This window comes from Diadema antillarum, unplaced genomic scaffold, assembly GCF_040938485.1.
Source record: "Diadema antillarum isolate AM-2024a unplaced genomic scaffold, OU_Dant_1.0 seq00000538_RagTag, whole genome shotgun sequence".
Lineage (NCBI taxonomy): Eukaryota > Metazoa > Echinodermata > Echinoidea > Diadematoida > Diadematidae > Diadema > Diadema antillarum.
In genome coordinates, this window is record NW_027271486.1 from 1,217,516 (window position 1) to 1,361,694 (window position 144,179).

The following is a 144,179-nucleotide window of genomic DNA, read 5'->3' on the forward strand; positions in this document are numbered from 1 at the left end:
CTTAACAGCCCATCTTTATGATGGTATCAAGTGCCCATGATATAGTTATCAATCTTCTTTAAAAAAGAAGAAGAAAAGTAATATGCATCGAGAGAAGGTGACACAAGTGGCATACGATGATCATTGGCTGATCGATGGGGGGGGGGGGATTCAGGACTATTTAAGAAATTGCAAACTGGATTGAATAAAATGTTAAAAATTAAGATGAAGCGAAGCGTCGGGTAATTTCAAAGTTTTCTTTTGCACTTCAGCCAGTATTCTTGAGAAAGAAATGTCAAGATACAGAACCACTTCTACGTCTAAACTAGGCATTCGTAACGATCATAATGGTATTTTGACTGTAATGTTTCAACTGATAGCGTGTCACGTGCCATGAAGGCACACATAGCGAATCCTGTGAAGAATATGATTACAGATCATATCAGGTTGTCAGGATGATAACAAGAACTCTCTGTACTGGGAAGAAGTCACTCCCTATTCCCTATCCCCCTTCCCCCCCCCCCCCACCCCACAGTCTGCGCCCATGTATCATACATACCACCACTTCATGTACATAAGTGAGCTGTACCCAGGGGATTCTCACATGTATTCGTGTCGGTCGAGGTTGACGGGAAGACTATAGACTCACGCAAACATCACACCATCACAATACAACAGGAATGGCTGAAGAAAGAGAAGTGAGAGTGAGCACCCATAGCTATGTCAGCATGATCTGCCTCAGCCTATTTCTCAGTTTTCTCGTGTTTTTGTCTGTCGTCCCTTCGACGCCGGGGCAAAAACATTGGACTGAACTGTACAAAGTTTCTTACATCATAGCGCAAATCATAGTGGCTTTGATCATTGGGCTTGTCCTCTTCTGGTTTTCTTTCACAAGGCCGAGATACCACAGGAAACAGACCATTTTCTGGCCAAAGCAATGTCGACATTGTGCTCAGGTCCTTGGTATGCTGACACAATGGGATAAATGCAGCGAACCTTCAAGGGTGCAGACCCCATCCCTTAACATGCTTAATCACCCATCTTCCGTCAAGCTGTCTTCTAACTCCACGTCACAGCAAGGGTTTTCAAGGGAAGGACTTGAGAGAACTGAATCCCAGTACAACAATAATACCAGCTGTGCAGGAGAGCTGTGGTACTTACGCCGGAAATCGCTAGCACAGGCTATGATCATCCTTGGTGTAATCGGCATCATTGGAGCACCTCTGAAAATTGTCAATTTTATTCTTGATCAGCACGCAACTCTCGTGAACGTCTGTCGGGACACTTTTGCGATGGTTTTAATCCTGGTTGTCCTCCCGGCCACAATGTTGAGCATCGCCAGGTATCATGATGCCGTTTTTGTGGACACACCTCTCTTCTCGGCTGGTTTTGCCTTTCTTTGTGGTGGCTTCATGTGGTTGGCCACTTTTAAGCTCTTTTTCCCCATTAGTGGACTCTTTGGCAACGCATCCTTTCCATATTGGCAAAATGGCACGGGAGACAGTGTCATTCTTCCAAGTTTAGGTAGGAGGCATTTTAAGCAATAATAGCATAAGCTAATAATGCCAGTCCTTGCATCTCTCCCACTGGTTCGCTTACTACCATCATAAAATACATGTATGTCATATCTGAAGTAATATCGTACAAAATAAACCATGTCATTCTCATCAAATGATTCTACCGTGGCTGAAATTTGAATAGTAACATTACTTTTTATTAAAGGGGATATTCTGTGGTCTACATTTGCTAGATATTCCTAAAGTAAAATGCTTAGCTATCCAGTCAGAGATATTTCACAGGAAGAAAATTACTGTTTCATTTAAAATCTCTTTTTTTATATATAATGGCGAACATCCCTGTTTTTGCTAAAGTGTGTAAAATGTTGATGCTGGAAAGTTTCGTTGTCTTTGTCGAATCTTTATAAAAAAGTAGAAAAAAAGAACTATAAGTCTTGCTGAGTATTGAAGTATGTTGAATCAGATTCAGATTCAGATTCAGATTCATTTTATTGTCTATATAGGAAATTCTTCTTATTGGCATATGCGTGTACACATTTTGATATCTGCATACATACATACATATACATACATACATACGTACATTCATGTACATGTACACATATAAATAAATACAATTTTCAATATATGTACACAATCGTACAAGCATAATTTATACTCACAATATTTTGAATGTTTCCCGTTTTATTCTTTCCTTCTCTATAGCAAATTGTGTTGCATCAAAAGAAACATCTATCGACATTTTGACACTAGATGCGATCTTACATAATGTTTCATTTATCACAGGTGCGTCTTTGATGTCCATGTATGCACAGTGCGCTTTAATCGGTACTGTATTCCTATGGACCATCTGGTCATCTATGATTAGACGACACACCCTTGATACATACCTTGGCGAATCCAATTCAGAAATCCAGTCATTCGATCGTCCCCGATCACGAAGAGGCATTACCAGTTCAGGGACGAACACCAGCCAGGGTGCCATACGACATGTTGAGGATGAACCGTCTGGTTCACGTGATAGACATGCCCCGCTGCATCACGTGAATTGTGATACGGGCAGACAGCTTAAATCATTTACGCGCCGAGTCCTTGCGGTGTCCCTTGTTGTGGCGTTACTCTACTCTAGCGCTCGCTTCACCGTGGCTGCCTACCCTGGCACCATACTTTCTTCAAACGCCAAGTTCTACACGGGTACTCTTCTGCACACCCTATTCTATTTACCAGTGATAATCATGTGTCTACATCAACAGCGTCTGACGAGAGCATCAAGACGTTTTCAACAGTGTTGCCAATCTTCTTGCGCTGGCCATGTTGGCAGAGGTCTTGGAGTCGATGATGTCGTCTATCTCGTCTCTCTCTTTGGAACTTTCTTACATCGGATGTTCGACATCCTACCGTATATTGCACTGACAATCATGAATAAGAGTGTTCGAGGTATAATAGGCCTTATGTATGAGTGTTTTTTAATATATGTAGCGTGGTTGATTTCTTCGTTTCTACACCGTGTCCGGCGCCAATACTTTTCTAATATTAATGAAGTCAAATGGACTTTGGCGACATTAGTGTACCTCGGATTTGTTAGTGCTGCGCAGTGGCTTAAAGACAGCTGGGACGAAAGATATGAGGTTGGTTTCTTCGAGCCTAGGGTGTCAAAACTTACTGATTTTTTGTTGCAACCACTTGTATTAATGTTTAGGCTCATGACTTCACTTATCGCTTACGAAACCTATCATATCGTTTTATCAAAATACAAAGAAATAAGTTCAAACCACACACCAAATTATGGGACAATTCAACGTTCTCGGTAAAAGTCTGTATCATATCATCCGCTGTTTACATGTGTTGTTTTTATCTTTTTAATGATGTATCCTATTAAGGCTTATTAAAGTTGCAGCGTCTGAAAAACCGTTGAGAAGACTGCACACTCGTACAGTATTTGAAACAATGCAGCGTGAAGTCCATCTAAATTACGTGTTTATTTCCAATATGTTCAACTAGATTATACATGTACCACATTTAACTGTTTAAGGTTGTAGAAAAAATATGACAAAAACGTGTTTTTGAACATTTTAAAAGACATTCTACTGAGGGCAAGGTGGTAATTTGGAGGTCTCGTTTTTCAAATGAATTATAAACGTTTAGGGATCTTTAAGTCATGATGAAACCCGAGAATAACTAACTATAACTACGGAGCTGGCAACCGTTGGCAATGGTAAATCAGTGTGATTAGTCAAGATTCAAAGAAGTCTTCGTTATAATAATTTATGGGGTTGTTAGGGGTGGGATGTCACATGCTTCAGATTGATAGCAACGATAAACTCTGAGGGGCCCAGGATTTAGGCTTTGGTCAATTCGCAATATTGAGATTCGAGATTTCTCTTTCGATAATTTACTATTTAGATTTAATAACTTCAATAACATTTTACATGAAACCCTCGAATGCCATATCGGTTTAGTCTCATTGACGGGATGGAAAGGAGTTTGCATTCCTCCCCATCACCAGCATGTTCAAAATTTCAGAGTGTTCTTGCGGAGTTTTATTTTTACATTATGAATGGTATATCCATAAAGTTCACCTATTATATTTTGATAATACCGATTTTGATATCATATGTATTTATATACATATGTTTTGTTGAGGATGGAAATATAAATGAATGAATTAAGCAATTTCTTATTCATGTTCACATATCAAATGTCATGGTGCAATTCATCATGATACGTGTTTTTAGTACGTCTTGTTAAAACCAATACTAGCGACAATTGGGTTGATCTCCGCCTTGCGTTTTTTATGTTTTTTTTTTCTCTTACTATCGAAGGTGATTTGTGTCTTCTTCCTTTTTTCAATATAGACAAAAGACACTCATACGCTTTTTCAATGAAATGAGGACTGCTTTCTTTCTTTGTAAAAATTTCTAGTTTTCGCAACCTGTTCACACATCATGAGAGAAAGCGTCCAGTGCTTTGTAACTGACTCCATTTTGTAAACACAGAATTACATTCATCATACATACTTAACGCCTTTAAGTGAATTTCACACTGTGGGTTAGACAAAGAACGCAAAGGTTTGAAACATAATTGCAACGAGACAGCACTGTAATTGTTTAATAATGAAAACGTGTTAAATCCCGCCCGGGCCAATCGGTCGTCAGCAACATACTAACACTATATATTTTGTCACGTTTTCTTTTTGTTCCTTTCGTTTTTATGTTTCGTCTTGTTTGTTTCTTTTTGGGTGGGGTAATAAGTTTGGTGAGTGGGTGGAGGTGAAAAGGTATAGGTTTATTAGGAATATTTTGTTGTTTTTTTAAATGCAGCAAACATACAGACAAGTGATTATTTTGTTTTGTTTAACAAAATCAGGTATTATGGGTAGGGTAATAGATTTAAAATAAATATTATGATGAGTTTCGTTCGCTTAATTGAATTATGGTTTATGAGGTTTTATTTTACTGCAGGCTTTGATGAAATGTATTTTCACGTCTGCATTTGGTGCAATTATAAACAGATGTTGATGACTTTGGTCAAGGTGATTAAGATGGAATTTTGTATTACTTTTGAATATCACTTTTGAAGAAATTCCTCTAATGGAATGGCAGAAATCCCACAGAATGTCATTATATTGGCCGCATACTTGGACCCTCCTGTAGAACAGCGGGACCATAATGGTCCTCTTCGCTGAGTGAGGCTATCCAGCCGTATTATTTATGAGTTTTTGTATCACATGATTTGTAATGTTGATTTTTATATTTACGGAAATAAATTACCATACCATACCAAGTACCTGCGTGGGAACTGCCTGCGAGGTGCTGCTACTAAGGGCCTCCTATTGGCGTTCTGCGTGGACCTCTGTCACAATCCCCGCGACTCAGCCGGAAAAAGTTTTGGTCATGCTCAAAACTTGGCTGCGGGTAAATCGAACTTGCGTGCGCACCTCTGGGCAACTGTTAGTCCATGGGCCGAGACCCGAAAAATGGGTTATTGGTACCACCTGAGGTGGCAAAACCTTTTTGGTGTCATTTTGTTTGTCGGGCATAGATATGCTTATCAAGCTATGATAGCACTTCCAAATGAGTAGCTTAGTCATAATAAATGAATTTTTAACCAATTTGGTCTCGTTTCTATATCCCTATACTTCTGAATCGAAACTAACCGCTATACAAAGAAGAGTACTGTTTTCTTTATGTTCACAGGTGTTCTGTTGTAAAAGCGGTGCGATTAGTCTTTATGCAAGGCAGCGAAGGGAATATCCAAAGGGTTATGATGTCCACAGCTGTCACGCGCTTAGTCTTTATCTAGAACAATGTACCGTTGTCATATCTGAAGTTCCCAATAAAAGAGATTATCTATGCTGTTTTTATGCTACCCTCTCAACAAATACATCAGTTTTAAACAAAAATCATTCTTTTCATTTACAATATTATTTATCATAATGTATTGTAGTGTACCGGTACATTGTTTTTGCATTATCTGTCATTGTTGGATGGAAATAAAGCGACATTGGAGTGGTATTAGCGTTTTCACCGGAAAATAATGAATAATATAAAAATACGGTAAAATTTACGAGGAATTCCTTTGTTGTTGTTGTTGTTGTTTTTAGATAAAGGGATATACACTGTTTCATAAGCTTTGGATATTCCCTTCGCCGTCTTGAATAAAGACTAAGCGCTGTGGACGTCATAACCTTTGGATATTCCCTTCGCTGTCTTGAATAAAGACGGTATAAGCGCACCGCGTCTACCAGTGTGGACACACAGAAGACAGTGCCCTCTTTGTATAGCGGTTAGTCTCTATTCAGAAGTACAGGGATATAACAACGAGACCAAATTGGTTAAAAATTCATTTATTATGACTAAGCTACTCATTTGGAAATGCTATCACAGCTTGATAAGCATATCTATGCCCGACAAACAAAATGACACCAAAAAGGTTTTGCCATCTCAGGTGGTACCAATATCTGGCCTGGCCCATGGACTATGTGGGCGAGATACGCGCTAGGTACTACTGCGTATCAGGTTCGGACCAACTGCGGAGAGCTCTAGGTAGCAAATTTGTTTCCCCTCGAGTCAACCCGCAAAACTTCCCCAGATGCGGTATGACAAGGCCTTGGGCATGCTCAAAACTTATTCCGAGTGACTCTATGTGGTTTGCCTGCAGAGGTACACGCAGAACACAAGTAGGAGACCCTTACCGGCAGCACCTCGCAGACAACTCCAACGCAGGTGCTTCGGAGTACCCGTAAGTCGCTCGTAACAGAAAACGGATCGGTTTCAAAGCTCTCACGCAGGTCACGCCGAACACACGCAAGTAGAAGGTCAGTAGCACACTTCTAGTAGTCCATGGGCCAGGCCAGATATTGGTACCACCTGAGGTGGCAAATCCTTTGTGGTGTCATTTTGTTTGTTGGGCATATATGCTTATCAAGCTATGATAGCATATCCAAATGAGTAGCTTAATCATGATATCAGTACTTTTAACCAATTTGGTCTAGTTTTTATATCCCTATACTTCTGAATCGAGACTAATCGCCATACAACGAAGATCCCGCCCGCGTGTTTTTTTTTTTTTTAGACGGCACAGATTGGGGAAACTAAAAATCTATCGGGGGCCCTATCCCTAAACCTAACCCTAATCCTAATCCTAACCCTAACCATCAAACCCTAACCCTAACCCTAACCCTAACCCTAACCCCAACCCTTACCCTAACCCTAACCCTAACCATAACCAAAAACCCTAACCCAACGTTTTTCCCATAGGTTTAACACGCGCCATGCCCCAATCTGTGCCGTCTTAAAAAAAAAACGCATCCCGCCCCAGGTTTTCTGTTGTAAACGCCGTGCGTTTAGTCTTCATTCAAGACAGTGAAGGGAATATCCAAAGGTTAGGAAACAGTGTAGATTCCTGTCTCTTAAAAACAAGATAAAACAAAGGAAAATAAAACAGTTCCTTCTGATAAAAATATTGCCGCATTTTGATATTTGTCAACTAGTTGTCATTTTCCAGTGAAAAGGCCAATTCCACGTTATTCAATTTCGCTTTATTTCCAGCCAACAACGAAAGACAATGCAAATACAATGTACACTACAATAGGCCTTACATCATGATAAGTAAATACATAATAGTGACGTAAAAAGATTGATCTACTGAAAAACAAGGCTTGTGAAGGGTGGATCACTCAAAAAAAAATATCGCACCAATATCATATCTAGATCTAGCTATTTAGAATAAGATTGTTTTTTGTTCTTGTTGTTGTTTTTGCTTTTTTTTTATAACTGACGTTCACCATCAGATGCATTGTTACTCCAAAAACCCAAAGTAAATCAGGGATGGGCCTATCGTGCTTTCTCCGTTATGGGACCAAAATAGCGGAATCAGTTACCTATTCACTGTCATCTACAGAAACATTAAAATCCAAACTTAAAAAATGTTTCTCTCACACTCCACGAGGACTATACTTGCTGTCTGGAATGTTCGGAACAATTGTATTCTTTATCTGGTACAAGTTGCATATGTTTGTTTGTTGTTTGCCATTTTGTTCTCTGTTGTCTTGTTGGAACATGTATATGCATGTATATATCTGTCTTTTTATTTTTGAAGCGCCATGAGCACTGAAAGGTGGACCTGTGCGCTATATAAGCATCTATTATTATAATCATTATTATACATGTTAAGGGTAATATGAAAAAACAGCATAGACTGTTTTTTTTTTTTAATTCAGAGGACACCCAAACTGAAGATATTGTAAATGTGACGGCCCTATATTCTAGGGATATGAGCAGTGTTTACCAGAATATCGCTGTTGATCAGGCAAAAAGAAAAAACAGAAACAGAAACAATTGACACATAATCAAAAGACGCAGTATTGTATAGCAGAAATTAGGAACACAAGGACAGTACAAAAATATGAAGGTCAGAGAGAAAAAAGGACCATAAAAGCAAATAAGAGAGATCTGACGACACGCAACTCCATTGCCAGCTATAGGACAAGTAGAAGTACGAATGGCATGTATAGGGGTCGTCCCCGAGATAAGACGAGGTTGTTACATTTCATTGTGTGTTTGGTTCATATCATATGCCAAATATTACAAATCACTATTTTTTTAACAAAATAGGTTAAATGTTTTACAGCTAATTCGAGGACCACATTTGCTGTAAGTGAATATCGAAGTTTATGTTAAACCTAGTTCAGACTTTCTCGAGATTGAATAAATGAAGTGATAGTAAATTTCCTTTATGATATAGGTTTTTCAGCAAATTTAATTGTTTTGTCATTCAATTTCATATTAGACTGAGCATTCAATGTTGCTACATTTGCTCGGGCATCAAAATATCGTCATTCAAAACCGTTTGTCATCGTTCTAATCAACTAAGTAATCGATTTGCGCACTCTAAATCATTGATGACAGAATGCTCGTACATTTTAGGCAAAGGTTATTCAACTCCTTCTGCACCTGTCCCCAATTCTTTCCGAGTATCCAATTTCGCTTGTAAATAAACGAAAAGTTCATAAAAAGAATATTCAAATTAAACCCGTCCATCAAAACAAAAAAGTACATTACTTGAACTTAAATTGAATGTTGAAAAATCTACACGTGGATTACACATAAGTTTGTTAAATGAATATCACAAATAGGGAATTTGATGATCCGGATCAAACTGAAGATGTCAATTCAGATTATGAACACAATATGAAGTTCATAATGCAATAGTAACAGATGAATATTAGAAATAAAGAAATGTATGAATAACATAAAATGGGGATTATTTCATACTGTAGTCGACATGACGTCTTTGGCAAAAGCAAAAATGGATATTCAAAATTACTATTACTGATCATGATGATGAAAGCTAAGATGAAAAGTTGTCAATAATATCACTTGGACATAACCACTCTTGCTTATTGATATATAATTAGATATCTTGTACAACGACAGTCGCTTGCTCAAAAACGAAATCAAAAGAACTTTTAAACGCTTATCGAGCCAATGGCACTGAAGTGAGGGGCTCCCTTTCTACCATACGTCCTTTGCTAAGTTTCTTGTCCGATGACCTTCAAATGTGGTGAGTTTCCTATGAAAATTATTTCAAACAAAATATGTTTTATTCATCTTTAATAACCCCTTTCTGGTTATCACTGCAATCAGCATACAAAAGCAAGCTGTCAGTGACTTTAAAGTGCTTTCCCAATGATGCATGGTTGGGAAAAGTCACTAGCTTGGCTCGATATAATTTCTTTACGTGAGATAAGAAACATGATTTGAAGTGAATTTTTTGCCTAATTAATACTATTTTTAGTAGCTTCTTCACAAAAGTTGCGATAACACCTGCTAATCTGCTTCAGAACAATACATACATGTACAGTCATATACCATAACAAAGGTTGTTTTAAGGAAATATTCACTTGTTAAAACGGTTGTAGCGCCCTTTTGATTTTGTCTTTATTTCTAATGTGGTAACCACTGTTTTCTTGTAAGCTCTTGGACTTTTAAATGCACTAAATTTGTCAAAACAAGGCTAAAAATATGTTCCATTGTCTTTGTAGATTTGAAATAACAACACAATTTGATTCTTTTTTACTCCACATGTCCAATTCATAATTTAGAACAAATCAATTGAATATCATTTTGAAAATTTTTCTTTATTTTCTCGGAACTTTTAATGAGTGCACCCCCATCCGGTATTTTTAGTGAAATTTTGATGGTGTCAGTTTGTAGAGCATCATATACTGTACATATGTGACAAATTTCAGAGGGATTGGTTGAACAATCTGGAAATTATCAAAGGGCAAACTGTGCCTGTCTTTGGTCACGAAGCGTCAAAAAAAAATATTTGGTATTCGGGTTAATGGCTGAAATCTATGACTAAGCTCCTACTCTGGAATTGCTATCATAGCAAAAAATTATCCTTAGATATATGCCATTTCAAAATGCACAACTAGAACTTTCCACCTCAGGTGGTACCAATAACCCATTTTTCGGGTCTTGGCCCATGGACCATAGCAGGTAAGACACAAGTGCGAAATTCGCAAACATTCTTGTCCGCCTGCGGAAAATTCTCCTGCGTGCTGGAAAATCCCTGCTCTCAACAAGCCAGCGTAGCTTGCCAGGAAAGGTGTGACACGGCCTTCATATTTGTTTCACTATGAACATGATGCTGATATTAAATGAAATTGAAAAAAAGACATAATTATACACATATGTGTATATATATATATACAAATATATATATATATATATATATATATATATATATATATTCATATATAAAGTGTACGTAACAGTTGTGTTTGTATAGTGTCTCAGGTACATAACATATTTGATTTGCCCCATATTGCACAACTATAAAAGTCCATGATATATCTTGCACTATACTGGATTATAGAGCGACAGATACTAAATTGTATTGAGTGCTGTTTGTGTCACCGTGGCCGCAGGTGGAGATGGAATAGAACTGCACGAGAGATTTAGTATTTTGAATTTTTAGTACAGTTTGGTATGTCAATAGAACATGCACTAATTGTTATAGTTTATGATAGACCATTCTATCTGTATGTGTTTTCAGTAGGTCTAGATCCTACAAGATCTTATTTACTGATTCATTTTAGCGTTTAGATACAAAGATACAAAGGCTTCTATATTCTTTAAAGGCATTATTTACCATTTGCAGATGAAACAAAACCCCAGGTTTAGTGCTTCAAAATAGTTTTAGATAGAACCAAAAATGAAAGAAAAAATGTTAATCAGTATAATCAATGTTAAATATTGTTAAATATTGTTAAATGTGAACAATAGTTATAATAAAATTATTTCTAAAATAAACCGTACACAGTTATGATGTTATGGTGTATTGAGAAGAATAGTGATATCTCCTTATATTTTCGGCTTTATATTGCCAAAATTGTACATGGTAGCATGTTTTGTGATACAACTGACCTACACAGATATCCATCAAATCTGATAACTCAAAAACAGTACCTTTAATGAACTCCAAAATCAAGATGTCAGCTTACTCTTCAACGCTGGAACGCGAAAACTCTGAACACCAAAAGCCTGAAATTGAATACTCGGAACACGGAAATGCCTTGGAGGGATTGAAATTTGCTCACGTCACGTTGACGCAATCTAACCGATCACAACTCATAATGAGACTTACTCACCATTTATATGGATAGATTATACATGAACGAACAAATACATATTATTAACAAGTTACTCATGTAATTATACTACAGATGTATTGCATAATTGATGAAAATGATGAAAATTGTATAAAGTATACTACCGGTATTTTGTACTTTGTTAATGAAATTGCAGAAAGTTGATGTATTTGAAAAAAAATGGCATATAGAGAATAAATAAATCAAATCAAATCAAATCAATTTTACATAGTAAACTTGCACATCATTCACACATTTTACACGTAACTAGGCGTATACATCCATATATGCATGCACGTACATGGATTTATTATCATTAAGTGGGTGTGCGTGTGCGTGTATGTACGTGTATGCAAGTAAGGGAGTAATGAAGAGACGTAAATTGCGTAAAATGATCGGAATAATGCAGAGGAGCAAAGAGATATGAAAGAGCTGTAGTCATGTCGCATCTTCACATTATAACAACAGGCTTCTGAGGCGTTCTTTTTTTCATGCCATTTGAGACGAAGCGCCAAGTGCGTGATGATAATGATCGTCCATACAGAGAGAATGGAATGATTGCATAAGTTTTCCTTTCTGTGCTTTAACAATAGAGGTGACACTTAATTTGATAATTTAATAGTCCCTCGACTTACTTTTGATCTAAAGTAATCGATTCTCCTACAGACTGTCATGACATTCTACCAAACTTATCGCGTGATAAAGATAATGATCTCCAAACGTGTAGAAGGGGACAGGGTTGAGAATATGTGACACCAGCCGTCGCGTCGGTGGCATACGATGGTCATTGGTTGATAAGTGAGTGATATGCACTATTGAATCCAGTGTTAACGAAAGAGATAAACGTAAAGCTCTGGGAAATGTATCATCAAATCCCTTTACAAATATCTTGTTGGACTCTCTGACACTTCAGTTATGCTGCGTTTAAACCATGTTCCCGGCGGCTGCGGGCGGCAAGCAGTCCGGTTTCCGGCCACCGTGGACAAAACGGGATGGAAGTGAGACAATGCAGTGGGACAGTGTGGGCAAACGTGACAGGCCGTGATTGTGAATGCCATGTCAGATTTTTAAACCGTCAAATAGTTTCCACGGAAATCCCGGTGCTAATGTGAAACCATATAGGCAGTAATAAAATGGTGTGATTAACACAACTTGACAGCACCTAGTAGGCCGTAACAAAACTTGGAAGTGGTACGTAGTGAGACGCGACGGAAAACATTGTGTAGTCTATAGCCTGACCAGACGCTGTGAGAACGGCGTCTGATAGCTACATGTTCACCGGAGCGAGGACTGGAACAAACAAGACTAGAATAGAAAGGGGAAATCCAATCCAAATGTAAGTTAGATAAGAAAGAGTAAAATATTTCAAGTTCACCGGTATAATTTTGATCGAAATCGGATGAAAAATAAGGAAGTTATGACACTTTGAAATTTTGCTATTTTTTCGGAAAACAGTTCTTGAATGGTCAAAATGACTATGCAAAATGGATATTAAAGTGAGCATGTCATTCCCTCACAACTTATAGATTGTACATAAAATCTTGAAATTTCCAATTATGCCCGATGCTCAAATCCTTGTATACGAAAATGATCACTATTCTGAAGTTATTCACCCAGGGACAACATCATGTTTCAGACTTCAATGACAGAAACACTGAATTTTCATTTTTTTAAATCTTTTTTGTCAGTGATCAATTGAAAATTGTGAGGTTATGACATGGTTAGCTCACTCATTTGCATATTCATATCCTCTGTACAAGAACTGTTAAGCAGAAATTAGCAATGCTTCAAAATGTCATAACTTCCTTTTTTTTTCATCCAATTTCAGTCAAATTGTTACCGTTGAACTCATAAGATTTACCCTCTTTTTTACCAGACTAACTTATATTTTGACTGGATGTCCTCTTTAAGAAAAAGAAACCGCAGGAGAATATCCTGTCTACCGGCGGCTTATCACGTTTCCAGCAAACGGGGCTGCCGTGACCGCCGGGAACATGGTGTAAACGCAGCATAAGATTTAATGAGGAGGAGGCAAATGAGACCCCCTGATCTTACACAAATCTGACCATTTTCCATTCGGCAATCTTTGATCATAATAATTAAACGTCATGTAATAGGGCGTAAATATTAGGAGTGACAGCAATGTCTCGTATCAAGATTTCCAGGCCATGTGGCTGTAGTAGAAATATAGAGAAATTCATAACAAGTAATTTTGGGTACACAGATCAAATTGAATCGTCACACGCATGTATACATTATTCCGCACCCCCAATCTTCTGCTATTTACGTCAATTAATGCATAACTAGTACGTACATACGATAACCGTGGTCTATAATGTTCACACACGGGCTTCTTTGTCTAGGTTCAGGGAAAGATTGTCTTACGCCAACATCACATCATTTCACAACACAACAGCACACGAATGGCTGAAGAAAGAGAAGTGACAGTGAGCACCCATAGCGACATTTATGTCAGCATGATCTGCCTAAACTTTATATTAGTTTTCTCGTGTACTTATCTGTTGACCCTTCAACGCCAAGGCAAAAACATTGAAATGAACTATAGGCCTTCAAAAGTTGTTACGTCGTAGCACAGATCATAGTGACTCTGATGATAGCGTTTGTCCTCTTCTGGTTTACTTTCACAAGACCGAAATACCACATTCAGAAAATAGACTATCACCTGGCTAAAACAGTGTCGACACTGATCTTATTGTGTTTTTGGTGCACCACCACGATGGGATGTAAATGTAGCGAATTCATGTTCACTGGTGCTGACCCGACCGATTGCATCTTTTGTTCAGCTGTCTTTTAATTCAATCTTGCGGCAGAGGTCCTCAAAGGCAAATCTTTATCCAGCACTGGAGACTGAAGCAGGAGATGGAGAGGATCACCAAAATGATAAAAGACTCAAGCAGGCTGAATGCTAGTACCGACTACAGACGAAAGTTGTGGTATACCTACACACTGTTCGCCGAAAATTGCTAGAACAGGCTATGATCATCCTTGATGTATAATCGGCGGCCTCTTCGGAGCACCTCTGCAGATCTAACGCCCTTGAAAGTATGTACATGTAAGATCACTTTTTTGATCGTGTTAATCTTGGTTGTCCTGCCGGTCTCAATTTTGTGTATTGCCAGGTATATTGCTACAGTATTTTCGTCATCAGGCATTGTACCTTCCTGTGTGGTGGTTTCATAGTGGTTGGCTGCTCGACATCCCAATTGGTGACCTCTTTAATAGGCAACACCTCCTTTCCATGTTGCCAATTATCTTACAATAGACAATGATTTATACATACGAGCCTAACGGAGGAAGGGGGAATATAAGCGTAAACAATCATATAAGCTAATGAAGTCTTGCCTTTCAAAGTCTCCAAAAATAATTATTCATTAAATTTTCTGTCCGAGATGAAATAATGAAGAAGAGATGTACTCCTTGCACCAAATTATTATACTGCAGTCATGATTCAGTAGCTATATATTTACGGGAATGTCTTGAAGCCCCAAGTTGGTAGATTTCAAACTGAAGTATTTAATCTATTATAACTACACTGTAGGTCGTAAAAAAAAAAACGCATTAGCGCACTATTGGGAAGTATTCATGGTTTCATTGAACTTGAAATATTTGACTCTGACTTACATCATATCATTATTTGTGGCTTTGTAAGACTGAGTGTAAGCCGACAAAATCATTGGTACACACTTGTTTGTTTGTTTTGGGTTTTTTAATTTTTTTTTTATAGTTTCCAGTCAGCAAAGATAACGCAAGGCATTCTTCACCTGTGAAAATTCAATCCAGAGATTTTATTAGTCCACAATCACAACGAGGAGGCATGAAAAGGATAGGACCAACAACAGTCAGAATGCCCTCGATATACAGATATGATGAAGACGAACCGTCTGGTTCTCGTGTAAGACACGCCCTGCTGCATCACGTGATTTGTGATTAGGACACACATGCCGTATAACAGGTTTACTACATGATTTAGTGTATTTCACATTTACATTCAGCTTTTCAGAAGGTCCATTATTTTCATTGTAAAAATTAAGACAATCTGCCCATTTCCTAGATTACCATATCTTGAGGGTTATTATTTTGCGTACTTATTTTATCAGCATTCAACAAACGTTCACACCCGACTCGGTTGATAATCCTTATCATCCACAATCTAACTAAATGAAGCTGTGTGTTACGCGCGCGCACACACACACACACACACACACACACACAAAACGTTGTTAAGGAGCGTGGGACTACGAATATATATATATATATATATATATATATATATATATATATGTGACCCTGCACCTCAAAAGAAACAAAAAGTCGCCAGACATGAATTTTTAGTTAATACCATATTCTGAAAGAGCAGACTTTAAGCTTTAAAATGATGTATAACTCAAATCAAATGGACTCTCTTAACCTATCTAAATATTCGAAAGAAAGCACAAACTCATGAAAAGTGTGAACTGAGAAAAGAGGCTCTGAAGTACAGTGTCTATTTAAGCGCTTAATCTTTACCAAACCGTGCTGGCTGTGCGATGAATGGGACAAAAACAGGAAGTAAACCACCAGAGTAACAACAATGAAGGGATTATCAAATTAACCTGAAATTAAATATGCCTCATTAACACATTCTGTCCATAATTAATGCCAACTTTCAAAGCAGTAGCACTATCCTTTCAAAAGTTATTAGAGTTGAAAGTGAAGAGTGTGGACAAGGTTTTTCAGAAATGCAAAAGGGATTCTAAAGACACACCAAATCACACTATTCTACCAAAAATGTTCGAGATAAACTGCTAAAAAAAAACACACTTTCCTGTCCGTTTTATGATACCAAATTTTAGCATAATGTAAAAGAAGACCCGCTCTTTCAGAAAATATGAAAAAGTCAAGTTCGGCTAGGTTGACCCATTTCACATATTTTCAGTCCTCACGCAAAATCAGGGTGTGCGACTTTATGTTCGTTTTGAGGTGCACGGTCACAATGTATATGTATTTTCTTTCTTTTTTTCTTTTTTTTAAATAAAACAAACCTCTTGGGCTGGGCAACTGGTGGGTACGACAAGTCATTAAAGGGGAAATCCTGTCCAAAAATACGTAAGTCTGATAAAAAAGACTAAAATCTTACGAATTCAGCGGTAAAAATTTGACTGAAATCAGTTGAAAAATTAGGAAGTTATGAAATTTTGAAGTTTTGCTTATTTCTGTAAAACATTTTTTGTACGCTGACCATGTCATAACCTCACAATTTTCCATTAATGGTGTACAAAAAATGACGAAATTCAATGTTTCTGTCATTGAAGTCTAAAACATGATGTTATTCTTGATTGAATAAGTTCAGAATACTGATCAATTCGATATAATCAGGATTTGAGCCTTGGGCATAATTGCGCCTGGATAAAAAACTGGATATTCACAAATTTTATGTACGAACTATAGGGCAAGTTGTGAGGTATGACATATTCACTTTTCCTTTTGCATATTCGTATTGATCGTTCAAGAACTGTCTCCTGAAAAATTAGCGAAATTTCAAAATGTCATAACTTCCTTATTTTTCACCCGATTTCGATCAAAATTCTGCCGTTGAACTTGTAATATTTTACTCTTTCTTATCAGACTAACTCATATTGGACGGGATTTCCCCTTTAAGTATAGACAGGATGGATTCTAAGGATCCAGGGGTAAACATTTTGATTTACTGTCTTTTCTGGATTTGAATCTGTTTAATTACCTCAACGACAATGATCTTCTCCGGTTGACTTTGAGAAGTAACCCTCGATTACCATAATTTGTGCAAAAGAAAATAAAAGTACAAGAAATGGATGAAGTGCATCGGGAGCCTGGGAGAAATTATTCAGTGAATGTATTTGTTTGGTGTTTTTTTTTCTCAATGTCTCTATGAATCAGAAATACCGGTATGATTCTTTTACGTTAAGGATGGAGGGGTTGTAAATCCAAAACAGAGTGCTGTAAAATGTATCATAATATTTAGTTGGATAAGAAATATATATACTTTTTTTGGATGTCATTGCCTAACATGATAAAAGATAGTCAACAAAAATAATATTATGACTTGTATGTATTCTTTAACTATGGAAAGACGCCCTAACGCCGGATGTTTATATATATATATATATATATATATATATATATATATATATATATACATATACATATATATATATATATAGAGAGAGAGAGAGAGAGAGAGAGAGAGTGTGTGTGTGTGTGTATATATATATATATATATATATATATATATATATATATATATGTGTGTGTGTGTGTGTGTGTTGCTATAAACATACATATACATATATTTACCTGTAATGGTAGGTAGCGCCCTCGATTGTTCCGTCTTCATCTGTGGGCTGTACTTCTCACATTTTCTGAATCGATTCTTTCTTTCTTTTTTCAAAAGTCATAATATGGAAGTGCCTCTTGGTTTTCGGTGATGCCGCCCCCAGTGGTCCACCTTTTATTGAAAGTTTGGACAGTGCCCTATGCGTTGTCAAAGGAGCTGCATTTCTTGATTTCTATATTGAAGTAACTAAGCCGCCGGTACCTTTGGTAGTAGCGCCCTCGCTTGTTCAGTGTTCACACACAAAATACCTAACATTGCCTAACGTTTTAGGGTCTCTTGTCTGCACTCAATGACCACATTTCTCTTAACAGATTTCGTTCACGTTTCGTGCAGAGGACGGTGTATCATTCACAAAGGTTAACCTGTCTTAGTTTTGGAGATGCCCCCTCGACGTTCCAACTCGTATTGGGCTGACACCGATTAGACAGCCCTTTTTCGTGTTGTACCACGCATGAATAGGCCTACTATTCTTCATAATCCTGTTTTTTTCCCTCAAAATTCATAAAACCCTTATCATACCTAAATATGGACCTTTAAAGCTTCTGGCAATGCTGTTCCCAGTGTTCCGCTTTAATATATTTTGATGGACATCCTTTAAGCGCCATGTAGGTGGCGCTTCATGGTAGATTTTATTGATATTTTGTATACTTGGGTGTACGATGAATACGATATTATCTAGACTCATGCTACTATTACTAGTATTGGTAATGCTACCCTCAAATTCCAGTATTTTGTAGCGTCAAAGAAAATATTTAGGTTGCTAATTAGTATACACTTTACGGCTCTTTCTGTGTGTTGTTTTTGTTTGTTTGTTAGTTTCTATGAGTTTTTTTTTTCTTGTCGTTTGGTGGGAGAGTTGGTATGCAGATTAATCATGTTGTGTAATTGACGACTGGGGGAGCCACATTGATGAGTGTCAGGGATATTTTACGCTTCGTATTAAAAAAAATAATAAATTCACGCGGAACTGATTGACAAATTGCGCTACATCGACGTAAATAAGGACTGAATAAGCACATGAATTTAAAGTTTATGCGGTTAGGTTTCCCAATGAGAGACTTGCGAGGTGGCGATTATAATAATTAATGACAATGTTGAGATATACCAGGGACGCGATGCAATGAAAACTTGCTATATAGGATGAATATTATTTGCCTAGAAGCAAATGTCCTTCCTACACTGTATATCAACAAAGAGGAAGAGAATGGCATGACATACATTTCCAAAAATAATGAGTGGACAACTAATGGAGGGGACGTTAGTGGGATATATAGGGAGATTAGCATTAAGTCCCGTGACAAACTTTCGATTTTCGATAGCCATAATTCTGCCAGACCGATACTGTGTCCGGGATATAAACCGCATGATTAAGACAACGTTTTTCTACCTCCGAAAGAAAAACAAATGAATAAAGATTAAGAGGAAAAGACAATTGCCACTATATTCCGCATAACGATCGGTAATGCTAGTGAATTCGGTAATGATTGTTTCGATCATGATGCTATCTGTGTCTTTATAATAGATATGGCTCGACAGCAATATCTTGTGTCATTACTTCAGTTGAATATTATGCACAAGATCTGAGTGAACTTTATGGCAAATCCTATAAGTGAACACTTTGAACTGAACACCATTCTACCCGTGTGGATGCATATTTGGCATTCCCTACTGTCAATAGCTATCTACGCCCGTGCATCATTGGGGCACATAGCACGATATCTGAACGTTACCGGACGTACACATACACACATCGGTCGCACATCGGTCTAAACGTTGAAGAGAAGGCAGTCTTACGCCAGCGCCTTGTCATCACAACACAACAGCACAGGAATGGCGGAAGAAAGGGAAGTGAGAGTGAGCACCCATAGCTATGTCAGCATGATCTCCCTCAGCCTATTTCTCAGCTTTCTCGTGTATTTGTCTGTTGGCCCTTCGACTCCAGTTGCAGCGAAGGATTGGTCGGAAATGTGCAAAGTTATCCATGTCTTGGCGCAGATCATAGTGGCTCTGATCATGGCGATTGTCCTCTTCTGGTTTTCTTTCACAAGGCCGAAATACCACAGGAAACAAACCATCTTCTGGCCGAAGCAATGTCGACATTGTGCCCAGGTACTTGGTATTCTGACACAATGTAGAGGCAGCGAACCCTCACAGGTGCAGACCCGATCCCTTCACTCACATTCTGTCCAGTCGTCTTCTGATACCGCGTCACGGCAAGAGTCCTCGAGGGAAAATCTTCTTTCACCGCTGGATACTGACGCAATTGAAGGGGATGGAAGTCAAGAGAATCAACAAGAACATGATGAAAGACTCGAGCCCTCTGAATCCCAGTGCAATGCCAGCTGTTCTGGAAAGTGGTACCTTCGCCGAAAGTCCCTGGCACAGGCTATGATAATCATGGGCTTGATCAGCTTCGTTTTAGGACCCCTCAAAGTTTTCAAGTACATTCTTCATCGGGATGTAACGCTATTGCATATATTCGGGGACACTTTTATGATTATACTAATGTTTGGTGTGCTACCGGCCTCAATTTTGGGCATTGCTAGGTATCATGATGCCGTTTTTGTCGACACACCTCTCTTCTCGGCTGGATGTGCCTTCCTTTGTGGTGGCTTCATGTGGTTGGCCACTTTTAAGATAGGTGTCCCCATTGGTAACCTTTTTGGTAATGGCTCCTGTCCATATTCCGAAATCTACACTCCAGACCGTTGGGATTTCATTCTATCGAGTTTAGGTAAGAAGAGTACACAAGCAATTGCAAATCAAAAGACGCAACAATGTTATTTCCTGTCAGACAAGTGGGCTCAAGAATATTCATAAGATATCCTACTTGAGTGTTAAAGACAGGAGAGACTGTATCCGTAACACATATCTTAAATTTTCATGATAATAGGAAGAATATGTTCAAGGGGGTGCAGGGTCTGCTCTGGACACTGGTTGGTAAATTTTAGAAGATGCAGATTAGTGGAGGAATGTTGCCAAAGACAAATGAAGTCGTCGTTAATCAAATCTGCAAACTACTAATTGTTTCGTGCAGCACTCAGTCTTCGGAATACGTAAAATGTTATGTAATATAGAACTTACATAGGAAGATTATTCTTCCGGGTGAGTAGGCCTACTTGTGTAACACACATATCCAATATCTATCGTTCACAGAGTGGTCGCTGCCGAAAGTCCATAAAAACCTGTGTCTATCCCTCACGAAAGAAAAAGAAGATGATTCTTCCTTAATGAATAAATACGTGGTTCTCTGAAAAGATTATTTCGTCCTGGTGATAGTCTTGGTGAAAAAATACCTGACTATCCTTTCAAGGAATAATCCATCATCAGGGTATTTATGTGTCAAATTCAGTGTCAAAAGCAAGTTAGTGATACCCTGGATCATAAAACATTGGCACATAATTTGTTGTATCTGAAACTACACAATTCTGGCTTGAGATGAACAGCAACGTCCTGGTTTGGTGATCTTTAAAGACATCCATAACAATACGTAATGTAATTATACAAACCTGATTCAAAAAAAAAAATCAAACAGAACTTCTTACGTCCCTCAGGGATGAATGCTTGGACCCATCATTTTTCCCCTTTATATAAACGTCATGCTTTTTTCTTTATCTTCAGAATTTTAATCATTTAGATTTTGCTGATGATACGAAATACTTTATTCTAATAAAAGTCCCTTTGATTAGTGACAACAGTCTAAACACAGAAATAATTCCAGATTTTTTTCACTCTACTAGTTATTCTCATTAAGTTGTATGATAGCCATTACCTAAGTATTTACACTAATTCTGAATAGATTTCCTACTAAATCTTTTAAGTGTGGATTCTAGTCTTAGATGGAATGGCGACATATTAAGGCATAATTTCCACTGTGTCTACCAATATTTCAGTAATACCTCATCATCGTATGAGATCGTACAGTCCTGAAAATAAGTCGTGTAATGTAATGCCATAAAGAAAATTTAAAAATCAAAACCAAATAAACCAAGTAAAATAAAATAATGTAGGGCTACTGTCACTGATATGTGCATAATAGTCAATTTGTTATTAATCTGACATAAGATACTTGTTACACTCAAACTGAAATTTCTGAAACATTTATGAAGTAGGTACAATGTCGAGTTTATTACGCAACTTAAACTATTGTATTAATGATCGTTCTCATCATATCCCAATTACAGGGGCATCAGCGATGTCGATGTATGCACAATGCGCTATAATCGGCACTGTATTCCTTTGGACTATTTGGTCATCTATGATAAGGCAACACACCCTTCACCTACGCGAATCCAACCCACAGATCCAGCCATTTGATGGTCCCCCGTCACGACAAGGCAGCAGGGACTCAGGGACCAGCTATAGGATGAATGTCATACGACGTGGCGAAGACGCAACGTCTCATGCAGGGGACAGCGAGGAAGGGGGAGAGTTGCTACAGCATGAAGGCAGCAGACAAGACAGACTGCTCAAGCCATTTTTGAACCGTGTCCTGAGAGTATCCGTAGGTGCTGCTACAATCTACTCTGGTGCTCGCTTCGCTATTGCCATCTTTCCCAACGAAATGATTTCTGAAGACGCCAAATTCTTCTTCGCAGCTGTGATGAATGTCGTGTTACATTCACCGGTCGTCATCTTGATTACATATCAGCATCATTTGACAAGAGCTTCAAGAAGTTTGCGGCAGTTTTGTGAACCTTGCGCTGGCAGAGCCTTTGGGGGTGATAATCTCATCTACCTTATCTCTCTCTTCGGTACTTTCATGTCTAAAATTTTCAGCATCATGGCAGCCATAGCGCTGCTATTCTTGGATGGGAGCGTTCGAGGTGTATTCTATCTTGTGTACAAAGTCCTTACAGTGTGGACTGCATGGTTGGTATCTTCATTCGTATATCGGGTACAGCGCCAGGACTCCTCCAAGATGGCTGAGGTCAAGTGGACTCTGGCGACATTGCTCTACCTTGGGTTCAGTAGTGCTGCCCAGTGGCTCAAGGATAGCTGGATCGATAGCTATGAACCACTTGAGGTTAACTTCTTCAAACGGGAGGTGGTAGCGTTTGTTCATATTCTACTGATTCCACTCGAATTAATGTTTGATCTCATGACCGCTCTGCTTGCTTATGAAAGATATCATATCTTGTTATCCAGGTATAAAGAAAGCGCTTTAATTCCCGCTAAGACGTACGGGACCATTCAACGTTCCCATTAAAAATGTGTAATGTTTACTCTTTGTTTTCCCTGAGAAAAAGGACATTATCTTAGAGGGGGATGTCATTTTGCACGATTATAGATGATGGAAATAAACGCTTTAATCAAATCTGAGTAAATTTAAGAAACATGGTGGGGACAGTGGCGGTTATGGTGATGTCAATATCAACAGTGATTAAAAATTTAAGGAATCCCCAGAGTGATATAAGTATCACCCGCGAATCGCCCTGTTTACTTCATTGCCAGATGAATTTTTTTTTAACTAGGATCAAGAGGGACACATTAAGGTAAAACAGTGTTTCCAAAGTTGAAACCTCTTAACCGAAATCAAAATCATTTACGGAGCTATGACGAATAAGAATTGCTACATTTATTTTGATTTGCTCTTTCAGAGTCAAACTGAGAAAATATAAGAGGTCAACCCCCAACCCCGCCCCCACGCCCCCCCCCCCCTCAAAAAAAAAAAAAAAATCAGTGGCCGACCAAAAGTCGTAAGTAAGTGCATGTGTGTGAAATTTATTGATATAAGCGGTTAGAAAAAAAAAATGTCAGGGTGGAATACGGCAGATACCTTTATGAAATATGAACCACCGACGCGCTCAATATGTATTTTGTGCAATCAATACCACTCTCCTACTATTTCTTCAAAACTTGTTATACGGCTGTACTATTATAATTATATTCTATTCCTGGTGTACCAAGTCCTTCCCTTCTCTGGAATTCACATGTTTTATCTTTATCATTTCACCTTATTTCTCCAGACCTCACCCCCCTTCCCTTCTCTTGGTGTTTTCATCATTAATGATGCAGCACTCTGTCACATTCACCTTTCTACTCACCTTCCCCTTGTATAGATCTTTTGTTTCTATTCTGATACGAGATTCAAATCGATTTTACAGATATATTTTGTAAACCGTTTGAATATCAAACAAATGATTTGTGAGACGTACGTTTCTCTAAATTAAGCATTTCATGTTCTCTCATGATAGGTATGTTACGATTTGCAACTGATAGTCAAACAAGGTATTGTACACGTTATGAAATATGATTTTGATGAAAATAGGTTTCGTTTTTTTTTCTTAAAACTATCATTACAGTATATGACCAATTTTACTAACTTTCCAGGTTTTTTTGTAGTTTGTAAACAAATCCTAAAATATTGTTTGTTTGGTTTCTTTGTTTGTTTGTTTGTTTTTTCAGAAGGGTATTGTTTAAACGCAATTACTCCCCAATCTCAATCCTGATAGCTGCCTGATATACAACGTATCTGACTGATTATTACTTTAAAGTTATTAAGCCAAGAGTAACATTTTATCAAACTTTTAGAGCATTTTTTTTTCACACCAGCTCTCTTATTTGCACATGGATATGAATTGTGTATAAACTGTTTTGCAAGAATTACTGAAAGGTAATTTTCACTCTTTAACTTTTCTTTTCAAACTTTATTTTCAACTGGTATGGAATTGCCCTTTATGGGTTTATTGACAGCAGATTAAGTTAGGGCACGGTAATTCCTTCAAGAAATAGATCAAACTATATAGGCTTTTCTTAACTATGTCTGTGAATGATAATCATTACAGTTTATCTATTTCAAATCGGTCATTATTTTTGTCTGTAATTATCTGGATTATTGCTTCAACGATATACCCGATGTCCCTTTTGCTGTGTCAATGTTATAGATAACTCGGATCCTGCAGGAAAAAAAACACACACACACACAAACACACACACACACACACTTACCTACTTCCGTCATGTTGGAACTTGCTGTATAGGGCCTACATTGACTTTAGCGAAGCGTTTATCTCACTAGTCCATTACCTCTTACAAGGTAGAACACTGTGTCGCTCGTGATGTACTAGTTCCGCATTCTTGGTTGTTGAAGTAGACGACAGAATGAAGAAAATTTGTAATAGTACTGTTTGTTTGCTTTTTGTTTTTGTCTTTTTATTGCTTTAGTTCAGTTTTTGTTTTGTCCAGTCTGATAGATTAATGTTTTGTTACTTAGTCACTTGATGTCTTCATTTATACTCACACATTACTGTAAACATGTTGAATGGGATGTTATGAAATTGATGAATTGATAATTAGATTGAGCTAGAACTTACAACAGAGTATTTCTTTTTTTCTCTACGTAGAAACAAAAAAAAACACATTGGAATACAAGATGTACATTTTGTGTAGTTTCTTAGCTACAGCTTTTCAGCTTCCTCCTCCATCTTGTTCTTCGTTGTGTTGCCATGTCATTGTATTCCTGGTTCTTGTCAATGACATTCCATCCTTTGTTTACAGTTATGTGCACTTTGGTTCTTTTCTTTGTTCTTCTTTGCGTGGCCCACTATGTGTGCATGTGTATAGTTTCTTGTCATCATATTTTGCTGGTGCACACAGCTCAATGTATATTGTCTGTGCCGAAATGCTGACATTTTATCTTGCATTTGTACTTCTTCTATATCATTTGAGTACTGTTGACAATATTCTTCTATCACAACTCCTGAATTATATTTTTATTCCACACTATAAGTGTCGACCAATTTTGCATATAATGTTACTTGCATATTGTTAACCGAGTGATCTACGTCTGCAAGCTTTTCTTTTTAATAGTGCATCACAGTTTTCCATCGCTTTATTTACTTCTCCATGTCATTCCTGTATTAAAACAAAGCAATGTTTTTCTTGTATATTGTACATATTTTCGCACATATATTTTGTACTTCATAGCTTATAGTTGTACACTTCTTGCTTAGTGCATTAGATAGCTCTTTTTTTCGATTGAAATTAAAGTGATAGAATAATAATCTCTACAAACGTCTTGTAAACTATTTTGTGTTTGCCTTTCAAACTGGTGTCCATCTTCTTGACTGGATGTCTATAATACTTGACATGTGAACATTTCCAGAAACATCCAGCTATTAAAGATAGCAATGAGGCGTCAAGAAGGCATGTATCCTCCCTCTCTTTTTTTTAAGTAAAGCTTTAGAGCGCAGATTGTCATGTGGCGGTGGTAGAGTAGGTTAGCCACTCAGATTTTATTTCCTGCGATGATTGGATACAAATTATATTCAGTTTAACAAATGTCTTCTTCAGTTTATGCAGCTAGATAATGCGATTCAAAAATCGTCCCCTAGATGTTCTCCGCTTATTGGAGCAGTGATTAAACTGTATCACAACTTTTTTCTCCCTCAGCATCTATCAATCAGGGGAAGTATAAGGTGAAGGATGATTAGGATAATGGAACGTACGCAGAAAGTTAGTCACCAACGTTTTAGAATAAAAAGACACACACAGAGGAACAATATTCAAAAACCATATTTTTCAATGTAAAAATGTTCGTTTATACAAACAAAGTCATTTTAAAAACGCTCATAGTGAGATTACAACTGGAAAAAAATATTGGCGAATACCCCTCCTTTACCAAAAGTAAACACAATAGTTGATTGTTAAAAAATAGAACCTCTAAATGATGGTGCATTGCTCAAAATCAAATATCTCTTTCTAAGAAAAAATAATGAAGGAAATGCTACTACGTAGTAGGAATCCTAGAATGTACACGACATGATTACAATGTGTTAAATGGAGATATTGGATGATTCATAGGTAATGAGATACACTTTGGGTTCTGAAAACCGATGGTGTCCATAGGCCTTTGTTTCTCGAAGTGAATTTACTAACTTCATCAAAAGTTGCAGTTCTGCTCAGACATTGGACTTTCGATAGAGCATCACTTTAATTAACAACTAGAATGTACAACAGACATTCACATCAGCATATAAAAATAATCATATTTAATATCTAATACAGTGCATCCGACTACAGAAAAAAAGAAGACTCTTAAACAAATTGTTAAAATACTGAACCAAAGGAAAAAAAAACACAGTGACAACATTAACCACTACCGTGCACTGATACAACTGAGACTGACTACTCTTGGCAAAGATTCATCTGTTCAATAACAGTTATGATACTTTTTGAAGTAAAAGTTTTCATACGCACCGACTGCCATTGTGCCAAATAATTTTCACCTTGAGCGCTGTGAAAAAAAAAACCCAAATAATAACTGGTGCTTCCCTCACTCAGTACAACCCAAATATAATTTCAACTTCGTAAATGAGACGACATATCACTTTAGTGGCTTGTGCTACAGGCGTAGTAATTACTGACAGGACTGACAGTAAAAGTAGATGCGGTAAATTCAAATCCACACAAGGAGAGATTTATCAAGAAACGTTTGTAACTATTATGTTTGGTAATACATTATTTTCTTACTGTGAATAACCAGTCGATGTTCAAGTTCACTGTAGAAACTTATTTAAAATCGAAAGTGGAGAATGCTATGCGCTCTAAACACATTTCTCAAACATCACGAGTTAAGTTCAGGAATTTCACGTTTACCCTTTGTTTCTAAAATACATCTGTCAATAACAGAGATAAAGAATGGTTTAGGCATCAAACGGGTTAAACCGAAAAGAAGAAAGTATAATTTCTTTTCCGAAACACAATATTCGGTTTGGATGACATAATGATGAGATCACCTTACAATTAATCTGACATTGGTTTAACATATGTTGTGCTATGCAAATACCTGTGCATCATATATCTAAAACCTCCTCCTCCTGAGATTCGCTTGCTACTCTTAGACTTTTTTTTTTGTCACGTGAAGGATACAGGTTTTTATTTCCATTCATCATAAAAGAAAGAGTTTTCTTAACAAGAGTGCCATTACTCATAATCTGATTGAACCACTGTCTTGTGATCAAACTACACCTACTTGTGGTTAAGTTCGGTAACAAGCTCACGTGTGATAAATTTCAATTTATATTTTGCTAAGATCAAACAAGATAAGTCACATCTCCGCCTGTAGTTAACGGAAAATAGAAATATCGTGTTGATATGCTATGTTCTGATAATATAATGAATAAGCCTCGGTTATATTATATGAACCTATATAGGTATATATATATATATATATATATATATATATATATGTATATATACAAATCATCGTTCAGCTTACTGGTATCTGCAACTGCAGAACCAGTAATGTCAATAGGATCCAGTTGTCTATTATGAAACTTTGGATTACCCACTCCGTTGCATTCATGACAATCAATAGGGAGCTTTAGATTTTAGACGCGCGGACGTTCAAAGGAAAAAAACATGGTCTGAGCGTGCGCAGAAGCGCGCGTCAAGTTGACGTGCGCTTTTGCGCACGCTCAGACCATGATTTTTTCCCTTTGAACGTCCGCGCGTCTAAAATCCAAAGCTCCCTAATGATGTAAATGAGGCAGGAGAGATTCCACTTGGTTCTCCGAAGATTCGCCCGGGAGTATCGTTGGATGTTCAATAGGAAAGCCGTTGTAATCCAGATGATAATCGTGACGACAAGAGAGTAAACGATTGCGGCGACAGACAGCAGTATACATTCGCTCGATAGCGAATCCTTTCTTGTAAGGACACCAACAGCTGCAGAAAGACAAAAAAAAGTTCTAACTAAATATTCCGCAGGTGCAGAGCAGAAGAAGGATCTCGTGACCTCTGAATTTTCTTTTGGAAAATCTTCCTCGAAACACTGTCATAGGAAAGTTGTACGACTTATTTACCAGCAGAATGAAGAGAGGGACAAGATAGGCAATTCCTATGATATGAAGAATTGTAGTCTTAAATTCCTTTGAAGAATGCTTGATGGGCATTTCTTCAAAAATGACTTTTGTTATGAAGTAGACGAGTCCGGTGCAAAAGAGAATTGTCCAGCTCTTGTATACATGCTTCAGAATTTCTGAAGACGACCCCACCAGTATCTGAAGCGATTCATCCCTAGTGAACATTTGGCTGGGCAAGCACAATGCCACGTGATGAAAATAGGATCTACAGGTTTGTCCTACAGCTCGCAGCTTCAACGAAAGACTCTGGCCCTGCATTTCCTCGTGTTGAAAATCGGTGTCACTCAATTTCAACGCAGTCTGTGGAATCAGAGCGTTCCATAGCTGCAAGTAAATTGCAGCACTAGTGATCAGGCGCGCCGGAAGCAGTTTTGGATTGGGGGGGGGGGGGGGCAAACATTGGAGGGGGCTCAAGATTAGACCATGCATATGTTACACAATATACACATACACACACACACACACACACGCACACACATCTATTATATATATATACTGTATATATGTGTATATATATATATATATATATATATATATATAATTATATATAATATATATGTAAATTGGCGTACGGTGGGTCGAAACATGGGGGGAACCATAAAGTAATTTTGACGGTCTGTATGCTTGTGCGTGTGTGCGAGAGCAATAATGGGACTACAATACATTACGGAATGTGATACATTCAACAACGCAGTCATTGAGGAACATTGTAAGTTTTCCTTACATGGATTATGGAATGACGGTGTGAAACGATCGACAAATTATATACTGTCAGCAACATGGTGAATGGCATAAAAATAAAATGCGAGCGAGCGAAGCGAGCGAGCTTGAAAATTTTGATATTCTACAGTCCCAAAACTGGAGTTTTAATTGTAGCTATAATAATATTTCGCTTTGGAAATTAATGGGGCGGCGCATCGGGCGCAACTGCTGGCAATTACTGGCAGCAACATTAGGAGAATGGCATAACGAATCAATGCGAGCGAGCAAAGCGAGCGAGCTTGAGAATTTTTACATTTTACAGTCCCAAAACTCCCGTTTGTAGCTATATCTTTCGCTTTGGAAATTAAGGGGGGGGGGGGGGCATCGGGCGCAACTGCTGGCAATTACTGGCATCAACGTTAATAGGAGAGTGGCATAACGATTCAATGCGAGCGAGCTTGAAAATTTTGACATGTTACAGTCCCAAAACTCCCGTTTGTAGCTATATCTTTCGCTTTGGAAATTAAGGGGGGGGGGCATCGGGCGCAACTGCTGGCAATTGCTGGCAGCAACGTTAGGAGAGTGGCATAACGATTCAATGCGAGCGAGCGAAGCGAGCGAGCTTGAAAATTTTGACATGTTACAGTCCAAAAACTCCCGTTGGTAGCTATATTTATCTTTCGCTTTGGAAATTAAGGGGTGGGGGCATCGGGTGCAACTACTTTTTCAATACTGTCAGCAACATTAGGAGAATGGCATAACGATTCAATGCGAGCGAGCGAGCTTGAAAATTTTGACATGTTACAGTCCAAAAACTCCCGTTGGTAGCTATATTATTTATCTTTCGCTTTGGAAATTAAGGGGTGGGGGCATCGGGCGCAACTACTGGCAATACTGTCAGCAACATTAGGAGAATGGCATAACGATTCAATGCGAGCGAGCGAAGCGAGCGAGCTTGAAAATTTTGACATTCTAGAGTCCAACAACTGCCGTCGTAGCTATGTTTTTCGCTTTAGAAATTAAGGGGGAGGCGCACCGGGCTCAACTGCTGGATGCGAGCGAGCGAAGCGAGCGAGCTTGAAAATGTTGACATTAGCAGTCCAAAAGCTGCCGTTTGTAGCCATATTTTTTCCCTTTTATTCATATATATACATATTTATCTTATTTTCTTTGTTTATTCATTTATTCTTTTTTATTTCATTTTTTTTTTGGGGGGGGGGGGCTTTTTGAGGGGGCAAAAATGCGTTTTGCCCCCCCCCCCCCCCCACTTTTTGGATTGGGGGGGCGGCCGCCCCCCCCCCCCCCCCCCCCCCCCCTGCCCCCCACTTCCGGCGCCTATGCTAGTGATGCTGCATTCTTTGTACTTTGACTGCATCGATTTTGCGAACTCTTGGAATCCGTCAACAGTGTAATTCAAATGACACAAGTTAGATGGTGCGAAGAATTCATGACTTTAAGCAATGGCGAGACCTCCGCTACGCCCGACATCCACAGTCCCCAGGACGGAAGTACTGCGACCACGAAACGATGTTGTTGTTGCAAGAAATACGGAATTATGATAGCGAGCACAGAAACAATATTGCCAGGAAAATCGTCAGTCCATTAGCGACAGTTAGGCTCCTATCAGATTATCGCTTATGATGATCACACTTGAATCCCCGCATGCAAATCTCGCTATGACAAAGCATACACTACTTACAATGTCTAAAACGCCAAACACGTTGAATAAATTGACCAAAGAACGATGAGCGTTGAAGACGGTTAGTGCGGTAGGAGAATATTCGGTGTTGATTGTAGCATGTCGCCAACAAGAATGCCGCGGAGTAAAATACCTCTCCCTCACCTGCGAGCTGTCATCTGTAAAATACAGTATTCTTCACCTGTTGACCCGTATGAAGTGTCAGGCACCAGGATATTGCCGAATTGACTACAAACATCTCATTTCCTAATTTCTAAGCTACATCACAAAGAGGGGATGGGCTATGACCGGGAATTTCACAATGTCGTATAGTCAAGAGTGAAGTTTCTTTCCTTTTCACTAATATGACACACCATTGCTCGTACGTATAATACGATGCATTGTGTTAAAGTTGCTTAATGGAAGTATATTGTTCTCTCTTTTCAGAGTTCAAATAATATCTCTTACACAATGAACTATGAAGTGATAACGACAGTTCTGATATACATTTACAGCTTTGTATTGGAGCCCCTCGAGGGAGCTTCAAGTGGCTTCCGCCTCCAAATATTTGGAGTGATCTCTATAGATACTTGAAAGTGAAAATAAATGAAAACAGTTCAAATGATATCTCTTACACAATGAACTATGAAGTGATAACGACGGTTCTGACATACATTTACAGCTTTGTATTGGAGCCCCTGGGGGAGCTTCAAGTGGCTTCCGCCTCCAAATATTTGGAGTGATCTCTACAGATGTCTGAAAGTGAAAATAAATGAAGAGTTTGTTCGCAAAAACCGATAAGTCCATATTTGCCAAATGGAGATATTTGCGATTAAAGGTCAAGAAAAATAAAGAGAATAATAAGAAAATTTTTGTTTCTTTTGACAATAACTTCAAAAAATGTACCTTTATATGTAATGACCAATATATAATTTAAATGGTATCATTTTGTACTTTATGACAGAGACCATACTTCAAAATCTTCAAAAATGGACTTATTGGTTTTTGCGAACAAACTCTTCAAGAGAAAACAGTTCGATTAGCCAATATGTGACAATCACTGAGAGTAGATAAAGTCAATTTCAGCAAACGTCTGAACAAGCAAACTGCAAAACCAAATGTATCCATTTCAAACAATATGAGTTATTTTGCATTGCATTGCTGAAAAACAAACAAAATAATCAAATGATATGTGATATTTTGAATGTCGTCTTAAAAATTATTTCAATCATGTGTAAGATTGAGGAATGATTGAAAAGATTCTATTGCCTCTATTTGGTGATGACTTTATATTCGAAACACTTTTAAGATAACATCTATCTGTCCATGCATTCCCCTTTTCTGTCCTTAAACATGTTAGATCTCTGTCTAGCAAGGAAGGCAGAAAGCCAAACAAAATAAAACAAAACGAATCTACTTTTGTTTAGTTGCAGCGACACTGATTGAAAGGGCACACTGTCTCTGAGTCAAGTGTCAAGTAGTATTTTCAGCTTTTCCGTTCCTACGAATTACAATTTGTACAATCATAAAAAAGAGCTCCATGCGACCGTAATAATAATATGATATATTAATGTCTTATTTACCCAGGGTAGCTTATTCAGTGTTGCCACTGGTCTACCAGAGGGCCCTGCTATTATTATTACCCTACTCGGGCCTAGCATTACCAGGTACCCATTTACACACCTGGGTCGAGAGGGACATAGTCTGTGGGTAAAAACATCTTGTCCAAGGACGTAAGCACTGGGCGGGATTCGAACTCTGGTCCTCCGAACGGGAGTCGGGAGTCGGGAGTCTTGTCCACTATGCCACAGCGCCCCCACAGTAAAACAACAACAACAACAACAAAAATACGAGTCCTGTTCATGAAAAGGAGCTATGACGATTTCGAGCTGGTGCAGTAATTTCCATGTAGAGAAGTAGTCAGTACATATATGGACAGATATAAAAATCATCTCTCATTTTTATACAGACAACAATTACATGCATTTACACTTAAACACACATTTAGATTTTAGCGCGCATTTTGTAAAACATATTAACCGTAATGTATTATGTAGACTTGAATCTGCTGGAAAAACTACTGCTTCTTTAACTTTCAGTTTTCAATTCTTCAAAACACACTCACGACCTTTCCCTAAAAGTGCTATGCAGAAGGCACCCATAATCTACATAAACTGTGCGCGTACTAATGTGTATGCCTCGTACGCGACCATTGCTGCATGGAGGCCGTATAGGGAGACCACAGGTTCCAGAAGCGCTCCTATTAGTTCTCCCGTTGGGTATCCGTAGTACGCCTGCAACTCCTCGCCTGACTCAATAAGGATTGTATCTATTAACCACTGAGAGGCGTTAATCACGGACATGTACATTAGACACGATAGGGTCCACTTAGCCCGCTCCATACTCGAATTCTGTTGCCGCTGAACGACCATAAGGAACGAAGTCATCGTCCACAACGAGTACACTTCGAAGCTTGCGAAGACCAGCATGAAAAATGCGAGATAGACCTCATCTCTTTCTAATGATTGAATGTTTATGATAAGACCAAACCCCGCTGTCATGCGAATGATGTTTTGCACAAAGATACCTCCACAGCTGAGAAGCAGGACGCGATCATGACTTTCAATGAGCCCGTGGAGTATGGATACAGTGCTCTTCACCGTAAAACTGTCACCACCACTGTTTGTAATGTGAGCGTGGTAGTGGCACAAAGCTATCAGGGGAACATAGCATGCCATCCTGCAGCACCACTGAATGCAGACCGCAACAGTTTTAGACAATTGCGGAAAATAGTCAGTGAGAATCATTACGCTTAATGTTATATACATGACAGAGAATGCAATTAATATCGCGAGATTGCGTTTGAGGAAAGGTGAAACACTGGAAAGTGGATTATCCTTTGGAAGTAAGGGGAGATTTTCCGTACAAGTAGCACATGCCTGGTTAGTCCTGTTGCATAGGCACTTTTTCAAAGAACTAAGGAGTGGTGTAGGTTGAACTCCATAAACACATCCAATGTGAGCCCGATCATCAGCTATTTGAAGAGCCGATTTTGGTAGAATGGATGACCACATCTGCCATACGATTCCAGCTGCAATGATTCCGCATTCTGCGTAAAAAGGATTTAATACCTCATCATCAACAATCAGAAACTGCCCAAACGTTCCGTTTAGACGGCAAGGGTAGCCTACTGCGATATAAGGGGACTGAATGAACGCAGACAGTGGTAATAAGGTCTTTTGAACCACTATCCAGCACGTACCAGAAAAGAAAATGGCAAGAAAGTTAGGAAACAGGCAATCATCTACAAACGCAGCTTCGTAATAGACGTTAAACAGCCACATTGCCACAACTACTATGGTGGTATAACCTACATCTTCCAAAAGTTGAGCTACAAGGGAAGCGGTGAGCGAAGAGTTGGTATTTTCTGACATACACAAAATCACGCCGATAAGCTGCAAGGGAATATTCATCAGGCACAGAATAACGAAAACATACAGGACGTACAAAAGTGACTTGTGTGGTTTTGAGTAGAGAGGAATTTCCTGATGAACCACAACGTTCATTGGCCGTGGATGCGCTTGGATGGACTGAGACTCTTGTTCATGTGAGTATGATAAAGACGCATTTCGATCATCAAGCGGCAACTTTACCCCGTCAACTGTCGTGATTTGTCGAGATTCGGAGATTAGTTCTTGTGATGAAGTAGGCCTACTACTCAGTGCTTCTTCATCCTCTAGCTGGTCATTTCCGTTCTGTGAGTCAATCTTTGGAAGATTATTCATTTGCTGATTTGCATCCCTTCTGTTTGAAGATGCCGGAAACCGTCCTGAATTTCCCATCAGAGTTGACTGTGACCGTAATGCTACCACACTCGCACAATGTTCACATTTGGTTGGCCAAAAGACTTTCTGCTCAACATGGAGACGCTCTCGTATGCGGACCAAATACACAATTGTCACCTCCATGGTGAAGATTAAAAAGGCTAGGAAGAATCGGCTGAAGGAGTACGTTATATCACCACTGGTGGCACTATGATGCAGATCGGATCTTGTCGGGAGACCAGGTAGAATCGCACAGCTAAATCCGATGCTCACCCCAAGACAGAGTAACAACGAACTGCTGAACGGGGATTTCTTGATTCGCACAGACTCCTGAAGAGGCGTCATTTTGACTTCGTGCAGACCCTTTAAATAATTCCTGCTTTAACACTTTCCAGTACACATTAACTGGTAGCCACACTTCGAGAAAGGTAAAAACGCGTATTTAAACGTGAACAAGCTGTGGCACTACAGTGTCTGACTTTGGCATGCAGCTACACGCATCTGAACTTTGAGGAGCTATGTTCTTCAAGTTTCACTGCAATTACTGCAGAACATCTCAGTTCTTCTCAACGTAGGAAAAATATTCGTGATCATATGACAAATCGTCATTTTGAACTGATAACCACAAGAATATGGAAAGATAAGGTTTCACTTCTCTGTCATCATTTTGTGGTCGATACAAAGTGCCATGCAAGTTAAAATCGTTTGGCGATATTCATAATTGACTACAACCTCTCCCACCCCCGACAAAAAAAAATAAAATAAAGAAGAGATTACAAAAAGCGCAGAACAATAGCACACCGTATTGATCTTATTTTGCATTATTCACTGTGCACCGTGATTTTCATCGGTCTGGCAGAATGGTGGCTGTCGAAAATCAAAAGTTGGTTACGGGACTCAAAGGGATGGTGTAATTTGGTTGAGGTGGGGTTTCAGGTTTTCATATCTTTTTGAGAGATAATGAGACGCCTCCCACATTATGAAATATGAAAGAGTAAGTAATTCTAAGATGGATTCAAAGTTCATTTAATGAAAATCGGTTTTGAAATGGTTGAGATATCCAAGAACCAAGTAAAACAAATCAATCCTAATATAGAAGGTTGGACCCCCTCCTTTTTTTTATAATTTGGATCGCCTTGTTTTACTTTGTTTTATTTTATTTTGGATATCCAAGCAATCTGTGTAATATGTTTAATTTTTTTTGAAGGGTATCAAAACGGCACATTTCTGGAAACGTTGTTTTCTATAAGCAATTATATAAACATTGTTTCACTTTTCCCTTATACCAATAATATAATGGCCGGCCTCTTGGATTTTTACAAAATTTATGCCGTAAAACTAGTTTTCTTTTAATAATTATTATAATATCTCGGCTTCTAAATAACCTATAGAAACTTGATTTCAACAGCTAAATTACCAGTTTTGAGGGCGAAAGAATCCGATGGTAGAGAAAAAACATAAGATTCCTCCATAGCTCCACTTGACTGACAATTTTCACTTTATTGATTGTTTTATGAGAGATCAGACATTAAAGGACAAGTTCACCTTCATATACATAAGGATTGAGAGAATGCAGCAATATTAGTAGAACACATCAGTGAAAGTTTGAGGAGAATTGGACATTCATTTCAAAAGTTATGAATATTTTAAGTATCTGCGCAGTCACTACTGGAAGAGAAGGCTACTACAGTGTATGATGTCACATGCGTACAACTATATAAGGAAAATAAAAAGAGAATTTCACAAAACTTTACTTTTTAAATAAAGTGCACATTTCTTCGACTTGCTATTGACGTATGTTAAGGGTAATATTATTCCCCCCTGCCTTCTGAAAGAGAGAAGTCAAGTGTTCTTTTGTTTATGGGAGAAAAATGGAAATATGTTGAATTTTCTTTATTCTTTCGTTATATCGTTGTACTCATGTGCCATCACAAGCTATAGTAGTCTTTTCATCCAGCCGTGACTGAGCAGAAACTTCAAAAATTCATAACTTTTGAACGGATTGTCCGATTTTGCTCAAACTCTCACTGATGTGTTCTACTAATATTGCTGCATTCACTCAACCCACATGTCTATGAAGGTGAACTTGTCCTTTAACATTCCAATAAGTCAGTGTCCATGTACAATGAACCAACATGCTCCTCATGACAGACATGGAGTTAATCTTTTAACCAGCCAACATTCCTTGCAGAAGAAAAATTCCAAAGACAAAGAAATCTATTCTTTGATAGATTGACAAATAGAAGACATGTCAGATTCAACCATAAACTCGCTTGACTTATATTTTCTGTTATCGATTGTTTTAAAGTGATCCGACATGAACGTTCCACTAAGATAGTGTACTAAAGAACCAACATGCTCATCATGGCAGAAATGGGTGTAATCGCTCACTGAGGCAGCAAACTTCCTTTACATCATTCTCATCTCAACCATCGTCACCATCAGTTTCATACTTGTTCTGAGTGTGTTCATTATTTTGACACTCACTGCTGCACCGACAGAGAATGGTGAAGAAAAAAAGTCCTTAAGGTAGCTTCAACCATAATCTCGCTTGAGTGACATTTTCTATTTGATGGACTGGTTTTCAGGTAAACGGACTTAAGTGTTTCACTTAGTGTATTTAAGAATCATCATGCCGCTCATGACAAAAATGGGTTTATTTTGTGTGTGTGTGTGTGTGTGTGGCAACTTTCTTTACACATAACATAATCGTCATCATTAGTTCAATACTTGCTCTGAGTGTCCTCATCATTCTGACACTCGCTGCCACACCAGCAAAGAAATACAATGGTTAATTAAAAGAAAATCAGCTAAATTCAACCTATCAACTCACTTGAATGACATTTTCTGTTTAACTGATTGTTTTATGAGTTATATCATTTGGTATAAATGGGTTTATTCTTTCAGGAACCACCCTTCCTGTCATTGTACATCTCCTTCATCGTCATCATTAGTTTTAGCCTTGCTCCGAGTGTCCTCATTATACTGACACTGCTGCACCGGCAAAGATCAGTGCAGAATAAGTTCTTTATTCTGCAAGAACATCTGGCAGAAGAAAAAGTCTTTTTTTCGTAGAAAACTAACCATCTTAATGTAGTATTTAGAGCTGTAAGGGCGTCTGTTATGGTTCGTTTCAGCAGGCCATCGGACTCCTTGCTGTAGCCGTACCGCAGGGGATCCAACTAAGGATTCTGCAGAGCAATCCTGGCCTATCCCTATATTCTGGCTTGAATATGGACTCTCAGGACATGCTGTCTCACAGCTCCAAGGGTAGGATGTACATTGTAGCTTGTCCTTTCTGTCATATGCTTGCAAAAGAGATGCTTTCGCAGTTCGGAGAATGGCCTTGCTGTAAATGCCTGTATTTCAATTTCAATTTCAATTTCAATTTATTTTCATATTTCTCGATGAAAAAAGACATCAAATATAACAAAATTGAATGAAATACATGATATCCAGCTGGAAACATACATAAAATATTGCAAATATATAAAACAGTGGTCGATCTATGAAGTTTGGAATCCGTGAATGAATGCTAAAGAAATATGAAGGAACCTACATGTACTTAAAAGCGAGCTTGTTGAGCGTAGGTCCCAGTTAAAGTCGAGTCAAAGATTAAGATGGGGAGCACGGGTACAACAATGACCGAAACATAGAGAAAAACAAAAAATAAAAAAGTACAATTATACAGTTATATAGCAAATTCTTCTCTAATGCAGGATTGGGGTAGGATAAGTATTGTATTGCATTGTATCGTATTTGGTGGGGGGGGGGGGTCGCATAAAATCAACTTAGCAAGAATACACAAACCATAGGCCAAATGAATCAGTATTAACTGAAATGCGGCTACATTACCTTGCTCAGCTCTGCCTTCAAGAAAATGTTCTACCGAGGGGTCCAGGAAAACCATATACACAGCAGCATTGCACACAAAAAAAAGATGATTTCAGAAAACAGTAGGCCTACACAGCTATGATCATTAAAAACAGAAAGTGCCTTAAAAAAAAACAAATAATAGTGACGTTCTGCAGCAAGGACCGAGCACACGCAGACACGTAATAACACACACACACACACACACACACACACACACATGTAAACGTATTTTGCCCATACCAACCACTATCTCGTATCTGTTGCTGTTACGCTCTTGTATACTTTTGAGCAAGGGAAAGATGAGGCAACAGAGACAAAAGCAGAGCAACTAATATCGTGCTTATGGTTGCTTGAGGCCAAGATTTGATTATGATAATTGATTACTATGCAGAGGAAATCAAAAGTACGATAATGGCTTTACGAACTCTCGAAACGAATAAAGAGATGAAAGCAGGAAATGAAGGATGTGAAAATAACACATAATACACGTATACACGCTATCGAATGATGCAGATCATAAAGTAGGGCATACACAACAATGTCCACCGCAGTTGTGGAAAAAATTATTTGTCTTCGCTTTCGATATAGCTTACGCTGATAGACCTGTTTTCCTTTGGCTTGCCTCGCCCTTAAAACTCCTTACAAAGTTAAGTTGAAACGGAATGTGGACTAAATATTGCAGTCGTGGCAATGCTCTGCTATCTAAAAGTAAAAATTCATAAATCAAATGCTTGAAGGTTTATAACAACTTTGACGTACAATTGTATATTCAACCAACAAAAGCACTCATCATGACTTTACATGACTAAGTATCAACAAACCTGCTGATAGAGTTTTATTGATTGCACTGAAAAGTGATTAAAACAGCACAAGTCTCTCATAGAGGAAACAATAACCTCAACCATTTACGTTGTTTGTACGTAAAAGAGTAATGTTTATGCTTATTTTCACCCACGGCTTCCTTCATTGATGTTGTAATGCTGGGGAGAGAATTGTCGTAACATAGTCTTCTGACAATGTAACATATAATTCCCTGTATTCCTTTCGGTTTCCATTGATGTATTCTCTAGCGTACTTCACAGCGCATCTTTATGATGGTATCAAGTGCACATGATATAGTTATCAATCTTCTTTAAAAAAGGAAAGTAATATGCATCGAGAGAAGGTGACACAAGTGGCATACGATGATTATTGGCTGATCGACGGTGGGGGCAGGGTTCAGGACTATTTAAGAAATTGCAAACTGGATTGTATAAAATGTTTAACAAAATCGAGATGAAGCGAAGCGTCGGGTAATTTCAAAGTTTTCTGAAGTAAATCAGCCGGTATTCTGGAGAAAGAAATGTCAAGATACAGACTACCTTCTAGGCGTAAACTGAGCATCGGTAACGATCGTTATGGTATTATGGCGATAATGTTTCAACTGATAGCGTGTCACGTGCCATGAAGGCACACATGATAGCGAATCCCGTGAAGAATTTGATTACAAGTCATTATCAGGTTGTTAGGATAATAATAAGAACTCTCCGTACTGGGGAGAACGCACTCCCCATCCCCCCCCCCCCCCTTCCCCAACCCGGCCCACAGTCTGCGCCCATGTATCTTACACACCGCCACGTCATGTACATAGGTGAGCTGTACCCAGGGGAAGCTTACATGTACTCGTATCGGTCGAGGTTGAAGGGAAGACTATAGACTCACGCAAACATCAAACCATCACAATACAACAGGAATGGCTGAAGAAAGAGAAGTGAGAGTGAGCACCCATAGCTATGTCAGCATGATCTGCCTCAGCCTATTTCTCAGTTTTCTCGTGTTTTTGTCTGTCGTCCCTTCGACGCCGGGGCAAAAACATTGGACTGAACTGTACAAAGTTTCTTACATCATAGCGCAGATCATAGTGGCGCTGATCATTGGGCTTGTCCTCTTCTGGTTTTCTTTCACAAGGCCGAGATACCACAGGAAACAGACCATCTTCTGGCCCAAGCAATGTCGATATTGTGCCCAGGTACTTGGTATGCTGACACAAAGGAATACATTCAGCGAACCTTCAAAGGTGCATGAGACCCCATCCCTTAATCACCCATCTTCCGTCAAGCTGTCTTCTGAATCCACGTCACAGCAAGGGTCTTCAAGGGAAGGATTCGAGAGAACTGAATCCCAGTACAACAATAATACCAGCTGTGCAGGAGAACTGTGGTACTTACGCCGGAAATCGCTCGCACAGGCTATGATCATCCTTGGTGTAATCGGCATCGTCGGGGCACCTCTGAAACTTGTCAATTTTATTCTAGATCAGCACGCAACTCTCGTGAACGTCTGTCGGGACACTTTTGCGATGGTTTTAATCCTGGTTGTCCTCCCGGCCACAATGTTGAGCATCGCCAGGTATCACGATGCCGTTTTTGTCGACACACCTCTCTTCTCGGCTGGTTTTGCCTTCCTTTGTGGTGGCTTCATGTGGTTGGCCACTTTTAAGCTCTTTTTACCCATGAGTGGACTCTTCGGCAACGCATCCTTTCCATATTGGCAAAATGGCACTGCAGACATTGCCATTCTTCCAAGTTTAGGTAGGCAGTTTAAGTTGTAAAAGCAATAATAGCATGAGTTAATAATGTCAGTTCTTGCGTCTCTCCCACTGATTTACTTAAGAACCTTCAGAAAGTATGTCATAACCTGAAGTAACATCGTACAAAATAAATCATGTTCGTCTCATCAGATGATTGAATTTTGAATAGTAACATTAATTTAATTAAAGGGAATATTCTGTGGTGTACATTTGCTTAATATTGCTAAAGGAAAATACTTAGCTATCCAGTCAGAGATATTTCACAGGAAGGAAATTACCGTCTCATTTAAAAATGTCTTGTTTTATCCTAATGGGGAACGATCCTGTTTTTGGTAAGGTGTGTAAATTGTTGTTGCTGGAAAGTTTCGTTGCTTTTGTAAAATCTTTATAAAAAATAGAAAAATGAACTATAGTCGTGCTTAGTATTGAAGTATGTTGAATGTGTCCCGTTTTATTCTTTCCTTCTCTGTAGCAAATTTGCATTGGATAAAACAGAACATTTTATGACACTAGATGCGATCTTACATAATGTTTCATTAACTTATCACAGGTGCATCTTTGATGTCCATGTATGCACAGTGCGCTTTAATCGGTACTGTATTCCTATGGACCATCTGGTCATCTATGATTAGACGACACACCCTTGATGCATACCTAGGCGAATCCAATTCAGAAATCCAGTCATTTGATCGTTCCCGATCACGACGACGCATTACCAGCTCAGGGGCGAACACCAGCCAGAGTGCCATGCGACATGTTGAGGATGAACCGTCTAGTTCACGTGATAGACATGCCCTGCTGCATCACGTGAATTGTGATACGGGCAGACAGCTAAAATCATTTACGCGCCGAGTCCTTGCGGTGTCCCTTGTTGTGGCGTTACTCTACTCCAGCGCTCGCTTCACCGTGGCTGCCTACTCTGGCACCATACTTTCTTCAAATGCCAAGTTCTACTCGAGTACTCTTTTGCATACCCTATTTTATTTACCAGTGATAATCATGTGTCTACATGTCCAGCGTCTAACGAGAGCATCGAGACGTTTTCAACAGTGTTGCCAATCTTCTTGTGCTGGCCATGTTGGCAGAGGTCTTGGAGTCGATGATGTCGTCTATCTCGTCTCTCTCTTTGGGACTTTCTTACATCGGATTTTCGACATCATACCGTATATCGCACTGACAATCCTGAATAAGAGTTTTCGAAGTATAGTAGGCCTTATGTATAAGTGTTTTCTAGTATATGCAGCATGGTTGATTTCTTCGTTTCTACACCGTGTCCGGCGCCAATACCTTTCAAATATTAATGAGGTCAAATGGACTCTGGCGACATTGGTGTACCTCGGATTTGTTAGTGCTGCGCAGTGGCTTAAAGACAGTTGGGACGAAAGATATGAGGATGGTTTCTTCGAGCCTAGGGTGTCAAAACTTATTGATTTTTTGCTGCAACCACTTGTATTAATGTTTAGGCTCATGACTTCACTTATCGCTTACGAAACCTACCATATCGTTGTATCAAAATACAAAGAAATCAGTTCAAACCACACAACAAATTATGGGACAATTCAACGTTCTCGGTAAAAGCTTGTATTACATCATCAGCGATTTACATGTGTTGTTGTTATTATTTTAATGATTTATCCTATGAAACTTATCAAAGTTGCAGCGTCTGAAAACCGTGGAGAAATTGCACACTCGTACAGTATATGAAACAATGCGTGTGAAGTCCATTTAAATTACGTGTTTATTTCCAATATGCTTATCTTGTTTATACCACATTTGAAGTTGTAGAAAAATTGTGACAAAAGTGCGTTTTTGAACATTTAAGATGGCATTCGACTGAGGGCAAAGTAATTGTTAAGAAGTCTCGCTTTTCAATTGTACTATAAAAGTTTAGGAATCTTTACTTCATGATAAAACCTTCGAATAATTCACTATAACAACGGAGCTGGCAACCGTTAGCATTGATAAATCATTGTGATTAGTAAAGATTCAAAGAAGTATTCATTATCATAATTATGGGGTTGTTAGGGATGGGATGTCACGTGCTTTAGATTGCTAGCAACGATAAACTATGAGGGGCCCAGGATTTAGCTTTGATCAATTCAAAATATTGAGATTCGAGATTTTTCTTTCGATAATTTACTATTCAGGTTCAATAACTTCAATAACATTTTACATGAAACCCTCGAATGCCATATCGGTTTCAAATCTCATTGACGGGATGGAAAGGAGTAACTTGGCAACCCTGGAATAAATGAACAAACTTAACCAGTGTGTGTGTGTTTCAAAGATAGGCCTGCACTGTAGGTCAAAGTATTCGGAATATTTGTGGATTTAAACTGCATCTTTCTGACTCCTAGGTGATTGATGTAAATCACATTATGTAATTACTCCTTTGTAACTTCATTTTCCATATTCCATTACAAATGGAATGAAAGTAAAGGTTGATGAGACATTCAAATTCAAATCATTCTCGGAAAGCACAGATAGTTATTTACATGAATCAACTATTGTACTTTCAGTAAGTCAGAAGAATGTTGCATCATGCTTGTAGGGGAATGCATCGAACAAGCACTGTTTTTGTTTGTTTCTTTGTATGTTCGTTTGTGTGTTGTTTTTTTTGGCATTCCTCCCTATCTCCAGGATTTTCAAAATTTCCGCGTTTCTTGTTTTTCTTTTTACCTAATGAATGGTATATCCATAAATTTCACCTATCATATTTTGTAATATCAATTTCGATATTGTATATATATACAATATATATATATATATATATATATATATATAGACATTTGTTGGTGAGTTTGATCAAGTTGATCAAGATATAGACAATATATATAGACATTTGTTGGTGAGTTTGATCAAGTTGATCAAGATGGATTTCTTATTATGATATATGTGATAAATTTTTGCACACGGACAAACTAACTAACGAACGAACGAACACAAAAACCAACGGTAACGAAAACATAACCTCCTCCCTTGACGGAGGTAATACAAAGTTCACGTACCAGTTGTGCTTGGTTAGTGCCTCAAGTACACATCGATACCCGTATTGCACAACTACAGTGCATGTTATCATACACTGCACTGGATAGAACGCCAAATACTAACTTATATTGCGGCCTCGATGGAATAGAACTGCACAAGAGATAATTCAGTATTTTGAGTTCTGTAGTACAGTACTGGTATATTAATAGAACATATCCTAATATTATGATAGACTCCTCGATCTGTATGTATTTTTAGTAGGTCTGGGCCCTTTACTATATCTAATTTATCAAATCCTTTTGGCTTTCAGATGCAAAGAATTCTTACCTTTAAAGGCACTATTTGCCATTTGCAGATAAAACAAAACCCAGGGTTAGTACTTCAAAATAGTTTCGAATAGAAACAACCAATGAAAAATGTTAATCAGTATAATCAATGTTAAGAATTATGTTAAATGTGCAAAATGTGAACAATAGTTATAATAAAATCATTTCGATAATAAACAATTATAGTGTTATGCTTTTTGGAAAAAGATGGTGATATCTCCTTATATTTGAGGCTTTATTGCAAAGCCTTAATACCGTAGCATGTTCTGTGATACAACTGACCTCCACAAATGCATCTTTTTTTTCTAATCAGTGCTCCCAATTGAAATAGTAACTTTTTTCATGAATTCCAAAATCCAGATGTCAGCCCTTCCTAGCTCTTCAACGCTGGAACACTCTGGACACAAACATTCTGAAATTGAATGCTGGCAACATGGGAATCCCAGCGCCAAAATCAACGTTCTATGGCACGACCGTAGTTTGGAGGGATTGTTGTTGATATATATAATATATATATATATATATATATATATATATAGTGAGAACTTTGAGGAAAGAAAATGGGTTTTCATCGGGATTCGAACCCGAAACCTCCGGATTGCTAGACCGGTGCTCTACCGACTGAGCTATTGAAAGCCCTAGATCGGTGTTCGTCCCAAACCCTTAACTCTCTATGCTCGTGTGGTCAGAAGCTATAGTGTGTGTATGTGTGCCACACACACACACACACACATTAACCTGACATAAACCCAAAGGATGTAAATCAACTTTGGAATAAATGCGAGGGATCGCCGAAGCGATGCAGCTTTTTGTAATATATTTTGAAACAAGAAAGGGAAAACTGACCAGAAACAAATAATAAATAGTGAGAACTTATATATATATATATATATATATATATACATATATTATATATACAAACATGTTGAGAATTCACGTATTGGCTCCAATATAACGAAGAATCAAGAAATAATGCATTACTGGTTTATTTCTTGATTCTTCGTTATATATATATATACATATATATACAATTATACTAATGAAGAAAGAGTCTCAAATACGCCATGGATCAAACGAGAAGTTTTTTTATTACAAAATTTTCGGTCTGCCTCAGACCTTCGTCAGTGTAAAGACAATGATAAGTTTTTATGATAACAATAATAACATATATAGTACACTGCAATCCTATATACATTTGTATATATAGGTTTATTATATATATATATATATATATATATATATATATATATTGTATATATATTTATATACAATCCTATATATATTTATTACCCAAAGCAGTGTAAAGACAATGACAAACTTTTGTCCTGTACTGTTATATACAGTACAGGACAAAAGTTTGGAGCCATCTTCAGATTTAAAAGAAAATCATACAAAACACTGCATTCTGCATTCATTCATTGACACTGAATGGGGTATGGCAGTTCCATTACATCACACAAGCATGTTTCCAACCGGTTTTGAGTGCACTTCTGTGAACCCCAGTCGGTTTTAGATATATATTCAATTTTATGCATATCACCAAAGCAAAAGTTTCCACTGGGCAATTTGTTACCGATTACCGATATTACCGGATATTACCGGTAATATCACACCAAAATTTGACTAAGACCAAATATTACCAATGTTACCATGTTATTACCCAAATACTCGGTAAAATGAGGGTTTCAACAGGGTGTTAACAGTCATTTGGGGGACCTGAAAATTGTGCTTCCATTGCTATAGGTTACTGCAATTACTCAAGTTCCCAATGTTATAACCAATTAAAGCCATTCAACATTACCCGTATTACCTCATCACTCTGTTGTAACTCGGTAAGAAAATGGTTTCAACAGGTTGGTAACAGTAATATTTTGGCCTTGAACATTGCCTTAAGAGGTGCACTATTTTTCAATTGTTTTCCTCATCAGAAACAGATCCAGCGCCATCGAGGGTCATTTATATCTTATCCTTGCATCATCAAAATAAAAAAGTAAGGAATTTATAATACTTTCATTATTACACAGTTAATATCATTTGCGTAACAGCATGGTAACATTGGTAATATTGGGTCTTAGTCAAATTTTGGTGTGATATTACCGGTAATATCCGGTAATGTCGGTAATGTCGGTAATCGCTAACAAATTGCCCAGTGGGAACCTTTGCTTTAAAGATATGCATACATATATTACGAAAATCGACTGGGGTTCACAGAAGTGCACTCAAAACCAGATAGAAACATGCTTGTGTGACGTAATGGAACTGCCATAGCCCATTCAGTGTCAATACATTTGAATGAATGCAGTGTGCAGTGTTTTGTACGATTTCCTTTTAAATCTGAGGGTGGCCCCAAAACTTTTGGCCTGTACTGTATATATATATATATATATATATATATATATATATATAATATTATACAAATGATGCATAGGATAGAGTGCGTTAGTGGAGATGTAGCGCACTCGAGGGTATTTACAATTGTGAAACATGCACTACATTGTAAATACCCGAGAGTGATCTGCATCTCCACTAACGCCACGAAATAATTCTGTGCATCGTTTGTTTTATAAAATGGGTCGAAAACTAACAGCATTTTTCACGTACCTTTGTGGGTCAATACCAGTCAGCTACATGTAGCACTCGCTCAAGAATCGATGTCCGAAGATGTTCGTCCCAAACATTTACGCACGTCGCACTCGGAAATCCCGCACATGTACTGTACGTATAAGAGTATACTGTACGTACGCCACACATGTTATGCACACAAGAAAGGCCGGCCGGCAGCCCGAGCTAGAAGTTGTTTACAGGATTGACAGCGCCTATAGTAGCGCGCGACGCACTTGTAACAACTGATTGAGTGCGCACTGCTAGTGTAAACATTGTGACGTCAGGCCGTGCATGTTAGTGAGAAATTAATGTACGCACACGTGACTCATTTCAGCGCTTCCAATTGGCTACATTCTTGAACCCATTTTATAAATATATATATATATATATATATATATATATATATATATATAGTGCATGAGGCTGAATGCACTATAACAATATAAGCACCGACAAATTCTGACTTTGCCCCGAAGGACAGTTATATTCAATGAGGCCGCAGGCTGAATTGAATATAATTGCCTGAGGGCAAATTCAGAATTTGGAGGTGCTTGGTACTTGTTATAGTGCAATAAGATGTCATACACTATGTGTTAAATAGCATACATAACCAGGCAAGATAAATTGAAAACAATACGAAAGCCTAGATCTTTTAAGACTCTACACGTGTCTAGACAATACCAGTTCCTTTGAACCTGTGTAGACAAAATCCTGAAGATCCAAATTCACCTATAGAGTCTAGACATACTAGGGTCTATATCTAACGTTTTCTAGGCCCTACGATAGGTTAGGACTAGGGGCCCTGGCCTAACGTTAGATCTACGTCACTTACGAGCAACAGAGCTAGTTAACACTTGACCATACAATAGGTCTATGGATCTAACGCCGTAACGGTAACACGTTAGACGCCATACTTACTGCACTGTGTGTCCAGGACCAGGACTAGATGATGTTTTGTAGGATTAGGGATCTACTGGATTTAAACACAAGGTTCGTGCCAGGCATCATTGAAGTCACCATTGCTGCACATGTAGATTCCGAGAGTGTGTTGTACATGTCGTAGTAAAAGTTCATAGCGTAGCGTGATCAAAGAGCGCTTAGCGTATACCGTACACACGCTGCCCATTTCCACGGCGCACTTCCGCGTAGAATGTACGGAGAAAGCGGCACAAATCTTGGGTTGACTTGCTCAATATCCGTCGGATTGATTCCTTTTTCAGAACAGTAGGAGTCCAAAATTCGTAAGGCGTATTTGATGGCATCCTTTGTTTTCTTTGTGTCCTTATTGCCTAAGATACTGTTTATATAGATCAGTCTCTGTAAAAATAGCGAACCTGTTCATTTCAGCTTCCATGTTTAAATCTACCGCTGAAAGTCTAGTCCCACACAGATAAGTTGCTGGCATAGCCAGCGAGAATTGAGAATAACGATAATATCGAGCAAAGCATATCGCGGTTGTGGCGCAATCGCGTCGATAAGGTGCGGGATTCAAGTACTCGATGATTAAAATGTGGGAGCAAAAACCGATAGACAAATCGATAGTGGGTTATCTTTTGCAATCGTTATATTTAGCGCGTACTATAACTTTTGCCATGCACTGCCGGCCTGTATCATATGCTACTTTATGTATATATAATATTGCTTCCAAAAGGCACTAAGTCCATTATTTTTCAATGTGTTTAGCGCCTTTTGGAAGCAAGTTCTTCTTTTATTTATCATATATGTAATGTTTATATACATGCATATATAAAATTATATATGAGTATCTGAATATAAGAACGACCCAAGTCCATGGAAGACCATTTCGAGTAAACTTAAATAAACTTCATCTTTTTTATTTGTCCAATAATATTCTATTTAACTGTGATGGGAAGGCAAATATACAAATTAGAACATATATTATAATGACAATTAACATTTACATTAATTGTGGAGAGGCCATTTTGTGTGAACTTGGGTCGTTGTTTGAATCATATGGACTTGGGTCATTCTTTGAATCATAATACACGATATTCTGCTATAGAGATGAGAGAAGGATGAGAGAGGGCGCTATAATATGAATGCAAAAATGACCCAAGTCATTCATTCTTACAGTCACATAAGATAACTCATTCATTTCAGGCACTTCCGGGGGTAATTAGGATTTATCAGTTATACACAGGATGAGTCCATGCATAAGCTACAATTTCCCATGTCAAATTGAATTTGGCCAAAAATTGGACTTGGGTCGTTCCTATATTCAGGTCTTCATATATATATATATATATATATATATATATATATATATATTATATATATATATATATATATATATATATAATATATATATACATATGTATATATGCGTACATAAATGAAGAGTTTGTTCGCAAAACCGATAAGTCCATATTTGCCAAATGGAGATATTTTCGATTAAAGGTCAAGAAAAATATAGAGAATAATAAGAAAATTTTTGCTTCTTTTGACCATAACTTCAAAAATGTACCTTTATATGCAGTAACCAATATATCATTTAAAAGTTATTATATTGTACTTTATGACAGAGACCAAACTTCAACATTTTCAAAAATGGACTTATCGGTTTTTGCGAACAAACTCTTCATATATAATATATGTATGTTAACCTGTATTGGTAGATTGCGCACTCGCTTGTTCAGTCTCTATACATCAAACTTAATCTGTGAGGGTATGCGTCCTCTATTGGCCCCTACTTCCCACATTTTTATTTTTCTAAATCGATTTTGGTCACATTGGTCCACTTCTTATAGGGTTAAAAGTCAGAGTTTGGACAGTGCATTATATGCGTTGCCTATAAGGAGCTGCATTAAATTCTTGACGGATTTTACTTCAAATCCGATATAGATCGGTATAATTCGCCAGTATCTTTGACAGTAGCTTGGAAGTCGCTTGTTCAGCGTTCACACACACAAAATACATAACATTGCCTGATGTTTTAAGGTCTGTTGCGACACGGATTGTCGCCCCTACACGGATTGTCGCCTCCTGCTCGGGGCGACAATCCGTGACGGGCGCTGGCGGCACGGATTGTCGCCCCCGTCACGGATTGTCGCCTGGCGACAATCCGTGACGCTTGTGCAGTTCCCAGTTTTTGACCTCGAAGGCGACAATCTGTGTTGGCAAAAAATTTGTTGCGACACGGATTGTCGCCCCGTCACGGATTGTCGCCCCGGGCTCGGGGTGGTTCCTCCGTGGTGGGATGGGTATGACTGGTAAGTTATGCGTGTGTGTGTGTGTGTGTGTGTATTGTGAGCTGCATAATATGTGATGTGTATGATTTGTTGTGTGTGTGTGTGTGTGTGTGTGTGTGTTTGTTTGTGTGTGTGTTTGGAGTATAATGATACAATATGTAGAAACTGTGCATGTGTGGTGGTTGCATAGTGGTAGAGTTTGTTTGTCTGTGTGTATACGTGTGCCTGTATGCTTACGTGTGTATTGTGGAATATAGTGGCGCTACTGTGGCAATACAAACGCCTTCAGAGTGTATGAGCACGTGTTTAAAGAATTCACACCAGCGTTGATCTAAAAATAGTATGGGTGTGTCAACCAAATATCAGCGGTGAGGCGGGCTAGGCGAGAGAGAGACCGAAAGAAAATACATACGTGGGAGGTACCCTCCCCAAATGTTATTTGTCTTTGTTCATTTTTCCCTGCAGTCATTTTCTTCCATCAGTCTTACAAACTAGAACGTCCATACCACTATTCTTTGTCCCAGAATAGGTTTGGCATGCTTTATGCATGAGCGAATAATTTCCACACGCCGTAAAAAAAATTGTCAATCGTTACTTGATTTTAGCACAAACGAACTGCCATTGCACACCGCTAATACATACGTAATACAAACAAACACCAACAAACACTCAAACAAACCTCATAATGCAAATAAACCAACTCAACACTTTTTTTCCTTGATATTTATTGATTTCATTCAAATCATTCATAAATCGACCCATTCTGGGTGCAACATGAACAAAAAAAGTTACAAATGGCAATTAGAAAAAAAACAAATCCATTTGTCAATTTATACCACAAATAATCTCACTTCAACATAGATAACTCGATTATTGTGCTGTTCGCGCTGAATTTGTTTTTGCAATTTCGGCTTCTCATACGTAGGCTAGTGTTAGCGCTTCAATAATGTAGCAGTGATTGTGTGTTAAGTGTATGCGCGCGCGCAATATATAGTAGTGTGATTTTCGGCCTTCCATAATGGGCTAGAAAGATGGCGCACGAACCGACGGTTTGCTCGTTCGTGAGTCTAGCCAAAATGCAGAAAATGTGTAAGATTATCTCACGATAGTCACAGAATTCCGGGTGGAAGTTCTTCCTCTGATGGTTCTGCGTAAGTTTACAATTATTACGTTGTTCACAGTTCTTGATAAAAGAGAATCTCAATGCCTTTTGTGTGTCCGGATATCATGAACGATCTAGCGTAAGTGACGCTAGTGTAGGTTATGTACGGTGCATATTGATATAGCGTAGGATTGACAGCTACGCACTGTGCATTGTACGTTGCGTGTAGAGTTACTGTAGTTGTAGCGCCGTAGACTCGCATTGACTTCGTGTTATCACTTGGCCGTGAGCTGATATGATGTGTAGAGCAGTAGTCAGAATTTGACTTATATGGTGGTAATACATTCAGAATTAATTCACAACTTCTGTAAAGATAGAGTTTGATTCATACAGTTAAGCAACTCAGTTTGTTGAATAAGACTTCCAGGTGAAGATTCAAAAGTAGATAGTAGGTTGGATTTGACACCAGAAACGATGAAGATTAGTGGTAATTTTGCTGTGTGGACAGTTTCAGCCTAAATAATGCACTTGGACGTCAGGATGAATAACAGACTGTCTTTTGTGTTTTTGTGCTTTGACATACGTGCTTTACGTACTATATTAATAAGTATGTGGTTTGATGTATGGTAGGCCTAGCGTACAGGCTGAAATATTTTTATATTTTTAGGTGATATGAAGTGTACGTTATTAAGGCATCTTAAGCAGCTCTGGCTTTAGGGAAAGTATAATTTACCTTGCTTAGATGTACGAAGGCAAGCGTAGTGCCACACATGTAGGCATATAATGTGTGATGTAAGTTATTTTGCGTTTTCCATACAATCCTTTGCAACTTACTGTATTATTTCACAGCTTGGGACAGGATCGCAATCGGAATGCATCCAGAAGGGTTAAGCTTCTAGGCTTGGAAGATCACAAGTCTGTAAGTCTGGTATAGGGTCTTTACATGCATATCACGGCCTCTAAATATTATTTTTCTTGTAGACATTGCAATAGAACATGAATATTGCTACAGTGTCACCTATAAAGTGTAATAATATTGATACAGTGTGACAGTGGATGGATAATGACATTATAAAGCTGCCATTTCATGATGTGTAGTGAATGCATGCATTCCGATACAAAATGTGTATGTATAATGATGCAGTACAAGATAGTGTACTATTGTTTGTTCAGAAGAAGCAAACCTTTTTGTGTTAATGGAGAATTATATCCATATACATTCAATTTATTGTGATCCAAGAAATGTATATTTGATATATTCATACAGTGTATCATTCATTGTTTCACTCACAGTTTTACCGTTTCACATTCATGCGCACACGCACTTGGGCTTGCGCATAGACAGCAAGGAGGAGAATTGATTAAAGACAAGAGTGCAACGTTCGACTCGACTGTCTTCGATTTTATTCTTGTTGTGCATGTGCATACGGTTAGCTGACTGGATAGGATCTAGTGGTACCTAGAAATCCGAGGCCAGCATAATTATAGACCAACCCTACTAATAATTTCTTCACGAGAAAGTTTTGACATGTATAGGGCCCTACCAAACCTATATTCCTTGAATGTATTGGTTTGGATCATGCAACACCTTCTTACTTACAAGGGCATATACATTAAAAAACACACAAATATATTACACAAATCTAAAATGAAATCAGTCATAAAAAACCCGACCACCCCCTCCCCTCCCAAACCGAAACAAATCTAGGGCCTACATCTATCCTAGAATCCTACCAACATCCGTCATACCATTTATAACTATCCTTCTTCAAATCCAATCCCAAACCCACCAACCCCTGATTAAACAAAACCTAAATCATCCCACACCCACATTCACAGACCCAAATACATACACACACACACACACACACACCACACACACACACACACACACGCACACGAAGGTTCGTTATTCCGAAGTTTCGTTTTTTCCGAGGCTTCATTTATCCGAAACACACAATTCCCTATACCTAGTGGTTCGTTGATCCAAAAATGAAATTCGGAATAACGAACCTTCGGAATAATGACCATTCGGACGAATGAGCCTTCGAACGAATAACGAAATGTAACCCCCTTCCCACATACCGACGCACACCCGAACCGATACCACATCCTTCCTGATGAAACGATTTCCCAATAAATAAGATAAATAAGACATAATGGACCGTATGCAGAAAAGCAGCATCCGCCCGCACGCAAGCTCCACTCCGAATTCTATACAAATCTGCCAAACAAACTCATCAAATTCAAAGCTGCTGATAAAATCAATATCAATGTTTATACCAGCAACAGCTTAATAGGTATCCCTCCCCACGCGCAGCTAAAAAACACATACGCAAAAAACTGACATAATAAACACATTCTTCCATCACACACACACACACACACACACACGCACACGCACAAACGGACACTAAATTATCATGTGCACGCGCACATACACACTTCCTTGAAGCCTCACCATGACTTTTAACATGGCATGTTTGCATGGATGTAGCCATGTAAGTTATGTGTTAGTATTTCAATGATTATATCCAGAACGATATTACCCAGCAAAAATTTAATGTGCTTCGAGGGCGGGCGACAATCCGTGCCGCCAACGCCCGTCACGGATTGTCGCCCCGAGCAGGAGGCGACAATCCGTGTAGGGGCGACAATCCGTGTCGCAACAAGGTCTCTTTTCTGCATTTAATGACCACATTTCTCTACAGGTTTTGTTCACGTTTTGTACAGAAGAGTGTATCATCAGCAAAGGCTGATCTGTCTCAGTTTTGTAGATTCCCCCTACCAGATGTTCCAACTCGTATTGGGCTGATTCCTTCTTTGTGTTGTACCATGTATTGATAGGCCTACTGTTCCCCATAATCTTTTTTTTTTCTTCAAAACTCATAATTATACCTTGATCATACTTGAATGCTGTTCCTTAAGTGTTCCGCTTTGATAGCCTCAGAACATATCTTGATAGGCATCCTTTGTGCACCATGTAGGTGGCGCTTCGAGGTGGATTTTGTTAATATTTTGTACATGTTGTATACTTGGGTGTACGATGAATAAAAATTATGATAATATCTATAGAATTATGCTGTTATTATTGGTAATGCCACCCTCAGCTTGCAGTATTTTGTAGCGTCAAAGAAATACATAGGCTGCCGATTTTCATACACTTTATGACTCTTTTTGTGAGTTGTTTTTGTTTGTCTTTCTGCTTGTTTGTTTGTTGGTTTGTTGGTTGGTTGGTTGGTTGGTTTGTTGTTTGATAGGGGAGTTTGTATGCAGATTAGTCATGTTGGGTAATTGACGACTGTGGGAGCCACATTTGATGAGAGGAAGGGATACTTCACGCTTCGTATTGAAAAAAAATGATAAATTTATGCGGAACTGATTGACAAATTGTCCTACATTGACGTAAAAAAAAAGACTGAATAAGCACATGAATTTGAAATTTATGCGGTTAGTTTGCCCAATGAGAGACTTGCGAGGTGACGATGATGATAATTAATGATAATGTTGAGATATCCCATGCATGGACACGATGAAATGAAAACTTGATGTATAGAATGATTATTATCTGCCTAGAAGCAAATGTCCTTCCTACACTGTTTATCAACACAGAGAAAAAGAATGACATAACATAAATTTCTAAAAATAATGAGTAGACAACTACTGGAAGGAATGTTAGTGGGATATATAGGGAGATTAGCATTAAGTCCCGTGACAAACTTTCGATTTTCGATAGCCATAATTCTGCCAGACCGATACTGTGTCCGGGATATAAACCGCGCGGCATGATGAAGACAGCGTTTTTCTACTTCAAAAAGAAAAACAAATAAATAAAGATTAAAAGGAAAAGCAATTGCCACTATATTCCGCATAATGATCGGTATTGCTAGTGAATTCGGTAATGCTTATTTCGATCATGATGCTATATGTGTCTTTATAATAAATATGGCTCGACAGCAATATCTTGTGTCATTAGTTCAGTTGAATATTATACACAAGATCTGAATGCAACTTTATGGCAAATCCTATAAGGTGAACACTTTGAACTGAACACTATTCTTCGCGTGTGTATGCATATTTGGCATTAACTACTGTCACCGGCTATGTAAGCCCGTGCATAATTGGTGCACATAGCACGATATCTGAACGTTACCGGGCATACACATACGACACATTGCTCTAGATTGAAGAGCGCTATGCTATCACAACACAACAGCACAGGAATCGCTGAAGAAAGAGAAGTGAGAGTGAGCACCCATAGCTATGTCAGCATGATCTGCCTCAGCCTATTTCTCAGTTTTCTCGCGTATGTGTCTGTTGGCCCTTCGACTCCAGTTGCAGCGAAGGATTGCTCGGAAATGTGCAAAGTTATCCATGTCTTGGTGCAGATCATAGTGGCTCTGATTATGGCGACTGTCCTCTTCTGGTTTTCTTTCACAAGGCCGAAATACCACAGGAAACAGACCATCTTCTGGCCGAAGCAATGTCGACATTGTGCCCAGGTACTTGGTATTCTGACACAATGTAGAGGCAGCGAACCCTCACAGGTGCAGACCCGATCCCTTCACTCACATTATGTCCAGTCGTCTTCTGATACCGCGTCACGACAAGAGTCCTCGAGGGAAAATCCTCTTTCACCACTGGATACTGACGCAATTGAAGGGGATGGAAGTCAAGAGAATCAACAAGAAAATGATGAAAGACTCGAGCCCTCTGAATCCCAGTGCATGGACGATGCCAGCTGTTCTGGAAAACTGTGGTACCTCCGCCGAAAGTCCCTGGCACAGGCTATGATAATAATGGGCTTGATCAGCTTCGTTTTAGGACCCCTCAAAGTTTTCAAGTACATTCTTCATCGGGATGTAACGCTTTTGAATATATTCGGGGACGCATTTATGATTATACTAATGCTTGGTGTGCTACCGGCCTCAATTTTGGGCATCGCCAGGCATCACGATGCTGTTTTTGTCGACATACCTCTCTTCTCGGCTGGATGTGCCTTCCTTTGTGGTGGCTTCATGTGGTTGGCCACTTTTAATATAGGTGTCCCTATTGGTGACCTTTTTATTAATGGAACCTGCCCATATTCCCAAACTCACACTCCTGACCGGTGGGATTTCATTCAGACGAGTTTAGGTAAGAAGCGTAAATATAAGCAATCGCAATTTAGGTGACGTAATAATGTTTTCTCTTTGTCAGACAGGTAGGTCATGAATATTTATGAGATATCCTCCTTGAGTGAGACGGTAGGGAATGTATACGTAAAACATTTTTTACATCTATGATATATAGAAGGAATATGTTCAAGGGGTGTAGGGTCTACTCTGGACACTGATTTGTAAATTAGAGATGATGCGGATCAGTGGAAGAATGATGCCAAAGACAAATGAAGTCTTCGTTAATCAAATCTGCACACTACTAATTGTTCCTTACCGCACTCAGTCTTCGGAACAATGTTTCTTCCTTTATGGGTTAGTACTTGTGTAACACACGTATCCAATATTTATCGTTCACAACGTGATCGCTGCCGAAATCCCATAAAACTTGTGGCGATAATTCCTTCACACACAAAAAAAGAAGAAGAAAAGAATGAGATGATTCCTTCTTAATGAATGAACACCATGATTCTCTAAAAAGATTATTTCGTCCTGGTGATAGTCTAGGTGAAAGAATAGCTGACTATACTTTCAAGGAATAATCCATCATCAACGTATTTATGGACCTCTCAAAAAGTGTCAAAAGCAAGTTAGTGATACCCTTGATCATAAAACGGCAGATATTGTCGTTATTGTTGTATCTAAAACTACGTGGTTCTGGTTTGAGAGGAACAGCATCGTCCTGGTTTGGTGATCTTTAAAGAAATCCATAACAATATGTAGTGTAATTATACAAACCTAATAAAAAAAAAAAAAAACACTCGAACAGAACTTCTGACGTTCCTCAGGGATCAACTCTTGGACCCTTCAATAAATGTTCCCCCTTTACATAAACGAAATATTTTTTCTTCATCTTCAGAACTTAATCATTTAGATTTTGGTGATATGCAAACATACTTTATTCTAATAAAAGTTTATCACTTTGATTAGGGACAACAGTCTAAACACCGAGCAAATTTCAGTTTCATCCTGTTTCGAATGTTCTAAATTGTCCCTTAATACTATCTAAACTTATTCCATTCACTCTACAAGTTATTCTCGTTAAGTTGTAAGACAGCCATTGGCAAGTTACTCATTTAGACTCATTCTGAACAGATTTCCTACTAAGCTTTTGAGTGGAAAAGATGGATTCTAATCTCAGGTGGAATGGCGACATATTAAAGGCATAATTTCCACTGTGTCCACCAATATTCCAGTACCCATCATGGTATGAGATCGTAAAGTCCTTCCATTCTTACCCATATTAAGTACTCTAAACGTTGTATGAAAAACTGCAGCTTGATCAAACTATGCAGTGTTCCTCCTTTTAGAAAGAGGGGCCACAGGCGCATTCTGACCCGTGCTGAAGCAAAAGACAAGACTGGTATCGGGAGGTTTCTCTACCCCCCCCCCCCCCCCCCCCTCGATTCTATTTCCTTATCCTTCCTTCTATCCCGCAAGCAACGTGTTGCATTCCTTTGTTTAATTGCACAGCTAAATACTTTGTATCATCGGTTACCAAAGAGCAGTGGCGTAATATGGGGGGGGGGGGCGGGCAAGGGGGGCACGTGCCCCGGGCGCCACTCCTTGGGGGCGCCAAAAACGAAAAAACGGAAAAAAAACGGGAAAAAAAAAGAAGAAGGAGAAGAAAAAAAAAAACGTCGCCCGGACCGGGGGGGGGGGGGGGAGAGAAAACCAAATCAAACAAGATTAAAACAAAACATGATGACGCGGACAAAATTACAATGTTTATTGTGTTCACACAAGAATTCCATGTTTTGTAAGCTGAAATACAAAAAAGAAATCGGCTCGCTCGCCAAAATATCCAATTATGTAAAAAAAGATGATAAGAACAAAACGTGATGATGACGCGGACAAAATGACAATGTATATTGTGTTCACACATGCCATCGTTAGAATGCAAAATGTTACACGGAGCAGCCGCTGCAATTTCTTTCGTTCTGAAGCGATCGCCGATTGGATCAAAGAGGGTGCCAACGGTTTCGAACATGGGGGGGGGGGGGGGGGGGAGAGGCGCAAAAAACACCAAATCAAACAAGATAAGAACAAAACGTAATGATGACGCGGAAATATACAAATTTTGGCTCACTCGCGCGTGCTAATTTAGAGTATTTTTTCAAGTCCTCAGTTTGTTGGTTTAAATCGTTATCTATAAGGCCGTCACTATATCTTGATTAGAATTGTAAGATTTAATAAGCAAAAAATGACAAGAATTCCATGTTTTGTAAGCTGAAATACCAAAATTTTCGGCTCGCTCCGTGCGCTCGTTTGCCAAAATTTATCCCAAAAAAAGATAAGAACAAAACGTGATGATGACGCAGAATAATATACAAATTTTGGCTCACTCGCGCGTACTAATTTAGAGTATTTTTTCAAGTCCTCAGTTTGTTGGTAAAAATCTTATCTATGAGGCCGTCACTATATCTTGACTAGAATTGTAAGACTTAATAAGCAAAAAATGACAAGAATTCCACGTTTTGCGCGCGCACATGATAATTAATATTTTAGTGTCCGTTTGTGCGTGCGTGCGTGTGTGTGTGTGAGTGTGTTTGTGTATGATGGAAGAATGTGTTTATTATGTCAGCTTTTTGCATATGTGTTTTTTAGCTGTGCGTGGGTAGGGATACCTTGTAAGCTGTTGCTGGCATAAACGTTGATATTGATTTTATCAGCAGCTTTGACTTTGATGAGTTTGTTTGGCTGATTTGTTTGTGAATTCGGAGTGGTGCTTGCGTGCGGGCGGATGCTGCTTTTCTGCATACGGTCCATTGGGTCTTATTTATCAACATTGGGAAGTCGTTTCATCAGGAAGGCATGTGGTATACTGGTATCGGTTCGGGTGTGTGTGTGTGTATGTGGGGAGGGGGTTACATTTCGTTATTGCAAAAGTTCGTTATTCTGAAGGCTCTTTAGTCCGAGGTTCTTTATTCGAAGGTTCGTTATTCTGAATTTCATTTTTGGATCAACGAACCTCTAGGTACAGGGAATTGTACAGGGGATGCTGTAGACGATTACATCCTTCGACGTTTTCTGTTTTCCACTCGCATGGGAACACAGAGACGCGTGGGAAGCCACACAACTCGTGTTGCCAAGGTGTAGCGCATTTACCTGAAGGAATGCTACAACACACTCGGAGCGGTGGAGAGGCAGAACCGCAAAGTCAAGTTACGAAATTTCTCCCACAAATGGTCATTTTAGGTGGCACCCATATACGCATGACATCGCTTGACCATTGGTGCTGAACATTTTTTCGTTGTACTATTTGAATGTATATTTTTCGAAACTCGGAAGGCAATTTTGGGGTTGGGGATGAGGTGACAGCATTTTTTTTCACTTTTCTGGCCGAGAAGGTGTGGGGCAGTGATAAACTATATATAAAATGAGAACGAATTTAGTACACGTGTATTTCCCTATAGTCTTACCCACTTTACGCTCCATGGATATTACATTTTTTTTAATATTGTATTTGGGTGTGGGAGGGGTGTCCGAATGTCCTAATGTTTGTTTTTTTTCTGGAAATGTAATAGGCATTGCTTTATTATAACAATCTCCTTAACATAACCCAGAAAGTCATGAATATCGCTGCACAATGACAGCGTAACCACAGTTTGTCTATTCCATGACTGTAAGTAATGTTTTCTTACTCTGTTTAACTTATCGATCTAGATTGTATTCTATTTGTGGTATGATTATGTTATGTAGTCTTTACATTTATGATGTTTATCCATATTTGAGCTGCACAAATAAAATTCAAACTTCAAGTTCGAAATTTCATATATCTTTTATTACTGTAAAGGAAATTAAAGAAATGCGAAAACTTTTCACAACTTGCACGTAAATTCAATTTCAGTTTTCCCCAGTGTACAATGTAAGACAGTCCATTATGTGATAAATTTGCTGTCATAATACATTGATTTGGCAGGGATCGTCATATTGTACATTTATAACAATCTGTAACTATCCGAAAATATCCGCAACTCTCTGTAAATAGTCGCAACTTTCCGCAAGTGTTCCGAACTATTCGGAAGTTTATGCAAGTTCAAAGAACAAAATTACGTGCCAATTCGTAAGAATACCCGCAAGTGGACGCAAGTATTCGCACTTGGTCGTATCTCTCCGTATCGCTCGCGTTTATATTGTTTCCCGTATGTTTTGTAAAAATGCTCTGGTGACAGCAAGGGATCCGCGGGTGTTCGCAGAAAGAAAAAAAAATGACTTATTTGGACGTAATGCCGGACACAGAGCATTTTGTGACTGGGGCCTAACGTAGACACACGAACACTCACACACAACACACATAGGGCCTACGTAGCCCACGAACACCAAACCCCTCATAACCAGCTCAGATACTCATGCAGGCACAAAACTGCGCCCACAAACACGCACCATCACATACCCTTTGATATACACATACGCCACTATACACCACATACACACGTACGCATACAGGCACACGTATACACACAGAGAAACAATGCACAGCTTCTACATATTGTATTATTATACTCCAAACACACACACACACACACACACACACACACAACAACAACAACAATACGGAAACTCATACACAAGTCACTTATTGTACGCACCTACAAATCATACACAGCACATACCATGCAGCTTACAACAAATACACACACACACACACACACATAGGCATAAATTACCAGTCATGTACCCATCCCACCAAAGCTTAAAGGACAAGTTCACCTTCATATACATGTGGATTGAGTGAGGGCAACAATATTAGTAGAACACATCAGTGAAAGTTTGGGGAAAATCCGACAATCCGTTCAAAAGTTATGAATTTTTAAAGTATCTGTGCAATCACTGCTGGAGGAGAAGACTACTACACTGCATGATGTCACATGCGTACAACAATATAAGGAAAATAAAAAGAGAATTTCACAAAACTTGATTTTTTTAATAAAGTGCACATTTTTTCGACATGTTACTGACTTATGTTAGGGGTAATATTATTTCCCCTGACTTCTGAAAGAGAGAAGTCGAGTGTTCTTTTATTATGTGAGAAAAGTGAGAATATCTTGAATTTTCTTTATACTTTCTTTACATAGTTGTACTCATATGACATCACAAGCTATAGTAGTCTTCTCATCCAGCCGTGACTGAGCAGAAACTTCAAAAATTCATAACTTTTGAACGGATTGTCCGATTTCCCTCAAACTCTCATTGATGTGTTCTACTAATATTGCTGCATTTACTCAAGCCACATGTATATGAAGGTGAACTTGTCCTTTAACACCGGAGGAACCACCCCGAGCCCTGGGCGACAATCCTTGACGGGGCGACAATCCGGCGGCGTGTCGCGACAATTTTTTTGCCATCATGGATTGTCGCCATCGAGGTCAAAAACTGGGAACTGCACAAGCGTCACGGATTGTCGCCAGACGACAATCCGTGACGGGGGCGACAATCCGTGTAGGGGCGACAATCCGTGTCGCAACAACCCCTTTTATAAGTGCTTGAAAAGGCATATCATGTGGACTTTTTTAAAAGTCCCTACCGGGATGGGGTTGTGGTTGAACACTTTTTCAGAAATTAGGGGGCAATTTTCGCGCTTGCCCCGGGCGCGTTTTTCCCTAGATACGCCACTGCCAAAGAGTCAAGCTTTTGCTTATTGTTGACCACTACAACCACGTCGTATGGATATCTAGACACATGGAAATATATTGCAGATGTATAGAGTGTTGAAAATTGTTGAAATTGTACACAATAACAATGTTGTGTAGTATTATACAGGAACATATCGCAATGTTTGTTGATATCGCTGAAATTTTATCATGTAAAGTAATGTTATACAGGAAGTGTATAAATCAAAACAAGATAAATCAAGTCAAATAAGATAATGTAGGACTTCTGTCCCTTCTGAGACACTTGTTACACTCAAATTGAAAAGTCTTCAGGCAAGTTAGATGAGGTTTAATCTCTGTAACATGTATGAAGTAGGTTCAATGTTGAATGTATCATGCAACTTAAACTATTGTATTAATGATCGTTCTCATCATATCCCAATTACAGGGGCATCAGCGATGTCGATGTATGCACAATGCGCTATAATCGGTACTGTATTCCTTTGGACCATTTGGTCACCTATGATAAGGCAACGCACCCTTCACCTACGCGAATCCAACCCAAAGATCCAACCATTTGATCCTCCCCGGTCACAACAAGGCACCAGGGACTCAGGGACCAACTATAGGATGAATGTCATACGACGTGAAGAAGACGCAACGTCTCATGCAGGGGACAGCGAGGAAGGGGGAGAGTTGCTACAGCATGAAGGTAGCAGACAAGACAGACTGCTCAAGCCATTTTTGCACCGTATCCTGAGAGTATCCGTAGGTGCTGTTACAATCTACTCTGGTGCTCGCTTCGCTATTGCCATCTTTCCCAACGAAATGATTTCTGAAGACGCCAAATTCTTCTTCGCAACCGTGATGAATGTCATGTTACATTCACCGGTCGTCATCTTGATTATATATCAGCATCATTTGACAATCTTGAGCTTCAAGAAGTTTGCGGCAGTTTTGTGAACCTTGCGCTGGCAGAGCTTTTGGGGGTGATAATCTCATCTACCTCATCTCTCTCTTCGGTACTTTCATGTCTAAAATTTTCAGCATCATGGCAGCCATAGCGCTACTAGTCTTAGATGGGAGCGTTCGAGGTGTATTCTTTCTTGTGTATCAAGTCTTTGAAGTGTGGACTGCATGGTTGGTATCTTCATTCGTATATCAGGTACAGCGCCAGGACTCCTCCAAGATTGCTGAGGTCAAGTGGACTCTGGCAACCTTGGTGTACCTTGGGTTCTTCAGTGCTGCCCAGTGGCTCAAGAATAGCTGGGGCGAAAGCTATGAGCCACTAGAGGCTAGCTTCTTCAAACCAGAGGTGGTAGCGTTTGTGCGTATTCTATTGACTCCACTCAAATTGATGTTTGAACTCATGACCGCTCTTCTTGCTTATGAAAGATATCATATCTTGTTATCCAGGTACAAAGAAAACACTTTAATTCCCGCCAAGACGTACGGGACCATATAACGTTCCCGTTAGAAATGTGTAATGTTTATTCTTTGTTTTCCCTGAGAAGAAGGAGATTATTTTATTGGGGGGCGGGTGGTGATTTCGCACGATTATAGATGATGGAAATAAACACTATGTTAATGAAATCTGAGAAAATTAAGCAAGATGGTGGGGACAGTGGCGGTTATGATAATGGTAATATCAACAATGATTTAAGGAATGCCCTGAATGATATGAGTTATCACAACACTTTATTGCCAGATGGCAATTTTCTAAACTAGGATCAAGAGTGACACCGTAAAGTAAAACAATGTTTCCAAAGGTGAACCCTCTTAACCGAAATCAAATTCATTCACTAAGCTACGATGACGAATAGGAATTGCTACATTTATTTTGATTTGCTCTTTCTTTCAGTGTCACACTGAGAAAATATAAGATGTTAACCCCCCCCCCCCCCCCCCCATGAAAGATAGACCAGTGGTACAAAAAGACATAAGTAACTACATGTGTGTGAAATTCATTGACATAAGCGGTCAGAAAAAACAATGTCAGGGTTGAATACAGCAGATACCCTTACGAAATATAAACCACCGACGCGTTCAATATGTATTTTGGTCAATCAATACCGCTCTCCTACTATTTTTGCAAACTTGTTATACGGCTGTATTATAATATTCTACTCATGGCGTACCATGTCCTTCCCTTCTCTGGAATTCACATGTTTTATCTTTATCATTTCACCTTATTTCTCCAGACCTCACCCCTCCCCTTCTCTTAGTGTTTTCATCATTAATGATGCAGCACTCTGTCACATTCAGCTTTCTACTCTTCTTTCCCTTGTAGATCTTTTGTTTCTATTCTGATACGAGATTCAAATCGATCTTACAGATATCTTTTGTATATAAATTAAATGATTTGGGAGACGTACGTTTTTCGAAATTAAGCTTTTGTTACGATTTGCAACTTATAATCAAGCAAGTTATTGTACACGTAATTAGATATTATTTTAATGAAAATAGGTTTTTTTCTTCAAACTATCATTATGGTCAATGTTATTAACCTTTTCAGTTTCTTATATTTTGTAAACAAATCTTGAAATTGTTTGTTTTTGTTTATTTGTTATATTTGTTTTTAGGGGAAGGGTATTGTTTAAGCTCAATTACTCTCCAATCTCAAATCCTAATAGCTGCCTGATATACAACGTGTCTGACTGATCATTACTTTAAAGTTGTTCAGCCAAGAATAACATTGTGTAACACTTTTAGAGCAAATTTTCTATTTTTTGCACCAGCTCTCTCATTTGCACATGCATATGAACTGTGTAAAAACTGTTTTGCAAGAATTACCGAAAGGTTATCAGATCTGATCAGTTTGTAACTCTTTACTTTTCTTTTCAAACTTACTTTTTAACTCAAGTTGGGAATGGCCCGTTATGAGTTTATTGACAGTGGATTAAGCAAGGGCACGTCAATTCCTTCAAGAAATAGATCATACTACAGGCTTTTGTTAATTATGTCTGTGAATGATAATCATTACAATTTATCTTAATTTTTATTATCTAATGCAGTCTATGATTTACAGAAAAAAACTAAATACAAAAAGCTATATTTTATTGAAAATGTAAATTTGCAGTGTATTGAATACACCAGGAGCGCATATTAGATTCAATCTAATATGCGCTCCAAGCCAAGTTCGAGGGATGCACAAAATTGTATGTGTGTATCATGACAAACACGTATATTTCAGTGCATCATTTTTCGTCTTCATACAATTAAAAATACCATAGACACTGATAGAATTGCCCCCTCCGTCCCCCCCCCCCCCCCCCAAAGCAAACACTCTATTTTTCTCTTTTCTCTACTTCCAACATGAGGCAGGTATGTAATAGTGGGGCTATATAGCGCACTCCTATATAGGCAGGGTCGAGGCGATTTCAATTATTTTTTTTTAATTATTTTTTATATAATTTCATTATTGTTGTCCGTAATTATCTGGATTATTGCTTCAACGATATATCCGATGTCCCTTTTGCTGTGTCAATGTTGTGGATAACTTGGATCATGCAGGAAAACAGACAAGCACACACACACACACACACACACACACACACATAAACTTACTTGCATCATGTTGGAACTTGCTGTCAAATTGACTTTCGAGCAAGGCGTTTATCTAGTCCATTACCTACTACAAGGTAGAACACACATGTTGCTTGTTGTGTACCTCAGTCTTGGTTTGTTGTTTACGTAAGTGGACGACAAAATAAAGAAAATTTGTAATAGTACTGTTTGTTTGTTTGCTTGCCTTTGCCTTTTTATTGCTTTAGTTCAGTTTTTGTTTTGTCTCGTCTGATAGATTAATGTTTTGTTACTTAGTCACTTGATGTCTTCATTTATACTCACACATTACTGTAAACATGTTGAATGGGATGTTATGAAATTAATGAATTGAGAATTAGATTGAGCTAGAATTTACAAAAGAACATTTTCCCTACGTTAAAAACAATAGCATTGAAATACAAGATGTACGTTTTATGTAGCTTCTGAGCTAATTGTTTTCATCTTCCTCCTTGTTCTTCGTTGTGTTGTCATGTCATATTCTTGGTTCTTGCCAATGACATTCCATCTTTTGTTTACATAATATGTGCACTTTGGTTCTCTTCTTTGTTCTTCTTTGCGTGGCCCACTATGTGTGCATGTGTATAAGCCAGTTCGGGGTTTGTTACGGCACATTTTGGTAAATTGCACATTTTGGTAAATTTACCATAATGTGCAGGACATTGACGGCACATTTTGATAACTTTCTGCTCCTCCACAATCATCTGTGCAGTTGGTTTTTGTCCCCACCGAATGAGTTCGGTAACCAAAGGCCGTGTCACACCTATCCGGGCAAGCTACGCGGGCTTGTTGCGAATAAGGTTTTTCCAGCACGCAAAAAAAAAAAAATAAAAATAAAAATATCTCGCCCGTAGTTGCTCATCCAGCAGGTAAGACATATGCACAACTCCCCCAAATCCTTGTCCGCCCTCAGAAATTGTCCGGCATGCTTGAAAATCCTCACACGCAACAAGCCCGCTAGATTGCCCAGAAAGGTGTGACAAGGCCTTACATGGTTACGATTAAAAAGGATTTGCGCGCGCACCTCCGGGCGACTACGGGTGAGATACGTGCTTGGTACTGTTATATGCAGGTCATCTGCGGGGACCTCCGGGTAGTAAAAATTGTTCTTCGCAAGTCGCACGCAAGGCTTGCCCGGAAAACTGTGACACGGCCTGTAAAGGCCTGTAAAGGCCGTGTCACACATTTCCGGGCAAGCTACGCGGGCTTGTTGCGAGTAGGGATTTTTCAGCACGCAGGAATATTTTCTGTGGGCGGACAGGAATGTTTGCGAGTTTCGCACTTGTGTCTTATTCGCTAGAAGCGTGCTAATTACCTTCAAACCGATCCGTTTTCTGTTACGAGCGACTTACGGGTAATGCGAAGTACCTGCGTTGGAGTTGTCTGCAAGGTGCTGCCGGTAAGGGTCTCCTACTGGTGTTCTGCGTGTACCCTCGCGACTCACTCGGAACATATTTTTTTTTTTATTTTGAACATGCTCAAGGCCTTGTCATACCGTATCTGGGGAAGTTTGACTTGTGGGGAAGCAAATTTGCTACCCGTAGCTCTCCGCAGTTGGTCCGCACCTGACAGTATCTACCGCGTATCTCGCCCGTATTTGCCCGAAGGGGCGCACGAAAGTCCGATTTACCCGCAGCCAAGTTTAGAGCATGACCAAAACCTTTTTTCCGGGTGAGTCGCGGGGATTGCCCGCAGAGGTACACGCAGAACGCCAGTAGGAGGCCCTTAGCGGCAGCACCTCGCAGGCAACTCCCACGCAGGTAACTTCGCAGTCCCCGTATGCGGCCAAATTAATGACATTCTGTGGGTTTTTAGTTCAGGTACTAAAATGTGCAGATTGTCCAAAATGTGCAGGCAAATCTACTTTTAACTGCACATTTTGGTAACAGTTGATCCCGTCAGGTATAGATGCACTATCGGCACATGTTGGTAAATTACCAAAATGTGCAGTTACCAAAATGTGCCGTACCTTAGTTACGGCACATTTTGGTAACTTGCACATTTTGGTAATTTACCAAAATGTGCCGATTTACCAAAATGTGCCGTAACAGGGTTCCAGTTTGAGCATGAGCAGAAAAAGGCCATTTGTACGGAGAGACAGGTTGGTTTTTAATATCACTGGAACAAGCATCTATAATGCTATATGATTATTCATGGAATCCTTATAAGTGGTGCCTGCCAGTACATCCACCTCACAGCAAGCCTGGTATTTGGTAATGTTAAAAGAATCAAAACAGCACAATGAAACAGATGCTTCCCAAAGTGTTGATTGACGAACCATTCTGGTCACTTCATCTACACAAGTTCATTCTTTGTTAGAATACGAGTTCCATAAATTGCTTTATTGGGCAAGCAGTTGCATTATGTCGCTTTGAATTGAGTGAAATGCCTAACCAACTGAGAAAAATGAAAGGTCATTATTTTGTACCCATGTGCACATGAGCTATCTCCGAACTGGCTTATTGTTTCTTGTCATCATAATTATTTTGCTGGTGCACACGGCTCAATACAGTGGCGGATCCAGAAGGGGGCGCAACCGGCGCACGCCCCACCCCCCTTTATTTTTCGTAAAAAAACAAAAGAAATGAAAAGAAAAACAATGAAATGTAACCCGGAAGTGGGCACCAGAAATATCAATCACGCCCCCCCCCCCCTTTACAGAATTCCTGCAATTTTAAATTGTCTGTGCCGAAATGCTGACATTTTATCTTACATTTGTACTTCTTCTGTATCATTTGAGTACTGTTGACAATATTCTTTTATCACAACACCTGAATTATATTTCTATTCCACATTACCAGTGTTGACCAATTTTGGATATAATGTTACTTGCATATTGTTAACCGAGTGATCTACGTCTGCAAGCTCTTCTTTTTAGTGCATCACTCTCTTTTCCATCGCTTTATTTACTTCTCCATGTCATTCCTGTATTAAAACGAAGCAATCTTGTATATTGTACATATTATCGCACATATATTTTGTACTTTATAGCTTAAACTTGTATTCTTCCTTGCTTAGTGCATCCGATCACTCTTTTTTTTCAATTGAAATAAAGTGATAGAATAATAATCTCTACAAATGTTTTGAATGTGTTTTTATGAATCATATAAATTAAGCTACAGATTTACTTATAACAGAACATTATTTCCAAGTAAAAACAATAGAATACAAGATATATGTTATGTGTATAGTTTTTTGAGAATGCCATCACATTCCTTATGACAGACAGAACATTGTAAATAAATGAAAATCACATCTTTACGTTGCAAACTTCCCTATGTTTCGCTGTTTTAAAGTTCATACATTTGCCCGTTGTACCATACTTGAGTGTACATGTATAATACTTAGGCGTAGTAACATTGTCATAATTCTGAGGACATCATAGGCGTCCATGCCGACACCTCTGTTCCGTAAGAAAGGGAAGGTTCGGCTCTTTCGTACAACAATATGCCACAACAGACAAGGCCCTTGCTTAGGCAAACACTGAAAAATAACTATACAGATTTACACAAGACAATCAAGAGCCACCGATAAGCTATCAACAGATATTGTGAGTGAGTGAGTGAGAGTGTGAGTCCGTGTGTGTGTGTGTGTGTGTGTGTGCAGATCACTGTTAAAGAAAGATCAATTCCGAAGAGAAAAGTCATGTGAAAGTTTCTCCTCAGAGCTATGTTGCCAGAGTTGGCATTACGTATGCTTTCCAGCTGGAATTATTGTATTTTAAAATTTTCAGCATCTACATACCATTATGCTAGGTATAATTTGACTGTTTTTAGCATAAATTATAGCATGAATTGCAATAGAAAGGAAATCTCCAGGCGTTTTGTGTACTGTGGTACCTCTTTTTGGCTGATTTGTCGACGAAATTGACCATAAAAAGTTGTGAAGATCTGGTTTTTGAGGGTTTTTCGTTTTGTTTAGTTTTGCTTTGCCGATTGAGAACCACAGTTCAGCTGGCAGCAAAGAATTTGAGGACCTTTTGTTTGTTTTTTTTTGTTTGTTTGTTTGTTTGTTTGCCAGGTGATTAGACGCCATAACTCGTGACCTTAAAAATGTGAGGACTCTTTTTATTTTGTTTTGTTTATGTTTACAAACAATGGGAGAACGATAAGGCACCATGATGCAAGCTATTTATTGGCGTTTTCTTCTGCCGATTGGGCACCACAATTTGTTGCGGAAAAAAAGACTTATTTATTTGCTTGTTAGCTGATTAGACACCACATTGACCTGATGTGACATAATTTCATGGCGATTTAGCATAATTTTATGTTATTTTGTGCCGATTCAAGCACAATCCAATTAGGCGCTATTGCCGCTGGTCACACTACCTAGGAGTGTTGAGATGCTTAATTCTTACCTTAAATGACAAACACACTAGACGGAGCAATCAACGAATGCATTTTGCTTCTTGATAGATATATCCGAAATGTTACGAAAATGAAAGTGCTTGTTAGCGGTAATTTGTTAGCACAGCAGCGTCTACGGCAGACAGATCACACGAGGATGAAACCCCTATAAAGTTCTATTTAAAGGGGCCCTGAAATCTAAATGCATGTTGATTCGTGTTGATTTATGATACCCTCAACATCACTTTTGCGGTAAAACGAATATCTAAAAAATTCTATATAATTAATTATTTTTAACGATTTTTTCTTCTGCTTTTCTTCAGATTACTTGGGAACGCCCCACAAAAAAAATCCTTTCAAACCAATATTCCTCAGATGACCTCATCTGTCAATCATTGCTAAAGTACTGAAATGTTTAACAAAAGACACCTTCCCCTCGACCCAGCAAAACATGCATGTTTCTGTGATATTAATGTGACTAACAAAAGACATGGCGAGGAATGTTAAAATATACAGAATGTTTCTAGATATTCGTTTCACCGCAAAAGTGATGTTGAGGTTATCATAAATCAACATGCATTGGATTTCAGGGACCCTTTAAGTCAGTAGTCAAAAGTTTCGACATTTCCCCTTGGACCTGTGATGTTCGCATACAATGTCATGTGCCAGACACTTGTGCTAGCATGTATATTGCATCACGAGATAGGTTGACTTGCACAATATGTGCAATGCCCCTTCTATATTCTTGGTATGACTACGTGGTTTGTCATCAAACGAACGAGGAAGTGACATAAAAAAAATAATAATAATCGAGGAAACCTATAGTGAAGAACGGGCGATATTTCTTATTCTGGATGTCCCTTCATCCGAAAATGACATAAGGTTCTTTATTCTTAATATTCAAGGCGTTATGACGAAGGTTTAGAAATACGAAAAAAAAAGGAAATAAGGTTCATTATTCTCAAGGTTCGTTACTCCAAATACAAGTATGAAGTAAGGTTCATTTATCCAGAAATGAAAACAAGGTGTGTAGGGCCTGCATGCTACTAACGAGCCTTCTGAATAAGATAACCGTAAAGACCATGTGCCTTTATATAATCCGGGAAAATAGTCAGGCATGAACTTTAGGATTTCTCTGCAGTCGATTCCTCTTTTCTGGTTACTGAAGAACAGGGTATACGTATAGTCGCCTGTATGTAAAGGTCGTTAAGCCTACTAAGAAACTACGACAGTATTGTCTGTTGGAATATACAAATTAAACATGCGTTAGTTGAATTTCTGGAGACTGAATCAAAAATTTCAACTTCATAGAAATTTGACTTACAAGAGAATCAGAGATAAAGAAATCATGTGTAATGACAAAAGAAATGCTTCAGGGCATCGACTTCTATATTCAATTTTCGACTTTAGTGACTTCGACTTGGCAAGGTTGACTGTCCGCATGAGAGTTGAAACTAACTGATAGGTTGCATGCATGCCCTTTATCGGTGTAAGTAAGGAGTCTAGGGCAATCATCCATGGACAATTACCCCAGAATCTTCCCCTGACCCTAACCCTAATCCTAACCCTAATCTTTACTCTAACCATGCTAACCTTGTCACTAATCAGTAGTTAGCCGGGGGGGGGGGGGGGGGGGGAGAAATTGTCCTCAGGGGTAATTGCCATGATATGGTAAATAAGCATTGATTATTCAGTGTTTTGAGTAATAGCCATGATTAAAATCATGGGCATACATCTTGGGTGGGATTATGAGAGTTGCTGTTTGTGACACAGAATTAATTGTGCTGACTTCACGTTCATTGCCATAAAGTTGAAGTGAAACATGACTCTCATGTTTAACCTGACGTGAACCAAAATCAAGCGGACAGAACAGTGGAAGCTTCATTTAGAGGAGTCATAAACCAGGTAGGTTTTGATATGTTAAAGGGAAACTTGCGACATTTACATTAATCACAATCACATTACGCAAATTAAGTGAGGTGATCGTCATATGCTAACAATGTCCCCCATTGACCAACGCACAAATTGCAACCCTTCTGCAATGAAAAGAAAAAAAGAGTGAAGACCATAAATAAGATGATTGACTTATTTCCCAGTACAGTGTAGCTGTTGCTGGTGGATTACTGACCCGAATCCTGATTTATATCCAGACATACAGATGTTCATTTGGTCTTTTGTTTGAATGAGCATTTTTGTTTGTTTAACCAACTATGTGCGTATGAATGTGCTGTCGTTGTTGTCTTTCACCATTCTTTTCCCCCCGTACATAATTATGCTGCTCAATGAATAGTGTCCGTGCTGTAACACTGATATCTTATCATGCAGTTGTATTTCTGTGTACTTTCAAACATGTACTGTTTACAGCATGCTATCATCATAATGCCCTATCTACAATTATAGATGAGTTTTGGATGAATACGTTATCATTTTTTTCCATATTGTTAATCTAGTAACCACGTCCTACAAGCTCCACTTTTCAGTAGATCACTCTTTCCCGTCGCTCTACGTAATTTTTTGTTGTTGTCTTTTCGTGTGCATTGTTACTCTCATTATTCATTCATAGATATATTTTGTAAAAATTCACTTAATGACTTGTACTTCTTAAGTGAAAATAAAGTAAACAGAATAGAATTGAATACTTGAATACTCTGTTTACGATTATTGTTTTGTATTTATACTATGTATGTTTCTATCTAGGCCCATATATATATATACGTAATATATATAACATAATAATATATATATTATTATATACCTACACGTATATCATTTATCTGCATATACAATGACTGCTTCTACTGTTTATTTTCACTTCTCATTTTAACAAATCTCCTTCAATGTATTCAGTTTGTGTGATTTACTAGTTGTTACAGCGTGAACAAAGAGTAGCACTTTACTATAAAAATGGAAACAGGGAGACATATTACTGCTCAGTAGGGCCTATATGAATCATATGCTAAGTCCCTGGGGAAATCTAATTTGTTGGTTTTCCAAAAGGGGTGGACAACAACCTGTGCACTGACCCCGTTTACAGTGCGGGGCGGGGCTCGCCTTCATTTCAGTGTAAACGCGCAAAAGGCCAAATGCGGGGCCCAAATTGGCCGCGCATTTGGCCACGCACTGGAGGTGGTCTCGGCCGCGGCCGAGCCCGGCCTTTTCTCAGTGCAAACGCAAACTGGGCCAAATGCGCGGCCAATTTTAGTCTGGCTTCCAGACCCTCTGCCCGTACTATTTCGCTATTCAGGATATTATAGTTTAAGGTGGTTTTGTCCTGCAAAGGATTTTCCTTCGGCAAAAACTTTTGCCCGAAGGGCGACTTCGTCGCCACGGAATCCAGTTGGCAAAGGGTCTGAAAACCAGACTATACCAAACTGCGTTTGTTTACAAGCAGAGCGCCACTACAACAAAATATTGAGAGGTTTGAATGAAAAGCCCCGGTCGAGCCCTGCACTGTAAACGGACAGAATTGCGGGGCTCGGCCCCGCAACTGAGGCCGGGCTCGGCAGCGGCTCGGTCCAGCCGCCCCGCACTGTAAACGGGGTCAAAGATCTGATTTAAAAAGAAAACTAAGAGAGGAAAAACTTTTAATGCAGAGGATACAACCCACTGTTAGTGCCAACACGAGCATGAACACTAGCATATTCACTCAAATGTATACATTGTCATAGCACATTCATTTTGAATGCACATTGTACACAAATATTGCACATACACATTCCTTGTATGCGGATACAGTGCATTCTCGGTTTATAACGAAGTCCTCGTGACCGGTGGTTTTCTTTCCTTGTATCAAAATTTTGTTAAAGCTGACCAGTAAAAAACAAAGACATAAAGATGGTATTCAGGACCTGAAGTTTTACTTCATTGTAAATGTAAAGAGAACTCTGTTATAATGTATTCCTTATAATGAGAGTTTATGCACTGTAGAAAAGGGAGAAAAAGAGAAGTCGTCTCTAAATACATGCACATACATATATATTTGCTTCGCCTGTTTTTTGTTTGTTTTTGTTTTTGTTTTTTAACCGTGTATGGTTAGCAAACACTCCATGTGTGCAATGCTCCTAAATATTTGCTAACATTGGCTGCTATGAGCAGTTGTAAACATCATTAAATCACAGTTAGAAATGACAGCATAGATCACATAGCATGTTAATCTTTAACACATGTAATTTTTTTTTTCATCACGCTCTATTCTTTTTCCCAACTTGGATACTACAGTCAAACATATTTCATTTTGCATAAGACATCCCAAGATTCTTGGAAAATCGTCATTACATACACTAATTTGTATTAAATTCAAACTTCTGAGAGCACAGTTTAAGCTGGAACTTCTGACATGATAAAAATGATAATATAAAATACATGTAATATGTTATACAGTTGTAAAATGTAGACAAAAACACTTGCTGTCACTTTTTTCCACAAAATACAAGTGAGTCCAGCTCTTTCTCCTTTGGTGTCTTTCGAAGACAAATATACTTTATTGCAAAACGGTAGCACATTCAGTGGTATCATACATTCACAATGGGTGAAATAGAATGCATAAAATACAGTAACTATAAAATGTTGCTATGACTGGTGCACCTCCACCACATCACAGTATTCTCCCAATAGGTCTCCAGTTACAATTATCAATGCGAGAGGACTATTTAACTTGATTGGCAAATAACCCTTATCTGGAACTAATTCAACAATTTTCATGATACTACTTAGAGCCACTTTCAAAATACAGAAAATGGGCAAAATTTTAGCATCATCACCTGACCTTTGACCCTATGACCGAAAACTTTCCTTTCCATAATCATTGTGCAGTAAAGTATGAATACACCAAGTTTTGTTACACTGTTCTGCAAAGTACAGTGTATATGATCAGTCATTTCCGGAATACGGTGAAAATAGTGTCAGTTTAGCATCTTAAAGTGACCTCTGTCCCTTGATCTCTGACCTCTCAGGAAACATTCAAGAGAGAGTCAGTGTCAGGCAATACACATTTACTATTAAGTTCCATGAAGAAATCTAGAGCCATTTCCGAGATTGGGAGGATGAATGTGACATTTTTAAATGCTTTTTTCTTTTGACCTTTGCCCTTTGACATCGTGGTCCAGAACTTTTCATAGAAAATCTTTGGATATGGTGCCTCTTCACTAATAGCTTAATCTTAATCTGGTAGTCCATGCACTAAATTTCATGGAAATACATTCTGGAATTGCAGATAGGGGGAAATAAAATTTACTAGCATTTAGCCTTGACTCAATGATCTTTGACCAACAGTGTACAGTGTATATGCCAAAAAGCTGATAGACACTGCTTCGTGCATTCATACATTACATACAAAGTGTATGCCAAGTTTCATTGAAAACCCTCAATCAGTTCTTAAGTTTCATCACCCAAGAAATTGATTAAGGATAGATGGACAATGCAAAAACATATTGCGGAGGCATAAAATATGAATATATACATGTATAAGCATCTCAAGAGCCATAACTCTCTTTGCTTGATCTACTCAAAACTGAATCTACAAAATTGTTCCTGAGTTTACTGACTTGCCTCTTCACGGATAGCTTTGCTCGCTTGAAATACAAGGAAACAGAACATACGGTTGTAACTGTCCAAAATGCAGCTAGATAGGTATATGGGTGGAATAGCTTCTGAATATCTATCCTCAATCCTATCTAGATCCCAAGTGCTTTATGTGTGTGCCGTGGGCAGCAAGCTCCCCTTTCTCATTGAAAAGACTTGCTACCGTGTAAGCTATTGTTCTGCCTCTCCGTAGCACCTCAGCCTCAAATGTTACTTTTTCTCCAGCCTTGAGGGCCTTCAGGTAGCTGCAGAAAAGCAACCAAGAGAAAAGAAACAAGATACAATTGTAATCAGAGGTATGAGTACTTGCAGAAAAAAAAAGTCTGAACAAACTCTGAAAATTGCAAATGATTGACAAATTGCCCTACATTGACGTAAATAAGCACTGAATTGATCAGAGTTTTAGTTATAGCCATGATAAAAAATCATGGGCGTACATACTCGAGCAGGATTCAAACCTACGACCTCCTGATCACCGGACAGGCACCATCTCCACTAGACCACGGAGCTCTCGCCCGACAGCAAGTGTTGGTTCTAATCCCTATAGCATGCAGCAGGTGCTGCGTAATTAAACTCTGAAAAGTATTTTTAAAAGGTCTCAAGTGCATTAAACTTTGAACACTTCAATGTATTTAAATTGCAAAAAGAACTAGAAATGTCGCTTTGGCGACTGGTATGCCTCCGCGGTTATAGTGACCTCGTCTACAGCCACTATGTCTATTTTCCAATTGGTCTACTGGCATATCATCTATTACCGATTCGTCTAATACCCATTTGGTCTACAACTCGTTTTGTCCAGTACCCATATTGTCTAATAGTCACTTTGCCCACTACCCGTACTGTCTAATACCCAACTCGTCTAAGGAGCATTTCGTCTACAAAACAATTGATCTAATAGCCAAATCGTCTACACTCACAATGTCTATTTGCCATGTCGTCTAATATCTATTTTGTCTACTACTAGTTAGTCTACTCCTACCTCGTCTACAAGTCATTTAGTCTACATTCACTTTGTCTAGTTATCATATCGTCCAACCCTTAGTTTGTCCATACCCAATATGGTCTATACCCATCTGGTCTACTCCCAACTCGTCTACTCCCAATTGGTCTACTCCCAACTGGTCTACTACCAACTGGTCTACTCCCAACTGGTCTACTCCCAATTGGTCTACTCCCAACTGGTCTACTCCCAATTGGTCTACTCCCAATTGGTCTACTCCCAATTGGTCTACTCCCAATTGGTCTACTCCCAACTTGTCTACTCCCAATTGGTCTATACTTGTCTATACCCAATTGGTGTACTCCCAACTGATATAGTTTTACTCTCAACAATTTACCCAAACTGATCATATCCATCTGGTCATGCTAATAATGAATATACCACTTTGTATAGTGTCCAGTCCGTCTCACTGTCATGAACTATTCATATTAAACCCTGCCCTTGATTAGCACAAAAATCAATATTAGACTATTCTAGTTGTTAATTATTCCATACATGCTGAATATAAAGGCATACTAATCAATGGTGAGACATGACTATCCAGTCTACATTTTGGCCGTAAAATAACTAAATAATGATAAACTCGCTCAGTTACAATACTCCATCACAAACGAATTGTCAGTCATACGAAACAGAATTACATTTCGACCGACCACCCCAGTCCACCCGTACCTACGTGGGCATGCATGCAGCGATCTTGGCGGGATCCCGAATGAGGAATTATCCAGTACGAGTGTAATTTGATTTTCATTGCGTTTGGTACACTAGTGAAGGTACTAACGATCCGCACGATGTGGGCGTGTAGTTGGATGGATTGACACCGGATGCTGGCGTATACTAGTACTGTGTTGCATTTAACCGTTTACATACATCAGTACGTGGCAGACAGAATGAAGAATACTGATAATGTACTTCTAATGTGTTCCTTTTCATTTTTACCATACTTATGATTGTGTATCACTATCAAAGTTGAATGGATGGAGCGTTGAAGTTTGGACATATAAATGCTGCATGATTGCTTCTGATATAAATTACACATCCACCACAAAAATAACACAGCAAGTTTGTCACACTGTGACATTATCTTTTTTTCCTTAAAAAAATGTCATAATTAGAACATAAAGATTTAAACCAAATGGGGCACCAAGAGCGTTCAACCTGTTTCACTGGGAAAAAAGAAACTGGATGAAGTAGACTTAAATAACAAAAAAAAAACTATAACTAGTAGTAGACCAGTTGGGAGTAGACTAGTTGGCAGTAGACGAGTTGGCAGTAGATGAGTTGGCAGTAGACAAGTTGGGTGTAGACCAGTTGGGTGTAGACTAGTTGGGAGTAGACGAGTTGGGAGTAGACCACTTGGGTGTAGACGAGTTGGGAGTAGACCAATTGGGAGTAGACGAGTTGGGAGTAGACCAATCGGGTGTAGACCAGTTGGGATTAGACCAATTGGGAGTAGACCAGTTGGCAGTAGACCAGTTGGGAGTAGGCTGACTGGTTATTAGACTAATTGACTATTAGACAATGAGTTGTAGACCAATTGGCTATTAGACAAAATGAGCTGTAGACTATTTTATTCATAGACCTTATGATTAATAGACGAAATGGTCAATAGACATAATGGGTGTTAGACGAAATGTGACTTAGACAAATTGGACATTAGATAAAATGGCTAGTAGACGAAATGACAATTAGACTAATTGTCATATAGACAAAATGGTTGGTAGACGAGTTGGTAGTAGACGAAGTGAGTTTAGACGAGATGGCATTAGACTAGGTGGACAGTGGACAGGGTGGTTGTAGACGAGGTGCCAATTTACCTGCCTCCGCCATAATGCATGATTTTCCCAATAGGTCTAGATAGTACATGTGGACAATGTGTGATTACATTTTCACAAAATTGGCAAAATATTGAAATAACAAATTTGTCACAAATGTGTTGAATGTTCACCTTCCTTGACCTAGGTTTAATTGGATGAATAGGAGAGCATGTATCTAGGGATTTAAGGACTTTAACTTGACTTTGATCCATTCATACATTTAGGCATTGAGTAATTTTCAAGGTACAGGTGTGGAAAATTGGTGTGAATTTCTGAATTGAATAGTAAATTGTTACCATTTTCATCTGGCCCTTGACCCTAAAATTCATTTTATTAAAGATAATCACTTTCAGGTAGAACATGCATAATATGTACCAAGTTTCAAGATAACTTGAGCCACTTCCGAGATATGGAGGAAAAAGTTAGTTCAGCACTTTCACTTGATTTTTGACCTTTTGACCTTTGAGGCAAAGAAAGAAGAAAAAAAAAAACTTTCCAGAGAATTTCTATTAGGTTACACATGCATACACCAAGTGTAAAAAAAACAATACAGCTGTAACCCTGCTGGCATTACATAAATATGAGGGAAATAGTAAAATTTTGAAGTGTTGCACTTGACCTTTGACCCCTGACCTTTGACCCCATGAACCCTACATTCTCTAGATAATCAATTCCAGTCAGTACATGTATATACTATGATCCATGAAGATACCTTGAACAATTTTCCAAGGTACGGAGAAAAAAAAGAAGTTTTAATATTTTTACTTGACCATTTGACCTTTGACCTTTGACCTCATGACCCAAACTTTCACCAGAGAATTTTAATTGGGTAATGCATGTATACACTAAGTTTCAAGAAAATATCTTCAGGCATTCAATAGATATGGTGGAAATAGTGAAATGTTATGTATTTGACCCTGACCTTTTGACCTTTGACCTCATGACCCAAACTTTCACCAGAGAATTTTAATTGGGTAATACATGTATACACTAAGTTTCAAGAAAATATCTTCAGGCATTCAATAGATATGGTGGAAATAGTGAAATTTTATGTATTTGACCTTGACCTTTTGACCTTTGACCTTGAGCATGTGCACCCAAAAGTTGATAGGCACAACTTCACCCCCTAATACACATACATGCCAAGTTTCATTAGGATATCTCAACAGGTTTTGATAGTTACCTTGTCCACAAAATTCATTACGGATGGACGGAAGGACGGACGGACGGACGGACAACCCGAAAACATAATGCCTCCGGCACCACTTCGTGGCGTAGGCATAAAAAGTCTGAAAAGTAGGTTTTGGGCAGAGTAATCTGAAATCAGATTAAACTCTAGCTAAAATTGTTCTTCACAAGTCGCACGCAAGGCTTGCCTGGAAAGGTGTGACACGGCCTTTAGAGACTTCAGACTTAATAACTTTCTCCAGCACAAAGGACCACAGTTCTTTATTTCTTGCAAAGGATGTCAGGAAAAATTCCATTAATTTGATACCAAACTTATATGGGTAGTCTTGACATTCAGACCTCAAAACATGATTTCAAGGGAAGTCCTAAAACACTTTTTTTGATCCATTACATAGGATTTTCTTGATTTTGTGGTACGGATATTTTTCCAAGTAACTACCAATTATAACTACATAGGGAAAATCATCAATCAGTGTTAACTGATTATTGATGTTTAAGCATGCTGCAAGTGAATTTTGAAGTTAGTTGGTATAATTCTAACAGCTACAACTGTTAGAAATAAGAAAATCATGACTGACTACCCTAATTGTACTTATCACCTTCTCTGTATACACAGTTAAGCTAGATATCACCTACAAAGTTGTGCCCCCTTTCTCAATCCCGTCAAGATCAACTAACATGGAGTTGATTGTACCCAAATGATGCAAACATGGTAAAGGTGTACAAGCAATAATCATCATTCTAAAGTCACTAAACTGCCAGTAGAACATGCTTAACCTGTAGAATACTAGTCCCGAGTCTACTCAGGCAGTTTTCTTCTTCTTCTTCTTTCGATAAAGTTCAGAGCACCATGTTTTGTATCGACATAGTTGGTTGTCAGTGGGTATTGGGTGTCTATGGGAGACATGTGTTATAGCAAAGTCAGCTCATACTCAACGGGTGAAATGGATTTCTTTGAACGTACTTGATACTCAGATTCAGGCTGACACCAGGACGAGGGTCATCTTGATCCAATAAAAGAGCTACAGTGGTCGCAAAGTCAAAGGCAGATGCGGTGAATCCACCATGGAGCGTGTTCCCATCATTGGTGTGGCTGGTTAGGACCTCGTAGTCCATTGTCAGCTTGTTTTTGGTAGCATGGGTGACACTGAACTGTTCAAACAGGACCAAAAAAAAAAAAGAGGAAATTACTAAAGAATGTTCAATGACAAGGAACTGGTTGCAAACACTTTATATGTCACTACTTCACTGCCCAAGTTACAGATTAAGTTGAGCACCTTTATGTAACAGAAGAATAGATAGATTTTATGCTCCCAGTAGACTTGTAATCCAGGTTACAGTGCACCATTGTCAGTGGAGTGGAGTGACTCTTAAATACAGTACCTGTTTTTCAATATCAAGCACTTACATTAAAAGTCTGGTATATTATGCAACAAAATATGACAGTGACTTGAGGCGTGTTTCTGACAGTCAGTGAGTTTGCTTTTCCATGAGTCTAGAAAATGTGGCGCCGGCGGTGAGTCCACAGAGTTACCGTGTACAATGTATCTTTTGTGGCACTCAAAATCTGAAAATAATGACTTCAGGAAGAAAATGCATGGTATCCTACCAAGTTTTCTGCTCAAGCATCATGAGTATTACAATTTCAGACCAGAGAATTGAATTGCCAATAAATGTGATGTCCATGTAACAGTGATGCAGTAAATCCATCACATCACATCACATCACATCTGATACGGAAGTAGAGGATTGGTCCTGTAGTATTCCGGTCTCAACATAATATAATTATCTTCAACTTTGTTGCTTTATGTGCGTTGAGGAGCAGAGGTTTTGAATTTTTTTCCCCCTCCAATGTCTATCTAATGAATCTTTGAAATAATTAATCGAGGAAGCTTCAACAACACTATGAGGCAATCTGTTCCAGTTGGCAACTACTCTCTGGCTGAAAAATGTACTTCGCAGTTCTAATCTCGAACATTTGGTGAAGAGCTTGTATTTATGACCTCTTGTTCATGAGTGAATGGCTGGTTCAAAGAACATGTCACCAGAAATCCCCAACTTTCCAGTGAGCAACTTATAAACAGTAATCATATCGCCTCTTCGTCTCCTGTAGTATAATGAGTGCAGGTTGAGTTTTTCTAGGCGTTATTCATATGACAAACATTTGAGTTCAGGAATCATACGAGTGGCTCTTCTCTGCACTCTTTCAACTTTGTCAGAGTCCATTTTATACTCAAATGCCATAAAATGTTGCCATACTCCAAATGAGGTCGAACCAATGATACGAACAAAAGATTTCTGATTTAAAACGTTAAACATGCAACAGGCTAGCACAACAACAGGGGGCAAATTTCATATTGACAGAGCAATCAATAAACATCATTTGAAATGATCTTCATTGTGAAATGAAAAAGTCGATACCGGTATCTCCATTACATGGACATTATGCAATCAATCCAACCCACTGGACTCAACCAACATTTAAATGTAGGCCTACTGACCCTTTATTGCTTATCACTGACCCTTCGGCTTTAATACTAAATTAAAGTATTAGTAGTATTCATTACTACTAAATACACTTGTCCTAGCCACACTCCTCCTAGGTCTAGGATAGTACGTAGTACATAATTTGTAGTTACAACTAAGTTACCCGAATACTGTAATTTACTGTAAAATTTAGTCTGTACTGGTCGAAGGCGGTATGGTACTCATCTTGCTTGCTTCAATACGTATGGACGGAACTAGGAATTAATATAAAATAGCATACATACTTATGATACAGGCCGTCAGTGCATGACAAAAGTTATAGTGCACGCAAAATATAACGACTGCAAACGATAACCCACTATCGATTTGATATCGGTTTTTGCTCCCTCATTTTAATCATCGAGTACTTGAATCCCACACCTTATTGACGCGATTGCGCCACAACCGCGATATGCTTTGCTCGATATTATCGTTATTCTCGATTCTGGCTGGCTATGCCAGCAACTTATCTGTGTGGGACTAGACTTTCAGCGGTAGATTTAAACATGGAAGCTGAAATGAACAGGTTTGCTACTTTTACAGAGACTGATCTATATAAACAGTATCTTAGACAATAAGGACACAAAGGATGCCATCAGATACGCCCTACGAATTTTGGACTCCTACTGTTCTGAAAAAGGAATCAATTCGACGGATATTGAGCAAGCCAACCCAAGATTTGTGCCGCTATCTCCGTACATTCTACGCGGAAGTGCGCCGTGGAAATGGGCAGCGTGTGTACGGTATACGCTAAGCGCTCTTTGATCACGCTACGCTATGAACTTTTACTACGACATTTACAACACACTCTCGGAATCCACATGTGCAGCAATGGTGACTTCAATGATGCCTGTCACGAGCCTTGTGTTTAAATCCAGTAGAACCCTAATCCTACAAAACATCATCTAGTCCTGGTCCTGGACCCACAGTGCAGTAAGTAGGGCATCTAACGTGTTACTGTTAGATCCATGGTAGACCTATTGTAGGGTCAAGTGTTAACTAGCTCTGTCGCTCGTAAGTGATGTAGATCTAGGTAAGTAGTATAATGCAAGGCCAGGGCCCCTAGACCTAACCTATCGTAGGGCCTAGAAAATGTTAGATTTAACCACGTAGACCCTAGACTCTATAGTTGAATTTGGATCTTCAGCATTTTGTCTACACAGGTTCAAAGAAACTGGTATTATTGCCTGTCTAGACACGTTTAGAGTCTTAAATGATCTAGGCTTTCGTATTTTTTCAATTTATCTCGCCTGGGTACATGTATGCTATTTTATATCAGTCCGGGAAACCCGCTCACGAGGACCGCTCCCGCGTACGAGGACTGCCCCGCCTCATGAGGACCGGGGGGGGGACGCCTCATGAGGCCCCCTATTTACTTCTATTCATCTCACATCTGACGTATAAATTAACCGGTCCTGATCCGACTACAAAGAACAGGGCGCTAGGTGCGGCAGTCTTGCATTGTGCGAACACGCTGGCGCCCGTGTTTTGATGGGCGCTCTGCATCGGTTGATTAAAACTCGATTTTTGAAAAAAAAAACAGATAGGATTTTTTCTTCATTTCATCATGGATAGTGGACATGTGTGTGTAACAAAAAATCACTGTGCAAAGTTGCGACAATCTATACGTCAGATGTGAGATGAATAGAAGTGAATAGGGGACCTCATGAGGCGTTCCCCCCGGGCCTCATGAGGCGTAGCCTTTAAACAAGGCGACTCGCTCTGCGTGCCCCCGTATAGCGCGTTTACCCCACAAACCTGTTGGCCGGCGAGTGGAGCGAGCCGCCTTTATCCACTCGTTCAGGGATGTGTACTTTTGTCGTTGTTGTTGCTTTATATTCTTTGACAAATTTGCGTACAAATTTGACGCAGAAAATACACACGGCACCAAGGCAAGCCTCGTTAATATTAAGTAGAATAAGAATAGTTACCTCTACTTAATATTAACGAGGCTTGCCTTGGTGCCGTGTGTATTTTCTGCGTCAAATTTGTACGCAAATTTGTCAAAGAATATAAAGCAACAACAACGACAAAAGTACACATCCCTGAACGAGTGGATAAAGGCGGCTCGCTCCACTCGCCGGCCAACAGGTTTGTGGGGTAAACGCGCTATACGGGGGCACGCAGAGCGAGTCGCCTTGTTTAAAGGCTACATGAGGCGTGGGGGCGGTCCTCATACGCGGGAGCGGTCCTCATGAGCGGGTTTCCCGGACTGATATAACACATAGTGCATGACATCTTGTTGCACTATAACAAGTACCAAGCACCTCCAAATTCTGAATTTGCCCTCAGGCAATTATATTCAATTCGGCCTGCGGCCTCATTGAATATAACTGGCCTTCGGGGCAAATTCAGCAACTTGTTCAGAATTTGTCGGTGCTTTAGAAACTAGACATAGACTAGTGCATTCAGCCTCATGCACTATATATAATATAAAATGAAATTTCATTTCGATGTTTATCATTTAGAGATTGATGGGACTTCTACGCGAGTCTGACTCTGAGTGTACGGTAATTTACGAGTTGGTTTTCCTGTTTTATTGTGTCGTGCATTACTAACATGATAGTCAATAGCTGGGACTGTCAATAAAATCAAAGTCGAAGAGATCCGTGAAGTGTTATTACCGTTGAAAATATGGAGTTGAATCTCGGTGAATTCCGGACGAGTAAATCAACCACTGATTTAGCTACCTGCAGAGTTCCGTTTCCTGCCGCCATGATACCTTCACTCAAAGACGTAGGCGAGTAATTTCATTTGCGTTTGTTTGTTACCGATCTCTTAGACATTAGTCACTCCGTGCCGTGTTGCGTAGCGCAGCGCATGTGACACGGCTTACTTCCCCGCCCGGCCGCGCCCCCGGCGGCGGCGCCCGCAAACAAACCTCATTCCCGTTGCTCCCGGACCGGATATGATCCGCTGGGATAAAGCAAGTTGGATAATCAGCGTGCCATAGTTTGTCCGTACGCGTAAAGTCAATGAGAAGTGTATGAACAGCCTCAAATGCATGCTATTTTAGCGGGCAATCGAATTATGAAGGGAAATTCCCGTACTTTGGGTTACAGCTGATTCAGGCGCTAGTGTACTTTCGCACCTGTTTGTCAAACGACCTCCAAACATGCACAAACTCACCCTGGTTTCTAATAGTCTGTAACCTAAAATACTTCACCCGAGTCTCCAAAGTCGAATAGAAGTACGTTGAGTTTTCACACTTTTAGTGTTTACAAGTGTCGGAAAATCGTTGGAAAATCTTGATCGCTGGAATTGCTAATCTGACTGTACACAAGCACAGAAATTACAAATTGGTCTGAATGTAGCGACACAGCGACTTTTTCTATGGTGTCGTTGAAAAGCTAAAATTTATTTTGTCCTTGTCCTTGGTTTGGCCAAGTCTTCCATTAGCGGTTGTAGCTTCATGGCAGCGGTTGAGCGCATGCGCGAGTGTATGCTGCCACCTATATCTTTCTCTTTCTTTTCTTCTGTTATTTTAAGGTAGAATCTATTCCCAAATTCCCCCTTCCTTCCTAGCAATTATTTCTTGGTGATTTTCCTCTTTATCTTTCTTAATTTCCTATTTAACTGTATAGATCTACTTTTTGCCTGTTTTTGGTTTCCTTCATAGGTTGTTTTTCCCTCCAACTACAATTTCTTTATAGCAATTGCTTTCCTCTCTTCTATTCAAACATATCCATCTCTCCCTTGCTTCCCTTGCTTTCCTTTATGATGCAAGTTTCTCTTCTTTCTTTCCTTCCATCATCTGTTAGTGAACTCTATTTTATAAACCTCTTGTTTCCTTTTTTGTGGGTTTAACTTTTTGATACAGTGTATCTTTTCATTTATTTCCTTTCCCGCTTTTCCTAGCCTTTCCCTTTGTATTCTTCACCCTTGTCTTATCACCGCATTTTCCAATCTTTTTTCATTCACACCAATTGCATACACCCACCCACACACACACACACTTTTTGATTTTTGTCAATCTTCTATTTTTCTTTCTTTTTCATATAAACAATAGAGTATACAAATTATTTCATTGCAAAATAATACACATTTCATTTGTAACAGCATAAAATTCTACATTGTCAATATCGAATACAAAATTCTTAATTTACCCTGATTTAATATCAAGGTAAATTAAGGTAAATCAAGAATTTTATGTAACAAAATACACACACACAAACACACACACACACACACACACACACACACACACACACACAATATGACCAACCACAATCCTAAATCGCTATACCGCGACTCGAAGCCCAGAGAAAGGTGGAAAAAGTATTATCTTTTTAAAGACACCATAGAAGAACATGCCCTGGTCACTGTAAGATAGCTACATTCAGATCAATCGCGGCGCTTGCTGCTGCTGCTGTGCTGCCGCTGCGCCGTGAACGTGTTTCGTGCTGCGCTGCAATGCAGTTATCGCAGAGCGAGGTAGCTGCGATTGAGATTATTCCGAGAAGTAGAAAAGTGTCAAAATGGTGAAAATGCCATTTCTACTGGACTTGAATCTCACTCAGATGCAAGTATTTGGGTTACTGAATAACTAGGGTGAGTCTGTGCATGTTTGGAGGTCATTTGACAAACAGGTGCGAAAGTACACTAGCGCCGCTGATTCATTGTAAACAGGGAGGTGGGAAGAGAACCTCCCTGTCGTAAACAACCGATGATGTAGAGCCCTGTGACCAGATCCAGCCAGGATAGACTACAGGCCTATATATACACCAGGATCCAATGATATACACACCAGTCAAGACTTTAGTGAGAAAATGTCACGTCCGGAAACGACAACTGGACCCCACATCGCATTTCAGGTTAGTTTATTGAATATTGCATGTAAAACATGACATAGCCTAGGCGCGGCGGCAGGCCTCATGTGTTATCGTGGCTACTACATGTATAAGGATTTATATATTTTGTAATTTATTGTAGGCCTACTAGGCCTACTAGCTAGACATTGTATACAAATTATACCGGTCATAGAGTCTTGAGTCTTGATGGAGTAATCCCTATAGCAGCTGCAAGCACAGCTAGACTGGGATGGGTTGGTGCAGTGGCAGTATGTGATGGTGCACGTGATGATATCAGTATATGTACAATTAAAACGTGATACATGTGCAAGTAAAAGATGCTCTTGAATTACAGCATCCTGTCACCAATGGGAGGCTTCATCCTTCGGATGGCTGGAAGGGCAGCCTCTTGGAAAGCAGCCAGGGTTTTAGACAGAAAGATCCGTCTGTCCGGGGACTCTTTTGTATTTTGCCATTAACGCCGTCCTCCGTAGAGCAAAATCCGTGAAGCCAGACGCAGTCTCCGCGGAACATTCCCCGACGGACCAGATACAGACCGATCTTTCGGTCAACCAGGGTTTGTGCTGTTACTGCTTGATGTGGTAGACAGTTCCATATACGGATGGCTCGAGGATAGAAAGAAAACTTGTAGGAATCTATGGTGGCCACAGGTACTGTAAGCTTGAGGCTGTGGTCGTTTCTGCTGATGTATGGGGCTGGTGCTATGAAAGCTGGGAAGGAGATATTTACAAGTTGCTGCCGTATTTTGAAGAACATTGTGGATTGTGCAAGGAGGCGACGTGTGTGCAAAGGATCCCATCTAAGCTGTCTCACGAGACTCGAAGATGATAGTCGTTCGGTAGTCCCGGGTTACAAAACGTGCAGCTGCTCTCTGGATTCGTTCAAGGTTTTCAACACACTGTGATGTGTAGGGATTCCAAGCTTCTGGACTGTATTCAAGTTTGGAGAGAACCAGGGCTTTGTATGCATTTTCTTTTACAGTCTTTGGACATGGTGCAAGAGTTCTGCGCAGCAGGCCAAGAGTTTTGCTGGCATTGCTGGCCTTTTCCTGGCAGTGTTCATTCCATCGGAGGTCTTTGGTGACTGTAATTCCCAGGTATTTGTAGCTGTCAACTCTAGGGATGGATTCATTGCATAGTGTATAGTTGTACATGTTGGGTCTACGCTTTCTTGTAATGGTGAGCACTGCACATTTCTTCACATTGAATGACATAAGCCAGACTTTGGACCAGGTGGATAAGACCTCAAGATCACGTTGAAGGGAGATGTTGTCATCTTCTGAGTGGATGTCCCTATAGATAACACTATCATCAGCAAAAAGTCGCATAGTAGATTGGATGTTACTGGTAATGTCGTTGATGTAGAGTAAGAAAAGAGCTGGTCCTATTACGGATCCCTGGGGCACTCCTGATGTCACTGGCAGCCATGATGACCTGGAGCCATTGACAATTACTGCCTGTTGCCTATCAGATAGCAGTGCCATTGTCCAACGGAGTGTATCCCCTGTGATTCCATAGAATTTTAGTTTGGTTTCCAAATGGCAGTGGGAGACACGATCAAATGCTTTCTGGAAGTCCAGAAAAGCCACATCTGTCTGTCCCCTGCATTGGAGTGTATGTGCCCAATCGTGTGTTGCTGAGATAAGTTGGGTGTTGGTGGACAGCTTCTGGCGAAATCCATGCTGCTCATTCACGAAGATGTTGTACCTAGAAACATGCTTGGAGATGTGACTAAGCACGACATGCTCCATGACCTTGCAGCAGATGCATGTTAATGATATGGGTCGGTAGTTCGCAGGGATGCACTTATCACCAGATTTATGGACAGGTGTTACAAGGGCGTACTTCCAGTCAGATGGAACCTTTCCAGTGTTGATGCTCTGCTGGAAAAGATATGCTAGTGCTGGTGCGATCTCTTCAGCAACAAGCTTGAGTAATCTAGGAGAAAGTTGGTCAGACGCCTCTCTAGCTAACGTTGGAGTATAGAGCTGAAAAATGTAAGACCCTACCATCAAACAGAAGATACTATGTACTAGCGTGTTAACTATTGTAAATTTTATACTCTGGGAGTGGGATAGTGATCTTTTTGCATTCGGTACAGACTTTCCATTACAGGGCATGGGCTTGGAATTGAAATTTAAAGGCCACAACATTGCCATGCCTATGAATGGCAATGGGCATATTATTATTAATTTCATCATATTAAAAAAGTGTGGTGTGAGGTATGGTTAGGTGTCCAACACATCGACACCCTTATCAATATAGATACTTAACGTTAAAGATATGTCACAATTTGCCTGAATTTTACTCACATGTAAAGAAAATACTCTTACTCTTAATGACTCACAGGCCCTCATTAAAAATGTGATTTGCGGTACACACTCCAAGATAACTGCTTCGAACACATCACTCATGCAGTCGCGCCATAGTTTTGAAGCCAACACCCCTACCCTCCATTGACAGTACATGTGAAATGCATAATGCTTTTCCAATGGTGCATTTATAATATGGTATCATTGCTTTGCTGTTGATCTTGTTTAATTATTATAAGGTTTTTCAGTACCCGTACCGGTAATATTTCGGCATCTTCAAATCCCTAGTGAAGAATACAAAACCACTGCGTGTAGTGGCATGCATGAATGTTTGCTTATCACGCACAATGCTAAATAATATAAAAAGATCGAGGTGTCAGTTAATGTACAGTGTCGATGTGTTGACACCTACTATACTCTTATACTATAGAGTATACTATTGTACTCTTGCACTAGATTCTCGCACTACCCTGCTGACTTGCAGTTATGATGTTTGAACATGTCCAAGACATTGACAGTCAAATGTTCAAATGACAGTTATTGTACAATTGTATATAGAATGATGGTGCAGCTGCAGCAAGTCTGTTTCAATCCTAATTTTACCCCTATGTATATATGTATTAAAGGACAAGTTCACCTTCATAAACATAAGGATTGAGAGAATGTAGCAATATTAGTAGAACACATCATTGAAAGTTTGAGGAAAATCGGACAATCCGTTCAAAAGTTATGAATTTTTGAAGTTTTTGTGCAGTAACCGCTGGATGAGAAGACTACTGCAGTGTGTGAATAACTTAGATGTCACATGCGTACAACAATATAAGGAAAATATAAAGAGAATTTAACAAAAATTCATCTTTTGAAAAAAGTACACATTCCCCCGACTCGTTACCGACAGATGTTATGGGTAATATTATTCCCCTTGCCTTTAGAAAGAGGCAAGTCAAGTGCTCTTTTATTATGCGAAAAAAGTGAAAATATGTTGAATTTTCTTTACATTTTCTTTATACTGTTGTACGCATATGACTCACAAGCTGTAGTAGTCTCCTCATCCAGCGGTTCCAACACAAAAATTTTAAAAATTCATAACTTTTGCATCGATTGTCCAATTTTCCTCAAACTTTCACTGATGTGTTCTACTAATATTGTTGCATTCTCTCAATCCTTATGTTTATGAAGGTGAACTTGTCCTTTAATGCATTCCACTTCCAGCAGTCGCAGTCGTTCAGTACATAGCTATGCCTATGGTTCATAGTCATGACAATGATGGATTGGGATGATCACAAACAGTTAAAAAGTCAACATAACTCTACAACATTGGTCTTATAGTACTAGTCTATTGATGACAGTCTCATGCAGCCAGTTCATTGACTTTTATAGACAGCATAACAGCCTTCTCAGCCAAGTCTTGTTTTCTTGGCATTGTACTTAAGTTATATTCCTGAAATTAGAGTCAGCTACAGTAGCTGGTAATGACATGGAGTTTCTTTGCCAGTATAGGCTCTCTGCTCCCATGTGAAAGGGTAGACATTTTCCCTCCCTGTCCGTCACCAGATGCACTGCAGGGCAGGGCTAGGATCATCGAGTCAATTATGAACCACCCCCTCCCCATTCCTAGTCTGGGTCTCCCTGCATGGTCAGGATCAGCTTGCATTAGGCAATGTTCATCAAGGACATCAGGCCTTGGGTTATAGATTTGGGTGCACGTCACGAGACCGACACCCACGAGTCATACAGCCCACAAGTTATACAGCTCACAAGTCATACAGCCCACGAGTCATACAGCTCACAAGTCATACAGCCCACCAGTTATACAGCCCACGAGTTCGACACTGAGTGAATAAAGCCCACGAGTTCGACATCAAGTAGAATAAGCCCAGGAGTTATACGGCTCACGAGACCGACATTACGCACAAAAGGCTCATGAGACCGACAGTAAGGAAACAAAGCCCAAGAGACCGACACTACACTTAAAAGGTCCACGAGACCGACGCTACGCATACAAGGCTCACAAGACCGACATTACTCAAAAGAGGTTCACGAGACCGACACTAAGCAGTGAAGGCCCACGAGACCGACAGGATGAACAGCGCCACCTATAGACCATGAAATTGTATAGGGTGTCCTGATAATAGCATAGGAAGATATGAGAGATGGAAAAGAAGAGTTGCCATCTTCGGTAGGGTGTTACCCCATCAGTTGCCCCCCCCCCCCCCCTCCCCCCCCCCCGAAATGATCGGGATCTTTAATTGTGCTTGCATGGGTGTGTGTTTGTGACAAAAAAAAATGAACAAAGTACAGTAAAAGTGTGTAACAGATCTTTCCACAATAAACCTGCGAGGGTGTTGATTTAGTATCAATAAAAAATAAAAAATAACGTAATCGTCTATAAAGGTAGCGTTAGGGATTCGGAAAAAAAAAACCAGATGCATCCATGAAAACAGCTATTGTATTTCACGATAAAATGTACTGTTCGGAGGAGAATAACACAAACCACAAAATTGAGGTGAATCCCTGCGATATAAAACGTTTTAATCAGTAGAATTACATTATAGTTACAGAGAAAATTATAGATAGATCTTACTTCAAAACGTCAAAGCAGGAGGGTAGAATATCTAAAATAGAATAAGTAACTAGTGCATCGGGAAAGAGAAGAGGTCACAGTAAAATTTATATCTTGTCCATCTTCTAGCCAAAAACTGGGAAAGCCTATTAGAATAGCACGATGGCATTATCAAAGCTCTAAAATTAATCCATACATCGTTATTGTCCTCTAAAATTCATTTGTGTTTTTTGTCTCTTCTTTTTTTGAGTGGGGATGAAGAATACTAATTTCTTCTATTTTTTTTTGGGGGGGGGGGGGGCGGGGGCATGAAGAATACAATTCAATTTTTCTACTTGATAACAATGTCGCTCCCTGACACACTTGCCCCCCCCCCCCCCCAGAAGTATGTAGAAATACATATTTGATGATGTTCATAATTATGAAGATGGTCAACATCTTTCAATTGATAGTGTTACGAAATTACACCCGCCAGTATGTTATTTTTCCGTTCATGGAACACCCTGTACAGGTGATTGACATGTAGATGGCGCTGTTTATCCTGTCGGTCTCGTGGGCCTTCTTTGCGTACTGTCGGTCTCGTGGGCTTTCTTTGCTTTGTGTCGGTCTCGTGAGCCTTTTTAGCTTAGTGTCGGTCTCGTGGGCCTTTTTTGCCTACTGTCGGTCTCGTGGGCTTTCTTTGCTTAGTGTCGATCTCATGAGCCTTTATTGCTTAGTGTCGGTCTCGTGGGCTATGTTTGCTTAGTGTCGGTCTCATGAGCCTTTATTGCTTAGTGTCGGTCTCGTGGGCTATGTGTTCTTAGTGTCGGTCTCATGAGCCTTTTGTGCGTAGTGTCGAACTCTTGGGCTGTATGACTCCTGAGTCGTATAACTCGTGGGCTGTATGACTCATGGACCTATTATTGATGTCGGTCTCGTGGACCGTATGACTCGTGGGTGTCGGTCTCGTGGGATGCCCCCATAGATTTGATGGCATTCACTTCCCACTTCTCGCTCCCTAATTGGCTCCAGCAGGAAGCTAGAGGGCTTTGGGGATTTTTCTTCCTCCCATTATTTCAGCTTTCTTCTAAATCATAGCATTTTTCATTATATACCCGGTAGCAAAATTTTTGTATTAAAAATTTGTACCAATTCAAATTTGCAGTCTTCATGTTCAAGCAAAGAGACAAAGGCTAAACTGTACAAACTGTACTGCCCTACTTTCATATTGTACATAATTGCAATTTGATCACATGACAGTTTTAATACGACCCAGGTACAAAGTACATTACCGTACATACTAGACCATTGTGTACTGTACTAGCAAGAATGAAATTCAACTGCCATGGACCCTTTGCAAATGTATCACTACTGTAATAGACAGTCTCATCTGTTGCATTGAAAATTGACAGTATTAATATTTTTACTTTTCTACCATAATGAAAAGCACATGACTTACCTCTATCAGGAAGCAGGGGGATAATTTTGTCTTAACATATGAATATATAGGTATGTCAGTAACAAGTTATGGGAATTTGTGCATGCTTTTCATAAGAAACTGAGATATTTGGAATTTTCTCAGTATTTTCTTGAAAACATCAATTGTACACATGCACTTTTGCTTGACAAAAACTTTACAAATTCTAACTTTTCAACAGATTGTTGAATTTTCCTAAAACTTCACTGATGTGTTCAAATATTGCTGCATTCACTCAATTCACATACAAATATATGGGTTTCAGTGGTATTTTAAGATACTACGTGTATGTGTTAACCCTTTGAGGATGAGGTAATCAACATATATTTCTAGTAAAGACACCTGCCCGAGTTGACTTGGGACTGTAGTCATCAGCAAGTTAATACATAATATGCCTTTTGTCTGTTGGTGAGACAATAATTACATAACATTATATAGATGATGACTGGCGGGGGAGGGAACATACTGAATGTTCCACCCGAAGGGTTTGAAATACTATTGAGGAAGGTTATAAGTCCCTCGACTTTGTCTCGCGACTTATAGCCTCCCGAAATAGCATTCAAACCCTGAGGGTGGAACATTTGGTACATGTTCCCGGCAACAAAAGTCATCATCTGTTATATTATAATGGGTTAGTCAAATACGTCAACATCAACCACAAGCACAACGCACTCGCTCGCTCGCTCGCGCAGAGCCAAATTCACTGTTCGTGCGTGGTCCTAGGCCTTCTGTCATTAGTTACGTAAAAATGTTTTCCCATGGGAGAACATTACAAGAATGTTCGCCCATGGTTGAGCATAACGAATGTGCCTCCATCACGTTACTGTGTTTAGCCAATCACTAACCGGTATTTGACTAACCCATTTAATACCCGGTATTGAAAGTTATGGTCTTTAGGTCAGAGACTGGCACAAGCCTTTGGCAAATCCACTATTTATGGCCATGCTTCAGAAGATAAAGTATACTCAGATGATGCAAAACTTTAGACTTATTTACCACACAAAGTCAACATGCATGTCCAAAGTCCACCTACATTACTGTAGATCCTATCTGGTCAGGTCTATCAAGATGCATCCTAGTATGATAATTCAAGATTGACATGTAGGGCTTGTACTGTACAGACTACTGTATTACTGTCTGTTTCCACCAAGTATGATAGTGTGACCTAAAAGAAGCTTGTTGATTCTTTCGCAGAGAGCATGGTGCCTCACTGGAAACTATTGTGCACAATACAGCGCTTCGCTGTGCTGTAACAAGTTTATGTTTCAGAGTGTATTGATCAGTTGATAAGGATCAGTTGATTGACATTTCCGAAGTCCAGTGGAAGCAAAGTAAGGCTGAATTTAACAGACTTATATTATTCAGTGATAGAATGTTTGGCTTGATGTTTGAGCCAGAATCTTTTCCTCAAGTGTTTTCTTGGGTGCGCATGGACGTGTACTTGTGTGCAGGAAATATCCGTGTTTATTGATTTTGAAATTCACAGAGAGAGCAAGGGGACTCATTGGCTCAGCATCACCATGGCATTCCATACATCATATGGCATAGTGGAGTCCAAATTGCCCATCACAGAGAGAAGCAACCCCAAAAGTGAGAACATCGACAAAGCTTCCCCAATCGGTAAGTTTGATGCAGAGAGAATGCAAGTGAAATGTGTGTGCACAGCTCCACCTCAGTTGCACGAAATCATCTTTTGAAGGTTCAATTTAGGATCTGAGCATTAGTATAGGTCCTAGAATCTGCAACAAATTAAAGTGCACAATCAACTTTTTTGTTTTCTGCCTTATAGATAGAGCTATATATGCAGTCTGGCTAAGTATTTAGCTGTGTGATGTTGAGACATAAAACTGTCCATATAGTTCATTTTATTTTTGATCTATTTCTAGAAAAGGAAGAAAAATTAGCTGAAACCGTCTAACGGTTGATCACAGTGGCTAGTTATTTTCGTCAAATTTTCTATGTGCTTGTAAATATCTGTAAATAAATTGTATTATGATGTAAATAGCACCAGTCTGCAAGAATCTTCAGTCTATTGAAGGAGGCAGACTTAATCAGAAGAAGGAGAAGAAGAAGGAGAAGAAGAAGAAGAAGAAACAGACACTTTAGAAGGAAGAAGAGGAAAAGAGATCTTGACAGCAGCAATGTGTTATTCAAGCTTACTCTGAGAGTTTTTAGAGAAAAAAAAACCAACAGCATTTGAATCATGGTAGATGCAGAGGAAAGATCTTCTATTATGGAACATGATTTTCAATATGTGACCCTGCATCACAAAACAAACAGAAAGTCGCCAGACATGAAATTTCAGGTAAGAGCATGTTCTGAAAGAGCAATCTTTAAGCTTTAAAATGATGTATAACTCAAATCAGATGGGCTCTCCTAACCTATCTAAATATTGGAAAGAAAGTACACACTCAGGAAAAGTGTGAACTGAGAAAAGAGGCCCTGAAGTACAGTGTCTATTCAAGCGCTTAATCTTTACCAAGCCTTGCTGGCTGTGCGATGAATGGGACAAAAAAACAGGATGTAAACCACCGTAGTAACATCAATGAAGAGATTGTCAGATTTAACTGAAATTGAGCATGCCTTATTAACACATTCTGTCCATAATTAATGCCAACTTTCAAAGCAGTAGCATCATCCTTTCAAAAGTTATTAGAGTTGAAAGTGAAGAGTGTGTACAAGGTTTTTTGAGAAATGAAAAGGGGACTCTAAAGACACACTTAATCACACTATTCCACCAAAAAATGTTTGAGATAAACTGTCAAATAACACACTTTCCTGTCCATTTTATGATCCCAAATTTTAGCATAATGTAGAAGAAGAGTTGCTCTATCAGAAAATATGAAAAAGTCAATTTCGGCTCGGTTGACCCATTTCACCTATTTTCAATCCTCACACAAAATCAGTGTGTGCGACTTTTTGTTCGTTTTGTGGTGCACGGTCACATATGGCATGCTCAGTATATCTTGGTCCAAGTCATTGGAATTATCTTTTTCAGGGAAATGTCCATAATGCACACATTAGAGAAGCTAAAGGGAAATTGGGCAAGAGGAATCGCTTTTCTTTTGTTTCAACTGTGAAATGTTCTGCTCTGGCAAAACATTTCCAAGAATGTTGTACATGCTCAAAGGAGAATATTACAAATGATTTGCAATCCCATAATCATGTTCATACAATTGCTGATTGGTATTCATCCAAATAGTATTGACGATGTTTTCTAGTGTGCAACATTTCTTGATGTATTCGTGCACACTCTGTGATGTGATTTCATTTTATCTATTTGATGACAATCTCTTCTCCAGGCATTGTTGACTGTCTGCATGAGTGCGAGAGAGAAATCTTCACTGGTTGGGACAGTTATCAGGTGAGAGTAATCACAGATTACAGGGGGATGAATCAACCCCCTTGAGATCTCGGCTGTTGATTGCACAAGGCGGCAATTGCCATGATCATTGGCACATATGTTATACCAGTGGCATAATCTACCAAACTATGAAAAGGTTGAAATGTTCATATTTTTTTTATTTCATATTTATTGATAATGCTGATCAATATGCGTAAAATCATGTTTTGCTCTAAAATCAGAAAATAAAGCTCCTAGAATCCTAATCTTTTGTGAAAATATTCTTTGTAGCATTCCTAACAATTTATTTTAAAAAAGATCTGTTATCAAAATTATTTCTTTTCTTTTCTTTTCTTTCTGTTTGCGTTGCACTCTGTAAACCTACCTGCAATATTTCAATATTCTGAACAAAGTGTGAAAGTGCACTTTTAACTCGTTGCCATATCACTTTTTGGTCATTTTTTTGTACATTCTGGTAACATAATTTATTTTGTTTTTGCATATGGTAATCTCCTGCTGTTTTTACTTTTGATTTGTTAATTTTGTATCTTTTTTACTTATGTAGATATCACATCTTGCTTGTTTCTATGTGTTCATTTACTTTCTTTTTTGTTGCTGTTGTATTACGTGATTTTTACTCGCAATATGTACTGTTTGTAACAGGGCTCACTTGAAAAGCAGGCCCTTGGGCCCTGAACGTGACTACCCTGTTTTGTTTTTTTAATAAAACTGAATAAATAAATAATTCTTATGTATTTTAGTGTTTTATTAGTTTCTTATGTATTTCTCTCTTTTTTTTTACTTTTTATGTTTTTTCTCAAAATTTATCACAGTACCTTCTTCAAGCGTGATTATGCTCAAATGAATTGATTTCAGACAATGAAAGTGAAAATAATATCTTTTTGAATAGAAAATTTGCATTGACTTTGAACACAAAATTGAGTTTTTGCGCAATTTTCAGTCTGACAAGCTAGTATACTGTACGAGCTGAAATTTTCATAGTGGTTTTATTTTCGCGAATTTCACAAGTTGCCTTTGAACCGCGAAAATAACAACACACGAAAATAACAACGTGTGAATAACTAAGTTCAGTTAGACCCTCACAACCGCGAAATTAACAACACGCGAAAATATCCTCCAAGTAGCAATTCGCGAAAATATCTGTACGTAAAAATTTCAGCTCGTACAGTAAATGGTTGTGCAACGTTGTAACAGTGTGCCCAATTTCCAAAAAAAAATTATGTCATATTATGTGTGTGACTTGAAAGTAAATGTCATTGAGCATTGCGGTCAAAACATTTTGTGCAGAGGAATGGTCGTGGAAAATGTCGAGGAGTCTTTTGAGGGTTAAAATAATGGAATGTACGTTTTTTCCATGATCTTTCTCTTGTTTCCTGCTTTCATTGTGCAAGCATGTGGGGTTTTTTTAAGCTACCAATAGACTATTTGTGTCTCATGTTTGACATTGCACAGAACATTCATGATGCAGACGTGGTTGACACCATCAAGAGAATTGCAGAAAAGTTAGTGAAAGTCCTTGAGGTAAGTTTTGCTTGGTTGCTTTGCTGATGTGTGATAATCTGTCCTGATGTGCAATTTTACAACTCTCCCATAAGAAATGGTCTTTCTGACAACTCAAATATTCTACTGAAACCAATATTTGTTTGCTTGGTCAGTTCATCTGCTGTTTTAATAGTTGTGTGATGGACAGGATGGTAACATTAGACATTTTATATCTCCTCCTCTCATGCTGTATAGAACAGGCATTGCCTGTTTGACACTATCATCTCTCACCCTTTCATAAAATATACTACAGTGGTACTAAATTGTAGCATAAATGGGAAGTAGAGATTGCAAACATATTTTTGTAACAGTAAGTTTGCTGAATATAATGAAATGGGCAAATATGTCTGTTGACCCATACTTATTTGTTTACTGGACAAGGCAATCTCAACTAGATGTTGTATGCAAGTATACAAATGATGCACAGGATAGAGTGCGTTAGTGTAGGCGTAGTGCACTCGAGGGTATTTACAATTGTGAAACATGCACGAGGCGAAGCCGAGTGCATGTTGCACTACATTGTAAATACCCGAGAGCGAGCTACGCCTACACTAACGCCACGAAATAATCCTGTGCATCATTTGTTTTATAAAATGGGTCGAAAATTCGAAAACTAACATAATTTTTCAGCGTTTTTCACGTACCTTTGTGGGTCAAGACGTCCGAAGATGTTCGTCCCAAACTTTTACGCACGTCGCACTCGCGGAAGTCCCGCACATACAGTACAGTGTGTATAAGTATAATGGGGGGTTGGGTTTCCGGACACCCGCATGAAAACTTACTTATTTTACATAGAATATGCACCCTTTACCTTAAAGACTTGATATAGACTCCTCATATAGGCCTACTAGACAACATACTCTGAAAACGGCGTGAGAATTAACCTGCTAAATCGTTGGATTTGCTCTTCAAAGTGACTCCATGTACGCGTCCGGTCCCATAACGCTTGGTCTACTGTACTGTACAAAGTGTACGTATAGTACAGTATACGTACGTACGCCACATATGTTATGCACAAGGGAAGACAGGCCGGCCGGCCGGCAGCCCGAACTAGAAGTTGTTTACAGGATTGACAGCGCGTACGCGTATGCATGCAATTCATCAAAGGAGCCGCCGCGCGCACAGACGATCGGCAATCTACCATAGGATTACAGGCAGTGCAGTTGTACTGAAGTAAAGGAAGGAGGTGTGTCTCATTTCAGCGCTTCCTATTGGCTACATTCTTGAACCCATTTTATAATATCATATAATGCACACAGATTGAATACACATTGTAAGAAAGACCTTTTCAACAGGAGGACAAGTCAATAAACAGATGAAGAGATATTTTCCTCATGAGGATGTCATTTATAGAGATGTTTGTTAACATTTGCCCTGTTATGGGCCAGTATATATACACATTTTTGTTTGCTTGTGAATGTTTCTGTTTGTTGTTATTTTAGCCAATTTTGTGCAAGGAATTTTGCATATTTTATTTGATACCTTGTTTTAATTTCTGTCTTTTATAGGACCTTGTCATTACGTTGTATTATACAATGTATGAATTATGTTGTTAGGCAACTGTTTTGGAAATGATGATTGCAAGCAAAATTGGTAAGTACTTTGTTTTCTTCATAGTCAACATCTTTGACATTTCTCTTTTTGTTCTTTCTTTAGAGCTCTGGCAGATGGGCTGTGGTCATCAGCGGCTGTGGTACATCAGGGAGACTGGCTTTCTTCATCAGTGTGAGTTCAGCAAATTTTCCTGTTTCTACTTCCAAGAAATGACTATAATCTTGTGTCAGACATATAACAGATAATGATGATTGTACCATCAAATCTTCTGTTAACACGCAGAGAATATTAAAGTGTTCTTATAGGAAGACAGTGTCAATGCCCCCATGCCGATGACAGGAAACAAAACAAGGACATTATATATATGTGCATAGATAGAAAGATAGATAGACAGACAGACAGAAAGATTGATAGGTAGATAGATAGATAGATAGATAGATAGATAGATAGATAGATAGATAGATACAGTTGAACCTCTATTATCCGGCCTCCCTTTATCCGGATATCTCTATTATCCGGACGCAATCTCGCCGTGATTTTTTTTAAATAATTACGGGAAGAAAGGGGGATTCCCAACTCCTTGAGAACTCCTACCCAAACACACATGAATTACATATTACTTCCAATATGATTAACATACATTGCATCAAATTTCCTTCCAAATTGCTTACCTTCAGACATTTCAACATCCCGAAACATCCCCAAATGTAACAATGAAAAGGTTGCAGTATACACATTACTACATGTGGTACTACAATGGGCTACATCAGAACATGTGTATGTACATGTATAAAGCATAGAGTCTCCCGTATCCGGCCAAATCCCTTATCCGGATGAGCCCCGGTCCGGACTTGTCCGGATACGAGAGGTTCAACTGTAGATAGATGGATAGATAGATAGATAGATAGATAGATAGATAGATAGATAGATAGATAAATAAATAAATAAATATAGAAAGGGGGGGGGGGGATAGAGGTACATTTCGGTTAGATATCATAATTCATCCATAGGGGGAATTATCTCGAATGATATGTTCTTATAAAAACAGTGAATCTGTATTATCAGAAACAAAGAAAGAACTGATAGATTGAAACAAAAAACAAACAGTGAGCAGGTGTCCATATTTAGGTGTAAGTTCTCTATTTTAATAGGACTCTGTTTTCACTTCATAATGCACACTATAAACATAGACTTTAAAGGCTTTGCATGAAGGTACATACGAAACTTCGTTCGACAGGAAGGGACTGCATAAAGGCAATTGGTACACATAAAATAAAGAGGTTATACAATGAAATCATGGTGTTTGTTGTTGTTGTTGTTTTTTCATTTTACTGAATTGTAATTCAGACCAAGATGAATGGCCTGATGACAAGGATGGGTCGTGAGCCATGCTGCCACTACCTCATAGGAGGAGGCGTCAGGGCACTCACACACTCTGTGGAGGCCTTTGAAGACAGTCCAGGACATGGAAGCAAAGACCTGCAGGAATTGGAACGATCTCTGGTAAAATCCCCTTTTTGAAGGCCTGGTAGCATTGAGATTCGTGGGTGGCGAGATTCATTCACTGGCCAGCGGGATGCATTAAAAAATCATGAATAGCATTGGTCAGCAAATGTGAGCATTGAAGCTCATCACTAACGGTCTACTCCAGTTGAGATTCTTTGGCTGTGTGTGTACTTATTTAGAGCTCAGTGATAAAGTTGCACGCAGTTCGTTACAGGGGTTCTTGAGTATATCCAAGCCGGGTCAGCCTTCCCACTCCATGCTATTCCCATGCTACCGGGCCTTTGAACCTTACTGTGCTTTCTTCACGGATTTTCAGGGATGCAGGTGTGCTCCCTTTGCTGATTAGCATGGCTGTCTAGAAACTAAATGCCAATGAATAGAGATTGATTCCCCTAATCCCTATTGCGTCACCATGGCCTTCCTGTTGGACTGAGGCACATTGCCACTCCCGAGTGGACTTCCTATTATAGCTAAAGTCAAATGTGTAGGGGGACTAAGAAACATTTTGGTACTTCTGAGAGGGCTTGCTAGCTTCGTACATGCAACTAAATTGTGGAGGGATTACTGAATGTTGATTAAGAGGAACCTGCCATTTGGAAAAGTTAATGCATTTTAATTTTCACCTGAAATGCTGAAGTTGAACAGATCAGTAAATTTGGGTATAGTGCCAGTATATCACAATTAGTGCAGCAAGGCAGACAAGAAGAAGGTCCCCAGTGCTTTGATTTGTATCTGAGGTTGTAAATGCTTGTTAACCCATTGAGGACGAGTCCCGAGTATACTCGGGCAAGTGTCTATGGGAAATGTGTGTTGTAGCAAAATCAGTCCATCCTTAGTGGGGTAATGAGTGGAAAATTGAATACTAGAAGTATGATTTAACATTCAAAGCTTTGGCAATTTCAAGTACAAATATGTGTACAATTGTATGCCAAATTGTATGAAATTCTTCCAAGCATGTTGACAAATTGTGTAGTCAAACCTGTCATATGGCCACCTGTTTATAGTGGTCGTCTCTTTCATTTGGCCACTTACTGTGAGCAAAGAGTGTAATGACAGTGATGAGACAACTTTCTTTCTGTTGTTGTTTATGAATTTCAAATAACAGCATTTTCAGAAACTGCTCTGCTTGGGAAATGTATATTTTTCCCTGCATATTAAAAGTGTATCTTTATCAAAGGATATAAATATTGCAGACACTTCATATTTAGTTTCATAAACCCCTTAAAAAATCAATCAATAGAGAAAAAACAGCTGAAAAATTTTGAGTCAATGATATTTTCCTGTTGCATATAAAATGATGGTGCATAAACTGTGCCACATGGGAATTTTCCAAACTTCTTCCGTGATTTTCTTTTTGATTGCATTGTGCACTTGTATGTTTCATTTTTTTCTTTTCTTTTCTAGGCTTCCCAAGGATGTCAGCGAATACTGTTTATTGGCATAACGTGTGGTTTGTCGGTAAGTAAGGGCTATGAAATTTTTCAGCAGTTTTCCTAGCTCTTCACACATACATGATGCAGTCATATTATGTATAATACAAAGGAAGAATGCACACATTGTTATATTAATCTACAGGACTATAATGGCTCTGAAGTTAACTGAATCCAGTGATTTTGTATACATGCTCTTAGCAGGTATTGAGTGGACATTGCATTAGTTAAAGTCCATGAATGAAGTTCATTTCAGTTTCTTTACGCAAAGCCACACTCTCAGTTACAGCGCTGATACAGAAAGTATTTAGACTGAAATAGTAATGCAACAGCATCTCCAGTAATAGTATGCAGATAAGTGTGCAATGGGGACTGTCAGTGTACAAAATCATGTGGTAGGTAACCCAAGCTTGCTGAAATGTGTCGTTGATAGTGGTCTGAACTGACTGCAATATTTTCATTCTTCCCTCTGTCCAACAGGCACCCTATGTTGCAGGACAACTGGATTACTGCTTGGAGCATCCAGAGCAATACACCCCTGTCCTCCTGGGGTTTAATCCAGTGAGTCTTGCCAAGAATCAGCCCATCAAACACTGGGACCAGACTTTCTTCTCAGGTAATTGTCCCCGCCGAACGAGTTCGAGCAGGGGACTATGAAAGTGCCATACGTGTGTGTGTCCGTGTGTCCGTCCGTCCGTCCATCTGTGTGTGCGTCCGTGTGTGATCAAAATGTTCAATTTGCTACTTCTCTGTCATTTATGAGCCAATTTTGATTCTGTTTGCTTTATATGATAGCACTACATGGGAGCTTTGAAACTTCTACACAGAATTTCAGTTGTGACCTTTGACCTTGACCTTTGACCTATATTGTACATTTTGCTTCAAAATGCTACTCCTTCCCCATTTCTTACCCGATTTCGATTCAGTTTGCTTTGCACTAGGTGAGGGCTTCAAAACTTCTACACAGAATTTGGACCTTTGACCTTTGACCTTGATTTTTGACCCATATTGTACATTGGCTACAAAATGCTACTCCTTCGCCATTTCTATAAACCCGATTTCGATTCCGTTTGCTTATGTGATGGCACTAGGTGAGGACTTCAAAACTACTACACAGAATTTTGACCTTTGACTTCTTTGACCTTTGACCTTGATTTTTGTCCTGTATTGTACATTTTGCTACAAAATGCTACTCCTTCGCCATTTCTATAAACCCGATTTCGATTCCGTTTGCTTATGTGATGGCACTAGGTGAGGACTTCAAAACTACTACACAGAATTTTGACCTTTGACTTCTTTGACCTTTGACCTTGATTTTTGTCCTGTATTGTACATTTTGCTACAAAATGCTACTCCTTCGCCATTTCTAACCCGATTTTACTTCCGTTTGCTTTATGTGATGGCACTAGGTGAGGGCTTCAAAACTTCTACACAGAATTTTGACCTTTGACCTTGATTTTTTTACCTATATTGTACATTGGCTACAAATGCTACTCCTTCGCCATTTCTAACCCAATTTCGATTCCGTTTGCTTTATATGATGGCACTAGGTGAGGGCTTCAAAACTTCTACACAGAATGCATAGTGCAGGTTTGAGGTCAAAATTTTCATCGAGAAATCAAAATGTTTAGGTTGTGCTTTCCTCTCCTATGCATGAAGTAAACCAGCAGCTTGATGAAAACTAAACAGTGAAAATATATCTGATTGGATTTTTCCCTCTTTGGACAGTGGCAAAGAGAATGGAGGCGGTTGCCGTGGCTTCTCAAGCTTTCATCTTGAATCCTGTTGTCGGGGTGAGTTTTGTGTGGGAAATACTGCATCAAGATTCTACCACTAGATGACTGAGAAGATGCTGTCCACTAAATTATGTTTCTGACTTGTATGATTCCTAATGCATAACTGGATAGGGAAAGTAATAACTCTATTAATAGTGTTATCTTTTCTTTTGAAGTTCTGTTGGTTATGAATGTTAATTAATTTGCTTCTTTTGGCAACTTCTAAAAACTAGAGTACAACATCATCTTGTCAACTGTTATTATTTGAATTATGCTTTTGGAAATGTTTTCACCTTCAAGGAATGATGACATGAATCACTGTTTTGGCATGGAGTCTGAAGGGTTTCCTTGAATGATTTGATGAATCAGTTGCATCAGTTGTTTTATTTGATTAGTATTCTTTACCCGGGGTAGCTGCATCGGTGACGCATCGATTGTTTGATTTGATGAGTATTCTTTACTCGGGTAGCCCCATCAATGACTTATTCATACATTCTTATACTTATTTCAGGGCTGCACACTAACCCATTTTTTGTACTGGTCTACCTGACCTGTGTAGATGTTTGTCGGACCAGTAGGTACCCACTTTGTCCATGTTTTACTGGTCCGACAATGATTTTTACTGGTCAGGGACCATCAGAGCAGTGCCAGTGTGCAGCATTGCTTATTTGAATCATGCTTTCAGAAATGTTTCATCTTGAACAAATAAGAACATGCATCTGTGTACTGAATCAATCAATCAAATGATAAATTTATCATTTAGTCATCAATTCATCAATCAATTATTACAGTCAATCAATCAGTCAATCAATTAATCAATCAATCTATTATATCTACTGTATATACCTAATTTATCTATCTATGTATCTATTTATTTATGTATGTATGTATGCAGGGCTCGACACTAACGGTGGCCCGGTGGCCCGGGGCCACCAAAAACGCACGTCGGGCCACCAAAATTTCAGAAATGAAGCATGTGGTGGCCTGATCGGGCCACCAAAAAAGGTCGGATGTTTGCCTTTGGGCCACCAACAATAAAAGTTAGTGTGGAGCCCTGATGTATGTATCTATCTATCTATCTATATCTATCTATCTGTCTATCTATCTATCTATTTGTCAGTCTATCTTTCTATCTGTCTATCTATTTATTTATCTGTCCATCTGTCTATCTATCTACCTATCTGTCTGTCTGTCTATCTATCTATCTATCTATCTATCTATCTGTCTATCTATCTATCTGTCTATCTATTTGTCTATCTATCTATCTGAGTGTCTATTTATCTATCTGTATCTGTACATTTTTCTTCCCCAGCCAGAGGCTATCACTGGATCATCCAGGCTGAAGGGGGGTGGAGCCACCAAACTTCTCCTAGAAACATGCTTCTTCTCTGCCTTCTCTACCATCAGCATTTCAGCCACACCTACTGACACCCAAGACCAACACCTGGTCAGGCCGTATGCAGGTTAGAGAGCAAATTTAGAAAAAGACAATGGTGTTCGTACATTGGGCTATGAATACGCATGCATGCATATTCATACTAGTAAAAATGTGTGAATTTGGGGAAACCCGTGTGGGTGCAAAAGGGAAGACATCCTACTGCCCAAGAAGTAAGGTTAGCCTTTCTATCTTCCTGAATGTTAAGCAGTAATGCAACAATTATGTTTTTGTTTTTTGTTTTTTTGACAAATGAAGGGTGAGCTGTTGGGTTACACTTTATACCTTCTTCAAGTCTTTCTAACCATTTGTAATTTCCTATGAATGTAACTCCCCAGATTCATACCTACATTGTACTGAGAGGGACGGTCTCTAATATTATGCATTAGGCTCCCTGGCCTTTGACCTATTTTCTCAAGCCATCATGCCCTGACAAAAAAAAGAATAATAAAATTCTTTTTAAATGCAAATAAAAGCCTCTAAGTCAGATTTTGGAATTATGGCATTATTGTCTAGAAGTCACAATTTGCAAAAAAAATTATATTCACTAATATAGTCATATACAGTATGCCGTATGCAGATTTCTCTGTAATTGTGTCACACACATACTTATCATAACAGCCACCTTTGCACAGCAACTACTAAAAACCTCTGTAGAGGGGGGGGGGGGGGAATATGATTTGGACCCTTTTTAAAATTGTAGTACTGGCAGTCACCATTTCTGAGGTAAATATCTGTGTGTAGAGATGGAAGATGTTTTCTCCTTCAGAAAGCCCATGACTTTTTCTTTATTATTTCAGAAACAGAACTACCACCAGCTGATGCAGGACAGAGTATGAATGGAGTCCAGAGTGGGCATGGTGATGAACTGCCGAGTATGTTGATGGAGATGTACGAACAACATTGGGAAGTTTCCTACCAGGCAACCAGGGAGCAGGTGGCAGAGGTTGTTGAAATGGCAGGCAAGAGGTGATTCTAGTTGTACATCCTCCCTTTGGACACTGGCAAGATTCTAATTGATATATTGTGTCGTGGCCGAGTGGATAAGTATGTGAGTGTGGTTTGGGTTCGTGGAATCAAGCACTGCGAAGTGGTGTGGAGAGTGAGCACTGTCAGTGCTGGTGGGAAATGATGTATCCAGGCACCGGGGTAATAATAGTATGTATGCACTCTGAGCACTCGTACAGAGTGGATTTGTTGAAATATAAATTCATGTGGTTGTTGTTATTATTATCATTATTATTAGTAGTAGTAGTAGTTTAGTAGTATAACTATTACTATTGTTATCATTATCATTGTTCTCTTTATTGCTGTTGTTTGTCATTGATGGTGTGTAAGCCTGCCCTTCTACTGACCACTACAGATACACCACTTATCATAGCAATTTGTTTTCTGCCTTTCATCTTGATGCCCTTCCTGGATATGAATAGAACATTGATATTCATCTCTTTGAAAAGAAATTTAGATGTCATCCCAAAAGGGAGTGACTAATCCTGAATTTTCTTAAAGGATTGTGCAGATTTATCGATTGGTACATGTACATTGTAGGAGATGCAAAAATGTGATGCCCTACAACCCACTGGTAGGTTGCTTGTAAGAATGTGTAATAATCTCGAGGGGTATCTGATGGCTTTGAAGAGGACTTCAGAGAATTATTGCCAATTTAAGGATTATCAAAATATTATTTTATTCTATGATGAACAGAACGTCATTGAATCCTCAGTTAATTGAGCTGCCTAAAGACTGCGCTGAATTGAAATTTCTTCATTTTATAGGAAGGGTATTTATATCAGGACTAAAAATCAAATGTCATGATAGAGATCTAGATAATACAAGCACTGTCATCTCAATATATCAGATATCTCGCTCGCTATATTCAACCTAGTCGTAATGAGTTTTCCACTATATCGTATATTTGTCTTTCATGCTGCATGATAAATGCAGTAATAATGCTCTTCAGTGACCACCCATCTTGCAATTGTATGAGTTTCAAGAAGCATTGTCTGTCTCTTTGTTGATTACAAGTCTGCGTGCAGGAGGTCACGTATATTACATCGGGCAAGACAAGACTGGAATCCTCGGCCTGATTGACGCTTCAGAGTGCCCGCCAACATTTGGCTCAGGTGAGGCGCACAAGAATGCCAGCTTGTCAGTTTTGTGATTACAAAATTGACCAAATATGTGTTGCATGAATGGTCGTACAGTTTTGATTAACTGTTGAAAACATTTGCTTTTTTGGATGATGAATTTCAGATATCATTAACTCTTTATGTGCCATGGTGTAAACCCCCTGTGTGCCACATTCTTCTAAGACAGAAGCATCATCATGCTTTGGGAAAGCATTCTGTTTTTCAAATCTGTGTTACTTTTATAGATTTCTGTTCAGCTTGACATGTAGTGAGCGATATTGTAGAGAAAATGCCAAGCTTCGCGTTGGTGTAAACTGTATGACAAGTCTATGATTGTTTTTATTTCAAATGACAATACGTAGATACATTGTTTTCTAGTCTATATGTATGAGTAGCAAAAGTGCGCTTAGAAACGTCAGTATGAAGCGCCATATAAATGAAAATATTATCATTATTATTATTACATTATTACATTATAATTGTAAAAGCATGACTTTTGCACACAAAGCAGTGACAGAAACCTAGAATTTAAATGCAGAATCCAGTAGAGAACACTGCTTGCTAGTCATTCACTACATAAAATGCAAGCTAGGAACAAGAGGAATGGAATTGCAAGAAATGTTTTCATTGTGCTGTGGCATTTGGCAATTTATTGATCAGTTTTGAGATGGTTTGTGCATTTGAGCAGAATATGCATAGTTGGCACACTGTCGACTGAGTCGGGCGTGCAAACGTGGCACATAGAGAGTTAACCTGTTGAGGACGAATCCGGAATATGCTCTGGCAAGTATCTATGGGAAATGTGTGTTGTAGCAAATCAGTCCATCCTCAGTGGGTTAATGAGTGGAAAATTAAATACTAGAAGTATGATGTAACATTCAAAGCTTTGGCAATTTCAAGTACAAATATGTGTACAATTGTATGCCAAGTTGTATGAAATTCTTCCAAGCATGTTAACAAATTGTGTACGTTTCATTTTTTTCCCCGATTTCTTACTTAGATTAGAAAAGACAGTGCAGAGGTGCTAAAACCCAAAGAAAATCCTCCTCAGAGGATGCAATAATGCAACAAGCAAATTGTGGTAGACAAAGCAACATATTTGGCTATTATCAGTCTCTCTCTTTGTCTTTCTCACTGCCCTTAAACTATTTTAGCATAATAGACTTCTCAAATAGTAAAGACTATGGCAGTGAAATGATGTTGTGGTGAATTCCACCTGTCTGCGGCATAAATTTCTGTTGTTTCATACAGCTGTCATGTCTTGCTGTTTATTCAATTTGTGTGCAGTGGAATGTGACACCTTGGGTTTCACACACACATATAATCTTTCTTGAAACTTTTGTCAAAATGTTGTATATTTTTGTTTTTATGCCTACGCCAACGAAGTGGCCGGAGGCATTATGTTTTCGGGTCGTCCGTCCGTCCGTCCGTCCGTCCTGTTTTGTTTTTGTCGATATCTCAAGAACCGTGTGATGGTTTTACATCAAACTTGGTATGAGGGTATATCCTGGGGGGATAACACTTTGTTTGGATTTTAGGGTCACGGGTCAAAGGTCAAAGGTCACAGGTTATTTTGTGAAAAAAAAGGTTGAAATTTCATGTTTTTCTCCATATCTCGCAAATGGTTCAAGGTATCTTCATGGAACTTAGTATATATGCATGAACCGATGGGCAGTGATTATCTAGGGAAGTTGGGGGTCATGGGTCAAGGGTCAAAGGTCAAGGTCAACTCCTCAAAATATCACTACTTTCCTTATATTCATGCAATGCCTGAAGGATTTTTTTAAAACTTGATGTATGCATGTATTACCCAATATATATTCTGTTGGAAGTTTCTTGCCAAAAGGTCGAAGGTCAAGTGAAAGTGCTAAATTGCACTTTTTCCTCCATATCTCGAAAGTAACTCAAGGTATCATCATGAAACTTACATATTTATGCATGTTCTACCTAACAGTGATTCTCTTTGGAACTGTGAGGTCAAAGGTCAAAGGCCAGGTTTAGATAATACTATTTTACCATTTGATACTGAAATTATACTTTTTCTCAATACCTTGAAAATTACTCTATGCATAAACTTATAAAAGGGTAAAAAGTCAAGTAAAAATCATCAGTTCCCCAAATACCTGCACTCTGACGTTTTAATCGTTCATCCAATTGAACCTAGTTCTAGGAAAGTGAACATTCAGCACATTTGTGGCAAACCTGTCATTTTAATATTTTGCCAATTGTGTGAAACTGTCATCACACATTGTCAAGACATTGTACTATAGACCTATTAGGAGAACCATGCATTATGGCGGAGGCATATCAGTCGCCGTAGCGACATTTCTAGTTTGATAAGCAGTACTGAAGCATGACTTGTATCTCATTGTTGTCAAATTGTAGTTCCTATGAGGCTGGTAGCATAGACCCCGTTTACAGTGTGCAAAAAGCCCGGGCTCGGCCGCGGCCGAGCCCAGCCTTCATTTCAGTGTAAACGCGCAAAAGGCCAAATGCGGGGCCAAAATTGGCCGCGCATTTGGCCACGCTCTGGAGGTGGTCTCGAGCCCGGCCTGGCCAAATGCAGTACCAAATTTAGTCTGGCTTCCAGACCCTCTGTCCGTACTATTTCACTATTCAGGATATTAACGCCCTCAACGTCGAAAACTAGACTACAGTTTAAGGTGGTTTTATCCTGCAAAGGATTTTTCCTTCGGCAAAAGCAGCGACTTTGTCGCCGCTGCGGAGTCCATTTGGCAAAGGGTCTGGAAACCAGACTATACCAAATTGCGTTTGTTTACAAGCAGAGCGCCACTACGACAAAATATTTAAAGGTTTGAATTAAAAGCCCGGGCCGAGCCCGGCAGTGTAAACGGACAAAATTGCGGGGCTCGGCCGCGCAATTGAGGCCGGGCTCGGCCCAGCCCCACACTGTAAACGGGGTCTTTGTTTGTGTTTTGGGCATGTGTCTCTTTAGTGATGATAGTAACTCTCTTTTTGTACAGATTTTGACGATGTGCGAGGATTTTTGAAGGGAGGTCTTGCAGCAGTAGGGGCCAATTATCACCAGACATTGGTAGTGTTGCTTGCTTGTTATTGTATTTCCCCTCATCTTTTTCTTTTGTAGTCTATGATTTACATTGAGGAGAGAGTGTATTGGAGAGTTTTCCTTGTATCACACTTGTTAAACTGCTCTTCCTGCAGGCATATTGTATGAGTTGCACCAGGCTTAAAGTTACTGTACTGTACTGGTTGAGGTGAGGATGCAGATTTATAATATTTTTTGGTGAGATAATGATAAACTTCTCATGAAATATGAAAGAGCATGTAATTTCAAGAAGGATTCAATGTTTATTTGATGAAAATTGGCCTTGAAATGGCTGGGATATCCAAAAAAGCGATCCTATAATAAACTTGACTGGCCACAACTTTTATTAGGATCTCTTTGTTTTTCCTTGTTTTTAGATATCTCAGTCATTTCAAAACCGATTTTTATCAAATAAACTTTTGAATCCCCTTAGAATAGCGTGCTCTTTAACATTTTATAGAGTGGTTTCTAAATATCTCGCAAAACATTACAAGCTGAATCCTCACCTTAACCAGTACTGTACAGTCCCTTTGATATTATGAACAAACCACAAGCCATATTCGTTTGAATGTGTACTATAGTGATGTGTGGGAGAAATGGACATTTACTGACTTGTATCAACTGCCATTGTTGGTTCTCTTTCTAAACAGTGCTGAAGGTAAACAAATATTCTCATAGATGAGTATGAAAAACAAACAAACATAATAACCTTGAACCATTTTCAGTGGATTCAGTCAACTGGTTCATATGTGTAGGTGGCCACAAAGTATGAGGGAGATCATAATAGGTGTATTTACTGAGGTCATTGTTCCATGAGAACACCCTTTTTGGTACATCTCTCTCTAAAATTCTTCAGATTAAGACCAGGATGTACAACTCTGTATGCATGCGATGGAATCATTTATTATTGAGGAGAATTGTGATTCACACTCTCTTATAAATTTTATTGATGTCTGTCTTTACTTCCATTCCCACTTTGATATCTGCAATTGTGGTCTTCATTTGAAGTAGCTACAACAAAAACTCATTGTGAAAAAAGAAATGGAGGAGAAGAATATGATTATGATGATTTGCATCTCAAAGTCAGAGCATTTGAATGAGTCACTTCTAATTCATATTTCATAATTTATCAAGAGCAAAAAGGTCATAATGCGAGAATGTCAATCCCTGAGTACTGAAAAAACAACAACTTATTTTGAGGGAAATAAAATGATAAAGAGCATTCTAGCTGTTGTTGTGCTAATTCTGTCATTTCAATTCCGACCTAGGATTATACGAGACATGCTGATGTTTTGAAGGATGAGACGTCCACTCTGTTCTTCCAGGAACACATCATTCCCACCATCAAGTCGCATGATACAGTCATTTTCCTTCTCCTTACTAATGGTGAGCATTTAACGCTAAACTTCAATTGTATTTTGTTTTGTGTTTGTTTTGTGTTTTTTTTTTTTTGTTTCTTCACGATGTACAATACTTTGTCAAAGACCACATGAAGGCAAAACTGAATCTTTGTCTTAATTAAAGTGATAACTGTTCTCATCTTCTCATTACCAACAGAAAACAACTTCACGGAAGAGATGGATGCCTTTCATCACCGTGTATTGTCAAACACCTCTCATATTGGCATCGTATTTACACAGGCTGTCTCATCCTCCTCATTGCCATGGAAGCACTGCAAAGAGGTCATCCTGCCCCAGCCAGACGAGGCGGTCGGAGAGAAACTCAGGAGAATGGGCGTGGCTAGGGCTGTGGTAGAGGAAGTCATCCAAAGTCTGACGGAATTTTCCTTGAAGTCGGTCCTAAATTCTATCAGCACGGGTGCACACATTGCAAAGGGAAAGGTCCTCAAAAATCTTATGGTGGACCTCCGACTCAGGTACACATGGATTTCAAAGCAGTCATTTTCCTTTATCTTCCACTGCTTAGTTTGTTGTTGTTGTTTTTGTTGTTGTTTTTTTTTGGGGGGGGGATAATGCTAGGTAAACAGCAAATATAAATTCAGTGTGTGTGTGCGTATATATATACATACATATATAGCAGGAAAAACATGTGCTCTTTGAATGACATTTCAATTGTTTCATGCATAGACTGTCATGAATTATAATGCTAATTTGAAGGGTTAAGAGTATCTTCAGCCAAAATCAAGTAGGAAATTACAGGGAGTTGACAAAAGAGACAAGTTGTAAGTTTAAGTGTAAAATGCATATCTAAAATAAAAATGTGTGTTGTTGTTTAAGTAGAAATCAAATGTAAAAAGAAATAATGGCTTTATTATATTACCAATCATAAAGAAGGGTAGAAGTTTTGGAAAGCATTATGTCTTATGTGCTAGAATTAGGAACTTATTCATTGCTCAATTATGAGCAGGCCTATTGCAGCATGAAAAGACAGTCCTGTGCAATAGAATAACAGACAGAGGTACAAGTAGCTATAATTGCATTGTGGGAGTCTGAGAAGGCTGTGTTGTGCAAAAATATTCATCTCAATATCCATCACACACACATACACACACACACACACATACACACACACATACACACAAAACAACAATATCAACATGAAATTTGGTGCTCCCAGTTGATAGATCTCTTCTTCTTCTGTTTCCCTTGTGCGTTTAACCACAGCAACTCCAAACTCTTTGAGCGGGGCGTCAGCATAGTGGCCAGCTTTGTCCAACGCCCCAATAAGGGTACGGAGGCCAGAAATGCAGTGCTCCGATCCATCTATCGCACCAATGATATCAAACATGATGAAGTCTCCCACATACCCCTATCCAGCATCATTGGACAGGCTGGCTTGGTAGAAAAGGTAAGACAAGAATTATACCCATGTTAAATGCATTTGAAAAAACGCTGATAATGGAAAGAAATTGATCTGATGTAAATACTTTTGGAATGATTTGCCACTCGATGGTAAATTTGCCCCCAGTTTCCCACTTAGTTTCTTATCCCAGCCCTACCTCCTGAAACCATCACTTTCATTTATTGGGAAATTGTTCAATATGCTGTGCTTTATGCAGGTCCCTCATAACATTCAGTGTATAAACCTGCTTCAATTTTGTATCAAAACCGATATGCATTGGACAGGTACATGCAGCTCTCATGATGTGTGTGTGTATAAATGCGAACTATGTGAATGTTTTTGAAAATAAACTGAATCTGAAACTGAAAAGGCAGTAAGCGTAGTGGGGATGATAGTTAACGCAAATATCAGTGTGTATAAAACTGACTAGTGTTCAATTCTTTTAATTTTTTGCATGTCTTGAAGAAGTTATTCACAGAATACTGATGTCGTAGTAATCCTAGAAATAAATGTCGTGTAATCAAAATGCATGTTGACCTCTTATGATGCCTTGTAGTTTGTATATAACCAGATCACTAAATGTTTCAAAAAAATATTCATCATATACTTTTATGTATGTTTTCATTATTTTTCTACACCCTATTAAGCTCCACCTGTAAAAATATCCTCCAGATCCTCTTTATTCATAGTCTAGTTGTGACATCATCCTCCTGTAACACTTGAGCTGAGAAATTGACGTAGTCATGTACATGTATGTGCCCTAACATTCATTGCTACATCAAAAATTTGTCCGTAGAAACATTTGCAAGAATATGAACATGTGGTGATGGTGAAAATGCAGGTAGTACTAGCAGCAGGGGCGGATCCAGGAATTCCGTAAAGAGGGGGTGCATTTACAAAATTAAAGGGGGGGGGGGCATGCATCCCTCCCCCATTATTTTTTTTTCTTTTTATTTCTGCTGTTTCGACCACACTGGTTTGTGCACCCGGTGTGGTCCTCCCTGGATCCGCCACTGAGCAGTGAATTCATAAGGCGTATAACTGTGTCTATTGTTCAGCTCAAATGCCCCCCCCCCTTCCCTTCCCCTCCCCCTATGTGCCATGTCCGGGAGTTGGAATCGCTCTTTGTGTTGTCCTCCAGGTAGTACCAGTTGCCATCATCCTTGCCATCAGGGAATGCACAGTGGAGGAGGCGAAGGAGTTGCTAAGGGACGAGCCCATCATACGCGAAGTACTCTCCGAGATGATCCCTTAGAGCCGATATCCCATGATGCATACAGAGTTTGATACAGGTTACCTGCAGTTTTTTTTTTTTGTTTTTTTGTTTGTTTTTTTTAACAATATGATCCTACTCATCGAATATGGTGGTCCAGATTCATTCATTTTCAAAAGCACAGATTTTGTACTACCATGTGTAGGGCCTATATTTCTTGCCTATATGCATATTACCATATAAAGAGTTTCTATAATATTATTTAACCCATGAATCACAACCCATGAATTGTGATACTTGTGTTAACCACAGTGCCTACCGTTTTCCAAACATATCTCAGAGGGATCGTCTGATTACAGGGCATTGCCTGCAGAGATTAAAATCACATACAATTAACCCTTTGTGTGTCTTGAGTGCAGATTGACACAGAAAGCCTAATACCATTCTACACACTGCCCAATGTCCCCGACAAAGAGAGGATTAAATCAACCAGACATGACTTCAAGGATAGATGATTTTTATGACATTGAATGGCCAACTTGACTAGTCCTGATCTCATGGGACATACAGGCAAGCAACTTTCAGTGTCTCATGTCATGAAAGACGTTAGGATAGCAGTGCCTTCTATACTGTAAATGCATAATTTTTTGCTGTACATTGATTTTTGCCCTTTTCATGCTACTTTTGGCTAGCGCGAATTTTAATACCCGTGAAAATATCTTCACAATTTTCTCTGCTCCTTTTGAATGGGTTGACAATTATGCGGCATGAATTCAAGAGCTCACAAATTTGTTTTTGAGCCACTCAATGCAAAAAATTAATCACACGAAAATATGGACATTTGCAGTAATACATGTAGCAACTGCTTGCAGCAGCGGCCAATCAGAAAGCAGGATTCTTGTCGTTACCATCAGGGGCCGCGGAACCCAGGGGGCTGGGGGGGGGGGGGCTGCAGCCCCCCCCCCCCCCCACCCCCGCATTTTTGGTTCGTGAAAAAAAAAGGAAAGAAAGGAAGGAAAAGAAAGGAAGGAAAAAAAAGGGAAAAAATCACAACACCCATGAATTTCAATTTCCAAAGATTCCGCCCTTACATAAAGTTCCCGTCTAAGCACTGACATGGTAGAAAGGGGGGGGGGGGGGGGGGGGGGGGCGATGGGGGCGGTCCCCCCCCCCAAAAAAAAAAAAAGATTCTGAATAATTCTGAGTGCACAAGACTTATCACTTACATTCCGAAAAATCAATAGTTCCCTCATGTATAAGAGGAATATCCCATTTTAATCAACCCTTTCCTCTCTCAGTTCCTTCCATCATTTTTTTTTTGATAATTTCCCAAATATTCCATCATTATATGCGTATACGAGATATGACCTTGACACCCGTCCCGCAGCCCCCCCCCCCCCCCCCCCCAACACTGAAAAACGTTCTGCTTGTCATATTGTGGCAAGAGTTGCTGTCATGACAAGTTTATGAAATTGAGCCCTGAATACAGGACTGCTTAGAATGGAGTAATATCTGATGTTTTATGTGACTCTTTGAATAGAGAATTTCTGCAGAGCAATGGCGTGGCTTGTCTTAATTCCAGGGTTTTGTGGTAATATGGAAGGCATGCTATAGGTGGAGGTACATGCATGTGCAATAAGGTCAAATAGAATAATCTCATGGTTTGGATAGCCATTTGTGAGATGTGTTTGTGACATGGGTGACATGTCTGCATAGGATGTGCAATTTATGCAAACAGGCCATGGGAGGGGGGGGGGGGGGGTTCCACAAACTATTTTGAAATTAAAGGGATGGTATACTTTTGATTGAGGTGTAGCTTGAGGTTTCCAACTTTTTGTGAGATAATGAGCAACTTACGTGTATTTTGAAAATACATCAATAGGCCTATCAAATTCCAAGAGGAGTTCAATGTTTATGTGATGAAAATTGGATTTTGAAATGGGTGACAGGGTGCTACATAAGCACTTGCCCGATTGCCCGATTGCTCGATTGCCCGGGGGAAGTAAAAATCAAAGTCTGGCAAGTGTTTTCGAACAATGAGAAAAAAAAAATGCCGGAATTGGGCAAGCAAAATGTTTTAAAACCACCAGTCCTTTACTTCCCAACACATACGTGAATACATCTTAATGCAATCCAACACCAACACTCTACTGAACCAAGTTTGTTACTTCATGCATGTGCTGTTTTTTTATACAAATGTTTTTTATATGATTGTGTTTTATCAAGCCCTTGACTTTTTAAGTAATTTCTATATCATTTTCGTATATCTTTGGACTTTCTTGTCGGGCAAGTAAAATTCATATTTGAGCCGTAAGTGTTCTGCAACAATTTGAAAATTTGCTTGCCAGACTAGGCAAGTGGTTAAAAAAAAAAAAAAAAAAAAAAAAAAAAGTTATGTAGCACCCTGGGTGAAATATCAAAAAGCAAAGAGGTCCTGATAAAAGGTGGAACTCATCTTTTATAAGATCACTTTGCTTCTTTGCTTTGCTTTATTTTTGAATATTTCAGCCATTTCAAAACCGATTTTCATCACGTGAACTTTGAATTCCACATAGAATTGTTTGTTCTTTAATACACGGTATTTCATTAGTGGTTTTTAATTATTTTTGCAAAAAAAAAAGAAAAATGAAATTTGAATCCCCATCTCAACAAAAACTATACCATTCCTTTCAATATGAGTGTCATTCTTTCAAGCTGTGGGAAAGGATCATTGAGAGAAATTTCTTATCATTGACGTAGTTGTGGTTTCACAAGAATGTGTGCTCAGAACAATATCGGATTGGTTCACGTGATTAATTCTTAGCATGTCTTAACCTTTGCTGTATGAAATGGGGTTTACTGCCAGATGCATTTCGAATGGGGCATACAAAAACAACTTTTGTGCCAAAGTGATATGCAATATTTGTGTCATTGCAATGTTGTGTTGAATTGTGTGCCTGAACAATCTTGAAGTGTCTTAAGTATGTTAAATGTTACAAATTCAATATATTTTTTGCATAGAGAAATATCATATTTTATCATCAGTTTATGTGTACTTTTCCTTGCTTTTGTACTTGTGTTAGCTTAGTAAGTCATACAAAGGCAGAGTTAGGGGTACAGAGTATAACAGCATGATTAAACATTAAAAAAAAAAAAATGTTTCAGGAGCGGCATTTGAATGTGAAAGAAAATTGATACATCTGTAAACTTCTCGTAATGTATTGATTGGGATACTGCCGTCTTATCGAGTAAAGTGCTCAATGCATTTGATGCTATAAAAAAAAAAAATCTATTCCATATCCTTAACCTTACTTCATTCCATTCTATTAGACTCAGGAATTTGGCGATATGATGTACATGTACTTGCTTAGACTTTGCTCATTGTAAACAAAGAAAGGAAAACAAAACAAACACACACACACACAATAAAAGTATTTTGTTATATTGTTGAGTTGTTAAAGATGTGACAAAAAAAAAAAAAAGTATTTTGTCATATTGTTGAGTAGTAAAAGATGTGACTTGGCATTCAATAATATGACCTGTTTCCACTACCATGCCTATATCAGGGCTCGACATAACTTTTTTTTCTGTGTTGGCCGGTACATGCCTCTAAGATTTTAAGTTGTGGCCCAAAATAATCAGACACACAAGAATTCATTTTGAATCTTAGCTGCCCAGTCAGGTCACCAGAAGGCCACCAAAAGATAAATTTGGTGGCCCGACATGGCCGATGTATATAATTGTGTATGTGTATGAATTAAAGGGTCTACAATAGGCCTAGGCCCTACTTGCCGGTGATTGGTGTACACTATCGGTGTAATTCCTTTTTCCTTTGTACATTAATGGATAGTTGCATGTTTAGATTTCTTGAGTTTATTGTGGTCCTGAACAATGATGATGGCATGGGAGGCTCGCACGTTTCAGAAGTGTATCAGTGTATTTCCAGTACATACCTCTTGCCTAACAACTTCACCTCTGTATAATCTATGCATGCCTTCTTCTTTTGTTCTGCTTTTTTGAGCTTTGGGGGTGGTACATGTACATAAAAGAAATTAAGGCCTGACATTTCTTCCGTCTAATGCACACCAGAATATTTGTCTTTTGATGTGTGACAATGAACTCACTGTGGTGATTTCTGTCATATGCCAGCTTTCGTTAACTTCCTCTCTCTTTTTTTAGCTTTATCACCTTATTTTTCCCCAATTTCCGACCATTTATTCGTTTTTACATACATTACGGTTTGCATGTAATATGTGAGCGTAATGGTGTACATTTCTATAATACACATATCTCCATAGTCGATAGGGCCTACTAAATTTCAACACGCTATAAGTAACAATGGAAAATTGATTCCAGGTCGGATGAATGATCGCTAATTTTTGTTATCATTATTGAATAACGCACAGGACGAATGCACACATACATTTGGGTATCAAAGCGTATTTCCGTCAAGGTACGACTTCACAGAGTGCAAAAATACATATCGTCTTACACGTTCTCATTGAATGTCAACTATTTATTAAAAACACTCACATAATGGGTGGCAAACTGTGCCAAAGGTCAGTGCATTCTTCCAAAATGTTTAGATATCACATCACGCGCTGGAAAGGCAATTGATGTTAATCCAGTGGAAAAACAAAATAAAACAAAACAAAACTCTGTTGTATAGACATTACGCATAACCATTACTGCATGTCTCATACACTATTTAAGTACTGTTGACAATATGCTTTTATAACAGTCTAACAATTGCTCTTACTCAACAGAGATAAATATGTTATTTGCATCTTGTTTTTCGAGTAATCGACGTCTATCTGCTTTAATTCTAGTAGATCACCCTTTCCATCTCTTTATTCCCCTCGTAAGGTCATTCTTGCAAAGTATATATGCATTTTTTTTTCATATACATGTACACTGTACTATGCATTACATGTAATTCGTACATACGTTTTTAATATCTTTACTTCGTTACTTCTTCTATGCTATGTATTATGTACCGCCTTTTGTTCTATGGGAATAAAGTTATCTAGAGTACTACTCAATTGGAAAGTATGTAATTGAAATGATTGTAACAACAAAAGTAAAAGAAAAATGCGTAAGTCTACACACTTCCACCTGCAGAAAGACGAAACATAAACATGTGTCTGAGTACATAGTGACAATGAGCAAGACATGATTATTACAGTAGAATTTAATTCTTTCTTAGCTGGAGAACAAAATGTGACTCAATTATTGCATGAAAATAAGCATACCGAATTGAATGTACAATGTACATCATACCACGAAATACATATAGGTCCTACCCTGAGATGACAGCTAGGCCTATCTAGTGTAATGATTTAGTAACAATCAAACATCTGACATAGCCCCGTTTATGAAGAAAAATATGCTATTCATTCTATATGACAATAAACATTGATTTCACAAGGCGAAAAAAAGCTGCGCTATGCCAGCTATGAGTCTGCATGGTATCTAAGAAATGGAAGATAACATTTTCGTTAATATTCAATTCATTTGAATTGTTCTTCCACAGACCATAAGATAAAGACATTCTAAAAATGATGTGGGAATACATTTAATAGGTTGACCGCAAGACGGAGATAAGTGGTTATCAACAAACTAAAAGCTTGTGCACAGAACGAACGTAGGCCTATTGCATTGTGTTCTGACAAACTACAATGTATAATTACAATGTTCTTCCTTTTGACGTGTATTTTCGAACTTCTTATACATGACAAACGTTTCGACATGAAGTCATGGAAAACTCCCTCAATATAGCGTTTTTATACAGATGTAAAAGAAGGTACATAATTACAAATACATGTACGAAATTGTCCTGTGTTGCAAAATCTACTCGTATGCATCCCTTATAATAGCTGAGCACTACTATTTTTAAATGACGAGGACTCATGATCAGGGGCGGATTCAAGGAGGACCACAACCGGCGCACGCCCCCCTTTATTTTTTGTTGAAACAAAAGAAATAAAAAGAAAAAAATGGGGGGAGGGGTGCGTGCGCCCCCTTTAATTTTGTAAACGCGCCCCCTCTTTACGGAATTCCTGGATCCGCCCTTGATGATCATCACAAAATCACCACAATGGTGTATTATAACCCGCATCCGCACAACAGCATTCATCTTCAATTCTGAACTCAATATTTCACTGATATACACACTCACACACACGCACACACGGGTGCACGTCACGAGACCGACACACACGAGTCATACAGCTCACGAGTCGTACAGCTCACAAGTCATACAGCCCATGAGTTATACAGCTCACGAGTCATACAGCCCCCCAGCAAACACATAACGTTTTCACAACGTTTCCTAAACGTTTTTTTTTTCTTTTAGGTTCCGTACGTCTTCGTGTAAAATGATCGTTTTAAAACGTAAATACAACGTCAAATTAGGGACTTAGCATTTATCGCAAAGCACAGGTTTTTGGGGGAACGTGGGACGTTACAAAACGTTGTTATTATGTCTTTTACGTCTTATTCCTTTATAAACGTCCACAAAACGTTTTTATTAGGTCTGCTACGTCGACTTCGTCTTTAATGAACGTTTCAAAAACGTTTTTATTTGGTCCGCTACGTGTTTGTCATTGGTTTCTTTATCATGAATATTCATGCCTATTTATGAATATTCAAATAAGAAAATATAAGATTTAAAAACTAGTGGAAATAGATAAAAGACATTGAAATCTAAAGATTTATGCTGGGTTCAAACTTTCTGTGTTAAAAATAAACTTACAACGTTATTGTTCAGTTATTCACAATTTCAAATTGTGTTATGAAGAGGTGTTTTCATAATTATGTTAATAGGCCTAATTAAGGTGTGTGTGATCTAATTTTAGTAACCATGTCTTCGTGCATTACAACATTTTATATAAAAATGGTATATAAAATATATATGAAAGAATGTGATACAGATCCATCAATTGGGAATAGGATGTAGTATACGTATAGGTGGCAGGATATCAGGGACAGGATAGGATAGGATTACATAGGATTAGTATAGGGTACATATATGTGTCTGTATAACCTCATAACTATATATATGTATTTTTTAAAATACCCAATAAAAAATAAACATTAGACGTTCTTAAAAGGTGTTCTGGACGTTCTAGACGGATATGAAAGGTTCTCTAATGTTCTCGAATGCCATGGGTTATAAGACTTTTTAGACGTTCTTAAAACGTTTTTTGAACGTTTTAGACGGTTTTCAAAGGTTTTCTGGAGTTACGCAGAACGTCCACAGAACGTTTTGAATATTCTTCAAAGATTTCCTGCAGGTCCTTAAAATTCCGAAAGGTTTTTTATTGTTTCTTAAACGTTTGAAAAACGTTTTTATAACGTCCTTTTGAAACGTTTTAAATACGTCGAAAACCTTCAACAAAAAGACGTTCTGAAAACGTTTTTAACAAAACGTCCAAATAACGAACTTGGAACGTTTCAAGAACGTTCAGAAAACGTCCAAATGTTAGCTGGGCCATTAACTCGACAGTAAGATAACAAAGCCATGCACGTAAAAGATCCCGCTTCATTCATTCATCGCAAAGAGCAGGGTGTCTAACCCGGTGAAGTGGTCCCACCCCACAACCAACTGGACCCCATGGAAGACCAGCTTAGTGTAGCTGAATATGGGCTATCCAGCCATCTTCACAGATGGAAAATGAACAACAACAAAAGCCCACGAGACCGACACATCAAGTCCCGTGTTGTATCTGTCGAACTCGTGAGCTGTTTTTACCTAGTGTCGAACTCATGGGCTTTATTTGCCTAGTGTCGAACTCATGGGCTGTATGACTTCTCGTGAGCTGTATGACTCATGAACCTGTTTTCAATGTCGAACTCGCGAGCTGTATCACTCGTAGATGTCGGTCTAGTGGGATAGCCCCGCACACACATACATACACTGACACACACACACACATACACATACACACACACACATTCACAACACATACACTTATTAATATCTTTTTTATTGCATTTCGATTTCATTCCACATTCCACTTTAATGTTCAAAGTTGAAAAATAAAACAGATTAATAAAGTTAAAAACATTGATTGAACATGGCAAATTAAGCGTCTTGAAAATAATGATTACATTTATATACATATCATAGTACACACATTTACGTGGAATGCGATGGCTATATAGATCTGATGAGGATATGTCCCGAGAAGCTATATAAAGAGGTATAACTTGTGCAGGGATGTCCTGATACAATATTACATTTGAAAACAATTGATACAAGAATTGTGTATAACCACGCAAGTACACAATCGAAGAAATTGAACAGAAGAAAAAAGTAAGCATGGCACATATTTACAGACACCACTACGAAAGAAAAGAAAAAAAGATAGTGTACATTTTATGCTCGTTTATCAACCCTAGATCAGCAAGTCCAGCAAATCTTACTTTTTACAGCGCATTGATGACAGGTATAAATCTGCGTTTATATACATTCATGCCTGCTCAATTCAGATTATTGAACAACGTCAAACAACGGACATAAATATGAATAAATGTATATAAACGTATAAAAGGTCTTTTATTTTCCTCTCTAATTCCGGTATTCTTGGAGAGCGATTTTTTTCCCCCATAAGCTATCTTCAGCTGTTATGAAGAACGTCTTCGTGTATCAACGGTATACTTCCATGTGTTGTATTATATTTCTCACACTCCCAAAGGGGTCGACAAAAAAAAAAAAAATAAGTTCAAAATTCGAAGTTCAAAGTTCATACATCTGAAAACAGCTATGGACAGTGAATGGAGATTACGGCCATCACTACTTCTCTCAATAGTGAGATTTAGTTCGGCAGCAGCTTGCCTTGGTAATGGCAGAATGTACGAGGGCAAGTAGGACGAGAGCGCTGCTTGCAAATGCACAGCATCCCAGCATAAGAAACACCGACTCAGTCGACGTCGTGATGGTGAAGAGGTGTCCTGTGTTTTTGAAACAAAACGAGCAGTCACTTGTGGTAGGCATTTGTGATGGAATACACTGTATAAGGGAATCCGAACCAAAATCCTGTCATGCAGTCATACACCCATCAATCGTTAACACGGTTATATAATTGATCCTGCGACAATTGCTCCGTCCTTACAACTGTATTTTCTCCAAGGACCTAGAATACAGGGTTAGGTCCTGAGGGTTGTGATAAGGTTTTAGGTTAAGTAAAATATTAATGATGTGAGTACTGTATTAAAGAATTAGGGTTAAGAAGGGTTGTGTTTAGTTGTGGACTGGGTATTATGTTTTATTAGCGTGCAGATATTCATGAGAGCAATTGTCGCAGGAACAAATGTCATGGAACCCTATCAACCACAATGCTAAAGTAGGCATAGACTAATATGATCCATCACCACGCTGCTGATATTTCAAATTTCAAAGTTATGTCCTATAAACTTTGAGAGGGCGAAAGTAGGCTTACAAACTTTTGACCATATTTTATATTGTTATGGGCCTATAACGCTTTCAGCCCTTGTCACATCTTGTGAGATAGTCCCATTGTACAAGAAAATGAGGATATTTTTTTCTCATCCGTTGTTCGACAAATCGTCAAACCGGTGGACAAAGTGTAAAGTTTCCGGTCAAGGGGCCGAACAAATCGAACAACAAGCATCTTGGGTGATTGTGTACAGGACAGTGGAATCGTGCATCCCACAAGACATAACGCACGAGAAACAAGTGAGTGACGCATGAAACGTACATTGAACGCCAGAGAACCGTACATATGCTTTTGGTGTGCTGTACATATTATTATAGCCGTGTTCCATCTGTTTCATTTCTTGCAGCCTTGCAGCAATGGACTCTAGGAGGCGTATAGAGGATGGGAACTTGTGGAAAACGATAAAGTACAGTGTACTGTACCTGTCACACTTTGCCGGATAAGGCAAACGCATGAGAAACGAATGTCGATTTTTGGCATCCGTTGATATCTGTTAAAATGCGCCTCATGTCCTTTTTATCATTTGGATATACGTTTATCTTCTGATGATTTCAATTTCAATTTCAATTTCAATTTATTTTCGTATTTCTCGATGGAAAATACATGGTATATAACAAAATATACTACAGAATGTCCAGCTTGGATATATACATGAAGAAATAGGAATACAAAAGTAATACATAACGGTCGATGTGTCATTTTCAATCAAAGTAAAGGATGCGAAGAGAAATACGATGGAACCTACTAAAAAGCAAAGCTTGTTGAGTGTAGGTCCCAACAAAAGCCTAGTGAGGGGAACAGGATGAGGAGCACGGGTACAATTAAGACCAAAAGTAAGGATAAACAAAAGAGAATGACTATTACTCGGGGCTCAGAAGATTCTTCTCACATGTATTTATGTGTGTGATAAAATGAGAACAAGTAACCACATGCTGCACACTATAGCAGTTGCTCTAAAAGCAATTTGACATGGGAGTGATAATGACGTGAATACTTAAGTACTATATAATTTTAGGGTTTAAACATTCCGGCTTCCATAGACACGGGGAAAGATTTGAAAAATGGAGAACATGAATCAATTGCAATTCCTATATGTGATATACCAGCCAGCTGCAATGACGCATAAAAGAAAGGAAAGAAAGAAAGGAGGGGAAACTATGCGACACGACCAAGACCTCCCTGGTCTTACTAGAAGTGGAAGGAAAAACACCGATGGGAAGGAATTTGAGAGAGCATGCAACTAAAATGTATATGCATGAGTCTGTTCACATGGCAATTACCGAGTAGTATAACAGAGCAGCCATCAGCATAATAAAAAGGCATTTTAGTGCACTTGTGTGTTGTAGCTATTCAATACATAGTCTGAGTTTACGAAGGATGATAATGACAAACAGCTTTTAACGTCAGAGCGGCCAGAAAACTAATTTCCGTCAGAGCGGCCAGAAAACTTTTTGCAAGCACGATCCTATACCCTCGTCTGATAGTTGTACGTTTTCTCCTGTATTTGTACTGTACTTTGTCGTTTTCCACGCGTTTCCATCGCACTGTGTGCGCTTTTGTAAGCCCCTGTCACACTTTGCCGGATAGGCCCATCGTACAAGAAACGGGCGATATTTTGCTCATCCATTGTTCAAATCGTCAATCCGGTGGACAAAGTGTAAAGTTTCCGTTTTAGAGGAGCGTACATGCACGGTCTAGGGGCTGAACAAAATGAACAAACAACGCACCTGGTTCGATTGTGTACAGGACAGTGGAACGTAAGCAAACGCATGAGAAACGAATATGAACTGCATACCCACAGGGCAAAACGCACGAGGAACAAAATGGATGACGCATATTTACGTATATCGAACGTCAGAGATCCGTTCACGCGAAGGCTATATCTGGCTATAATACGCAGGGGTGTATCCAGGATTTTTTCTGGGGGGGTCGTAATCAAAGTTTTTGGACCTTTACCTTTGCGAGGGAGCGGAGCGACCGAGCGGGGGGAGGGTGTGGGAGGGGGGTGTCCCCCCTCCCACAGTAGGGAGTTTTTGAATTTTATATCTTAAAATGGGGCCATTTGGTGCATACAAAAGTGACTTTTTCAGCATACTTAAAAAAAAAAAAACACCCATTCATCATGTTAAAATTGGTGATAAAACCTGTGTTGGTCACTTGTAAGTTCGTTAATCGGTAAGTTGAAAACTGCATAAGTGCATTTAAAAAAAGTTGCTAACTAGCTAACCTTACACCTTCCTAATACATAGACCCCAGGGTAAAAAGCCCTCGAAAAACAGAAATTGTCTTTTACAAAAAGTGGACCTTTTGAAAATTTGGGGGGGTCGTACGACCCTCCCGACCCCCCCCCCCCCCTTGCATACACCCATGATACGTGCATTATAATGGAGCGTCCACCACTCCGCAAGTTCTGCCTCTACTACCTCTACACTATACACTTCACATCTCTTCAGCTTCTATCAATATGCCAAAGGGATCGAAGGCCAAGACTTAGTTTTTTCCTCAATGTGGTGGTTTATACTTTTGCTAGATCTTTGACACCAATTTCTTCATATGGTTCCAAATGTCACTTTCATGTATATTTACCTAAAAGTTCCTCACTTTACACAAAGTCACTTTCATACGTGCCCGGTGTTACTTCACAAATTTAGCTTTCTGTATGGTTTTTTTTTTCTGATTATTTTTTTTCTTCAGATGGGCAATTCCGCGAAAAAATGTCACTCTTCCTAAAAGTCATAAATCTGCAATAATTTGAAATATATATTACTGTCAAATGCTAAATCTTGTCAAGTTCTTTCGTTTGAGTGGTATTTTGATACAATCGAAGTGCATTTCAACATTCTTTTCTTCAAAAAAAACTCATTTCGGGACAATATTTTTGATAATTGTTGTATAATTAAGAATGGACCAAAAAAAAAAAAACAACACTAATATTAGCCTTGTCTTAGGTAAAAACTGTGTTGAAGTGTGAATATTGGTACTTTAGAAAGTGGACTAAGTTTTAATTTCCGTAACGTTAAAAATATAATGTTCGTAACGCTACATTTGTGAACCTGTAGAGTAAATGCTGAATGTGTTGTACCCAATTATAGATCTACAACTTAAAGTGTATCTTTGGCCAAAAATTATTTTTTGATATGTGTAAGAGCTACATTTCAGTAACCTATTACACCAAGAATCAGAAAAGAAAATGTTCAATATTAGCGAAGAAAAATACATTTAAAGTTATAAAGATACCACTAAAGCCAATGGGTCTGAAAAGAAGACTATAACTTTGCTATTGTTCCCAGACTGCCTAATCTCTTGCTGGTTCCTTAATCCCTTGCTGGTTCCTGAGAACAAAAGAAAGTTGACAGTCTTTCCTTTCAGACTCACTGATTTAGTTCTTATTTTTTATATCAAAATATACTTTTTCTTCATTTATATGTAACATTTTTTTTCTGATTGTTGGTGCAACAGATTACTAAAATACATCTCTTTCACATATCAAAAAATATTTTTTGACCAGAGATACACTTTAAATAGGGCCTCAGCACTTATTTCAGAAAAATAAAAACAATACTTTTACTTAATGCTTTGATTCATAAATTTCTAAACATATCCACATGGAGGTACATAATCATGTCCAAAAAAGTGTAAAGTCCGTAACGGCAAGCATTTTCTGTAATATCTACCAAATGATTTATAGTAACTTGGACTGTCAACATTTCAGGATGACTGAGTGAGAATAACCCATGAATGGACTGAGGATGATCATGCTGAGTTGTTGAAATAAGCCCACAAAGTCACTGAAAAACTGTCTAATGTAATGTCCGTAACGCTGCAATTGCCAAGAAGCTTTAAATGGTGATTAACAGCTGAATCAACATTGATTTCCTCAAGAAAAGGCATGTTCTTCATTAATCTTATCCATTGTACATGTATTAGAAGATCCTGAAGTCAAAGAACATTTGACTGCATTCTAAATATCAATGTCAGCAATACATTTTCAAGTTCGGACATGGACTTAAGATTTCAAGCAGTCTCTTTCTTTTCTCTCAAATAGTTTCTGTGAAACATCAAATCAAAAGAAGCACTGAAAATGGCTTGTTTAGAGATCCTTATGCTATTAGAACCCTGTCATGGGTTTTCATTTTGATGACATAAATCGTCTACTCATTTTCTCACTTTCAATTCAAAGTTCACCACTTCTTGCATTAGAGCAATGGAACTCACAACTTTTAACCTGTGAATGTCCAACAGTCAATCTCAGCCGATGCCCAGTCACATGTGCTTCATCGCCCCATGATAGCGAATCTGATCAGGGTTGCCCGTTTTGGTGATTCAACTAGTGTGTGATGATGCTTCCCTAAATTCGTTCAGATCTCAGCAGTTCCTCGTTATTTACAAATTTATTATAACAGCCATGATATTAAACTGACTGAAAATCTTGCTCTTCCGGAAGACTGGTTATCCTGTCACAGAGGGGTGAGAAGGTTGTTTCCCTTATGATAGTTCTTCCAACCTTGAAGCATGATGCATTTTGCATACTTCTGGAGGGCCATATTGGCATTCTGCAGATTTAGATCTGCCTACAGTAAGGCTACCCTGTACCGATGTACCTTGGAATCGGTGGCACTTCATATTAACAGAGAGGTATTAAATGAGAAAGGCGGTTTCTACGACGTTTTCATATGCCCTTGCAGGAGTCAGTTGCAGCAAGGCCGGGACATATTCTTTACACATCAGCTTCTCGTCCTGTTCATATTCTGTGGATGTGCATGCTGTAGATATCCTATAGATATATGCTGTAACCATTACTAATGGCCGTCCTGTCCGCTTGTCATCAGTAGCTACATGCGTTTTGCACGTTAGTCGTCCTGTGGCTATGCCGTAGGTATGCGTTTGATGTGCTGTACATAGCCGTTCCATCCGTTTTATATCTTGCAGCAACGGACTTTAAAGGAGGCCTCGCGGATGGAAACAAGCGGAAAACATCAAGGTACAGTACAGATACAGGAGAAAACGTGCAACGATCGGACACTGAGGGTGGGATCGCGCTATCAGTTTTTGGCGAGGAAAAAAAAAAAACTTTGTGCATGCACAAAGTTTTCTGCCCGCTCTGACGGAAATCACCGCAAGATAAACGTCCATCCTAATGATAAAAAGGACATGAAACGCATTGTAACGGATATTAACGGATGCCAAAAATCTACATTCGTTTTTCATCAAGTTTGCCTTATCATGCTTATCCGGCAAAGTTTGACAAGGGCGATACTCTTCGGTATGATAAATAATGCTAGAACGGTCGTAATCCTATAGCTGCATAGTTATAGTGCCATAGTCTCGTCGTGGTGTGCGGTGTAGATAGAGTTGTGCGATTGGTCTCATGACAACCTAGTCGGGCGACCGGTCTTATGACCAACCTAGTCGTGCGACCGGTCTGATGGCATAGTGTGAGGTGGGCCTTTATAATATAGACGATTATTTAAACTTTCTGTTTCATCCCAGTGCTATGGATAGCCTGACTGAATGTACACAACTATGACGTAGAACCGTTTAATGAGACGTTAAGAAAACTTGACATACCTGACAATGGGCCACCGCAAGCCTCCCCAATTCCTTGTGCCAGCAGAGAGCAGGTTATTGACGAATTACAATCCCTTTCAATGCAGATCACTTCTATGATTAACAGGGATTTAAGAACAACTCCGGCGCCAATAGCAAGTCCACTGATTCCCGCCAGACTAATGAGTAGAGCGAAGTTGGATGTGGCAGAGTTCACGATCAAAGCCACGCCGTTTACAGCATTCAATATGAGAAACAGAATGCTGGCTTTGAAGATATGTGGGTTCACTTTAGGGAGTAAGCCGCACAGGATTCGCCCGATGATGTTCCCCACTCCAGCTGTTACTGATACAACCACTGCATCACCGTTTAGATAACCTTTCAACTCTGCGTTAGGGATGACGAATATCGCCCATCCGTTATAAGTCATGCCAAATGGAATGACAGCTAGGATAACAAAGCAAAGCTGCGGAGTTACTCGAATTCCGTAACTTTCTATCTCAAGACGGGCAAAGTCAAAGAGACCTCTCAAGTGTTTACATGCTGCTCGTCTAGTTTTTCGTACCCACCCGTCAATTTCGACGGTATTCTTTTGGTCACTCTTGATTCCGTGTAGCTCCTCTTTGACTGGTAGTTCGTCGGTTTCCCTGATCGGCTCGTACGTCTGACGTTCTGATGAGAGTATTTCTGAGCTTAGGGAAGCTGCTGCAACAACTGAGTGGAGGTTGAATGCTCCCAGTAACAACATGGCTCCCCTCCAGCCGTACATGAAGAGCAAAGACTGTGTGAGTGCTGGAAGGAGCATCATACCCACTCCTGCACCGGTCATCGACAGAGCAAAGGGTAGAATGTAGTCGTCACCGGAAGCAGCGACAACTGAGGAGTAACTAGAAAGAATCGCAAGGCCGTATCCGAATCCTGTGAATATTATATGAGCAGCATTGAGACATTATGATCAGATCAGACAGTAAGAATTACACAAAACATTGGTTTAAGAATGGGTGAGCACTAAATAGTTGCAATAGCCAGATGTGGTCACAGACAATAGTTAAATGTGAAATTCCAATCTAGTTTCAATTGTCTTATGATCGAATTAATAGATTAAACCTGTGTTGATTACCATATATTTTTATAGGAGGAATAAGCACTACTTCAAAGTCATGTATCCAGTGACTTGTTTTTAAAGTCGCATGAAATGTCGTCAAACATGTGCAAATCTATAATTAGATCGAATCACCACCCAAATATTTGTTAAAACAATGAATACAGCAACAACAAAAATCACAAACTCCTCAAGTCGCTCTGGAGCTGAAATGACTTTTAAAGCGTTATGGTTCAAAAGGGAGCTGATAGATTTTGATTTTGACATTGATTTTTGCTATCCTATTTTTTCCCTGCACTCACTATTGTCAAGTCGACTATCATCACAAAACATGCAAGAAGATGGTCCATGGATTATGCGAATTTCGTTTGCGTAAATGTGCGAGAACTAGGGTACACAGATGAAAATTACGTGCAATATGAACGCGCGATATACGCTGATCTGAAAGCTCCGCCAATTTCGCACTGGCTTCAGTTCCATGCAGTAATTTTTAAACCATGATGTCTGATTTAAACTGACTATTATACGTCTTATGTTGACTCTGTCGACGTAACGCTCTGAAACCATTACCCTGCAATTAAGTCTGAATTCAGAACATCCAAAAAGCCGGGTTGTCTGCACGCCTCATAAGTCATGAGTGTGCCGTTTTGAATGCTAAACGGGTCTAGCCACAGAAATAATCCACACGAAAGGTGAAATTTACTGACAGAACAATCGGACCACAAAGTTGGCCTGGCGTTTGTGACATGCTACAAAGAATGAGCGGGAGTGATCCCAGCAATCCACCTGTAACTGCCAGCCACCGGGGCGGCAGGTAACGCAGCATGATGTTGGTTATTACGCCTACAACGAACGAATGACACGAAATTATGGGAAAGAAAATGAGGATGAGGTTATGGACATGTGTAGTGAACTGATCCACAACCTATAGACACCTAAGATTTGATGTGTACATAGTTGATACCAAAACCATAAGATTGATAGTACGGGGACTTATATAAACGATAGATGTTACTATACAACGGAAGGTAGGAATATATCGCTTTAATATGAGCTCTGAAGCTTTCTAGTGAGCATCAAAATCTTCTTACAGCCTGAAACACAAGTTGCGTGTAGACTCAAGTTCCGCCTGTGTGACGAATATCACCGCGTGATGGTGCGACTAGCTAATAACGTTGAGAAAAAGATTTGTGATATCTTCCATGAAAAGTACAAATTCGATAAATTCATGAAAGGTGGGTATTTTTTTTCTACACATTTCACCTATTTCTCAAGGGTACTTCATGTGTAAAACAAACGGGCTTAAAATGAAGTTTTGAATAGCAAGCATGATACGCACAGAAAGTTGTGTTTTAAAATTAAAAATATTCATTCTAAGTAGAATCTCATGGAAAAAACGAAATTACGAAACACATTATGACAACAATTACCTTTAAAAAAGATGCAGGTTATGAAAACACGAATACTTCAAATAAAGAAGAAACAGAATAATATGAAATCCGGATTTAATCACTGGATATAATGTGTGAAACTACAAAGAGGAATTCGTCAATGTAAAGGACAGCGGAAAAGAGAGAAACGTCAAAGATAGTCAACAGGTCTCACCTAATAAGAGAAGACACCATCTCTACATACAATAAACCGCCCAAACCAGCCACGACTATTGCGGCACAAAATTGTCGCCCCTGCTCACAAATTGTCGCCCCCCCCCCCCCACCCCCCCCCCCCGCCCGGCAGAGGGTGACAGTTTGTGCAGGGAGTGACAGCACAAATTGTCGCCTCTGCACAATTTGTCGCCTGGCGATAAATTTTCTACCTCAATGGCGACAATTTGTGCAGGTAAAATGAAACGTAGCTACAAAAGCTGTCTTCAAGCTGCAGAAGATAACTGCTATAGGAATACACTACGAATTGTGTGTTGGAGTGGGCCTGTGTTATGCTTGGGTGCGGTCGGTATGACTGCCAGTGGTAAATGTGAAGTGTATAATGTGTGCGAGTGTGTGTGGGGGGGGGGCTGCGTGGTTTATAAGATCGTGGTCTTTCTGTACGGCTGTATGTGTGGTGTGTATAAACTTGTGTAGCAGTGTAGGGGTTCACATGGCCTGTGGTGTGTATGTGTGCGTGTTTGGTGGAGTCTGTGTGTTGGTGGTGGTGGTTGTTCTCTCTTTCTATTAATTTGTGTATACGTATGTGTGTATGTGTGTATGTATGAATGAATATATGTATGTATGCATGTCTGTGCGTTTGTATGCATGTATGTGTGTGAATGTATGTGTGTGCGTCTTTTTGTTTGTGTATTTTTCGAGCCCACCAGAGATGAGGGGAGAGTAAAGCCCCTGTCACACTTTGCCGGATAGGCCCACGCACCGTGCAAAAACGGGCGATGTTTTGCTCATCCGTTGTTCAAATCATCAATCCGTCGGACAAAGTGCAAAGTTTCCGTTTTAGAGGAGCGTATGTGCACGATATAGGGCCGAACCAAACGAAGAAACAACGAACCTGGGGCGATTGTGTTCAGGACAGTGAAACGTGCGCAAACGAATGAGAAACGAATAGGAACTGCTTGCCCACAGGAAAAAAACGCACGAGGAACAAATAGGTGACGTATGAGACGTACATCGAACATCAGAGATCCATTGACGTGACGGCTATCGGCTACACATCTATTACATCATCTCGGAGCGTCCACCACTCGGCCAGTTCTGCTTCTACTATCCTGTACACTTCATCTTCACATCTCATATCAGCTCCCATCAATATGCAAAGGGATCGAAGACCAAGACTTACCTTCTTCTCAATATGTGGTTACTTGTTGCTAGACTTTTGACACCGCTTTCTTCGTTTTGGTTCTGAATATCACTTACATGCAGATTTACCAAAAGTTTCTCACTTTACACAAAATCACTTTCATTCATGCCCGATGTTACTTCACAAATTTAACCTTCTCTATTTTCTGTTTCTGATTGATTTTTTCAGATGTTTTATAATGATTAACAGGCCCGGATACACTTTGATTAAAGGCACATAATTATTCTTCATTGAACTCATCCATTGAATTTGAAGATCATGAAGACAGCATTCAGAATATCAATGTCAGCAATACAGTTTTCAAGTTCGGACATTCACCCAAGGTTTGAAGCAGTCTCTATTTTCTCTCAAACAGTTTCTATGATACATCAAATCAAATGCATCACAGTCACACTATGACAGTAAGATAGCTCATTTACATTTCCTAATGCTATTCGAACCTGACGTCATGGTTTTGATTTTGATGGCTTCCTACTCATTGTCTCATTTTCAACTCAAAGTTCACTCATAACAGTTTACTTTTACCCTGTGAATATCCAACAGTTTATCTCAGCCCGATGCCCAGGTCATATCGAATATACTTCATTGCCCATGATAACAAAATCTGATCAAGGCTGCCCTTTTTGCTGGTAAAACCTCCAACTATAGGTTATTATAGGTGATAATAATCATGCATGCTTCCATAAATTTTGTTCAGATCTTTGCAGTTCCTCAGTATTTGCAACAATCTTATACAACAGCCATGATAATACACTGACTGAAAATCTTGCACGCTTTTCCGAAAGACTTGTTGTCCTGTCATAGAGGGGTGAGAATATGTATATATCCAGGCCACGTCAGTGCGCCTAAGAGGGGGTGACCCTGATTAACCCCCCCCCCCCCAAACTGAAAAATGTTCCGCGGCCCCTGTTAATAGTGTATAGAGCTGAATATGGGCTGTCCAGCCACGTTTCAGATGAAAAATGAAAAAAAAAAGACAACAAACAAAGACACATAGATAATGAAAATCTTCATCAATTTTGTACTGAAAGTCAGTATTTATCACTAAGGTTATTGTGAATGGAAGATAAGATAGCTATGTGTAGTAGATAACAGATATAAAATTGAGATGACTATGTTACCCATTTTAGGAATACGAATGAAATAGAAGAATATGACAGTTTGGATGACCTTTCAGTTAAAACAAACTAAGTCGGAAAAGATGTTATATGTAATAAAATGCATTTTAAAATTCGCCTCATAAGAATATTTCTAAGCAATTCAGAATTATGTTACAAACATGACAAACTGAGTTGAATAGAGCCAAATGTAAACATATATTCTGATGAATTTGATGTGAAGAATGATATTTCTGAACAATTGGGGATTGGTAATGTATTAACGTGCTCTATATGAAAAAAAAATCTCAGTTATTGTTTGCTGATGATGCAAATGTTTCTATGTCTAACAATGATTTACTTTATCATTTGATAGCATGAACTTACAATTCGAATAATTAGATATGTAGATACAGGCAAATGAATAGATTCTGAACGCAGGAGATAATTTTACGATAAACGGAACTCGTGAGTGTTGGATGATAAAATTTTGGAATAGTCACCTCTATCTGCTCTGCAATACACTGTCAAGATGACAAGATCGTATTACACACCCACTCACATTATTTATCTCCTTTCTCTGCACTGTTTAAAAAAAGAAGAATGAATAAGATGTCAATTCAGGATAATGATATGCTTATCTTGTTTTCAAACAGAAATCTTAATATCTATTTTGTCTATAACCATCCGCTTCGCGGCAATGTTTTCACCTAAACAACAATATTCATTCTTCCAGAACAATATCATTTTATTATCATAAGCTCAGGCGCCAAAGCTTGAAATTCGGGGGGGGGGGGGGGGCAGTTGAAATACCTCATGAAGACAAAAGTAAAAGGCCTAAAAATTCCAGCCAAAGAATGCTCATTTTAACATTCACATCACTCATACTGACGGTCAGTGCGTGCGAAATCCCGAGACACGTTCCGAGTTCACCTGACGTCATATGGAGGTCTAGTTTGATGTGATGTTGAGCACAGACAGAGATTTGAGTGTGCCAACTTCAAGGAAAGTCATAGTGAATGATGCTGCAGACATTATCCATTTGTTCCTGTTCATTTCGTATGATAAGACAGAAAGTAACGCGTGGACTTTAAACGATACACCGGCCGGCTTCGAACAACTGTCAAAAGAGAATTATGAAGGGTGCATGCACACGACCACACGAGTGTCACATAGCCCGAAGAGATCCGTGAATGTTAATATTCCTTTCGTCACTTCCTTAACTGCGGTCAAACAGCAATCTATACTGTTACATGCCATTAAAAGATCTTGAGATTCACCGGTACGTTTTCCGACGATTGAAATGGCTGTACGTTAAAGGGCGTGGGTCCTTTTCTACGCCATGTGTTCCTATAGGCAGAACGAGAGACAACCAGTGATCTTCACAAATTATAGTCAAAACACTTATAATACTCGCGCCCGTTGTCTGTGTTCACATTGAGAAGTCCACACACACTGAGAAAGACATGTAATGGGTTCGAAACTCAACATAAGAACGCCCGTCTTTTTTCGAATTTCTGTGTACTCCCAACCAAGGGGGACGAATGGAGTGGCCTTTATAGACAGGTGTCCGCTCTAGACAGATTCTCCTACAATATCATCTCCCGTGTATAATAAACATACCTATCACTACCTATGTATTGTCGTTGAATATATACAAGTGTAAATTCTTGAATATTATTCTATGAATGAGTTACTAAAGTAATTACAACAATTGTTCATTGGACAATCTCCATTATTGCTTGCGTTGTTGCAAGCTATCATGCATTTGACGGTGAGTTAGCTTTTCCTACACGCCTAAATGCGGATGAATGCAGTTATAATCATTGGCGTGTTCGCCATGCATAAGAAGCACTACTGACCATGCAGCACGACTGCAGAGCAGAAGCTCACGCTGAATAATCCGCAGAGAGATCGTGACTCCATACGGATACTAGGGGCCTGTTCAATATCTAACGGAAGATACAAATTGGTGGGCGCTATATTCACAGGGTCTTTGTCATACTGCCAATGTTTACTCTCGAACAATGTGCGACAAATGAACAAAAAAAAAAAAAAAAAAAAGATTACAAAGCACTGTCAACCTGCCTAACTATTTTCGCAAATGAAATTGCATTAGCAATGATTTCACAATAATCATACACTACAACTGCACAGGCATTTTTCTTGATTTAAGAGAGTTATTATCTTCTGCGCATGATGTAGTTTTTAGATTTCTCAAAGCGCTGTCTTGTTTTTATCCAGGCTGGCTGTCGGTGCGACAAGATCGGATCAGTATTGTAGAAAAGCATGTTCAACATGTTTTGTGGCGCTTTTGATAGAAACGGGCTCACGAATTAATTAACGAGGGATGAATGTCCATGAATGTCCATGTGTAGTAGGTCCATGATCTAACATTCGGTTATATCTCGACGGATGACAGGGGGTCGGCAGTGACTCACTGGAGGTGGGGAGATATACGTATAACTGTATGGGTATCAGCCAATGATTGGCTGGCGTAGGGAGGTAATACTTTTGATCATAATAGTGGAATGGAAGAGGGTAGTAATACAATGATAATCATAATAATGATAATAATAATAATAATAATAATAATAATAATAATAATAATGATAATAATAATAATAATAATAATAATAATAATAATAATAATGATATAGACATTTATAACGCGCAACATATCCACTCAAAGGTGCTCAAGGAGCTCACAATCAATGTTTATGACCAATACACAATCTGTAAGTATATATTACATAGACCCAAGTTCCAACAGCTGCAACATGTTTCGCCTCAAAGAAAAGTAGACCACATTAATGTGCATTTTCAGCTTTCGCTTGAAGTCATTGACAGTGTCACAATCCTTCACGGAGTCCGGGAGTCTGTTCCAAAGGCGGGGAGCTGCTGACATAAATGCTCTGTCTCCCCTTGATCTTTTAGTTTGGGGGATGAGAAGACAAGAGGCCTTAGAGGAATTCAGTGCAGATCGAGATGGCTTATGGAGGCTGAGAGTAATGAGGTGTATTGTGGTGAGGAGAACTTCAACGCCCGGTATGTGATGAGGGGGACCTTGTAGGTGAGCCGTTGTTCGACAGGAAGCCAACGGATTTGTTATAGGACTGGTGTAATGTGAGCGGATCTCCGTGAATATATCACCAGATGTGGGTAGCAGCATTCTGAACACGTTGGAGCTTTTCTACTTTGGCACTTTGGGAGTATCATCACACAACAATATTCATCCTTGTGGGAACCATAAAAGTAAGAGATAAGGTAAACATTGTTTTGTGCACGGAAACACTGTCCACTGTCTTCTTTGATGATATTTTCAAGAAGAAATAAGAAAATTGACTCCGTCATATAATGAACTTTTTTTTTCTATTACTGGTTTTTAAATGAAATGTCATCATGATCATGGATTCTAAAACCTTTAAAAAAAAAAGATGAAAATTGGTACTTGAGAGAGCGACACACTGTTAGCCACATTTGGTGCTATTGTTACATTAATATTCATTAAATATTTCTTATTCTGTGTACCACCTATTAGTTCTACAATCACCGTAAATAATATATTTGATGGGTTTGGTATTGTTTGGGTTTTTTTATTTGTATTGCCTTCAATGTCCTTACATATTGCCTTCAATGTCCTTACATAATATGTGATGTCATATCTATGTCTGATAAACTGCCTTGAAAAATACATTCGTCGTGGGTTCCATGATGTAAGAATATTGCGAAAACGCACATATCGAGACCGACTCTGACTGTTTGGATCTAAAAGAGTATATTATTTACCAGGGGCGGATCCGGGAATTCTGTAAGGGGGGGGGGGGAGCACAACAGTTTATATTTCTTTTGCCCTTTCTGGTTTCATCAGCTTAAAAAAATGGCACGCATATTATTTCCTCTTTATATTTAATGCATTTTAAAAAAAAATTAAAAAAAATTAACGAGGCGCACCAGGTGCACCTTTTTTTTTCCTTGTAATTTCATTGTTGAAAGACAAGAGGAGATATTTTATGATCCAAGGATGTTTTGGACCTTCTTTTTTTTTCGGTTTGCGAGTGAATCGTTGGAAGAGCATTGCTATACGTGGATGCTAATATTTAGGTCTACATATAGATTGTCCACATCTGTTTGCCATTTATATTTTCGTATTAATTCTGACAATTACTTCTGTTTTGATCATGAATTTATTTATTGTTAAGTCTTCTTTAAAAGCAGGGTAGTCCCATTCAGTGTCACAAAGGCCTGCTTTACAAGGGAGCCCTGCGTTGATATTACGTGACATTACATGTGCACACAATAAATAACAAGAACAAATCGAACATAGATATGATACAACTAAAGAACAATTGGTTCGTAAGAACATAAAACACATAAGAAAGAACATAAAACGAGCAGAGAAAATAAATATCTGAATAATTCATAGCTAGTGCAAAGGGTTCATATCAAATGAGAGATTGATGTTGGCGTATACACGATTCTTAATTGTTTGCAATGAGGAGGCTGTTTGAATAGAAATGGGTAACATATAAAATGATTTGCTTGAAGCATAATATGTGAATGAGCATTTCTTATATTCAGTTCTAGGTTTGGGTATGTGTAATTGGCAAGAAAGGGCATATCGAGTGGTACAGGTAGTATAGGACGTTTGGTCACAAGTTTGACTATGTACGGTGGGGCTAATTTGTGTAACAATCTGTACATAGTAATGATATCGCATTCTTTGTTCAACTGACTGCCATTTGAGTGCATGAGTAAGAGCTAGCGCTGACATGTAATAACCTCCATTCAATACTACACGAGCATACTTATTTTGACAGCGTTGCAATCTACAGCATATGCATTTGAATTTGTCTTTGTTAGTGACCCCCATATACAGCACAACAGTAATCAATATGTGGAAGTATGAAAGAAAAATACAGCTGATTCATGATTTTACGTGTCAAACACGATTTGATTCTTCGTATACAAACAACAGAACGAGAAATTTTCATGACTACTTCATCAATGTGGGGAGACCAGTCAAGAGTTTGTTCAAAGATTACCCCAAGGTGTTTGAGTCTCGTGACAGTTTCCAAAGGCTTGCCATTCATGCAAATTTGAAAAGAATGTCTCTGTTTTCCTCGGCGAGGTCTGAATAACATGACTAATATAGATCTTAATCTCTGCCTATATATTAAGATCATTTTTTTTGTTTACATAGACTATATTAAGAAAAACTAAACTGTGCGAATAAAGGGGAGTATTATAGGTGCTGAAAATGAGTAAGAGAAAAAAAAATAGAAATTGACCAGAAACATCAGATACTACTATTATTTCGCTTGACGTAATACATGTTTCAAAAAGAAAAACAGTTGAACATTATCACACAAGTTGTTATTACGTCAGAAATTCACGAAGGCTTCTTCATGTAAGGGAGAAAGATTCAGGCCTTAAAATGAGGAAGTCTTGTCAGTGGATGTGTTGTTGCAGTCTGAAATTATTATCTTTTCACTTAAGTTACCCATATTATCAAAAGCATGTCTTTTATTAATCACATTTTAGGCGTAATATGTGAAATACAAGTAATGCTCTGTCTTTACATCGGAGGAGGTGCATTTAATGCTTTTTGTTGATCATAGTTAGTATTGTAAGCAGTGACAGATGGTGTCATAAAGAGACTGAATTTGGAAGATTGTCTTTTTCTATCTGTTTTGTTGACGGATCCAAATGTCCTGAAGAAAAATAAATGAAAATATAGTATATCTTTATTATGGCATGTCCTTAAAGATTAATCTTGTCACATCTAACTACGGGATGGTCGAGGTGTTAAGTCAGCATACATTAAATTGCTTTGCATAAGCATTATGTTGTCAAAAACGACTGGTCGGATAAAGGTGATCACGTGTACACACACACACACACACACACACACACACACACAACTTTCACCAGCAGCTTTGTGTACTTGTTGTATCGTATTGTATATTCCAATATATCGCATATCCAGAAACCATTTCGGAGATCGCTAAACCTTCCACAGAGTTTCGAGACAAAAACAAAACAAAACATAGCTGGTCAAAACACGCGGTGGCCATTGAGAATTCATCCCAACAATCTAGTCAAGATACTCCAAGTTTATCAATGCTTATACACGATGATTTGATTCATACCACAACACTTATCTCTATCACGTCAAAAGAATTTTCAAAAGGTAAATACATGATGTCTTTCGATATTTCTCTCGAGTGTGTAACGTGCATTCATGCACAGAAACAAACTTTTCTTCCTCCAGTTATTCTGCTCATTGTTAATAAGAAAAAAAAAATATCCGTAAGAGGGCGCATTTTGAATTATCTGATGACGTACTTCCATTGTAACCAAAAATAATATTGTTTAAACATGCCTGGACTCAAGTCTTACAGTTTATAAGGCGACGTTCGGCTGCTCACAGATATGCATTCTATTCTTATGCGTCTTGACCTGTGACAAGTTGTATGTGGCATTCACCAGTAATATAAAATACGTCGCTATATACTATAGCTAGTCATCATTTAGCTTGTTCATTCCAGTCATCTTCGCCCCCTGCCCGTAAAATCAGGGAGATGAGAAGAAACGTCTCTCCTCCCTGGTAAAATCCAGTAAAATCCACATGGCTGTATGAAACTGTCGACACAGACAAAAGCTGTGAACTAAAAATGCGTCTGGCTTCTACATAGCGAATGTGATAACTTATGCCAGTGCAATGTTGCTATGCTGCTCATAGCGATATTCATAAAAGGTTTCTGCTGCCATGTTTCCCATCCTCTTTTCCCCATCTCTTATTTTCAAACTTCGTCCTCTTCTGCAAATGACGCGTCGTCGTCATCCCCGTTTTCCACTTCAGTGTCGTCCTCCTCTTCATCGTCAGGTACCTCGGTGTAAGCTATCTCCTTACTACCTGAATTTGTCCTGTGGAGGGAGAAGGACAACAGAAGAGGAGGAGAAAGATGATTGCGACAGGTAGCGAGTGGGAGAAGGGGGGGGGACAAAGAATAGCAGAGTATAATGAAGATTTATATTAGATCATGAACAAGTACAAGTGAAAGCATTCAGTTGAAAGTCATGAAATAATAGAGTTTCTCGTATACCATAAAATAGAGCTTCTCTCTTTAAATGATTGTATGAAAATGTATGAACCATCTCCAATTTTCTCGACCACTTTTTTCTTCCGTCTGTCAAAATTTCTTCAGATTTCAAACCAAGGCGCATGTTACTGCAGTACACTTGCATACCGTCCACAGTATTTTAGTTGATTATTTGAACCATGGGTAATAAGCCAGCTACGACTACGTCACTGTCATCTTGAATACCTCACCTACAACAACTGGTAACGATTATCATCACAATCCAGACTAGGAGAAGAACGAGGCTCGCGAGGAGCGATATCAGCCAAGGCAACGGCACGCCGAAGAGTTTCTTTGCCTCCTCTTCGCCTTCTGCGGACTGTGTACCGACGTGCAGCGTTATCTGATTGGACGTTAAGGTTGTTTCCCAGTAGATTACCAAGCAACGATAGGTTCCGGCGTCTTCTGGTTGGATATCACTGATATGCAAATTACCCCCAGCGTCGAGACGGTATCGCAGGCTCGTGTGGTCCACTTCGGTTTCATCTTTTGTCCAGCTGATAAAGACAGCATTAAACATAAGTACAATACAAAGCAACAAACTTGAGACAATGAGAAGAACTACTTCTGAAAATCAAAACTAAATGCTCGTAACGTCTATATTTCATTTATGAAGAGAATATAGACACCCGTGCTTATTATATGGAGATCATAAGCCTGACGTGGAGGAGCCATAAATCAATGTTTGGATCACTTACATTGCGACAGGATATAATGAAAATGATGCAGCCTAATTTGATAATCTTGTGTGTGTGTGTGTGTGTGTCGTGTCTTCTTTTTTTCTTTATTCCCTCTTGCCTCCATCTCGCAAACAAAGAAAAAAAAGCCATTTTCTTGTTATAAAGAAAGAAAGCCAAAACCTGTATCGAAAGTCTAATTCCATCCACGTTTCTCTTTAAAACACAATAAATCCACAAAAAAAACAAAAAAAAAAAACGTACAACATGTATAAAAAGTAGTGACACCGTTGCAGATAAAGTGCCTTACAAGCAAAGGTGCAGAGGCACATACAGTGAATATCCACCGAAAGCTATTACCTCATCCGAATGGCGGGCTGGTATTTCTGTATCAGCTGACTTTCACATGAGAAATCGACGCTCCCTCCAACTGCTTCCCATCTGTCGTGTTCGAACTCTGGAGAACGGAAGCAAGATGATAATACTGTCTTATTTATCCAGGGTAGCTAGTCCCTTCAGTATTTCCACTACCAGAGGGCCCTGCAATTTGTACTACCCTTGCTACCTTACTACCCATAACTTGATACACCCGAATTGAGAGGGACATGGAAGGTAAAACCATCTTGACCGAGGACGTATAAGCACCGGGCGGGAATCGAACTCGGGTCCTCCGATTGGGAGTCAGGAGTCTATGCGTTATGCCACGGCGCTCCCACGATGAGGGCGGTATATGACATTTTCTTTTCAGAGCGATTTGCGCTCTCCGTGATTGGCTGCTGGTATCCTGTGATTTACCCGACATTGTAATGTGACGAATAAATAATGAATAAGCTACACGTAGTAACGCAGCCACACTGGAG

At 38.9% G+C, this 144,179-nt stretch overlaps 3 protein-coding genes and 1 non-coding gene across 4 annotated transcripts; 2 read left to right on the plus strand and 2 right to left on the minus strand.

The window, feature by feature from the left end:
• The first annotated feature begins 19,493 nt into the window (after positions 1-19,493).
• On the plus strand, positions 19,494-64,749 carry LOC139734670 (uncharacterized). The gene is made up of 7 exons (XM_071645458.1): positions 19,494-20,762; positions 22,213-23,083; positions 40,924-41,546; positions 42,204-42,503; positions 63,126-63,292; positions 63,690-63,851; positions 64,726-64,749. The coding sequence occupies exons 1-7, from the start codon at positions 19,859-19,861 to the stop codon at positions 64,747-64,749; spliced, it is 3,051 nt and encodes a 1,016-aa protein (XP_071501559.1). The 5' UTR covers positions 19,494-19,858.
• On the minus strand, positions 45,423-45,496 carry Trnaa-agc (transfer RNA alanine (anticodon AGC)). The gene has a single exon. It is a non-coding gene; the product is annotated as a tRNA-Ala (tRNA).
• An 11,219-nt stretch (positions 64,750-75,968) lies between the features above and the next one.
• Positions 75,969-85,328, minus strand: LOC139734657 (acyl-coenzyme A thioesterase 13-like). Its single transcript, XM_071645445.1, has 3 exons — positions 85,170-85,328; positions 80,984-81,171; positions 75,969-76,259 (listed from the first exon to the last, which is right to left on the minus strand). The coding sequence occupies exons 1-3, from the start codon at positions 85,260-85,262 to the stop codon at positions 76,103-76,105; spliced, it is 438 nt and encodes a 145-aa protein (XP_071501546.1). The 5' UTR covers positions 85,263-85,328; the 3' UTR covers positions 75,969-76,102.
• Positions 85,329-87,220: 1,892 nt separating this feature from the next.
• Positions 87,221-115,545, plus strand: LOC139734671 (glucokinase regulatory protein-like). Its single transcript, XM_071645459.1, has 17 exons — positions 87,221-87,359; positions 95,173-95,306; positions 96,989-97,050; positions 98,503-98,571; positions 100,249-100,317; positions 101,494-101,649; positions 103,057-103,110; positions 103,563-103,698; positions 104,811-104,875; positions 106,170-106,320; positions 107,093-107,261; positions 108,318-108,415; positions 111,406-111,476; positions 112,757-112,874; positions 113,046-113,364; positions 114,113-114,296; positions 115,432-115,545. The coding sequence occupies exons 1-17, from the start codon at positions 87,280-87,282 to the stop codon at positions 115,543-115,545; spliced, it is 2,049 nt and encodes a 682-aa protein (XP_071501560.1). The 5' UTR covers positions 87,221-87,279.
• The last annotated feature ends 28,634 nt before the right edge of the window (positions 115,546-144,179 follow it).

What these genes read in the sequence shown, in the direction of transcription:
- LOC139734670 (XM_071645458.1), top strand. Translation starts at nt 19,859, where the DNA reads ATGGCGGAAGAAAGGGAAGTGAGAGTGAGCACCCATAGCTATGTCAGC. An exon ending in TTTCATTCTATCGAGTTTAG is followed by an intron (nt 20,763 to 22,212) that starts GTAAGAAGAGTA and finishes TCCCAATTACAG; the next exon opens with GGGCATCAGCGATGTCGATG. An exon ending in TGCCATTCTTCCAAGTTTAG is followed by an intron (nt 41,547 to 42,203) that starts GTAGGCAGTTTA and finishes ATGCATACCTAG; the next exon opens with GCGAATCCAATTCAGAAATC.
- LOC139734657 (XM_071645445.1), bottom strand. Translation starts at nt 85,262, where the DNA reads ATGGCGGCAGGAAACGGAACTCTGCAGGTAGCTAAATCAGTGGTTGAT. An exon ending in TCAACTCCATATTTTCAACG is followed by an intron (nt 81,172 to 85,169) that starts GTAATAACACTT and finishes CTGTTTGAACAG; the next exon opens with TTCAGTGTCACCCATGCTAC. An exon ending in AGCCTGAATCTGAGTATCAA is followed by an intron (nt 76,260 to 80,983) that starts GTACGTTCAAAG and finishes GCTTTTCTGCAG; the next exon opens with CTACCTGAAGGCCCTCAAGG.
- LOC139734671 (XM_071645459.1), top strand. Translation starts at nt 87,280, where the DNA reads ATGATATACACACCAGTCAAGACTTTAGTGAGAAAATGTCACGTCCGG. An exon ending in CGACAAAGCTTCCCCAATCG is followed by an intron (nt 95,307 to 96,988) that starts GTAAGTTTGATG and finishes TCTCTTCTCCAG; the next exon opens with GCATTGTTGACTGTCTGCAT. An exon ending in AGTTAGTGAAAGTCCTTGAG is followed by an intron (nt 98,572 to 100,248) that starts GTAAGTTTTGCT and finishes TTCTTTCTTTAG; the next exon opens with AGCTCTGGCAGATGGGCTGT.